General features: G+C 38.8%; 3 protein-coding genes across 11 annotated transcripts; 2 read left to right on the forward strand and 1 right to left on the reverse strand.

Annotated features, from left to right (window-relative positions):
* The first annotated feature begins 63,593 nt into the window (after positions 1–63,593).
* Positions 63,594–66,641, forward strand: LOC139946526 (uncharacterized). The gene is made up of 2 exons (XM_071944216.1): positions 63,594–63,768; positions 64,514–66,641. Exons 1-2 carry the CDS (start codon positions 63,712–63,714, stop codon positions 65,549–65,551), a joined length of 1,095 nt encoding a protein of 364 aa, XP_071800317.1. The 5' UTR covers positions 63,594–63,711; the 3' UTR covers positions 65,552–66,641.
* Positions 66,642–75,622: 8,981 nt separating this feature from the next.
* Positions 75,623–95,089, reverse strand: LOC139946110 (uncharacterized). 7 transcript variants are annotated; one of them, XM_071943715.1, is made up of 12 exons: positions 94,575–95,089; positions 91,251–91,324; positions 90,749–90,790; positions 87,526–88,874; positions 86,106–86,177; positions 83,618–83,674; positions 81,779–81,865; positions 80,436–80,567; positions 79,784–79,950; positions 78,726–78,835; positions 77,794–77,904; positions 75,624–76,741 (listed from the first exon to the last, which is right to left on the reverse strand). In XM_071943715.1, the coding sequence occupies exons 1-11, from the start codon at positions 94,670–94,672 to the stop codon at positions 77,801–77,803; spliced, it is 2,292 nt and encodes a 763-aa protein (XP_071799816.1). In that variant the 5' UTR covers positions 94,673–95,089; the 3' UTR covers positions 75,624–76,741; positions 77,794–77,800. The 7 variants fall into 7 exon arrangements, with proteins under 7 accessions (XP_071799818.1, XP_071799816.1, XP_071799817.1 ...); XM_071943717.1 differs by lacking the exon at positions 78,726–78,835 and having other exon boundaries at positions 75,623–76,741; XM_071943716.1 differs by lacking the exon at positions 86,106–86,177.
* A 2,694-nt stretch (positions 95,090–97,783) lies between these two features.
* On the forward strand, positions 97,784–121,603 carry LOC139946124 (neutral amino acid transporter 9-like). Of its 3 annotated transcripts, none has more exons than XM_071943738.1 (15): positions 97,784–97,891; positions 101,399–101,591; positions 101,998–102,096; positions 102,291–102,441; positions 103,625–103,716; positions 104,407–104,564; positions 105,130–105,297; positions 105,902–105,994; positions 107,150–107,293; positions 110,357–110,464; positions 111,832–111,938; positions 115,446–115,550; positions 116,022–116,170; positions 116,899–116,988; positions 117,747–121,603. In XM_071943738.1, exons 2-15 carry the CDS (start codon positions 101,419–101,421, stop codon positions 117,919–117,921), a joined length of 1,812 nt encoding a protein of 603 aa, XP_071799839.1. In that variant the 5' UTR covers positions 97,784–97,891; positions 101,399–101,418; the 3' UTR covers positions 117,922–121,603. The 3 variants fall into 3 exon arrangements, with proteins under 3 accessions (XP_071799839.1, XP_071799840.1, XP_071799841.1); XM_071943739.1 differs by lacking the exon at positions 111,832–111,938 and adding an exon at positions 113,877–113,983; XM_071943740.1 differs by having other exon boundaries at positions 97,860–97,891; positions 101,405–101,591.
* The last annotated feature ends 293 nt before the right edge of the window (positions 121,604–121,896 follow it).

Below are 121,896 nucleotides of genomic sequence, written 5' to 3' on the forward strand. Positions count from 1 at the left end.
AGTTAACCACAAATCATGCGATTTATTCCAAGGCATACCCAGTCCCATTTGCAACTCAGGAAATAGTCAAAAACGAAATAAGTTCAATGCTCAAACTTGGTGTGATCGAACGCTCAGAATCTAAGTATGCGTCACCAATAGTACTGGTCAAAAAGAAAGACGGCTCAATTAGATTTTGTGTTGACTATCGGAAAATGAACAGAGTCACCATTTTCGACCCAGAACCCATTCCCCAGGCTGATCATCTCATGGCGCAAGTCGCGACTGCGAAATTCTTTACCAAATTAGACTTGACGAAAGGGTATTGGCAAATACCTATCGCCGAATCGGATAAAGAGAAAACTGCGTTCATTACATCCGAAGGGTTATATCAATTCACAGTCTTACCGTTCGGTATGGTAAACGCGCCAGCGACGTTCACACGCATGATGCGCAAGCTTCTTGAGAAACAACCAAATGTTATAAGTTACATTGATGACATTCTGATTTATACGGATACCTGGCAACAACACATGCGTACAGTAGACCAAGTTTTTGAACGCCTGCGTAACGCGCAACTTACGGCAAAACCTTCAAAGTGCATGATGGCTTACGATTCATTAGAGTTTTTAGGACACGTGGTAGGAGACGGTTTACTCAAACCCCAACCAGCGAAAATCACAAAAATCATGAATGCGTCACACCCACGTACGAAGAAAGAAGTTAGATCATTCATGGGGCTAGTAAACTACTATCGGAAATTTATACCGAACTTTGCCGCCATTGCTGTGCCGATTACTGATCTAACCAAAAAGGGGAATTCTAACACAGTAGACTGGAAAGAGCCACAAGAGCATGCATTTAACACACTCAAAGAGCGACTCTCTGCTTCACCTATATTGCGCTTGCCTGACCATGAAAAAGGGTATGTTCTCAGAACTGATGCCTCTGATATTGGTATTGGGGCCGTTCTCATGCAACAAGAGGGTGACACATTGTTTCCAATTTGCTATGCAAGCCGAAAATTGCTACCAAGAGAGCGAGCTTACGCAACTATTGAGCGTGAATGCCTAGCGTTGGTATGGGCAATAGCTAAGTTCCACATGTACCTTTATGGGAAGGAGTTTTTGTTAGAAACTGACCACCATCCTTTGGTCTATCTAACCACAGCCAAGGTTAATAATAATAGAGTAATGAGATGGGCATTAAGTCTCCAACAGTACAGGTTCACTATTAAGGCAATAAAAGGTAGTGATAACCTTGGAGCAGATTTTCTGAGTAGGTGTCCAGTCGATGACAACATGTAGAGTTGTGGATTAACATGTTGATGACAATGTTTCAGTTAAGAAGATGGTAATAATAAGCGATGTAAATATAATAAGATGTGTGATATACTATGGTAGATGGAGGTGTCAATCACCATAAGAATGATGTGTTTAAAAGTATTGTCAAGTAATTCTCTTGAGATGGGAGACGTGTCACGGAGTGATATAAGTTTTTTAAAGAATTACTTAAGTTTCCTCAGTTTGCTGGCCGTTATGTATAATACAGGAAGAAACAAGGTTTTAAATAGTTATGGCCAAAGCGCCGCCATCATGACTTGGCATTTTCTTTTCATTGTGTTCAAGTTCTGTAAAGGTTAGTAAACTTTTGGGGCAGTTTAAAGGTTCTGATTGGCCAAGAAGGCATCAGACCAATAGTTCTTTTATGTTAAAGGTTTGGAATGCGTGCAAGTCACGAGATCTTACAGCGGGAAGTTATTTTGTGTTAATTTAAGGGGAACAGAAATTTAGGTGTGTCACTTTGCATTTTGAGATTCCCGAGGAGAGGACTCTGTCAGCCTCGACGATCGAGTTATTGAGAACTCCTGTATTTTGCTTATGGGTTATTGAGAGCCCTAAGTATACAGTCATCCAGCCTTAGTTGCTGAGTTTTTGCAAAAGCAGTTTATTCTGGCGAGTGAGACACACCGAAATTTTGTTGAAGAGATCCGCCACTGTAGAAACCAGGATCGACAAATCGACCTGGTTTTTCCCGCAAGGGCTAAAACACCACACTTGAAGTTGATGTGCTAAACTGAGGGCTAACAGAAGGCCGGGCAGAGATACGACCCAGTGCCAAAGACTAATCTAAACTTAAAGAATACTCGAAAGACGTGATGGGAGTGATGTTAAACTAGGAACCGAAAGAGACACACAGAGAGAGCAAGAGAAGATTGTAATATTAACCGGCAACCATTATTGAAAGTCATTGATAGGACAACGTTTATTTTATTAATTTTGTGAAGACACACTTAATGTAAATTGTAAATAAATCTGTATATTTTCTTGTAAATACAAACTTGTTTCCCTTGCCTTCAATTCTCTGTTTGTCCAACAACTACCGAAGGTCATGGCCGCCGAGGTCGGGGAAAGACTCGGGGCATGACAATGCCATATCCCATAGTCACCTATTTCCTTCTGGGAAAAATGGTCTTTGAAAAGTCTCCGGGACCTGGAACTCTTCGGTTCAACTTTGACATTGTCAGGGTACGTGGACTATCTTTGACACTTTGTTGGTGTTATGTGCCAATTATTTCATTATTCTCGTGCCTAAACTATAAGCCAGTTACACGTCAAATGACGACTGTGTTGGTATTTAGTTTACAATTTCATAGGTCGTGTCAAAAATAGCGGCTGATAACATGCGTTGATAGCAACACCCTTAGCAACACACCCACTATTATTAGATTCTTGAACGGAACCAAGATGGTAATATTGTGTTGCAGTCACTGTAAGGATCATTCCTTTGTTATGTATATTTCAGGAAAATCATGCTCTTCAACACTGTGTGGAGTTGTATAAATCCATATAGTGTTTCTAGACCATACTGTGGACTTGGTTTGTTCTCAGGTAAAAACTTCGTAGGTAGCTTTAAGACACAAAGCCGTACACTAAGCCACCATTTCGGGAATACCCGTAGTGTGTTGAAACGCATCTCCCTGCTTAGGAACAAAATTTGTATCGTGTTTTAGTGTTCTGAATAAAAGGCAGTGGACACTATTGGTAATTGTCAAAGACTAGCCTTCACAGTGGGTGTATCTCCACATATGCATAACATAACAAACCTTTGAAAATTTGAGCTCAATCGGTCATCGAACTTGCGAGATAATAATGAAAGACAAAAACACCCTTGTCACACGAAGTTGTGTGCGTTTAGATGGTTGATTTCGAGACCTCAAGTTCTAAATCTGAGGTCTCGAAATCAAATTCTTTCTCAAAAACTATGGCACTTCAGAGGGAGCTGTTTCTCACAATGTTTTATACCATCAACCTCTCCCCGTTACTCGTCACCAAGAAAGGTTTTATGCTAATAATTATTTTGAGTAATTACCAATAATGTCCACTGCCTTTAAAGCCATTATACACTTTCGGTACAGAAACCAAAAAATTCCACAGATTTACAAATAAATTACAGGGATTACATAAGGTAATGGTGAAAGACTTCTCTTGAAATGTTGTTCCATGAAATGCTTTACTTTTTGAGAAAACACTAAAACAATATCAATTCTCGATAGCGAGAATTACGGATTTATTATAAACACAATCATGTCATGACACGGCGAAACGCGCGAAAACAGGAGTGGGTTTTCCCGTTATTTTCTCCCGACTCCGATGACCGATTGAGCCTAAATTTTCACAGGTTTGTTATTTTATATATAAGTTGTGATACACGAAGTGTGGGACTTGGACAATACTGTTTACCGAAAGTGTATAATGCCTTTAAGACCGTGTCTGAATTGGACGCTACAGCTACGGCTACAATTGCGGCTTTAAAGGGTGTTTATAAGGCAACGCATGGGACGCGGCAACTCAGCTATAGCCGTTGCCGAAGCCGTCATATCTGCATGGCCTATAGAGTCATCTCGCGTTCGCTCCGCATTGTGATCCACTTGCCTCTGATGTCGTACAGGTTAAATCGTGTTTCATAATGCTCCACATTACTATAATCTACCTGTCTTATTTTATTACAACCTATGCTATATTCAAAACCCTGAAGGTAGTGCTTCTTTCAGCACATGCCTATTTCCATTGTCTTACTATAACCTCCATCGGTCAGATCGTACGCCATGATATCCTTAGTCTTGGCCCAAGACTATGATATCCTAAGCTGGGCCATGTCCACGCCCAGAGAGGGTTGTCGGTCAACAGGGGTCAGTAATTTGGTTTGCAGGGAAAAACTCTGCCAGCATCCTTTGTGTATCAAATCGGTATGTTAAACAAACAAATAACCTTAAAATACCGTTATAATTCGTTATAATGAATTAGTTCCCGCTGACAATATATAGGCCTAATTCAGTGGCACGATTTGGGCTTTCGTAAAAGTTTGCATTATTTAGACGAACAACACCCGTGTTCTGTGTAGCGCCCTCTCTCTGCAATGTTCTAATTAGTCAGTTCTTAACACACTCCGCTTCAGACGTTACCAACAAAACCCGGTCAACGACCCCTCATAGGCCCCTCTCACACACACTGGCGGGATATGACACTCTCCGTCGTTATATTCTAAATAAACGAGAAGCAGTGCCCACCAGACAGAAACCAAATAATTGTCCCGCCCGGAGGCGATGTTAAATTGAGCAGTAGTTGGGCTGGTTTATAGCTCCGTTCCCAACAGTCGCCTCAAGCAAAAGTAACGTTGATCTTGAACGTGTCAAAGAAGTCCAATTTGTTAAGTTCCCGTGGGCACCCCAATTGAGTACATCCCCTCTATAGTCGAGAGAAGGGGGTTTGTCCTTTGTGTGTGTGAGTGTGACAGCTTTAGCGTGGATGAAAGCTTTGCAGGCCCTCGTGCACAACATACCTTTGGGAGGCCAGACAAACTTCAACTGTCACAATATACTTATTGGGTACAAGATCAATCAATTAGGTCGAACTTGTTTTACCAACTGAACTGACCGGTTGCATTATTTTAGGGCTGCGGTCAATAAGTATTTACTCTTTTTACCAGACACCCATTATTTTGAGACAATACCCTCCGTGCCCTGTGTGCAACGACAACAAGCCATATTTCATATGAAGTTAAATTTATTTTGAATGAGAGACAAACGAGATGGCTGAATCATGACTGGGCCCAATTTCATAACGCTGCTAAATCAGAAAATTTTGCTTGGAGGCATTTTGTACGACACAAAACACATATTCCACAAATGTACATCATTAAACGGTCCGAACATGTAGAAAGCTTTCCTTAAAATTGCCGAGGTGCTATAGTTTTTGAGAAATGAGTACAACAATTTCACGAAAACAATCTTTGTCCAATAGGAGACGCAAATTTTGTACGCGACTCTCCTGAAAACATTGCTCTGTGATTTTCACTTTTTTTTCTCAAAACATGACGACTATTGAAGCTGAAACTTCTTTATAATTACATACATCTTCACCCACAGTCAGCAGAGATTCATGCCGTGGCCTCAAACTCGATCAGTTACAAGAATATGATGACCCATCATGACATCTTTTAAAAGTTATCAGCTGATCATGTGGTTGAAAAGTCATCTATCTGATTAATTCATCAGCTATTAAGAGTCAGTTCAGGTAAATAATTGACATAGTTGCTCACGGTCAAAAAATGATTTTTTTTTATACTTTGTGGGTGGAAGGGCCTTGGGGTGCAAGTAAACAAAATTGCATTTTCAATTCCATATATAGCCCGTTGCCATGGTTACGGCTCATTTTGTTTTTTGGCCATTTTAGGCCGATTTGGGGGTCTGAAAAACTGGATTTTAGCTCATATTTACAACTCCACCCCACCAAAATGCAAAATTATTTCAAAAAACCTTTTATATCACTACAAAGTATCATCCTTGGCCTTCCTTGAGAAAAAAAATTATTGCTTTAAATATCACCCTTGTGCTATTTTTGCATCATGCATTACAGTATGTTTTTAGAACTTGCAAAATCGACATTTTTACCCTATTTTTGGACCCCAAAATGTCAACTTGCCAGGGGTCTCAGAAAATTCTCCTTTCGGCTGTGATTAGGGCAAACATTGGTCTTTCCATATCTGGTGTCAAAAACTTGGGCAATTGTATCCTGTTGTGACAGTACTGCCTCAAAACTAGACTTTTTTCCCAAAAACGTGCAAAATGCCTTTTTAAGGGTCTTTTCACATAGTATCGATAAACGTGTCCACGGTAAAAAATAAGGAACATTTTTCTTATACTTTGTGATGGTAGGGACCTGGGGTCCAAATAAACAGCGTTTACATTTCAAATCATAATATAACACGTTGCCATGGTAACAGTTTATTTGTTTTTAGGCCACTTTAGGCCGATTTGGGGGTCTGAAAAACTGTGTTTTAGTTAATATTTACAACTCCACCCAACCCCACCAAAAAACAAGCATATTTACGAAACCTTTTCCATCACTATAAATTATCATCCTTGGCTTTACTTGAGACACAAAACTATTGCTATAAATTTCACCCTTGTGGTGTTTTAAGATCGTGCATTAGAGTATGTTTTTAGAACTTGCAAAATCAACATTTTTGCCATATTTTTTGCACTCAAAATTTCATTTTTGCAGGGGTCTCAGAATATTTTCGTTTCGGTTTTGATCAGGGCCAAAACTTGTCTTTTTATTTCTTTTAAGAAAAATCCGGGCAATTGCATCCTGATGCAACAGAACTGTTTCAAAAATAAACCCTTTTCCCCGAAAACATAGAGAAATGCATTTTGAAATATTTGCTTCATTTTGAATTTATAACATTAAGAAGTTAGTAATAATTCCATCAATCTGGCAGCTTTTCATAAGCACTCTGTAGGCTTAGTGCATTACCAAACATTGATCAGGACTTGTTAATGACCTAAATCTTAGAATTTGCCCCGGCCCCACCCCGGCCCCGGCCCAATCATATTTCTTGACATTGCATAAAAAAATAAAAAAGTTTTGTGAACAGCGCCTCTTTTTTGAAAGTCACATTTTGTAATTTCCCTTGCACATCAAGAAAGTTTGTACTGTCTTAATTTATTATTGGTCGTCAGAATATTTCCCTTTTGGTTGTGATTTAGCTATCATTATGGTTTGCATGTCTGTTGGGGAGAAACACTTTGGTTTATTGTATTCTATTGTGACACTTCTGCCTCAAACATGGTAATTTTTCCGAAAACAATAAAAAATGCATTTTGAAGTTATCCCTTAGTTTGAATTGATAAAAAACAAAAACGAGCATGCTTGTTAAAAAAATATGGCACTGTTTCCATGTTCTTTAAGTAACATATAAAAAGTTTATAACCATGCTTTGCCACTGAGAGTTCTTGTTTTGTCATGACTACTTTACCTAGTTGTACAGGTATGATTCACATTGCAAGAAGAGAAGTATTGCGATGAGCATTCTTTACTATTCTTGTGTATACATTTGTACATGGCCTTTTAACAGTCTTCTTGGTCCCCTGCTCGCTACCAAACTAAACATTTTCATCCCTATCAGAACAAAGAGGCACTAAAAGTGAGCAAGTACTGTGTCCAAATTCAACTGCTTTGGCCTTCTGTAAGCAGTTCCCCCAGCCATGGTGGGGTTCCTTTCAGTTGTACTGTTGCTAACAATAAAAGAGTTCAGCAGGTAATGTTTGACAATGTTTTTTGTTGATCGTTCTCAGGGACATATATGCTAATTATAAACTAGTAAGATAGTGAATGGAAAAAAATTGTGCAAGTATTTACAACTTCTATCCGTGTTGTTTCATTAAAGGAACACACGTTGCCTTGGATCGGTCGAGTTGGTCTTAGGAGTGCTTAGGAAAAGCTGCAAGATTGATATAATTATTACTTTTTAATGTTCGAAATTCAGTATGAAGAAAAAGAAATTTCAAAGTGTATTTTACTGTTTGGGGAAAAAAGTCTATTTTTGAGACAGCACTGTTAACATCAGGATACACTTGCCCAAGTTTTTCTACCAGAAAAAAAGACAAATTTTGGACCTGATCAAAACCGAAAGGAAAATACTCTGAGACCCCTGAAAGAAATGACATTTTGAGGGCCAAAATATGGTAAAAATGTTGATTTTGCAAGTTCTAAAAACATATTCTAATGCATGTTCTAAAAATAGCAAAAGGGTGAATTTTATAGCAATATTTTCTTGTCCCAAGTAAAGCCAAGGATGATACTTTGTAGTGATGGAAAAGGTTTTATGAAATATTTTTGATTTTGGTGGGGTGGAGTTGTAAATATTAACTAAAAAACAGTTTTTTTAGACCCCCAAATCGGCCTAAAGTGGCCTAAAAACAAATAAACTGTTACCATGGCAACGTGTTATATTATGATTTGAAATGTAAATGCTGTTTATTTGGACCCCAGGTCCCTACCATCCACAAAGTATAACAAAAATGTTCCTTATTTTTTACCGTGGACACGTATGTCGATATATGTGAAAAGACCCTTAAAAAGGCATTTTTCACGTTTTGGGGGAAAAAAGTATAGTTTTGAGGCAGTACTGTCACAACAGGATACAATTGCCCAAGTTTTTGACACCAGATATGGAAAGACCAATGTTTTCCCTAATCACAGCCGAAAGGAGAATTTTCTGAGACCCCTGGCAAGTTGACATTTTGGGGTCCAAAAATAGGGTAAAAATGTCGATTTTGCAAGTTCTAAAAACATACTGTAATGCATGATGCAAAAATAGCACAAGGGTGATATTTAAAGCAATAATTTTTTTTCTCAAGGAAGGCCAAGGATGATACTTTGTAGTGATATAAAAGGTTTTTTGAAATAATTTTGCATTTTGGTGGGGTGGAGTTGTAAATATGAGCTAAAAACCAGTTTTTCAGACCTCAAAATCGGCCTAAAATGGCCAAAAAACAAAATGAGCTGTAACCATGGCAACGGGCTATATATGGAATTGAAAATGCAATTTTGTTTACTTGCACCCCAAGGCCCTTCCACCCACAAAGTATAAAAAAAATTCATTTTTTGACCGTGAGCAAGTATGTCAATTATTTACCTGAACTGACTCTTAAGTAACAAACCACAAGGGAAGCTGACTGGCACCCTGAACCTATAGACGACATACAGGGCCATCGCTCGTCTCATAGTATTCACCGACATTGTGAGACAATTCGACACACCTCATCAAAACTGCTCCAAATGAGAACATTTTCAAATCTACGCTTTGGACGATCCTCTTTAATAAATATACTAACTTCTTTTGTGCTCGCGACATTGTGTGATGCACAATAAGTGCAGTTTAGTATTATTTCTAAGGAGGCGCTACACAAATTGGCGCTACACAAATTTCCATTATTATAAGGAGACCATCAGCATGAAAGGCTGGATGGCTCAGTTGGTAGACCTCAATATGGAGGTCGTAGGTTCAAGTCCCGCTCTTAATATTCAACTCAAAACTATTAACCCTTCTTCGAAGTTATAATAACCTTTTCCTAGTGTCACTACCAAATGAGTATATGCAACGACACTTATGCAAGTATCACCCCTATCACACCTGCACTAGCCGCGTGACATGACGTGGACAATATAGAAAAACGGCACCAAAACAAACCAACAATTAGTTGAAGTCATTCCAATCCGGAAAGGTAGCACAGACGTTTGTGAGGACAAAATGTGCGCCATATTGGCTGGCTCGTCTGTATTCAGACAAGTTTCCTATGACATCAATTGGTGTCACTTGCACTTTTTAACGTAGACCAAACTGTGGTTCAATGGCGACATCAATTACTAGGAATTACTGCCGCCGAAAGGTGAACAATAAGATGCACACCGATAATACTCGCTCAATGTCGCGTGACAAAGCCATTGTTTTAAGGCGATGAGTCACTCGTGATTCAAAAGCCGTTTCCTCTCTCCCAAATGTATCACATTCTGCCAGTAAACTCTCTTAATGTGTGGAGTATAAGAAGATTAAAGTGTCCGGGCCGTTAGGGGTAGATTATTGCAAGGTTTCACGTGACCTTTGAGACATAATAGGATCTCCCTCAACTAAGGTCATTGTAATTCTATAGGATATGTGGGGGTTTTCAGCGTGATTTTCACTTGCTTATTAAAACACAAGACGTAAGAAGACAGAAGAAATTACATTGCTCGTCAGCTCTAGTGCCTTCACGAAACCACGGATTCGTCTCAGACTCAGGCACAGGCTAGCTTGTGCTCTCAGTTGTTATAGCAATTGCGCGTGCTTTGCGTATACGCGCTCAGGGCTTCAGACCACCAGTGAACGGAGCCTGAAGCCGAATCCAAAGCTGGAGCCATGGCCTCGTACAGGGCCTGGGTGTTAATTTTCTTTTGGGATGAAAGTTATCTTCCGGGAAGGTACATCTCTCTGATGCCGCTTTTTATACTGTTGCTCTTCCTTGGACGGTCCCTACTCACATAATTCTACGTCTTGAGATTTAAGATGAACATCTTCAGAGGATGAAACCTTATGGTGCACATTCATCAGTTTTATTTTCAGTTTGAAAAAAAACAAGTTTGTTATATAAATAGATACTTATTTAAACCCAACAACTTTTATTAAGGCAAGTCTGCGGCCCGTCTAATCAAGAGAATGTGGGACACGAACGCATAATATTTCAGTTCGCACAAGTAAAATCAACGAAGTATGTATTAAGAGACTGCGTTCTTTGACAAATTTTACGAGCACTTGTCTGAGCTGTCATTACAGGGCCATTTTGTCGCATGACCCCGGATACAGTCAAACACCAATATGGACCCTACACCTATGACATTGCAAAATGTGAACACATGGCAGAGGGGAACATACAAAAACCCTGCATGTATTATTACATCAATCTTTACACGAACAATTTTGTTCTTAAAGAAACAAAATACTACAACTTGTACCAGACTACACAAGGCTTTGCTGGAAAGCCTCGCGGGTTAGCTGAGAGGCTATTAAGGAAATTCCCATTTCTGGTGAGGAAAGTGCAGTAGCATGTGTGGGGAGCTGATGATAGGTGCACCATTGCCAACAACTTGGCTCAACTTGACTTGGAGACACGTTCCGTGAGCGTCTAAGGTCACGGACCAGCACTTCCAATTAGTTCCCATCCGCTTAAAACATTATTATGCTCAGGCAAGAAGGTTGGAAGATAAAGTTAGAAAATATGGATACCCCAAAAATGACAAGTGCTGATTTTTGCTGTTTCATTGTGGAGTATAAACAAAAGATAGAGAGAAGAAAAAAAGTTGGTTTTTGAAATCAGACAAGAGCACTCCTCCTGTCTATCAGTGAACCCAGTGAGATGGTTACTTAATTTGTCGACGCGTCAGCTGCGAATATTGTCGCCTTGAAGTGGCGAAAACAAAGTCTAGGTATTAGAGGTACAACCCTTGAGTTAACATAGATAAGGCTCTTACTGAAAATCGTGATGTTACAGAGGCAACTAAGCTGGTACATGATAACCTTGGTCCACATTATAACTTTTGTAGACGATAGGTGGGTAGAGGGCGCCCTCAAATCATTATTTCATACAGGGTTCAGTCGTTTCATGTTTAAGGAGAATGGACGAGAAAGTGTAGAGTCTATTCTTTGACTTGAACTATTTCCCCAAGCATTGTACTTTGTCAAACGACGTTTGGTCACATCTATAACTATTTTGTAAGATGTATAATCATTTTATAGGCAACATTATCGAGTACAACGTTTCGATCAGTGTACATATATGGTCTTACTAAAACAAAATAACTTAAACATGTTTTTGGAAATTAAAATAAATAAAAAGAATCAGCTGTGTTTAACATCATTTTATCTTTCAAATTGGAAAGACCGTTGTTTTTAATAAAACCATATGTGTTTGTAACGAATCTGCAGTGAAGTGTAGATTCGTAAACACACATAATATTATTATACACTTTCATCAAAAGAGTGACGTCACAGAAATAGTTTAAAACACAACAACCAAAGTTGCAAACTGAACAGCACAAATTGTAAGTCACACAAACACCCGTTGAGGGGAGATTGTGGAGAGAATAATTAGCAAGACCACGTTTCTGCACCTTCCCTTAAGATATGTGCACGACGATAATGACTTCAGGTATGGGGTCACGTATTACGATCCGAAGATATCAGACCTATTAATAGTAAAAAAGTTGTCATGTTATAAAGGTATAGGCAGTTGGGTGCGCCATTAAAGATGCTATGTCAGTTTTTGGCCGATTTGACCCAAAAACTTTGATTTAAATTTCAGTAGGTAATGGGGGTCGAGAAAGTTACAAGCTTTCATTTGAGCCATTGCTCGAAAAAGTCCGCCAATTATAAGTAGCAGTGAAATAAAGTGCTCAAAATTAGTTTTTGTCGGGATCCCGACAATATATCACGTGACCAATTCTTATGTGTTTTATAAGAAACGTTTTAAATTTGTGTCATGGTTCCTGACCATTAAAAGTAAAAGTTTTTTCGTTAGAGCGGGTGACACTCTTTGAAATACCATTCACTCAAAAAAATCTATTTTTTAATGTTTGGGGCCAAAAATCTGACATAGCATCTTTAAAATTCACCGTCTATCCAAGCAGCAGTTATAAATTATGATGTAACTAATTAGAAACAGGTGAGCAGAAAGTAAAATGCGCCAGTAAGTATGGCTAGAGGCCTCATTGCATTAGGAAGTTTGTCCCAAAAGAGTGCTCTTACTGAAGTCAATGAAGAGCTATCATTGGCTGTCGAGAGTTGTGCCTGGCGCGTACACGCGTGTACGGCCGGTTTCATGTTTTATGCAAGGGGTCTGTTCTCTGTGGGATCTAAAGGTTAAATGGTTTTGACATGGGACTTAGAAAATGTAGGTGTCAGTAGAGTTACCAGGTGATTTTCCATTGATTACAGCCCTGAACATGCACAGTCATTACCGAGAACAATGGATTTACCTAGTAAGTCTGCTGCCACCAAGCGTCCCATAAGTTCCCCATTGTATGACGGTCCGGGTAGGTCAATTTAGGGTGGGTTGATGTGTGTGTGTGTGGGGGGGGGGGGGGGGGGGGCGCTAGATTGACGAGGTTTGGGGGTTCCAACCACATCCACATCAACTGGTGTTAGTTCCGTTTTCGGAGCTAAAAGGAGAAGCTTTTTTACCACAAAATTGCTTTTTCCTGCTAATATCCACCAATCGTTCCCTTTACAACGGCTTATTTTCCCTCAAAAGCAATTCTCATTTTTATAAACTTAAAGTTTGTCGGGTGCGGGAGCTTGACTCGACGTTCAAGGACCTTTGTGGTTTAAGCGGGAAGTTTAAGGATTAATATGCTTTTCTTTCAGTCTCTAAAAGCTCAGCTCTCATTTGAACCCCACCTTCACCCCACCCACCCCTTGTCAACAACAAGTAAATATAGCATTAGGGTAACCTATGCAGTTCTTACAACAGAGTTCGCCGTCTCAGATATGGATACGTTAGCAATCATTAATTTATAATATAATATTTTTTTATTGAGAAGTTGCAATAATATTACATAAAATAGGACGCCGTGACAGAAGTAATGTCTTATGTGTGAACAATTCTTTACAGGTTAGCATTCAATTGTTCGCAAAATCTTCATGCTATTTATAGCCCTTCGGGTTGCAGAATAATTTTTTATAAATCTAGAGTGTGGAAACGGTAATGGTTTTTGACACGTTCTTATGCCCTGCCTAATAATATAGGACTATAGAATACACTCTAAGTACAATACCAAAGGAATGTCTCTGCCTTTAAGGCACTGGACAATATTGGTAATTGTCAAAGACTAGCCTTCACAGTTGGTGTATCTCAACATATGCATAAAATAACAAACCTGTGAAAAATTGAGCTCAATTGATCGTCGAAGTTGCGAGACAATAATGAAAGAAAACAATACCCTTGTCACATGAAGTTATGTGCGTTTAGATGGTTGATTTCGAGACCTCACATTTTAGAATTTGAGGTCTCGAAATCAAATTCGTGGAAAATTACCTGTTTCTCGAAAACTATGTCACTCAAGAGGGAGCCGTTTATCACAATATTTTATACCATCAACCTCTCCCCATTACTCGTTACCAAGTAAGGTTTTATGCTAATAATTATTTTGAGTAATTACCAATAGTGTCCACCGCCTAAGTTGTCATTTGTACCATCCAAGAGGCATTTTTTCTATTTTAGAATTGCCACCCTCAAAGGAGTTCCTGATTTCCTTTTAAGGATTCCCTTTTTGAATCGATTTAGAAGGGGAAAAATGTCCCCATTGAAAACACCACGACAGTGGCAGTTTTGATGTAAAGAACCAAAAAATTGCATCCAAGAGCGGGCCTACGCGTAAAGGATATTTTACTGGATGAGAACTAAAGTTTGACACTGTCTGCAGGAGAAAGAAAAGCTAAATTGATGCAGGAAGCGCCAGTCGCGCCGATTACTCAACCAGCCCAGACCGCGTGATCGTCTGCAGATCCCAGGCCAATTTTGACCCCCTTTTCCCCCCCAGCTTGGATAAAATGGTTCTGGGGGATCAGTAACAAGGAGACTGCTATTGCTTTAAATTCGACAGGGAGTTGGATGTGTTTGGATGGGATCTAGGCGGATAAGGTTCAATATTGACTGAAAATTAAACACCGATTTGATATGATGACACATGTTTAACGATCTTGTGGCAGGTACGGTCTCGAGTCGGTGGGCGACATGTAGGTTTTTTTTCCTTTAAAAGATTTTGAAGGTCTGCGGGCATGAAACCGTGTTTCGCATAAAGGAAAACTCAGGTTTATATTCTATTCAACGATGGTATCAAAAATGTTCTTGTTAAAGGTTATGCAAGGCAATAGTATTAACAAAAAAATAATAATAATGATAACTGTTCATTCATTATTTGTTTTCTTTCTTTTTTGAACCCGCAGTTTTTGTTTACATTCGTTCCCAGTCAGTTTCCCTTGTGGTCTATTCCCTTTGTGTTCGCAATGTTCTGTTCTATTCATCAATGGTATTTTATAAAATTTGCAAGCAAGATAATACCCAATACATTATGCACTCGTGTTCCAACTTTCTCTGCAAAAGGTAAAAATTGTCATTTTACAACCAGCAGTGAGGTTGATCTACGACCGACTGCTTCTCTAAATGATCAATTACACAAAGCAGTTCTTCGGTGATACTTTATCACAGTTGATCTTATTCACCTGCGCTAAGTGCGATAAGATAGACAAGGTATGATTCATAAAAGATTGAAGATAATGAAGTACACGGGCAGTGGCGTCCCCAGATAGCATCGGATAGGACAAGTCTACCCCACACTGATCAATAAAAAGCCTTCAAATTTGAAACCATACTCTACTAAAAGTCTGCCTGGGGAGAATTTAAAGGCACTGGACACTATTGGTAATTACTCAAAATAATTGTTAGCATAAAGACTTACTTGGTAACAAGCAATGGAGAGCTGTTGATAGAATAAAACATTGTTAGAAACGGCTCCCTCTGAAGTAACTTATTTATTGAGAAAGATGTAATTTCTTAGTCAAACTAATAATTTAAAAGGCTTCAGCTGGAGCCCTTTTTTTGTTATGCATCTGAAAGCACACATAATAATGCAACAAGTGTTTTTTTTTTCTTTCAGTAATTTACTGGTCTTTGACAAGTACACGCCGAGTCAAGTGCCTTTAACATTCGAACACTCAAAGTGCAAACTCAAAAGCATTACTACTGTAGTGGTTCCATCAGTGTTTAGGCCTCCGTTTGTCACTACAAATAATTTGTACAATAGAGTATATCAGCTCACATCAGGTGACTTGAAATGAATATGAAACTTCCTGTGACGATGTACATGAAGTAACATGTATCTTATACTAGGGCTGAATCTGAATTTGATCACTCTGTCTGCATATTGTCATTCATCCTATCAATTTGTCTCATGAACACAATGAAAGGGAAGAGGTTAATTGTCCACCTGTTGATGCTTGTATATTTCACTTTGTGTCTAAGATTTGGTTTGTGTACAATCTTATCCCAAAGGCTAATGTTAATACAAAATGATGCATTTACTCAACACTTACTGATGTACTAAAATGCACGAGCAATTTGGGTTGAATTTGAACCAACCGGCAAAATGTGTTTGTATGCATACTTTCTTCAGGATAATAAGAAACAATGTGTTTGTTCTTAATTGAACCACAATTAAATCAGTGATCCCATCGCTTTGGGATATTTTGGTGTTTTTTTTTTTTTTTTTGACAAAGGGGCACTGCTGTACTACTGTAACACTGAAGAACCCTATGAAGAGAAGATGACGAAGATATGCCAGTTTTAGATGTGAGAGGAAAACCCCATGGGGAAAGAAAACACACAACCATGGTACAGAGAGAAACTACTCCACTTGAACGACACAGTCGTGGGATCGAATATGAACCACAGAGGTGAAGTATGTGACTCGAACTGGAGTCACTTGGGTGGGATTCGATCCGGAGATACTATAATGCGAAGTCTACACTATTCGAACCGGAGTCACTGAGGCACCATGATAAGGACCTGAACATGAATTCAATAACTTTAGTGAAATAGCTTCTTAGTTTAAAACCAAACACCATTTTTAATATCAGGCATCGGATTACTCCACTTGGAAATTAATAAGCACACAATTACTCGCCTAATAATGTGAACAATTAAAACACCAAAGTCTACGTTGTGCGGGACTTTCATTCTCATGCAGAGACTAATCTAGACATCCTACCACTTCATGTTTTGCGTAGAGGCTCATTTAGCCGGGTCATAGCCAAGGTGCGTCGGAAAGTCAAACTTATTTTTAAATTCGATTATAAAACAACACAAGTCATTTTGTGAAACATTCCTTGTTCAAGTCCATCTTTAAGTTTGTACAGAACGATTATGGCAAACTGCCTGTTTTATATTCGAGATAACGAAGCTGTCTACTAAAGCCATGTCTAGAAGATGTCTGGGATCCATCTCAGGGTACAGTTAAGGTGATCCAGGTAAACCCACGGCATCTTCCCAAGTCAGGAAGGAAGCAGTCTATGTCTGTGTATCTCCATCGTGTTATACGTGGGGGTGGCACGGGGGTAAAGTAGGCCAGGGACGTGGGGGGCATTTTGATTCAAATAGCCCCCTTGAGTTTCTGGATATCGTCTGCAAGGCGACTTCTCAGCCATCAGCTAAGAGTTTTTACAAAGAAATATTTTGAATGATCAAAATCAACATCCAGCATTTGAAATGTTCACTGGTTGTCGTCGATACTGTTGTATTGGGAAACCACTTAATCGATGTTAGGCCTTCTAAAACTACTTTCAGAGTAATTTAAAACCACTTTTGTTTCTCTTTTGCATATCAGTTTCGAGTTGTTATTAACATATTTTAATACTTTTCCTTAAGCATTCTTCAAGAAAGATTCTGACGACTGAAAAGACCAACTGTAGGTGATACCGGTATGCTCATTTGATGTCATGACGTTTGAACGTCATCGACTTCCTGTTGTAGCATTATAGCGCCCTCATTTGTTAAACTTTAAAAAGTGCGTTTGAAAGCTAAATACTTTGAGGTCCCCTTACTTGTTGACATCCAAATAGTTTGAGAAAGACTACATAGCCGGGACCTGTGTGTTACAACACAACAAGAAATCATCACCCATCCACAGAAGAAAAAGGAAAAAAAAAAACATTTTCTATTGAAACTTGTCTTAGCTAGTATTAAAAAGCAATGCACACAAAGCCAGGTCCAAGTGATCAATACAGTTTGTTATTAATTAGTAAACTATGTTGTCCATTATATTTTCTTACAGAAACACCATCTCAACAAGTGGCTTCTCAGATTGACAGCAAGAACGCAACAGGATTGTCGGAGAATACCACAATGCCACACAATTGACTTATAAAGAGTTCAAGACCGGCCGTTTGCGACAAGGTCAAAAGTCTCCATTAAAAAGGGCTCTTGTTTACATAATCATCCACCAAGAACAAAATATTGTAACAGGCCAGCGGCAAAGAGCGCCAATGACGTACGTTCTTCGTCACAAGAAGCAGGCTTGGAAGTACTCCAGATCTCTTTGCTTTAAGGGCTGTAACAAGATGCCGAATGAAAACAGAATTCTCACCGGTCTCTTCATTTATCTCCTTCTTGCCTTGCGTTCAGGAATCTCTAACAGGAACACAGAGGCAGGGTTTGATATGACTACAGCTGTTTAATGAGTCAATTAGGGCCTCAAGAACTTTCTTAAAGGTTATTTTTGTTTGAGAAAAGACGAAGAGTCCCATGCAGTGTTTGGACTTTTAAGCCCACCTGAAAATTAACACGCCACTTGGCTATTAATGGGGCTAGTTGTTTCAGAAAAGCCCGACGTCGATTTTCTTATGACAATTAACGCTGTATTATTTTAAACATCCAAACATCATAGATAATAATGTAGCATTAATAACTTGTGACATTTAGGGTTGTCGTCCCCAGGGGTTTAATTTATAAAAGAAGTGTACCTTAGTTGCTCGATCCCTGGAGACAGGGTTAAATGCTGTAAACATGTGAGCAATGTTTCCCACCTCGTCATCTCACTGTATGCTTGTATGTTTTTCCCGCAGCTACTAAAAAAAGGGCCTTACAAAAAAAGGTATTGCATACCTTTTTTTTTTTTTTTTTTTAACCGTTCGACTGTTTTTAATCCTATATAAATTTAATTGTATACAGAAAATAATAACCTGGGAAAATCCAAAAGGTGGTCGCGTTTTCGAGATATCGCCGAAACTCCGGAGCGAATTATGTTTACACAAGAAGACAAAACCCCTGAGAAGGGTATTCCAGTTGTTTTGAAAAAATAACCGAATTGAAATTTTCTCAAAACGCATTCAGTATCCCAAGCTGCTATGGTGTACTTTTTTATCACGTTATGTTGTATTGCCATTAATCACGTTATGTTGTATTGCCATTAATCACGTTATGTTGTATTGCCATTAATCACGTTATGTTGTATTGCCATTAATCACGTTCTGTTGTATTGCCATTAATCACGTTCTGTTGTATTGCCATTAATCACGTTATGTTGTATTGCCATTAATCACGTTATGTTGTATTGCCATTAATCACGTTATGTTGTATTGCCATTAATCACGTTATGTTGTATTGCCATTAATCACGTTATGTTGTATTGTCATTAATCACGTTATGTTGTATTGCCATTAATCACGTTATGTTGTATTGCCATTAATCACGTTACGTTGTATTGCCATTAATCACGTTATGTTGTATTGCCATTTATCACGTTCTGTTGTATTGCCATTAATACGTTATGTTGTATTGCCATTAATCACGTTATGTTGTATTGCCATTTATCACGTTCTGTTGTATTGCCATTAATCACGTTACGTTGTATTGCCATTAATCACGTTATGTTGTATTGCCATTTATCACGTTCTGTTGTATTGCCATTAATCACGTTACGTTGTATTGCCATTAATCACGTTATGTTGTATTGCCATTTATCACGTTCTGTTGTATTGCCATTAATACGTTCTGTTGTATTGCCATTAATACGTTATGTTGTATTGCCATTAATCACGTTATGTTGTATTGCCAATAATCACGTTCTGTTGTATTGCCATTAATCACGTTATGTTGTATTGCCATTTATCACGTTCTGTTGTATTGCCATTTATCACGTTCTGTTGTATTGCCATTAATCACGTTCTGTTGTATTGCCATTAATACGTTATGTTGTATTGCCATTAATCACGTTATGTTGTATTGCCATTAATACGTTATGTTGTATTGCCATTAATCACGTTATGTTGTATTGCCATTTATCACGTTCTGTTGTATTGCCATTAATCACGTTATGTTGTATTGCCATTAATCACGTTCTGTTGTATTGCCATTAATCACGTTATGTTGTATTGCCATTAATCACGTTCTGTTGTATTGCCATTAATTACGTTATGTTGTATTGCCATTAATCACGTTATGTTGTATTGCCATTAATACGTTATGTTGTATTGCCATTAATCACGTTATGTTGTATTGCCATTTATCACGTTCTGTTGTATTGCCATTAATACGTTATGTTGTATTGCCATTAATCACGTTATGTTGTATTGCCATTTATCACGTTACGTTGTATTGCCATTAATCACGTTATGTTGTATTGCCATTAATCACGTTATGTTGTATTGCCATTAATCACGTTATGTTGTATTGCCATTAATCACGTTATGTTGTATTGCCATTAATTTTCAGAGACATCGGACCCTTTTAATTAAACATTTAAGTGTTATTATTAAAAGATGTGCCAAGCAATTACTTTAAATGAACAAAGAACCAACACTATCTGTAGTGAAAGTGGGAGGCTGAAATCAAAACCACATTCTGTCACGTACATTGCGAATCAAACTACAACTTCACGATTGAAAAACTATTTTTGCGAAAGTACACGTCAACATTATACCCATGCCCGGGGCAACATTCTGGGGTAAATAGCCTCTTTGAGGTGTTTAGCGTGGGATTATCACATGCCACACGCTTAAATCATTAAAACATTTAAACAAAAATAGGGTTATCAACACATCATCAGTGTTAAAGGCATGGACACTATTGGTAAATAGTTAAAATAGAAACATACTTGGTAATGAGCAATGGAGAGCTGTTGATAGTGTAAAACAGTGTGAGAAACGTTAATCGTAGTTTGCGAGAAAGAGGTAATTTCTCACTCAAATAATACAAGACTTCAGGCCTGAAGCCTTTTAATAGGCATCTGAAAACACATAAGTGCAACAATGAATTTGTTCTTGAACTCGTCTCTTGCAACTCCGATGACCAATTGAGTCAAAATGTTCACAGAATTGTTATGGTATGCATACTATGTTGGGATGCACCAATTAGGAGAGAATACTGGTCTTGGATATTTATCAAAGGTGTCCAGCCGTCGATTTCACCAAACTCTTCCTAACTTAGGATTAATCTTAGGACTTAGGATGAGTTGAGTCCCGCATCCAAATACGTAGGAAGCCTTGAACCCATCCTAAGTTAGGACGGGTTACTCGTCCTAACTCGTGTTAGGATTAATCCTAGAGTTTCGGGAAATCGGCTGCAGTGCCTTTAACTCGTCAAAAATGGGGGTGTAAAAAAACCATCCATATTCCAATGCGATAGGGGAATACCAGTATTAAATCATGCTTTGGGTCAACCTGTTTTACGTGGGGATAGGTGAATGGGGTATTATGCACACCCACCACCGTGAACGGAGCAATTACAAGCTTGTTGACGACGGCTGATTTGAGACACCTACTTGTATGTCGAGGGGATACCTGAGACTAGAAATGCAGGATCGGTTAGGATCGGCTTCGCCTTTTGTCTTATGATGATGTAGACAGAATCATTGGGGAGAGGTGTGTGGAGTTGAAACAGATGGTTAAACTGCGACAAGTTGGGAATAAGTTTAAAAATAGCAAATGAGGCATGTGTGTGTGAGGACCCTGAGTTAAATGACCTGACTGTACTGGTAGGCCAATAAAAGGTACAAGACACAGTCGTTGCTTTTAAGTCAACACTTTTAAACAATACATGGTTTAGCTTTTGAGGTGATGTCCACTTGTATTCCTTGCAACACCGTACCGCCACACTGCTCAAACTGTGGTGTTATTTGACACTATGGTGAAATGAATGGCATTTAACATGAGAAGGGCTATACTACTACACTGGATGAACACAGCCTATATATTTGTTTTTAATGATTAATGATGATGAAGTAACTCACCATGTACTCCCCAGTTTAACATACCTTAAAGGCAGTGGACACTATTGGTAATTGTCAAAGACTAACCTTCCTGTTAGACTAACCTAACCTGTGAAAATTTGAGCTCAATATTGGTCGTCAAAGTTGCGAGATAATAATGAAAGAAAAAAACACTCTTGTCACAAGAAGTTGTGTGCTATCAGATGCTTCATTTTGGGACCCCCTTCCTCAACACGACGATTTTGCTTTCCAGGTTAATCTTTGCCAAGTATAGTAGGCCCAAAGGTTGGAATTCAACATGGATGCCGACTTGACCCCATTTCAAGCCTTTGCTTTTTTTCTTCTTGTATCGACACACTTTTCTTTACGCTAATTCTCGGAACTTTAGTATTCAGTCATGACTAACATTTCGATGTACTTATAGAGGCATTGGACACGTTTGGTAATTGTCAAAGACCAGAATTCTCACTTGGTGTATCCAAACATATGCATAAAATAACAAATCTGTGAAAATTTTGACTCAATTTTGTCATCGAAGTTTCAAGAGAATAACGACAGAAAACAAATCTTCTTGCACTAATGCGTGTGCTTTCAGATGCCCTTAAAAAAAGGCCTGAAGTATTTTAATAGTTAAGAAATAACCTCTTTCTCAAAAACGTTTTTGAGGTAGCCGTTTCTCACAATGTTTTATACTATCATCAGCTCTCCATTGCTCGTTACCGATTAAGTTTTTATGCTGAACAGTTATTTGAGTAATTACCAACAGCGTCCAGTGCCTTTAAAACAAAAGCTGCTCAACCTCACAAATAATTTAAAGGGGGAAAAACAAAGCTTTTCTAAAATACCAGACCACCTAATAACAAATTCTGTTTCTTTTCAAACTTGAAAGCCCCGGGGTGTACTATTAACGCAGCCAAATAGCAGACGGTAGTACAATATGATATAGCTTCCCCGAGGTGTGCAAACACGAAACTAGTCTCTCAAAAAATCATTATCAACCACTTCAGCATTTAGTGAATTCCAATAACAGCGGGTATATAAAATGAAAAGTTTCGTTTTACTCAGACCATTTTAAAGGTTTTTTGTTTTAATATTTTCCTTGGCAGTGTACAACAATGCAATGTGTCCCTTAGATTAGATTATATTTGTGTTAAGTATCATTCTTTTCGGTTAAGTGCTGGTTGATTGTTGTTGTTTTTTGATTGTTTAATACTTGCTCATTACCTCATTACCTGTGACATGTTAGAAAAGCTGTTGGCTACTTTTTAAGAAATTTGTATATTGTACATGTTCTAGTTCAATTCAACCCATCGGTTGTCATACTTTTAATTCCTTTTTAAAGTTTTTTTTTTATTGAAGTAAACCAATAAATAATAATGTGAATTTTTGAGATTTCAAAATTCTTTATTTGGGTCCATGTGTTGTACCCAGATCCAAATAAGGTACTTCTTTGAAGCTAAATATGCCTCAATCTATCCCCCAGATAGATACATTTTTCTGGGAAATCTACCGATCTTATTTTAATATGCTAACTTAACCAACCAACCAACTCATGGTGATTTTACAATTTGTCTATGTTAATAACTTACAATAATAACAAACATGTTCCATCATATCTGATTTTAGAAATAACCTTTTCCATCTGAAAATGCCTAAATATGGAGACTATAACACCTGTTTTTATAGGTTTTAGTGTACAATCATGGGTCACCAAAGAACTAGTCTACTCCATTGACGTCATCCGCATGACCCAAATTCTAAATTGGAATTCCTCATTTCAATTGGCACATTCATGTCACATCACCTGGAACGACCTTGCCGTATTTAAGTGTTGGATTTCATAGTGGATTTAAAGAGCTGTTCTGATTTGGGGGGTTTATTGTCGGCCAAGTTATTTATAGCATTGTAAATCCTTCTGGAAGATAACAATGCTCTACCTCTCTCTAGGGTGAGTTCCCAGTTCACGATTGGATTTTCAGGTGTGTTTTTTTACATAGCGTGATGATTTTCAGACGTGATTTTTCTCAGAGTTATAAAAAGTCAAGTAGCGCGATCACTGCGTGCAAAGGTGCAACGGGCTTATGTCATTAGATGTTCGAGTATAAAATAATAGTGTCAAAACAGAAGTAATTACCGATGCACATTCTTTTTTTTTTACCCTGGATTTGGTTACCACAAATGCAAGATGGACAGACCAATTTGGAAAGCCATTACAATGTCCAGTTGAAGCCACTTGAATTATTGAATGGTAGACCCGGCGTCAGCAAAACCCTCATGGGCATTCTGACCAATACTATTATTATTATAAGTTTAGGAGGTTTGTCCCCAACCCCCAGGGTATCTCGTTTTGGTGTAACTTATGGGGTTTTTCCCTCGCCCCTCGATTGGTTGTAGGTTAGGGGGTTGTGTACCCCTCCCCCTCCCTCACCCCGAGTACCTCAACTGGGTGAAGCTCAGGAGGTTGCCCCCCTCACCCCAGAGTACCTCGATAGGAAGTTGACTCACCCCAGAGTACCTCGACAGAGTTTAGCTTTACGGGGGTTGCCCCCCCCCCTTCCACCACAGAGTACCTCGACTGGGTGCAGCTAAGGGGGTTGTCCCCCTCACCCCAGAGTACCTCGACTGGGTGCAGCCTAAGGAGGCTGTCCCCCTGACCCCCAGAGTACCTCGGCTGGGTGTAGCCTAAGGGGGTTTGTCCCCTCACCCCCAGAGTACCTCGGCTGGGTGCAGCTTTAGGGGGGTTGTCCCCCTCACCCAGAGTACCTCGACTGGGTGTAGCTTTAGGGGGGTTGTCCCCCTGACCACAGAGTACCTCGACTGGGTGCAGCCTAAGGGGTTGTCCCCCTCACCCCCAGAGTACCTCGACCGGGTGCAGCCTAAGGGGGTTGTCCCCCTGACCCCAGAGTACCTCGACTGGGTGCAGCCTAAGGGGTTGTCCCCCTCACCCCCAGAGTACCTCGACCGGGTGTAGCCTAAGGGGGTTGTCCCCCTGATCCCAGAGTACCTCGACTGGGTGCAGCCTAAGGGGGTTGTCCCCCTGACCCCAGAGTACCTCGACTGGGTGCAGCCTAAGGGGTTGTCCCCCTCACCTCCAGAGTACCTCGACTGGGTGTAGCTTTAGGGGGGTTGTCCCCCTGACCCCAGAGTACCTCGACCGGGTGCAGCCTAAGGAGGTTGTCCCCCTCACCCCAGAGTACCTCGACTGGGTGTAGCCTAAGGGGTTGTCCCCCTCACCTCCAGAGTACCTCGACTGGGTGTAGCTTTAGGGGGGTTGTCCCCCTGACCCCAGAGTACCTCGACCGGGTGCAGCCTAAGGGGGTTGTCCCCCTCACCCCAGAGTAACTCGACTGGGCGTAGCCTAAGGGGTTGTCCCCCTCACCTCCAGAGTACTTCGACTGGGTGGAGCTAAGGGGTTGTCCCCCTCACCTCCAGAGTACCTCGACTGGGTGTAGCTTTAGGGGGGTTGTCCCCCTGACCCCAGAGTACTTCGACTGGGTGGAGCTAAGGGGTTGTCCCCCTCACCTCCAGAGTACCTCGACTGGGTGCAGCATAAGGGAGTTGTCCCCCTCACCCCCAAAGTACCTCGACTGGGTGTAGCTTTAGGAGGGTTGTCCCCCTCACCCAGAGTACCTCGACTTGGTGTAGCTTTAGGGGGTTGTCCCCCTCACCCCAGCGATCGGGTGTGTCCAGGTGAGTCCCCGCCAGGGAAATGAGCTTGCATTCATTTGCGGATACAGTGAGAGGGAGGGGCATCAACGTGTAGTCTCGACCTCTCAATGAGTTATCATCTATACCATCAGTTATTAAAAAGACATCACCATAAATTCTGACAATTGGTCGGGCGACCCTAAGACGAATACCCCTGTACCCTACACCCATAAACCTGGACACTGGACCTTTGGCAATTCCAAAGACCAGTCTACTCACTTGGTGTATTTCAATATTATACATAAAAATAACAAACCTGTGAAAATTTGAACTCAATTGGTCGTCGGAGTTGTGAGATTATAACGGCAGAAAAACCACCCTGGTCGCACGCAGGTGTGTGCTTTCATAATGCTTGATTTCGTGACCTCAAACTCTAGTTCTGAGGACTCGAAATAACATTCGTGGAAATATACTTCTTTCTCGAGAGAAGCAAGTTGGGTATCAATACCCCCTCCCCCCTCCTCCCCTCGAAAACTACATTACTTCAGAGGGAGCTGTTACTCACAATGTGTTATATTATCAACATCTATCCATTTAAGGAATTTTTTTATGGTAATAATTACTTTGAGAAGTTACCAATAGCCGCTGCCTTTAAGCACATCTCATTTTATTGACTGGCTTTTGAACGGAATTTATACTTATGACTGCACGAACACAAAACTTTCTCCTATAACAATGAGAGACAAGTAGCAAAGTGTTCTCTAATTTGAAAAGTGTTTCCATTTTCGATTCAGTTTTATGATCCAAAAAACAATTTGAGTAAGCTCGGGTTAGAATGGTGTCAAATACCACTGTGATTGATACACTTCAATCGCAATTTTTGTCAAAGCAAAAACATGTTCGATGACGTCACATTTCAAAATGATGGTCTGTAAACTTTTGTGTAGAGAATTAACTTTGCTTCCCCCCCCCAAAAAATGAAGAAGAAAAAAAATGTAAAAGAAAGATCGTCCCCACCCTTCCCCCAGCCCCCTCCCCGGCCCCACCCCACCCTCCATTCTTATCAAACCATTGCCCAAGCTGGGCGAAGACAAAACTGCTTTGTCAACGTAAATGCACTCATAACTTATAAAGAAAACTTTCCTTCCAGGGCAAAATGCTTCGTAATGACATCGTGCTAACAAGGTATACAATATGCATCCCATGATTATGGGCACAACATGTACTCAGGCCTCAACCTAACCTGGGTGTTAAAAGACAAGGGGTTGCTATTTTAAAAAGAGGTGAAGAAATTTTGAGGGGGGAAGCCCCGGAGTTTGTGAGTGGGCATAGTGAGATCCAAGCTGTTTTCGAACGGAAATCTGCAGCTTATCGCACAGCTTGTTCTCGTAAAGTTTTTAAGTCAAAATTTGTCTAACTTAGTATTATGTATGTCGTCGAGTGTGAGAGCTTGTTTTATTTTCAGCACCAAACTCCCGAAGGTGTGTCACCTGTGGCGACTAAAGGGTAATCAAGGAGAAGCAAGTTGGGTACCAATACCCCCTCCCCCTTCCCCCTGTGTTGATGATTGAAGTTTATAGAGCCTCGAAGTTTATAGAGCCTAGAGGCCTCGTATACAGGCCTCGAATTTCGTTCTTGAAAGGGGCACAGCTATTTACCTTTGGTATAAAGGGGCACTTTAATTGAGGAAAATCTAAACTTTACTTAACCTTTGCAGAGGGCATTACATGAAAAGCAAAGGGCACCACGACACTTGATATGGGAGCTGTGGATTATTTCGAGGCCTGAGTGAAGGTTATCTGATGACGAAACACCCCCTCAATTGGGGCACCTTGGCAAGGCGTTTCCAGAGAAAACATCAGGTGCCCAATCGTCAATAAGTGACCTTAAAGGCAGTGGACACTCTTGGTAATTACTCAAAATAATTATCGTCATAAAACCTTTCTTGATTACGAGTGATGGGGAGAAGTTGATAGTATAAAACATTGTGAGAAACAGCTGCCTCCGAAGTGACGTAGTTTTCGAGAAAGAAATAATTTTCCACGAATTTGATTTCGAGACCTCAAGTTTAGAACTTGAGGTCTCGAAATCAAGCATCAGAAAGCACACAACTTCGTGTGACAAGGGTGTTTTTTTCTTTCACTATTTTCTCGCAACTTCGACGACCGATTGAGCAGGTTTGTTATTATACGTTGAGATACACCAAGTGAGAAGACTGGTTTTCGACAATTACCAATAGTGTCCATTGTCTTTAACTAGTTTAAAAGTTTAACATAGTACATAGAAACAGTTTGTGTTTATGCTATCGGCTTGTAAGAACACTTTGTTGCCTATTTAGCAAGTATTATGTGCAAGGGACAAGGAATCATTACTCAAAGTGATTATACAAAGTGTATGTTTTTGTGCAAACTAAATCTATCATAACGCCATGCGGGAAGAAGCACACGAAACAACATTAAAGTCATTGGACACTTTCGGTAAACAGTATTGTCCATCAAAGGCCACACTTCGTGTATCACAACTCATATAAAAAATAACAAACCTGTGAAAATTTAGGCTCAATCGGTCATCGGAGTCGGGAGAAAATAACGGGGAAAACCCACCCTTGTTTCCGCACGTTTCGCCGTGTCATGACATGTGTTTAAAATAAATCGACAACGAGAATTAATAATTGTTTTAATGTTTTCTCGAAAAGTAAAGCATTTCATGGAATAATATTTCAAGAGAAGTCTTTTACCATTACCTTCTGTAAACCCTGTAAATGATTTGAAAATCTGTGAACTTTTATTATTTTTTTCTGTTCCGAAAGTGTATAATGGCTTTAAAGCTCTACAATTGCAAAGGTCGTGGGTTTGAAACCCACCCGAGTAACATGCCTGTGATGTTTTTTTTTACAGAGCTCGGAAAAGCACTTAGTATACAGTGCTAATACACATCGGTGTATATGGGTAAAACTAAAATGAGCATTCTTCATACCATGCAAATTTCCATTTTTTCTTTTAACAATACAGCTAAAAGAAAATCCGGTTACGCCGCAAAAATATCACGGTTGCAACACACTGAAGCGCCGATTCTGTCACTACTTGTGAGCAGTGTAGCAAAACTGCGTCCAGATTGTTAGCAATTCATAGATGTAACTTCTTGCAGACATTATGACATATCTTATTGATTTCTTCAATTGTGTGCAGACAACTTAAGGGTAAAGATCTGATCTGATGTAGACAACCCAGGAAGGTTTCATGCCAGATTTTGCCAGATGTGTACAAACCACTTGGGGCTGCCTTGCATCAACATTTCTGAAACCATTTGGATGCAACTCGATGGTAAGATAAGAGAACCAGCATCTGTTGTTGGGATTCTTGCAACCATATTACCGTAAAGGAAACACCACTTAGACCTTACAAGAACCAGAAATGGGGAGGCTTGTATCCAAAACTAACCGGTATAATATAGAGAAGTGGCTCACCGGTAGCCGTTCTCATTGCCTGTCCACGGGAGGCAGTCAGGAGACACGACCGGACAAACGCTAATATTGTACTAACCGCTTGGAGAAACACCGGACATTGCAATTTCCAGTTGGATATGCTTACAAGTGATTCGATGTCACATAAATTCAGGGGGTAGGAAAGACAGACACGACATATGGAGATCTGGCATTCGTTCGGCATTCTCTTTCCCTTCCATCGTGTTGTCACGGCCTTTGTGGTGTATCTGTAACGCCCATTGTCTTGCATTCTCTATTTGAATTTGCCGCACCAAGCAATCGTGGGAGTTGTAGGAGTTTTATAATGTCTGACGAAAAACATACGCGACATAAACAAGCTCCTTCCCCGTTTTGATGTCACGTTCACGACACGTTTAAAACAAAAAACTTTAATGAAAGACCTGCCTTGGTGTCCTTCCTGTTTTATATGCCCATTGTCTTGCTTTCTGTTTTCGCATTACTACAAGTTCGGGGCGGTGTAGGAGTTTAAAAATGCCCCTGACGAAAAACATACGCGACATAAACAAGCTCCTTCCCCGTGTTGATGTCACGTTCATGACACGTTTAAAAATAAATTAAACATTTAAAGAAAGACGATTATACAGGGTGTCTCAAAAAAAAGGTAATCCTACTTTAAAGGGTTTTTATGGCCAGACTATTATGTTTACCAGCAGAAAGTATAACATCATCTTAAAGCTGAAACCTTGTGCTTTCCAATGATACATTTGGTTATATTCCAGGGTCATGCATCAGCGAGCACCATTGTCTTGAAAATGTAGTGCAGAAATGCAGTTGGTTCACTTTTAAACCCTTGTTATTCTGGCCTTCAGACAGTGTGTAAACCTCAGGTTGTCACAATGGTTCAGCTAACGGCAGAACAGAGAATATTTGTGGTCAAGAAATGGTATGAAACCAGAACTTTTTGCAGGCTACACAGGATGCATTTGGAGAAGCATTTCCAGATCGAGAACCACCAGCAAAGAAACGATCTGGGCCAATGTGAGAAAGTATGGAACCAGCCTCAATCGCAACAAAGGAAGTTCAGGAAGGCCAAGACAGCGAGATCTCAGGAAAACATCGCTATCCTACGACAGCAACTGATTGACCGCCCACGGAAGACAAGTGCGAGACGGAATGGTGTTGGACTGAGCCACACCACTTTTAATCGGATCACTCATCTGGACCTTCACTTTCATCTGTTCCACATCTTCACATCCGTCATGAACTTCTGCTTCCTGATCTTGCAAGAAGACATACTTTCTGTGGGTGGCTTCTTGAGCGGTGTGAGAGAGATCCCAGCAAACTTCTGGTTTCATACCTTTTCTTGACCACTCTGCTGTTATTAGCTGAACCATTTGTGACAACCTGAGGTTTACACTCTGTCTAAAGGCCAAAATGACATGGGTTCAAAAGTGAACCAACTGCATTTAAGCACCACAACTTCAAGACAATGGTGCTCACTGATGCATGACCCTTGAATGTAACCAAATGTATCATTGGAAAGCACAAGGTTTCAGCTTTAAGATGATGCCATGCTTTCTGCTGGTAAACATAATAGTCTGGCCATAAAAACCCTTTAAAGTAGGATTACCTTTTTTTTGAGACACCCTGTAGTTCGCTGCCTTTGTGTCCTAAGTTTGTGTTTTATCTACATATTGATAATCAATAATGACATCTCAATATTCGTAATCAGATGTTTGGGCAGTTTTTTCAAAGTTTTTTCATAGTCTGTAGATATCGATGTGAAAAAAACTTTCAAACTAATCATCAGCATTTTTCTATTGTATTTTTACAATTATTGTGTTTTACTTCTTTTAACAACCAAATATTACTTCTTCTTTTGTTCAAGTCAAAACATAGCATATCCGGGTCTGAGTTTTAAAACAACGTTATTGCCATGGTTTCTGAAGTGGCTTTGTATCTCAATGTAAATATTGCTTCGGGTGAATGAAGTATTTTTCCCGGTAGAGAATGAAACTAAATTGTTTTTGTTTACTTCCAGTGTTACGCCCCCCCCCCCCCACTCCCTGCTCTCCCCACACACTTATCATTTTTCTATATTTTTCTTCGGGGGCTATTGAAGAATGCACAAGGTTACACTTATTGTAAACAAAGTTCACGTGGTCTATTGCTATGTCACATGTGGCTACGGTTGAACCTTGACGTACACAAGTAACCGCCAGCGCACCACAAACTAGTCAAATAATTGTGACGAACATTCGTTGGTATGAACACATATTACTACTTGACGCTTTCTTTTGTTCTGTGTGAAGCAAGGTGTGTGATTATGAATAGGTGAATTAAACCTACCCATTGACCGGTTTATAATAGTAAAACGGAAGTGGTTTTAATTCCCAATGGACTTTGAATTTTTTCACACAAGAGCAGGTTCAAAATGTACGTTGGTTTGAAAGAGAAACAGCGTTTGGAATGGATGGTATTTTTAAGGGCGCATATTTTTGGCTATAAAAACCATTCAATGCTCTCATCCAAAACCGCACCGAACATTCCTCAATGAACTTAACAGAAATTCGGCGTAAAATGTTGTGAGAATATAAAATAGTTTGACATGACGTCATGCAGTGTTATACACGCTTTTTAGAGATATTTGAGGGGCACCAACAATCTCTCTTATCGAGTACTACACGGTAAGCTTGGATCTTTCGTGTACGTAACCGGCAAGTTATCATAACATACACGGTAACAGTGAACACTTACAGAATGGGTTTCCAAGTAACTTTTGTTAAACAATGTTTTCCACTAAAATGGGTCACAAATCCATGGGAGCCATACTTCTTCAGAAAAAGATAACTTTAGAAACCCTGTATACAAAATAAATTTCAGAAGATATTAAAATAACATTTCAGCACAAGTTCACAAAATTAACTCGTAAACATATAATGAACAGGTTAGGATTTGATATAAAGACACTGGACACTATAAATCGGTAATTACTCAACATAAATGTTAGCATAAAATCCGGGAGCTATGTATAGTATAAAACATTTTGTGGGATACTGCTCCCTCTGAAGTAACGTAGTTCTTTTGAGAAAGAGGTGATTTCTCAATAAAATCATAAAATACTGCAACTGAAGCCATTCGGCACAAAAATACATAAAATCGCTTCGTTAAAAGATAATGAATCGGTTATGTTTTGTTTTAAAGATAAGAGAAGCTACATTGTAATTGAAAGCGGGAAAAAACTGGAGTCAAATGCCTAATGTCTTGCTTAGTAATCTAGTAATACAACGCGTGTACAAACGTCTTCTATCTAACGGTTCAGGAGTAATTTATCTATACCATTAGCTCACACAAAAACTCTCTTCCGAAATCTGTATTAGAAAACACTTACAAAATGGGTTTCCAATTAACTTTTGTTAAAAATACTTTCCACTAAAATGGGCCAAAACTGCCAACACCGGAGTGGGATAAAAATATAAAGGACCCATTGTTATTCAGAAAAAAAAGTAACTGTAAAAAAAAAACATACAGAAGATTTGCAGAAAAGTAAAAAAAAAACAAAAAACATCAGTACATAAATATAACTCGTTCAAAATTTAGATTTGTTTTAAAACGTGTATAAGAAGCTACATGATAATTAAAAGCGGTAAGCCGTGACACTCCTGCAAAACCTGTTGAGTCAAATGCGTAATATATGTCTTGCTCAATTGGTTATCTAGTAACGCGTGAGTGACCAAATGTCTTCTATATCTAACGGTGCAGGAGTGATTTATCTCTACACCATTAGCTCACACCAAAACCCTCTTCCGAAATCATTTACAAGCTTTATAACCTCCCTTGTTTTTCTCATGAAATCCGGAACAGAATACTTAAGGACTCCGCCACACCAGTCGCCAGCGACCTAATTTGCACGGGAAACGATGTTATGTCTTCCGCTAAACTTACCGTTATTAATAAGTGATTTAGGGTGTTGTAAGACTTCGTTTTGGGGGTAAGAGGGGTGCATCTTCGGAAGGGTCGCGCGCCCCGTTGGGTGGGACACAACTGAACATTATACTAGGGTCTACTATAATGGGTTGAAGCTTCCGTTTTGCAATGGGGTTTAACTGGGAATGTCGCTCTCGTGAGGGATGTACGTCGTCGGTTTAATTAAACTTTATTTGACTGGGGAATTCCCCCAGATAATATACCATGCGACATTTTCTCTGAGGATGAGTAGGGTTCGATGATGGGTAGCAAAGGACATCTACTGCCGGAAAGGGCGGCAATGTCACTGGACCACCAACATGTTGATTTATCTGTTTAAGTAGTTTTACTTGTAATAATTACGAAATTATCATCCCTAGTGGATTCCACTTTTTGTGGATGGAAATGTTGACGATATGGATTATCTAAAGAATTGACTCATCTTCAACTGATTTTTTTTTCTTCAAAATTTAACTCGTCGCTATTATTTTTTTTATTTTTTTCATTTTTGGGAGGGATGTTTCATTATTTTTTTTACAATGAACTGTTAGTAGGAGCTATAATTCTTTTATTTCAAACATTATTTTTAGCAACTGTTTCTCTACCGAACTGCTCCATAACAAAAAATAGACTTAGTCTACAAGTTTAATCACTCTAACTTAATCAGAGATTAGAAGGCTTTTTGTTTGAAAATTCCAACGGTTCAATTATTATTTATTTTGAATGAGTAACTTTTACGCTGTTTTCGTTTATTATGTTTCAAACTTGCTTGTATATTCCATTACAATGAGATATTTGGTATGTTATAGGAAGACAATTTAAAGGCAGTGGACACTATTGGTAATTACTCAAAATAATTATTAGCATAAAACCTTACTTGGTTACGAGTAATGGGGAGCTGTTGACAGTATAAAACATTGTGAGAAACGGCTCCCTCTGAAATAACGGATAGTTTTTGAGAAAGAAGTATATTGTCCACGAATTTGATTTCGAGACCTCAAAATTAGATTTTGCGGGTCTCGAAATCAAGCATCTGAAAGCACACAACTTCGTGTGACAAGGGTGTTTTTGTTTCATTATTATCTCGCAACTTCGACGACCAATTGAGCTCAAATTTTCACAGGTTTGTTATTAATAATCGAACGGTTCCAAAACCCAAAGGTAAACAATGCATTTTACAAGTGTTATTGTACGTTTGAAATTAAAACAATACCTGTTAAAAACTTTGTATAACCAATCAGAATGACATGGGGTGTAAAATGGTAACAATTATTCATGACCTAGCCCTGACGCGTTCACCCTAGCAGAATCAAGTCATAATTTCTTACCATAAAACTTTGGGTGGGCAAGTCGGATTTTTTTAAATACTGTTTAAATATGATTGTATACGCTTTCGGTGTGTAAATTTTAGTGAGACAATATTGTCATAAACAAGAACACAAGTAAAATGCAAATGTGTTTCCTCTTGTATTCCTTTAATGTCACATTTTTGTCAAAGACAATCTCACTTGGTGTATCCCAACATAATTATGCATAAAATAACAAACCTGTGCAAATTTTAGCTCAATTGGTCACAGACATTTTTAAGCGAATAATGAAAGAAAAAACACCCTTGTTGCATTAGGCTACGTTGTGTACTTTCAGATGCATCAGCTGAAGTATATTATTATTTTGGTGAAAATTACCTCTATCAGAAACTAGGTTACTCCAGAGGGAGCCATTTCTCACAATGTTTTATACTATCAACCTCTCTCTATTGCTCGTTACCAAGTTAGTTTTTATGCTAACAATTATTTTGAGTAATTACCAAGTAGTGTCCAGTGCCTTTAATGCAAATCTTAGATAACCATTTAATAATCAAATCATATATTGTTATTATACACACCCGCAAGAGACTTAATAGAAATGCCCACTTTGATCAGGATAAAGAACGGGTTCAAATCCCAAAGCAATTATTTCGTGCGTTATTTTCTTTGACTATGTGCAAATAAGTTAATCCAACGACTTAGGCAAACGGATAAACCTTATAGAAACTATTTTAAAAAGATGATATTTTTCATCTCCAGTGTATTTGTGTATAATGGGTCTTCAATTAATGAATTTATGAGACGCAATCCTACAAGTACAAAAGCCTTCTGTCGCTTTTAAGGGTGATCCTCGAGGGAATAAGGCCGGGGCTCGAGGGCAATTTTTCCCGCCTAGAAGAACCGACTGCAATCGGCGTTATCGGTCTAGAGCGGATATCCCCTATTGCACTAGGGATTACTTCATATTACCATTATCACGAATCTATGGTGCACTTGCAAGTTATGACCCAACTCGACATTGGTATCTTTCTCACAGTCACCCTGTTCGCCGAAACTGTGCGATGTTCGGCTGACACTCAACGCACACAACTAAACCCATCCGCGCTGCTTATATAGCTCGCCAAAAATACACAAGGCGCGTAATGATATAGCCGTATCACTGAGGTGAACTGGCGTTTACTATGTAGTCCATATCCCTAGCGGTCATGGTCTGCCTATTGACTCACATGGCAACAAAGTGCTCGTCCGCGCTGCTGGCTCGCTGTTGGGATTATGTTGTTTTACCATAATCATATTACTATCAGCACACAGTCATCCGAGCGTAATAATGCCACGTCTATTGTCTGGTTGGACACCGACGGCTGGTTCATGTTTGCACTTTGTATTTTTCCTTTTGTGAATATACCACTCTGGATAGTGATATGGTTTTGTTACTTTTGTTGATGTATATAGACATGATTTGGTTCACTTTTTGTGAGAAAGCATTACAAAAGAACTTCTGATTTGTAAGTTATTGGTGGCGTAACAAATTACAAAGAAAGAAACACCGAACTGCGAGTTCAGTTTATTTGTGGCTTAACAAACCATAGGAAAAGGAACATACACTATACACAGAGATTATTACACGCAACATGAACTTGACTGATGATCCACTGCACACATAACAAAAAGCAACAGTCGTCGGTTAGGAAAAAGCCCAAAATAATAATACACATTTTCACAGTTTTTTTTTTTAATGAATCATACCTTTATTTAATTTGCAGACGTTCCCAATATCCTCATGAACTATGAAAGCTTTGTGTTTGGAAATATTATATTGTGTGATTTCGATCGGCGGCGGATGGAGACATTTTGGAGACAATGACTTTCTAGGAAATCAAAACCAAAATGTGTTACCCCCATGCATCTATTAGTCTATATTAATCTGTCTATTGGTGGAATGGCGTTATCCAAAATGAAATCATCAATCCAAAGTGAAAATGAAAGACGCTGTGGTCGGTGGAACAGATTCGCTCTTGAGATATCATTTCAATACCAGAAATATTATCAGTATTTTAACAAACATAAAAATACTATAAAATACTATTATTTCGCACAAGGAAATTGTTGTCATTAATGTCTTCTTTTTTTTTAAGTTTTTTTTTAAAGCTTCGCGGACATGTAGAAAATGTGGTTGCAGTAAGTTGTCAACTTTTATTCAGTTTTCATGTGAATAAAAGGTCAGTGAATGAGCTTTGATTCATGGTTGATTTGACTGACTCTTAGCAGGTTTTGATTGTATTTATATTGTTTTTTACAACATCATGGAAGTGGGCTTTTCGGAACATTGTGTGACTTGTGACTTGATAATCGAAAATGTGACTTGTGACTTGACTTAACTTGAGCAATGATGACTTGCGACTTGACTTGACTTAAGAAAAAATTACTTGGTTACGACAACACTGACAATAGGCTTATGGGTCAATATAAGGCCTAAACAGTGACACAGCAATATCGACTTGATTTCTATTCATGCTTCATTCCTGAAAAGCAACTATACTTCCCCCAGCTTCCATCGTGCCCCCCCCAACCCCCACCATTTCAATCATACAACAACCACGTCCTATATTTATTTCTAACACTCAAATAATGTAAGTGCAAGTATTGTACTTTAGGTCCACATGATATAACTCTTAGATCATGAAAATAAAGTTACCAAACTTATAGGCTACTAATCATTTTCTTCTAAACAAAATATGAAAATAATCATAATCAATCAAAAAAAAGGAAACAATTCAAGGGAGCCGATTTTGATTGGAACCCCCGACACGGCTGGTTTTCAGATAATAATTTGACCACTTTTGGTATTTTGTTTGCCTATTTCATGAAGGAACATCAAACAGCGCAAGCGCCAACAACATATGCGAATAGGATAAGACTAAGAAATGTCCAGTTTTAAAATGTTCCAATTTGAAAACCCACACGGTCATGTAGCGAGTGGAAAGCTCCGGTCTGAAGTGGGGTTCGAACCATGGACAACAAGGTGCAATGGATGCGATAAGAAACTACGCGGCCAACAATGATCCCGATCCCCATGTGTATTTGACCTTGCACCAATTCCCCGGTAATGAACAAGTCATTCGGCCCACCTCTCCGCTCCCTCAAAAAGCGGTTAACCACAACTTGTATTTCATATTTATTAATTACAGCACAAAGAATGCAGGTTGTTTTCAGCTAATCAGTGCATCCATGTACAATTATTACTCAATTAATTATGTCAAATATAGTGCTTGGTACCAATTACCGAAATGCCAACCGATGACAGGTGCCCATGGGTGTAAGATTTTGGGGAAAACTTCCCGCTCTATTATAGAACTTGTTTTATACACAGTGGAAACGTTTTAATTGTTTTCATTAAAGCCCCATTGATTGTGAGGAACTGTCGGGCTCCTAGGTGTTAGGTGATGAAATTAATTTAAAGTCGGTAATATATACATACAGGCTTGTAATTATGTTTAAAAGAACACGTTACCTTGGATCGGACGAGTTGGTCGATAAAAGGGGTTGGAAACCATTTGTTATGAAATGCATCTGGTTAGAAAGATGTTTTAAAAGTAGAATATAATGATCCACACAAGTATCACTCAAAATTGCACGGTTTTCATTTTACGTCGCGAACTAACACGGTCGGCCATTTATGGGAGTCAAATTTTTGACTCCCATAAATGGCCGACCGTGTTTGTCGACGAGGTAAAACGAAAACCACGCAATTTCGAGGCATATTTATGTAGATCATTGCATTCTACTTTTACAACATCTTTCTAACCATACAGATTTTATAACAAACGGTTACAGAACGCTTTTCAAAGACAAACTCGACCGATCCAAGGCAACGTGTTCCTTGCATCCTCTAGGAAATCTTCCATCAAGGGAATGAGTATGTTTGCAAATCACTCTTAAAGCAATCGCACAGCATCGGTAAACAGTATTGTCCAAAGGCCCACACTTCGAAGACGGGTGGTAAGGTTCCCAAGCAAAATTTGCATGAGCGATTCATGGGAGCAGCTATCTAAGATGTTGTTGACCTCTGACCTCACAATTTTGTTTTTTTCTGTGGTTTTCTTTAAAGCCGTTGGACCCTTTCGGTACAGAAAAAAAAAAGTTCACAGGTTTAAATAATTTACAGGGTTTACAGAAGGTAATGGTGAAAGACTTCTCTTGAAATATTAGTCCATGAAATGCTTTACTTTCTGAGAAAACGGTAAAACAATATAAATTCTCGTTAACGAGAATTACGGATTTGTTATAAACACATGTCATGACACGGCGAAACGCGCGAAAACAGGAGTGGGTTTTCCCGTTATTTTCTCCCGACTCCGATGTCCGATTGAGCCTAAATTTCCACAGGATTGTTATTTTATATATAAGTTGTGATACACGAAGTGTGGGACTTGGACAATACTGTTTACCGAAAGTGTATAATGGCTTTAAGACAATGCGACACTACATACAAGAGCTATTACAACGTATAACAAGAAAAACAAATTTGCCCGCAATTTGTCATTAACTTCTTTTAATTTACTGTATTGAACCGTATAAGTTTAAGCACTTTTGCATCCCAAAGACATGTTAAACACAATGCATAAGAACTACATTTTGTCACCGAAGGCGTTAGCAGTCTGTTCTCTTTTTTTCTTTTTCTTCTTTTGTTGGCAGCCCCTGCCCTCGTTTCATGGCCTCTTAAAAAAAAATGCCAGAGTCATTTCGCCTTCCCTGGATTATCAGCCTTTGTCTCAACCTGATTAAGATCTTGAAAACAATAAACCCTTAGCTTCCTTTTCTCTCTTGTCACTAGTTCACACTCCCCACCAATCCCAAGACAGTTGAGAGGGGTTTTGTATTTTTTTGTGCTCCGTTTTCACTGCTGTACTCCACCCCCGTCTGTATCCGACGTATTGTTCAGAACGGAAACAGACAAAAGAACACCAATTATTATTTCACTTAACACAGACGGACCCTGGGGGCTACGCAGAAGGGGGGGGGGGGGTGACAGACAAGAGGGGGTTTCAAAGAAGTAACAGTTTTAAGAAAACAATTATTGAAGGAACTAGTCGATTTATGCATTGTGTTTTCTACTGTTAAAATAAAACAATGTACTTGTATAATCATCTAAATTTCTCACGCACCACTCTTGTGTAAACTATTATTAGTATTAAGTGAGGTTACACGAATATTATTTTGGCCACCAGGTTCAAATTGTGAAAAGATATAGCAAACAAATTACAGACACATTCAAAATGACTGTCAATGCTTGTTATTCTGTATATTTTCTTTCCTCTTGGTTGCAACAACCGAAATCAACTGTTGCTGGAGGTGTTTTATTTTTTTTATTTTTTTTTTTTTCGATTTCCAGATAAAGTTTTCTCGAATATGATTTCAGTTCAGAGGGGATATTATTTCACACAAAAAAGGGTTTCTTATTTTAACTTTCTAAGTAGTAAGCTTTCAGAATAGACAAGTATCAAACATTGATGTTTTTATCTTTACCAATCATGTTTAAACGCATTAGGCAGAACCAAAGTTAAAACACGCCGTGATATCTGACTAATTTGCGGGGAGACAGAGTGCCTGACTGGGCCCTCCTCTCGCGTAGATTCTCACCCTACTTATCACTACGTGGTTCTCTGAGAAATAATATCCCAAGAGATTCCAAGAAATTAACAAGATTTATGGTTGTCACAAATATTTAATCTGATATGTTTCAATTTTTAAATAGCGCAGTATATAAGTAAACGTTTCACTGCCGGTCGTGTGGTATGACTGGTGGCGATAAAACGCGATGGGTCAGATCGAAGCGTGGCATCCCGCGGTCTAGACCGGGCTTATGTAGAGGCCAACACGGAACAAGGAAGCCCCGTTTTCGAACATCTTCGCGTTCAGAAAAAAAATGCTCTTATCATACACTGAATACAGGTTTCATGCACTCCCGAGTAGAGTATAATACATTGTTGATAAACTTCGTAAGTTTCTCTCAGATTCAAGGCAAATGGAGTCTTAATAGATGTAAATTTGCAGCGGGATAAAGAATATTTATTTTGGTTTTACCCATAGGTCTATACACCGATGTGTGTTAGCACGGTGTACTCGGTACTTTCCTGAGCTCTGTGTAAAAACAAAAATCTTAGGAAAAAGTCTTGTTTTTATATACTAAATGTCCTTAGGATGTATGTTTTGTAGAAGTTATTTCAAAAGCGGAAACAGCCGATCTGTATATCTCAGTAATTCTGTATACATGTGACAAGTTGTGGCTAAAATGTACGTGCTTTTTTCCCTCGTGAAATTCTTGGCGCGCATTCGAAACAAGTCAGAAAAGGATTCCGTGCGAATTATTTAAAGTTATACGAATATTATTGGTAATTGCTCAAAATAGTTCTAAGCATAATAACTTGCTTGCTAACGAGCAATGGAGAACTGTTGCTAGAATGCCACATTGTGAGAAACTGCTCTGTTTAAAGTAGCATAGTATATTGCGAAAGAGGTAATTTCTCACTCAAATAATTAAAGACTTCGGGCCTGAAGCCTACTATTATGCATCCCGAAAGCACACAAAGCAATGTAACAAGGGTGTTGTTTTTTCTTTCAATGTTCTCTTGCAAATTCGATGACCAACTTGGCCCAAGTCTTCACAGGTTTGTTATTGTATGTATATGTTGAGATACATTAAGTGAAAATACATTTCTTTGACAATTGTCAAAGGTGTCCGGTGCCTTTAAAGCACGACCTTGGCACGTATTCGCGTGTTTCTTTGCTATCCTGAGATAGTGTGTAACGACCGCCAAGTGCCATGTCTTAATTATAGAGATGAAGATATCTCAGAAGTAAAATGAAAATAATAAATCAGAACATTTCCCAGATTCGTCGACGTGTTCTTGCGTTATTCAAAGGCTCGTGAGAATGATTGGAACTATCAGATATAAGTCACACTCTGTAGAAATGTGTTAGAAATGTATAACTATCGTTTTTAATTGGGAAATGTTAAAGCTAATAAGACTTATCAATTGCGTTATTGTGTGTATATACTCTGATAAATGTAAGCTCTAATAACTCTTCACAGGGATGGGTAAATTTTACTCTTGTATACGATTTACTTTTGGGCTGTTTGTTTATTTTGTTGGGATGGTCTTCCCATAAACTCCCACAAGGGGATAACAACAACTCTACATACATCTCGTATACAGACATTGGTTTGACGTCTGTAAAATTGCACAAATCAAGAAATTGCAATTAAGTAACTAGACGACAATACATTCTGGTCATTCTGAAATCAGAGGTTAACTTTGCAGGATTCGAACCCACAATCTTTTGATTTAAAGCCCCGATGGTGACTTTTTGTTCTCTTCTTGTGTTGATGTCTCTACCAATATTACAACCTAATTTCATGAAGCTCAGCACGACATTATCATGGCCTACCACGATAAGGTTACATTATCATGCCTACCACAATAAGGTTACATTATCATGCCTACAACAATAAGGTTACATTACCATGCCTACCACAATAAGGTTACATTACCATGCCTACCACAATAAGGTTACATTATCATGCCTACCACAATAAGGTTACATTATCATGCCTACCACAATAAGGTTACATTATCATGCCTACCACAATAAGGTTACATTATCATGCCTACCACAATAAGGTTACATTATCATGCCTATACCACAATAAGGTTACATTATCATGCCTACCACAATAAGGTTACATTATCATGCCTACCACAATAAGGTTACATTATCATGCCTATCACAATAAGGTTACATTATCATGCCTACCACAATAAGGTTACATTATCATGCCTATACCACAATAAGGTTACATTATCATGCCTACCACAATGAGGTTACATTATCATGCCTACCACAATAAGGTTACATTATCATGCCTACCACAATAAGGTTACACTATCATGGCCTATCACAATAAGGTTACATTATCATGCCTACCACAATGAGGTTACATTATCATGCCTACCACAATAAGGTTACATTATCATGCCTACCACAATAAGGTTACATTATCATGCCTACCACAATAAGGTTACATTATCATGCCTACCACAATAAGGTTACATTATCATGCCTACCACAATAAGGTTACATTATCATGCCTACCACAATAAGGTTACATTATCATGCCTATCACAATAAGGTTACATTATCATGCCTACCACAATAAGGTTACATTATCATGCCTACCACAATGAGGTTACATTATCATGCCTACCACAATAAGGTTGTACTATCATGCCTACCACAATAAGGTTGCATTATCATGCCTACCACAATAAGGTTGCACTATCATGCCTACCACAATAAGGTTGCATTATCATGCCTACCACAATGAGGTTACATTATCTTGCCTACCACAATAAGGTAATACATTATCATGCCTACCACACTAAGGTTACCTGCTTAATTACCATCATGTCATATGTACAATATGTTTAACTGACATGCTTGCGTTTGCTTAAGAATATTGTTAAGCATCATTCTCTGCTTAAGCAGCTCTAAGCAATCGGGCCAAGGTCCTAACGGTCACAAAATTCGCATTATTCCAAAATACCGGAGTTTGCGTCTATATACGTGATGGTCTTCAGTCGCGACTGGGGAAACCTGGGTCCCGACACACGGTAAGGTTCTACGGTATGAGCTTGCCATGAAACAAACCTTCTCAGACATCACGTATGGGCTTCTAAATGACTTCGCCCAAAGGATAGACTTTGTGGATACCCCCAAAAGCCCCCCGTCTGCACCCACTCATTAGCCCTCAGTGACATACCGGAAAAATTAGTGACCCCCCTCCCCCCAAAAAAAAATATATACTTGTGATGAAAATCCACCAAATCACTGGCCTAGATCCGCGTTGATAAATTGAACAAATTTTTAATTTCAAACATTTTTGTTAACTTTTTTTATCAGAATTGTTCAATTATAGCTTTTAAGCTATTAAAATAAGTGATCTATTGAACAAAGATTACCGTTGCAGGACGTTACAATGGTTAGAAAAAAGTTGCCGGTTTTTGGCGCGATATGAAAAGATCTTATATTTACGGTGTCCCGGAGATACAAAATACATGCAACTGAATAGAGCCTTGAAACTAAATACTCATCAGACAATTTTAACTCGACTTCAAGACTGAACCTCAACCAAGTGTCAAGTTACATTAATTTAAATACCTGAAAAACATATCTCTTGAACCACACAATCAATCATTCAATCTGTATGCATCTTCGGAGAGGTCATCCAAAATAGAAATGAAACAGACATGACACCAATTGACCATGGAGCTTTTTATAGCTCCGTGGTTTGACCTTGACTTCTGGTCAAAACCTGAAGTTTAAGTGAAAATAATAAGTAAATACAAAAACCTTGATTTTAGTTATGTGGCCAACGTGAAATGAAATTGTAACATGGTTTATGTGTTTCAATGTACTATAATTACCCTTTTTTCTTTTTCTTTTTCAATTAATTCAAACGGTTGCGTCATTACATACACAGCGCCCTCTGGCGACATTATTTCAAAAAGATTACCAGTTCACGAACAAAAAAATCACACAAAAAATCACATATCGAAGAAAGGTTTAGCCCAAATGTGGTAACACCATAGAGAAAGGTCCCTTTTCTATGGTAACACCATGTAATGATAATATCTAGATGAGTGGGGGTTCTGAAAAGAACCGTTGGTTTCAACGACTGTTTTAAAAGGAGTTTTCACTGTGTGAAAGAGAGAGACGTTAAAATTGGTCACTCGTTTGCCTTAAGCCCACATGGATTAAATAATCAATGTTCACATTGCACAGGAAAATACTTGGATTAAAACTGGAAAGTTCAACATAGTTTCCTTTGTAAATGTAACATAACAAAAGGCCCTACTTATCAGGACCAATGACAATTGAAGACTTAAATCCATCACTATCCAACGATCATCTTTAGGGTCAATATTGCGGTCGCATAAAGGTTGACCACAGATTATTATGAGCCTAACCCCCCCCCCCCCCCCACACCCCCCCCCCCCCCGTCACAGACGTCACAGACGTCATCTTCACATGATCCCGCATGCAAACAAACTAAAACCCAAACACTAAACTGATTATAAATGCAACTCATTCATGACAAATAAACGGTTGGTCAAATTCGAAGTTAATTTCTAAAAGTACATACGTAGCCCCAATACCTTTCATTGCAGCAACATTATGTACATGGTCCTCAAGCAACAACAAAAAAGAAAATGACAATAGACCCTACATGTAGTTGATTTCAGGCGCAGTTTTCTGATACAAGGGAACCACTTTAAACGATGGATTCAGAAAACCAAAGTTGAACTCTTTTTTGTCGATTCTGTGCAAGTCTACAAGCTTGAATTTATTTATTTTCGTAGACTTTGTAGGACTGTGTTCAACTTATCTTATAGCACTCCGACATGAACAAATAATATATAAGAGATAATAAATTGAAGCTTTGCAATGGTGTGGATCAAAAGAAAAACTGTAGTTTTTAAACGTGCTGGTGTAAATACAACTCTTTTGGCTGAAGTGTTGGCTCTGGAAGTAACCGGTGGTCTCAGTATACTATTCTTATCTTCAAGAGAAAAGACAGATACTTTTCGAAAACTCGAGACCACTTTTTTGTCTCCTCCAACCATGGAGGAAACTGTTTTCTTCTTTCTTCCCCTATGCTCCAACTCCATGCTCAAACTATGGAGGCACACCAACTCTTCTAGTCTACCAAAATAGTTTTATACATGGTTGCACCCGCAAATTTACTCTACCAGTTTCTTTTAGACGTATTGACGTTTGCCCTGCAATCCAACTATCCCCCAAATGCAAATCAGCGTTAAATCCGGAAGGCAAAGCCCTAAAACCAAATTTAAACATGGTTATCGTCTTTAATGGTTGACAAATACAGGTATTAGGTTAGCTCTGTATAGTTTGTGTCCCTGCCATTCACCTCTGTGGACCCCGTTTCGAAGACACTGGGCCTTGCATGTGGATGAGTTTCTAGTCCCTACCTGGACCCAATTTCATAGAGCTGCTAAGCACAAAAATTTGCTTAGCATGAAATTGCTCCCTTGATAAAAACAGGATTACCAACCAAATTTCCTTTTGTTGCATATTGCTTGTTACTGGTATTCAGCTGTTGTTTGCTTATTCTGAAAATCATGTGGAAATTTGGTTGGTAATCTTGTTTTTATCAAGGAAGAAATTTCATGCTAAGCAAATTTTTGTGCTAAGCAGCTCTATGAAATTGGGCCCTGATTGCGTGGGTTTCCTCCCTCATCTGAAATATCTGGATATTTCTTTTCGTTTCTCATTAATCATGTTATTGGCGCTGGGGGTCGATTTCACAAACAGTTAGGACTAGTCCTAAGTAAGAGATATCAAAAAAGTACAGCTAGTCTTAAGTTAGGACTAGTAACTCGTCCTAACTCGAGATAAGACTAGTCCTAACTCTTTGTGAAATCTACCCCTGGATGTGCAATAAAATAAAATAAATCAAAACCTTGGCACGATACAAACTATACAGTACGTGGCCAACCATAAAACTATGCTATTCAGTGTGGAATGTGCAAGTGTGACGTCAATGAAGCTGGTGTGTTTGTTTTGTTACCCCGGGTTACGGGGGATTCCCCATTTGCGGTTTGATTCCAAGGCTAGTCTGTTTGGACGATTGCATCTGTATACAATATTTGTTTCATTGGTTCCTGTTTTATGTTTCTGGATTATTCTGCCTTTCTATAAAATGTTTGTAGGGGGATGATAAGTTCTGAAGTTGCTGGAAGTGGATGTTGTTTTATGTTGTTTTGTGACATGTGACATCATCCGTTCTAAAAAAGAGTCACAGCACAATTGACATACAACTCAATGGAATACAATGGACGGAAATATTGAATATAATACCGATGGAGATTACCCCTGTCTGGGTTTTTTTTATATCAATTTTTAATATGAATAAAAAGGGGGCACATTTCAAAACTTGTTTCCCTATCCTTCCACCGCTTCAACCACTTGTCACAGCCACCAACCCCGTTACAAACTAATAAGTATAATACACATTTCGCAAAATGAACAAGGGCGATACCTAAAATCATGCTCCAACCAACAGTTCTATCCAAAACAAAATACGTTGCTCAGCGAACAAGGTGTTGGGGGTTCTGCATATTTACTCTCTGTCGTGAAAAAAAAGTGTTAAAACCATTATACACTTTCGGCACAGAAAAAAAAAGTTCACAGATTTACAAATAACTTACAGGGTTTACAGAACGTAATGGTGAAAGACTTCTCTTGAAATAATATTCCATGAAATGCTTTACTTTTCGAGAAAACATTTATCAATTGTCGTTGTCGAGAATTATGGCTTTATTTTAAACACATGTCATGACACGGCGAAACGTGCGGAAACAAGGGTGGGTTTTCCCCGTTATATTCTCCCGACTCCGATGACCGATTGAGCGTAAGTTTTTCACAAGTTTGTTATTTTTTATATCAGTTGTGATACACGAAGTGTGGGCCTTTGGACAATACTGTTTACCGAAAGTGTCCAATGGCTTTAATACACAATTTACACCTTAAGTCAACTTCATTTGCAAGAACCTTCTTTCATAAAAACTAACACTTATATAAAAAAAGGGTAATACTTGGCTCAACGAAAACAGTTTTTCTCACCACTAAAATAACATTAAAGGAACACGTTGCCCTGGATCGGACGAGTTGTAACCGTTTGTTATAAAATGCATATGACGCACAAATTTGCCTCGAAATTGCGTGGTTTTCCTTTTACTTTGCGAACTAACACGGTCGGCCATTCAAGGGAGTCAAAAATTTGACTCCATAAATGCTTTACCAACTCGACCGATCCAAGGCAATGTGTTCCTTTAATACGCAATTTACACACTCATGTATGAAACCACAACCACAAAATAATGTAGTATTGAGGTAAGTCCTCACATAAAAACTAACACTTCTATAAAAGGGTAATAATTGGCCCAAGCAAAAAGGTTTTGCTCACCATGAAAAAAAAAAACAATTAATATGCAATTTACACATTCATGTATGAAACCACAACCAGATTGTGGTTTAGGGGTTAGTCAACTGCATTATATGCATGAAACCTCCCTCAATAGGACGAAAAAGAACATTGCTTTTTGTCACAGAGAAGGTACGTTTGGCAATCACTCACGTATACATCTACAGTTATATAAGATTAAAACAATCGAATGATTCCAAAAACCAAAGGTACACTATGTCTCAAAGTTTTGCGTGAAAGCCACGGTTTATCCCAGTCAGTCAGCAGGTTCTACCATCTTGCTGTGCCCGTGTGGTCAAGGTACAGGAAGCCTTCCTGACTGAGTTAAGACAACTACATATTGTGGATTTAGCTGGTCATGCTAGAGGCTAACTTGTATACTTTGGGCTTTCTTCATTTTTACTATCGATGACAGGCTTCAAGAAACTGAAGCAATAAGATTGTGCGGAGAGGCTACGATGCAATAGGGTTGTATGAAGAGGCTACGATCATTATTTCAGATGATTGGACAGCCGGCATGTTGTCGGGAATCACAGCCAACGGTATATAGTTCAGCCTTTGGCGATGGTCTTTGTGTTTAATAAAACTTTTGAATTTATTTCAAATTTAAAAACAAAACACCAGACAACCAGCCACAAGTAATACACATTGCTTAATATTGGCTAGTGATCAAACAAAAAGATTACGGAATCAGGTTCGTCCAGCCTGCTGGTGTAGGTAATACACAAACGAGGACAATGGGGCCTGTTGAATAAAGGTACCCAGTTGGAAAGTGTGTACAAAACTAAAGGTCCCCAGTTGGAGAGTGTGTACACAACTAATGGGAACTGTTGTTAAAAAGTACAAACAAAAGAAGGACAAAAGGAGGTCCCTGGTTGCATAAATTTGATTGCAGGTGGTTTTCACACGACGTCTTGAGCGAAGTTTTATGAAGAACCGTGTGTGAAACAGCTCACATCGGCCTTATGGTTTCACTAAACAAAAAGTTGTATAAAAGAGAGTTCATATTATGGTGTGTTCATGTTTTATGTCTGACTTGGCGCTTCATATTTATACGAACAGCAAGTCATGATGCAAATAGAAGCTTCCCACATGTTGCAGCAAAGTTCCCCCTGTGGGAATTTACAACATTAAAACAACAATCGCAAAGTCATAACTTCACTGTATAAATTTGCTTAATAAAGCTAACATTCCTGCTATGGTAAGTAGGTGCTGTGTATGTTTGCCTACGGATCTAGTTCGGAAGGTCGGGGCTAATCGGACGGGCTTTTGAAAGATTTGGCTTGCTATCAAACACACACGGGACCAAGTTATTGCGCCAGCTCTATCTTCAACCCAATGCGTTAGAAACCATGGAGGAAAGATGCTCAGCTGTGCCGTACACAGTTGCAACTTTTGATATTTTTTTAAAGTGTTAGATGTTCTATTTCTACCTCCATGTTGTTACTCATTAGTTTGTCCTGTTCCAGTTCTTTCATAAAGATGACATAAACAGTGGTTAACAGTTACGGTTATCTTATTAAAAAAAAATCATGTTGGTTTTCGGGGTTTTAATGAGCCCCTACTTCTATATTTGTCACTGTACATTTTATTACCAGAGTATACACCTGTTTTAACCCGTTTGTGTGGTGTGTTTATATAGTAGGATCCCGCATGTCAGGCCTCCGGGATGTATAGGTCATTGCTGGTAAGCAGTTTGCAAAAAACCTCAACTCAGCTTGTTTTGTTTTAGACCATATATTTTTCCAGACCAATTTAGATATCCAAAAACAAAGAGAACACACGTGGTGAACATTCACAAGACGCTGCAGGGAAGGGAGGGAGGGGGGTTACTGGTGTGTGTTGAGGAGGGGAAATTCTCACTCATTCTCTAATAGGTCCCATGCACTTTCCCCGAAGCTTTACCAACTTCCCCCCTCACCCCAACCTTGGCATTAACCTTCAAGTTCGCTGGTTGACACGGTGCCGCCAAGTCGCTGCGTACCTTGGCCTGTTACGCAAGCTGGCGCGGCCTGCGCAATTCTGCTGAAAGATTGCTTGGTCTTCAGTGACCCACTACTGCTTATCTAATCTCAGAACCATGAGACCCCCCCCCCCCCTCCTCCAACTTCCTCCTACCATGCTCTTACCCCTGTCAAATTTAAAGCAATATTACCGAATTTGTGTTTACTAACGAAACCGTTGCTGTCAGTGTAAGCACTTTATTTACTCCACCATATACATAAACTGGCAAACCGCCTCCTGGGTAACGAGAAAATAGTCGAAAACCAATTGAAGTCGGCTATTCAAAATTGAGGGTTGGATTTAAGAGTCCACATCTGTGTTAACAAAAGGAGTGTGGTAATGAGCTTTCCCTACATACAATACTGGTCAAGGTGGGAAATTGAACAAATTGTATAGTATACATTCCAAATAAATTAAACAATTCGAAAACTAGGCTGTACACGTTTAAAGATGTGCCCCCTTTCTGCATGACAAAAGTGTAACTTTTGAATTTCAAAATGGTTGTGTTCTCCAAAGGGTTCAGAAGTGGCCGAATGAAGGCAAATGCTCAGTGTGGCACTCTTGTTAACATGAGTGTATGAAATATCAATCAAAAATATAACCTGTGCGATATTTTTCTGCCAGAAGGAAATATCACTTGTATTATGTGAAAGCAAACAAACAGCTTTGCCATTTTTATTTGACAAACATTGGTTTTAGGCCTATGAACAGATAATTTGCCAGTTGCGTGCATTGGATGTTTTGAATCAAAATTTAATAATTTGTGATACATACATACATACATACAAACATACAACTAAATATTTATAAAGCGCCTTTACATCAAGATCAAAGCGCTGGAAAGAGCAAGACCAATGGAACTATAAATACAACAAATTACATCTGATACAAGTGAGTTTTGAGAGATTTTTTGACTATTAAAGGCAAAGAGTTACAATTTCTGATGCGTACTGGATGGGAGGTTGTTCCATATTCGCGGAGCAATAAAGGAGAAAGTCCGGTTGTGAGCAGATGAGAGTGTTCTGATGGTTGGGTGTTCGGTTAGGCGTGTGTTGTCAGAAGCTGATCGCAAGCTTGAGCGTGGCGGTTGGTAGAGAGCAAGGCAAGATGATAAGTAGCCTGGTGCTATTCCTAGGAGACATTTAAACACAGTAACTAAAACTTTGATTCACAACACGCTCTAACTATCTCCATATTCCTCCTTTTCTCAAATCTGACAACCATAAATCATTTACTGATAGATTAAAATTACATTAAAACAAGTTTGTGAAATCCCAGAACAACTGTCAATTGAAATTGAAAACGACGCAATCATCGAATTATCGCCATTTCCATGAGTTTCCCAGCCGTGAAAACGACCTCTCGGTTCGGTCGGAGGGAGCTGAGCCCTGAAGTACCTCGGGAAGATCACGTGAGATTAAAGGCACTGGACACTATTGGTAATTACTCAAAATAGTTTTTAGCATATTAAATAAACAACTTATAAGGAAAAGAGAAAGAGCTGTTGAAAAATAAATAAAAAAATGATGAGAAACGGCTCCATCTGAAGTAAGATTTTGAGAAAGAGGTAATGTCTCACTCAAATATTAAACGATTTCAGGCCTGAAACCTTTTATTATGCATCTGAAAGCACCAACAAAAATGTGCAACAAGGGTGTTTTTCTTTCATTATGCTCTTGCAACTTCGATGACCAATTGATTCTAACGTTTTCTCAGATGTGTTATTTGCTGCATTTTAACATTTACACAAAGTTATCCGATGCCTTTTAATTACCCCATGAAGATCACGGCAGATTAAGGGAATCTCCTACCTAGGACCTTGAACTTTGTTTACACCTTCCAGTGAGTTTATCCCGGCAGCATACCGTGACAAATTGGGGACGCCACGAGTATCACATCCGATGCCTTATGAGTTGCAATGGGAATATCCCCCGTACGTGGTGCTCATCAGTAATAAGTGTCAATTAGCCGGCACTGCTTTGATAAACTTTGACACCCTGTCACATTTTATTAATTAAGTTAATCAACCGAATTAAACTTATTTTTATCGAGGTTACAAAAGACACTTTTCACTAAGCAGACACTTCGGGATGCTGTGGAGAACAGGGTATAATTTCATAGACATGCAAGCAGAACAAAATGCTTAACAGTTTCAGACTAAGCAGAAATGAGCACGATACCAGTCACAAATTGTACATTATGGTAGTTTGGCTGGTAACCTATATAACACTATGGTAAGCATGACTGGTAAAAGTGCTCGGCTATAGTTGAAACTTAATGGAGAGCGGATACACATTTAAATGTTACAAGTTTAACTTTACTAAGTCAAAGACCAGTATTCTCACTTGGTGTATCCAAACATATGCACAAAATAACAAATCTGTGAAAATGTTGACTCAATATTGGTCATCGAAGTTGCAAGGGAATATTGAAAGAAAAAAGAACACCCTTATTGCACAACAATTTGTGTGCTTTCAGATGACTGAAAAGGCCTCAGGCCTCAAGTATTTTAGTCTTTAAGTGAGAAATTACTTCTTCTCAAAACACTGTTACGTCAGCAGAGGAGCCGTTTCCCGAAGTATGCTGTGACAAAACGGAACATGGTATCATTCATTGTGAGTTTGAGCTCGTGTGTATTATGTGCCTCTGTTTGGCCGAGGATATTCGAAGTGCTTCCAAAAGGTCAGGATTCACCCACTATCGGTGCTGAAGAAGGAAATTAAGTTTGTTAAAAGTGTTAGTTATCAAAAGTCAGTTTCGTTGTAATCTTAGGCAGTGATCGGTGTGCGTGCCAATGCGGTTTGTGTTTCTATCTTCTAACGTTCACTGGTCAGTATATTATGACACATTGTTGACCCCCATCTCTTCTGTAGCTGTGAAATTTTGAAGTAAAAATTGTCTTACGGACACTATAGTTTGAGTCATTGACAGCTAGAACAAATTGTGGATGATTTTTAATATAGGTTTTCCCGGTCAATTTAAGGGGAAAAAATCATTCAATTTTACACCTGGTTCATTTTAGTTTCGTTTGGGGCTGGTCAACCATACATTGTATCCGTTGTATGTGAAGAAATTAGTTTTCTGAAATGTGCTCTTAATTTTTAAAATGAATATGTGAATACTTTGTGACTATTAAGACATAATGAATCTCCCCTATAATGTTTGTCAGTTATTTTCTTGAGTATAGGCATAAAGAAGAAGACAGTGTAGTAAAATCGATCCCAGCCACTCGAGATACACGTTGAGTCTCTACAGAACATACAAATAATACATTAGTATCGAGTAAGCCGAATACATTTTGATTATGAGTGACAGTTTCTAAAAACAGATACCCAAAATGGAGAGGAAAGAAGGAGTAAGGGCGGGGGTGAGGTCGAGAGAATTTCTCAAAGATCGTGTCGCGTTTCCCAAGACGGGTGTGGAAAACAAGTCCACGCTTTGTCGACAAAGGTCCAGGTGGAATTCCTGTCATAATTTGCTGCAAATCAAAAAAATGAGGGGGGAAGCAAGAGAATCTGTCGAGGTGATATTTGAAAGTCCGGTTCACACTGTCTTGGATATGAGTGTAATTGAGGAGGGTTGCAAACAAGCGCTTACTTTGTCAGGATATGTCTCCTTTTTCTAAAGGGGGAGTAAAGGGGAGAAAGGAGATTTGGCAGACGGTGATGGGGCACGCTAGAACGGTTCCAGTTGCCAGGTCTCGCACGGTGCCTTCATCGGGTTGCATTCAACTGCGTCCAGGGGTGATTCCCGACCCGTTATAAAAGCCCGTCGTGCTGAAAACAGGTGTGCCATTCTTCACAAACAGGACACACCTGGGGGTTGTGTTTGACGCTATCTGGGCCTGCCAGCCGCTACACCGGGCGTCCGTAGCGTGCCGAGAGCTGTTCAACCAGGTGGTTTGCAGGGCCGTCGTCTGGAGAAGGACACACGACGCCCCAAATTCTGTCTACGGTGGAAACGGTGCTGACAGGTTCGCAATTGCAGCGGGGACTTAAACGGTTCCCTTTAGAGAGGAGGGGGGGATAAATACAGACATTTTCGGGTTCAGTGAAAACCAGGAGTTTATTCAATCAAAGCTCCTTTTGGAAAGATGTCCTGCCAGAACTTTTAGAATCAATCAGTGAGCAATTACGAGCAAGAACGCTTGTTGTAGTTGACTTCAAACAACCATTTTTTCAGCCAAGCACAGGGCCGTTGAGATGGGCCGTCTCACCCAAGGGGTTCAAATGTCTCAGGTACTTTTTCAAAATCGATCTCTGATGATGGAAGTTTCAGTCAAGGGGGTTAGGGCAACATTTCCTGCTGAGAAACGAAGGAAAAGAGAAGTGAATCTAAAAGATGTAATAATATTTCTTATATATTTTCTTGGAATAAAACATTATATCAGCCAGCTCGTCGAAATTACTTTAAAGTTTCTTCTCTCATGTCTACACAAAAGGTTCTTATTTCCTGAACATTTCTCTTCACCAACGAATAATGTAATAATTCTGAGAGGCAGATGCCCTTCATTTCCTCCACACCAAACTTTTTCATCTTTCAAATTAGCCCTGTCAATTAGTTACACCTGCGAAAATATGACATCCTGGGATGTTTCCCCAAATTGAATTACAAAGAAGGGAGCTGGGACATCCATGTTCTCCCGTGCGGGGGTAGAAGTATGTCAGTGACCCGTAGGGCTAGAGGGGAGGGGGACGAGACAGGCAATCAAAATAGGGGTGGATCAAAAAGTGCCAAAGGCAGTCTTGAGTCCTTTTCACACTGCTTTATTTCCCGGGGTTGCCCCCATGTGAACAAAGACCGGGCTTTGCACACTGTGATATCGCTTTCGGGAATAGCCAACCCTGCTCCGGAGTAGGGGTTAGTATAGCCAACCCTGCTCCGGAGTAAGGGTTAGCTGGATAACCCGGGGTATTCTTGAACCGCACTCCCGGAAGCGATCAGGGTCGGTGTGGTAAAACAAACACCCGGGGCCTCCCTGGGACTGTATTTCACTAGGATAAGAGATTCATATAAAGGGACTAGTTTGGAGTTTGGGCATTAAGACAAGACATTATCCGTTGCGTCCTTATTCTTTCATAAAATAAAGTGCTTAGGAAAATCTTTTGGTATCGTCTAACAACGCAGTGAGTAATTTAGTGGCGGCTTCCAGGCGAGTGTTACCTGTGATGTGATGTTGGTTTGGAGTGTGTTTCTATACTGGTTGGTTTTCTTGGAACCAGTCTATCTGGTCATAACCAGCACCGTGCGTAATCTAAACTAGGTATCAAAGTTGCATCAAGTCGGGTTAAAAACTCACTGCTTCTGAAATGGATAATTAATTGAGGAAGTATGACGTAGATCTTTGCCAAATTGTCCAACTATTTTGGTTTTGGTTTTCTACGTTCAAAGTAAGGTCAGTAAACATAGTCTGGAAGGGGAAATCCAATGGACCCAAACTCCGGAACAAACTTCAAAGGCCCAATTTCATAAAGCCTGTATTCTGTAAGCACAAAACTTGCTAAACACAGAAAAGTATTGCTTAACAGAAACAGATTACCAGCCAAAATTAGATTAAGTTTACACTGTTGTCTGGTGCATCACTCCTTTTTTTGCTTAGCAAAGAAATTTGTCAAGCAGTATTTTCTGCTTAACGGCATTATGAAAATCAAGAGGGCCGCAACACCCTTCAACACATTTAAGTTACTTCTGAAAGCCCTTTTGTTTCAGGAGGCCTACCATCAAATACTTTTGCATTTCTTCTGTGCCTCAGCGCTGAGCAAAGCTATGATTTAGGAGTGACCGATGGATTGAATTATTTGCTTTTCGTTGAATAAAAATGATAATCGTGATGGTAAATTGGAATCAAGGTTGCTGATATTATGTTTATTGTACGATCTTTTTCATGGCAAGGCCGTTTTCGAAAACACGGTTTTCAAATCAGGCCCGTCATTTTGTAAACGTGCACTTTTCGATACGGTACTTCAACATGTGGGCAGGGCCAACGCCGGGGAGGTAAAGCAGAAACCTTTATTATTTTCGAAAAGGCCAAACAAATTAAAGAATAGAAGGTAAATGGTCTGGTGCCTTTGTGTGTGGGTGTGTGTGTGTGTGTGAGAGAAAAGGTATCCATGATTGTTGTGAGTACCAGACGATAAAGATCCAATTGGAACCTCATGAAAATTCAGAAATCAAAGGAGTGCGGCTGGATGAATAATAAGCGTGTATATTCTAGGTCTAAAAAATATATATATATATATATATATATATATATATTGTCCTGTTTTGAGTAGTCACGGATACACTAATTATGGACAAGTTAAATTCAGCCAGACGTGATATTGACGAGAATCGACGAGAAATGTAATTAACCAGACAGATGTCGGCAGGATATTAAATAAAAATGTTTGTGGAAAATAAGTGAAAACAACAAAAAATTATTTTGTTTATGATATAGGCACATGTTTACTTGTTCTAGTATTTAGTAATGTTTAGACAATGACTGTTACTACTGTTGCATACGCAAATTCACCAACGCAACACAAACTGCCCCTGTTACAATTTGTTTAACAAAATCTCCATCACCTGCATGGATTGAACTTATTATCCCAAGCAATAATAGTTCCACTCAACATCAATGTAAAAACATCCAGCCTTCAGGCACCGTTTTCAAAGTATGTTATTCCAAGATTGCTAATAAAATGTCAAATCGCGTTATCTCGCTGAAAAAGCAAACCTGTGATACGAATAGCCAGGTGACGCTGCTATAACAGCACCCCCCTCTCTTTCCCTCTTAGTGAAAATGAAGCCATCATAATATTCCCCAAAGATCTAGCCCATAATTTTCTACAGTTGGGTAATAATAATGTGTTCAAGACGTAGAGGTACCGCTGAGCGGAATGTGTGAATTATGACCCATTTCCTTCATTACCGACACCTTGTTGAGCTTGTTTTAATGGATTCAGACGTACTCATGTATCATGTACATGTAATGCGTATTTCTAGAAAAGAACACGTGTGTGGTTGCTCATTTGATTGAAGCGCCCTCTATGTTATTCACCCTAAGCCTAACATGGGGTCGATTTCACAAAGATTTAGGACTAACTTGGGACTAGTCCTAGGAGGTATTACAAACCTAAGGCTAGTAAAACATTGTAATAAACAATAATTTATAATGCGCCAATTCAAGACGAAGCTGTTCAAAGGTGCATGGCAATTTGAGGACGAGTAACTCGTCCTAACTCGAGATAAGACTAGTCTCAACACTTTGGGAAGTCCACCCATGGAATGTTTTATGCAATCTTTTAATTATTCTGGTGCTGCTTATAATGAAACATGTTACCTGAATGCATCGTGTATTGGTGGTTTAAAAAAATATGTACAAACAAATAATGTTTTAAGTTCATTTGAATTCTCTTGTGTTTTTCTTTTTAAATCTGTAAAAACTTTCCAGTATTATTTTTAAAGTAATGTTTTTCCGTAGGGGGCCTATTGATATTTTTAAGACACAGGACCATTATATGTGAAACAGAACTTGTGCTGATACTTGTATCCTGTGTAAAAATTTTGAAGTAAATAAATGTTGATAATAAAACAGTTTGACTCATCGCATGGGGAATTTTTTGTGCACATTTTCTACATTACGAAGAGACAACTCATATCAACAAAATCAATGTTATAACGATTTGAAATTGTGCATATTTCCAGTTTGAATTCATAAAAGTTGCGAGTTATGGAACATTGTTATCATTCCTTTGTGCCTTCTCAGTCGGTATTAGAACAAAGCAAAACATTTAATTAAGATGTTGTCATCTCAATTTTAAGGTCAAAGAGGTGGGGTTTTTTCTTCCAGAAAATAGTTTCCTAATTAATGTTTCAATAATCAAAATACTAAAATTATGAGTGTTCTATTTTAGGCTGATATTAATGTGCAAAGCTATATGCAGCGTGTTATGATTAATGTAAACGCTATGACCTGAATCACATTATTTGCTAAAAATCTGTTCCAATAATTATTTTAAATAAAGATGTCATCTCACTTCTATATGGTCACTACAGGGTTTTTTTTTTTTTTTTTTTTTTTTTTTTGTAGTTTCCTGCTTAATGTGTCAGTAATCAAATACTAAAATAATGAATGTGCCTTTTTATTATTATATATAGGTTGATGTTCATAGAAAGCTATATGCAGTGTGTCACCATGATTAACGTGTACGCTATGGCCTGAATCACATTTTCCGTAAACAATCTGTTCCAATATTTCCAAACATCTGTTCTGTCACAATGAGTGTGAATAATACGTTGAACATGTGTCAGCAGAAACTCGCTATAAATGTTTTGAACGTACACACGTGGTAGGTTTAAAGGGAAAGTACATGTTTGGTGACTACTCAAAACAAATATTAACTTGAAAACTGACTTGGTAACGAGCATTGGAGAGCTGTTGATAGTATAAAACATTGTGGGAAACGACTCCCTCTGAAGAAACGTAGTTTTTGAAAAAGAGGTGGTTTCTCACTAAAATATGAGAAGACTTCTAGCTAGAAGTCTTTTATTCCTATCTGAAAGCACACAAATTCGTCCACAAGAGTGTTTATTTTTTCATCATTTTCTCCCAACTCCGATGACCAATTGAGCTCAAATTTTCACAGGTTTTTTGTTATTTTATGCATAAAAAAATGTTGAGATACTCCAAGTGAGAACACTGGTCTTTGACAATTACCAATAGTGTACCTTAAAGGGAAGGTACGTTTAGTGACATTATTCATATAAAAAAACTTATAGAAGTATAGCAGTTTCGATAGTATTAAAGTCACCTGGAAGTGGTATTTTTTCAAAATAAAGCTTTAGTCACTAATATATTTGTTTTGATGAGTGGAATGTGAATAAACAGTTGGTTTAAAAAATCAGTTCTTATGTTATTTACAAATTTAAGAGTAGACCCCGACCCGAGAGGGCGCTGTTCGTGACGTCAATCGAGGCAGACTTTGCCTGTAATGCGCAGTAAACACAATTGCAAAGTACATGTACGGACCAAACCGTGAGTTTCTACATTTCAAAAAAAAAGGGGGGGTTTCCGGCAATGCCGACCAGGTGTATTGCTGCTGAATGCAGAAAAACACTTTTTGAAATGTACCAACTCACGACTTGGACGTACATGTACTTTGCACGTGTGTTTACTATACGCATTGCAGGCAAAGTCTGTCTCGATTGACGTCACAAAAAAGGGTAGGCGGAGTCAGCCCCCCAAACAACTTTATATATTTTTTAAACATATAAATCGTGACAAACAATTACTAAAAAAATTGTTGTATTGTTCGTAAGCATATACTCTTATGTTTGAAAGAAAAAAAAATTATATTTCCAGGTGACTTTAAGCAATATTTTGAATAATTTCACTTCGGAGTATTAAGGTGGTTATGGAAAAAGATACAAGTGAAAACTCGTTATAAACGTACTGAAAAATTGGTGGCATTATCAAACTTATGTGAGAAGAAGTACAGCTTTCAATAGTATAAAGCATTTGAGAAACATTTCACTTCTTCTTCCTTTCATGCTGCTTCAATAATTGAAGATTACCGCACTGCACTTCGAAGTAAGGTAGTTATGAAAACAAATATATCAGTGGAAACTCGTTGTAAACGTGTTGAACATGGACGCGTGGTAGGCTAAAAGATAAGGTTTGTCATAAAAAACTTATGGTAGAAGTAGATCATGGAGTTGTCATGATACATTATAGTTTTACTTCGGAGAAGGTTGTTATGGAAAAGGTTCAGTTTTTAACTCCTACATTTTTAATCTGCGAAACGTTACTGTCAGATATATGTTTCTCAGATTGTGTATTCAATGCCATGCTTGTACTTTGTTTTTTAAAAAGTGCCGCGATCAATTAAAATGTGACCCATCCACTTCTCCAAACTTTGGCAACGATTACACCGTGTGTTCCCCCCGTGCATCCAGGTAGGAGGCCCATACCAGGGTCTCTGTTATTAATTGTACATACTACAAAGGTGGCCTTGCGCATGTCAACTTCAGTGATCAGTATCAACTATCACTAATCGTCACTAAACCAAACTCGTTAGTTCTTGTTAGGTCATCAAGTGTCATTCTTTCCCGTATTATCCAGGTGTTTGCTGACTGGTACCTCGTCACCATACAGAGCCTATAGACAGGCTCAGGTATACGTTCCAACAATCCATGATAGCGATGTATGATTCATAATGGTGTTTGGTTTGTAAAGCCAGCACTGACTGTGTGTAATAATACCCTTTGGAACCAGTGGGATACCTTCCAAAACCCATGGGCTTTACCGCTTGGTGGATGGATGACACAGAATTGCCTGGTGGAAAGAGAGTGCCCTGGAGAGTGTCATCGTTCAAGCATACTAGGGGATAATTATTAACCAAAATTGAGAGTCTATTATTATGAAGTCGGCCACACTCCCAAAATATTGTGTATCATCACGATCAAATACTGTAATACAACACTCCATTGGCTCCGCATACCCTTATTTGAAATCAACAAAACAGCAATCATATTTTAAATTCATAACACTGCAAATGTGTTGGTCAAAAATTGAGTTGAGTTAACGCATTACTTTAAGTTTGTTGGTCAAAAATGGTGTTGAGTAAACGTATTACTTTTGAAGGTTAAAAAGATCGGCAATTGGTTAAAAGAAATTCCTGCTCAACACCTTTGAACAAAGTTGAACAAATTGCTGGTATTGGAATGGTCCAATGTTGGTTTGCCCTAATAATATTTTAAATGAACGTACTGCAAACTGATGGTCACAAATTGTGTTGAGTAAACGCATTATTTTTGAAGGTTAAAAAGATTGCCAATTGGTTAAAAGAAATTGCTGCTCAACACCTTTGGACAAAGTTGAACAAGTTGTTGGTTAACTCATGGAGGTAAAATTATACCTCCATGGTTAACTGGATATGGTCCATTGTTGGTGGTTGGCCCCTAATGATAATGTCCTTGGTTTCGCAACACAATGTTGTTTTTGCTTTATTGTTAAAATTTAACCATCTTGAAATTATAACTAGTCCCAGGCCTTAGGACCTATACTGCTCTGAGAAGTTTTACAATAAAAAGAGGAACTAGGCAATTATTTGCGGCAAAACCTTCCACGTGCATATGATTATAAGCGCGAGACACTTTGCTCTGCGGCTCCATTCCTTTCAACTACAACACGAAAGCTCTTTGAGGAAAACAAATGTCAAAACTTCAACCTTGCAAAGTTTTTAATCTTGAAATTCAGCGGCATTAATTTGAGTTAAGGCGTGTTGATAGCACGTGTTGTTCTTGCTAAATTCCAGCCTGGTTGTAAAATTTTACCATGGTGTACATGTACCTCATGTGAAAGGATTGTTCAATTGCAAATTGTCTACTGCCAAGGTTCTCTTGCAAAATCTTGTCAAACATTGCTACATTTTAAAACCGTACTAAAAATTAAGCAAGAAACCCTAGTTTAATTGATGTTGTGTGAATAGCATATAATAGACAACGGTTTCACAAGGGAACTATTGCATTAAATTATTAATACAGTTTCGGCACAATCACTATCACGGGGGTTTTGCAATTAACATTTTGCGCACACACACAAACAACAATTATGTGTAATAAAATTACTTTCAGTTTCCAGGCACTTTCTAACAAAAACATTGTGAAATATTGTCTGACATCCCACGCAAATATCTGTACTGTACATAACGCACGTGTGCTCAAATGATTGTCTGTGTAAACACATAAGATTCATACCGCCCACACAAATTAATGTTAGTGACTGAAATATTCCACACAATATGTAACAACAACAAAATAATAATCCAGGATGGAAAAAGTGAGAACCTCGCCTTCCTTCATTCGTGCCGAATGTTTTGTAAAATACTTGTGAAAATAGTGGAGAAATGTTGGAGTTTTAATTCAAGACACTGCAAAATTTAACTATACTTCACGGGTCAAATATTTTCAATACCACGTTTATGGTTTGAATAAAACATTGAAATGGTGGACGTTTATTCATTCCACATTATTTTTGAGCCATCTGTGTTTATACTGTTATTGGGATCACATGACTGACCATCGGTGTTTATACTGTTACTGGGATCACAGGACCATCGGTGTACCTATACGTACATGTACTTATTGCAAAACGGGACTATAACCACCATGTTGCTCTGCAATCTCCAACCGTGGCCCTCTCTTGACGCAAATTCTAACAGAATAATGGTCATTTGTGCATGTATTGCAATTTTCAACTTCAAACTACCCTTCCAAACCACTGAAGTTGTGTTTTCACTTTTACTTCTCTCAATAATGCGAGTTTAAAAACACTGGACTGGACACTATTGGTAATTGTCAAAGTCTTCTCACTTGGTGTATCTCAACATATGCATCAAATAGGAAACCTGTGAAAAATTGAGCTCAATCGGTCGTCGAAGTTGCGAGATAATAATGAAAGAAAAAACACCCTTGTCACACGAAGTTGTGTGCTTTCAGATGCTTGATTTCGATACTCAAATTCTACATCTGAGGTCTCGAAATCAAATTCGTGGAAAATTACTTCTTTCTCAAAAACAACCGTTTCTCACAATGTTTTGTACCATCAACCTCTCCCAGTTTTTATACTCGTTACTTAATTATTATAATTATTTTGAGAAATTACCAATAGTGTCCACTGCCTTTAAAAGGTTCAACAAATAAATAGGAAGAATTTAATTTACAAACTGCGGGCGCTCTCATTCTTCATACACGTATACTACTATAGCTTTCTAAAGTTCAAACTGCTCATGTGCTAATGTAATATAAATACGCTCAACACTACGATGTTCGCTCTGGCATATAAATGGTACAGTTATATTATCAATACTCCAATTTACATTGGGCAGATAGCCAAAGCATACACACGGTGCATTACACTGCCTACCGCCACCCGTTGAGATAAACTCCACTGTCATGTGATGTTTACAAATATTAAATAGTAACCAACGACCATCACATGAACACATGTTGATGTGTGGTGTGAAATAAAATAAAGTGAAATCTTATTTTAGTTTTTTTTGCTCATTTTGTTTTTACTTACTGCATTTAAAACGTTTATTTAATGAAGGACCTGTGTTTTGTTTTTAGTTTGATTATATTTTATTGATTTCATTACTCAGAATCTGGGTTTAGCAAATCGATGGGAGTTAGTTTTAACATGTGTGGATTTGTTTACTTGTTTGGTTGTTTGTTTCTGTTTATAATCAGTGTTGTCGTGCCAACTAACACATTTTTAGACCAGAACACAGGCTATATTTGGATATGTTATCAATAATTTCTAATTTTGTTTTACCATGATTTGTTATCAAAATTATGGGGTGGATGTTGCATGAAATAAATAAAAAGAAAATGAACCAGACTTTTTAATTATTTACAGACTAAAGAAAATATTATATGATAGAGCAACACATATATCGAGTCGGTTTGAGTAATGCTGAATGAAATTAGAAAATATAAGACTATTAATTGAGTTTAGTTCAGTTTTTATCTTTCGGTGTGATAAACATTGTTCAAACTCATTTCGTGTGTTTTTATTTTGCAAAACGGAAGCCAAAGTCACCATTCAGACCAACATGGGATTTGAAAAAAGACAACAATTACGGAAAAGGGGAAATGTGTCTCACTGATACTGTGAAAACATTTGCCGTTGACAGAAATTGGATTTATCTTTTCAGAATTGTGCACTGAAAAAAATGGAAGAAGATCCAGAAAAAACGAAAATATTTAATGAAAATAAAGAATAAAGACCAAATGTGTCACCGACAACTCTTCTTGTGTATTAAAATATGAATAATCTCTTGCTGGTATCCGGAAACGTTTTGGCTCAAACAATTACAAGGATTAGTTTTTCTGAGACGGTTTTTCCGGGTAAAAAATTACTTGTCAAACGACGCATCAGCCCTGACACAAGTCCTGACACAATACACACGAGCGAGAGCGCACTAGCCAGCGATGTGCACGGCCCGCAATCTACACAACCAACTACGGATTGAGTCACATTGCCAAGCGCTCTTATATACCTCTCTAAAAATAGCATTCGGCTCTCCTCACCAAAACAAACCCGGACTGCAATGTGTACACACGGAAAATTTCACACGGCTAAGGTCAAGCCACACTACAGTGTATAGCATGACATAGCACATCAGAGGTATCCCCCTACCCTACATGAGGCTGTTAGCACGTCCGGGATTCGCCGAGTGACTTCTTTACGTCACAGCCTGTCGATGACGTCAGATTACCACTGTGCGCTGTGATTGCATTAGAGCCTATTGTTGGACAGAGCCGCTCATGTTTTATTCATGAGCCACCGACATCGCCATAGTCACGACGAGAGCTCCGTTCACTGCGAGTGCTCGACTACACTGAGCCGTCTAGCCGACGAGCGAGCTCTGCTTATATACGGTCTAATTTTAGATATGCTAATGAGTCAGCGCTGAGGGCTCTGATTGGCTGTGAGCAGCTGGCATGAATGAAACAACCGGAGGAGGGTATGTGATTATATTCCAACCACCGGCGGGAGATTCCTCAGAACTCACTTGAGAGTCGTGTTTAGAAGATCGTAAGAGAAAAACTATATCTGCTGTGACTGAGAATTTCTTTTTGCGAGAGAATACGGAACAATAACTGGATAAAACAATGGCACAAGCACTTGGCGATATGACACAACACAGCCTTTCCAACATGTCAAATGACGTAAGTACTTTTATATTATTACATTCCGAAGTCATTTATTTAACGTGGTCAAGTTGAAATTCAGCTCCGAACTTGAAATTCTTACTATTATTTATGTGTGTATTACATTTATTGACAGTTTTTCCCACGTGTGTATTGTAAACACAAATAGCAAGATATTTCACATGATATTTATCATTGATAAATTCCATGAGTGAATAATGTGTATTTATTTTTTCCTGAAGCATTCAGTATGGTTGGAATGTCATTGATGTTGATAATAACATTGCAAAGGCCAACGTGCTGAATGTGTTTCGTTTGTTTTTATTTTTTTCCTTACGAGATACAATTTATTTAAATTCCACATTCATCGTGTTATCATGTTATATTCCCAATGTATTCCCAATGCTATCACATGACGGAATGAGTTGTTTTCTAAAACAAATTCACTAACAGAGCACTAGAAACTACTGGTTCTTGCACTAATAATGTATTCGCAGTAGCCCCCTTGCGTTTCCAGCTAAAAGTCTCCATACCCGAACCCAGTGTGCATTGTTCCCTTTTGATAGACATTCTATTCTATTATCCCTCAGCCTTTTTTAAGTAGGGACAGTACCAGTAAGCCTTTTGTGCTGTGTGGGCAGTGAATTCAATCTAATTCCACTGACCGCAACATTACATAAGGATTGTATTGCATATTAACAGTGTGCCACAAGAGAGCAAATTATTTATTCTCGTCTCCATTTTCTTCTCTTCTTTCTAACAGATGCTCTGGTTAGAGATGGACAATCTCCTCTTCGATAACTTCGACAACGCAGATGAGAGTCTGGGACACCCTGGCTTCCCACTCATGATGCCCAGCGGTTTGATCCCACGCCCAGAGACCTGCTCCCCAACGAGTACGGTCTCCAGCCTCTGCAGCAGTGATGGGGGCAGCACCTGCATGTCTCCCCCTCCCGTCTTCAACGAGCCATACACCGATCTCCTGGACCTAGACTTCATCCTCAACAACAGCGCCTTCGGTCGTGACGAGGAGATCAAAATCAAAGAGGAGCCCATGAGCCCTGCCGGGTCGAGCTGCTGCGGGTTGGAGTCACCCTCACCCCTCGGACTACCCGAGATGGACAGTTTCTTGAACTTTCCCGATATCTCCCTTGAGCGGTTCACAACACCCGATGTGAAACCGTTCTTGATGCAGATCCAACAAAATCAACAGAAGAGCACATTGCATCACTTAGCCACGCCACCCCTTCACCATCACCAACAACAGATGTCCCCTCCCTGCTCCCCACAGACGGTACCCGAGCTCCCCTCCTACACGGCTCATCACCAGATGCACGCCCGACAACACATAATGATGATGTCACTTCAGCAGCAACAGCACCAACAGCTCCTGACACCCCCTAGCACACCCCCATCTTCGCCACTGCTCGATCTGCTCCGCAACACCCCAGCAGATACCAACATGCCACCCCCACAGACCCAAGGAGCACCCCAGATCGTCCGCAAGAAGGGGCGCCGTGCCTGGGGCCGCAAGCGCACCACAACTCACACCTGTGCCCACCCAGGCTGCGGCAAGACCTACACCAAGAGCTCCCATCTCAAAGCCCACATGAGGACCCACACCGGTGAGAAGCCATACCACTGTAACTGGAAGGGTTGCGGATGGAAGTTTGCCCGTTCAGATGAACTTACACGTCACTACCGTAAACACACTGGAGACAGACCGTTCCAGTGCCACCTCTGCGACCGTGCATTCTCCCGCTCAGACCATCTTTCCCTTCATATGAAACGTCATATGTGAACTATTTCACCATGAACATTGACATTTTTTAAAGCTAAAAATGTACATGCAAAATCTTTGATTCAATATCCCATTGGATATCAGTCATATTTGCTATTTGTATATTTTTTGGGTAAGTTCTCGGGGGTCGATTCTTTGATTTTTATTGATATCATCGAATTTGCTAAAACCTGATGAGCTACCGACGAAACCCAACACAGGACGCCACGATCTGGCCCTTGGTTTGTTGGTGCAGTAAGTTGGACAGGTCTCTCAATAGCCAAAAAAGGAAGAACAAAATATTCTTAAACTTCCAAATTCGATTCTGGTTCGATTTTTGAGCGAACAACTCGAGAGATCTGGACATGGGGGTGCATGCGAGATGGGTAAACATAACATCAGAAGTGGAAATTAAAAGCTAAAACACAAATCTATTTTTTAAGTATGATATCCTTTTAAGGAACAAAAATCAAACAACGCTTGCTGAAATGGAATAGTTCAACTTCTTAAAAACACGTTTTTTCTCAAAAGCATGTTATGTTTACTTCTGAAGTTTTGAGTTGTGTTCACTAGGAGAAATACTCTTTTATGACTTGTCTTTTTTCGATATAAAGACCAGAGCTGTTTCAACAAGTGAGCACAGTACTATGTTTTTTTAAATAAAAAAACATTTAAATATAAAACAAAAATTGCCAAGTTGTTTACACAGCTACCGCGACGCGATAGATTCGTTGAATTTTAAAGTGCAATTGTAGTACTAGAATTTTGACTGTAAAAAAAAGGTGTACATTAGAAAACATATAAAGACCATCATTTTATATGGGGCGCAGTGTAGAGTGCATGCCAGTTTATTTCCTTATTATTTTTTAATCAGCAGGTCTGTTCTATTATTATTAATATTATTACAATTAAAATTGAACTAATTAACTGTTATCAACTGGTAATGATTTACTATATTCTTTGCCTTTGTACCTTTGTATTAATTGTATAATTATGTACTCTAATTGATTATTGGTGATGAGATATTAATTTGGAATTAATATCATCTGTGAGAGGAGGAATTTACAGCAACTGAATAAAATGACCACAGGCTGGTCAAAATGATATGAAATACTTGTCTGCATTAATATGTTTTGTTTATCAAGCATGGAGGTAGAAATGATTGGAAGCTTTAATTTAAAGATGGCCGACTTCGTTCAGTCCAAACCCCAGCCAGTACGCGCGTACATGTAAAGCCAGTAAAAGTGGTATCACATACATTGTATTTGGAATATTTCGAGTTGAAAAGAAACAAACCAATATCCCTCCCGTCCCCATCAGTTCTGCCCCCCCCCCCACCCCTTCTACCCACCCTGCCCTCGCATTGACAGCCGACCCGGTACATACAATACAAACAAAACTTTGCAATAATATTTGAAAGGGACCTTAAAATAATCCATAGGTGCATTGGGGGGTCACAGTACTGTGGGAAAGTACTGATTATAAAGCGCTTAAATACACATCAGTGTATATAACGACAAACGAATCAAAACGACCTTAACCTCCTAAATATTTAAAGCTGATTACTCAAAGCTTGGGTTGTAACTATCCATTCGCATGGGTTCCAGTGGGCCGTGAAATTGTAGACTTTAACGGGAGCTTTGATCACTCTGAAAAAAAAGCGAATTGGTTAGGTTTCGACTAAGTACATTGCATTCGCTTGACAATGACCCTGTTAGATTTCCGGATACCTATGCCCTACTGAAAACATCGTTTTATTTATATGATTTTTGAAACGTACAAAAAAGAAAGATATGTTTAGCAGGTTTAAAAAAACATATTACTTCAGAAAAGCGAAACGTTATAACCACAGTTGGCGACACAGTTTGTATGTCGTATTTCTTCATTTTGTTTAACTTTTTGGTTATTTGTTCAAAAATAAAATAACAACGCTAACGCTAGTTTTCTCTTACAACATACCGGGCAGAAAACCTGCAAGCAATTATTGGTAAAGATATAATTTCTACATCAATTAATCTACCCCAAAATGTCCCAAAAATGTGACAAAATGGAAGTTGCCAATATAAAGACACCCCAAACCACCACCACAGAAAAGTAATAAGCGATCACTGCTCATCGAAAAGTTAAATTTAGAATCTAGGCTACTATACCAAACGGAAACGAACAGAAAGTTTGTTTCCTTGTAACTTAGAGAAATGTACCAACGCCACTCAGCAACCTTAAAAACAAAGCATGTGGAAATGTACAGTTTAAAGGGATGTTGTAAAGTACAATTTAGCTTCGCTGCTGGTTTTTAAATAGGGTGATTAGTTAGGCATCTACTTCAGGCCATGTATAACCGGTGACAATTCTGACAACACATGCTTACAATAGAGCCATAGAGCCTGGACTTCCTGCAGGAATGATTTGCACTTGAAGAAAACATGAAGTCCTACAATTTTATGGAGATTGCAGTGTCCGAATTTGATAAACTTTGGGTATGAAGAAAGGGGCCAAACGTTTTGGAATTAACTATAAATCATGCCATGCATAGCTCAAACATCACTTATCTCTAAACTTGTTTACAGTTGTTACATTTATTACTCTTGTATTTATATGTAAATTATGAAACAAAATGGCTAATTTACCAGATGTGACCCGCTCCTTCGTAATGAAGAATATCGAGTAAATTTCATTTTTGAGTTTATCATAATAATCCCAACAAGCAAATCTCAAAATTTTAAAGAAATTAAAAATCATGATCATACGACGACCTTCCTGTCCGAAAAATTTTACGACCCCTTTTGAAAAAACCCTAGAATTTTTTTTTTTAACGTGACGTCTCACACACTCATTAAAATAATATTTTTTACGAAATGAAAACATTGATTGTTTAACCCCGGCGTAGTTGGACCAACAATGGGACTTAAATTTACAAACATTATTATGTCCAGAGCAGACACCTCACCTGCCAAAATTACTTTAGGATGTACAAGGTCACTCTCCCCGTAGAGCAAGGACCATAACTAAAGGTTACTTGAGTTTGCATACGAATGAAAGTTCGTATAGAAAGTTCGATTACATGCAGTTAATACTAAATTCCTCTATAATCAACCTTAATAATTTCTACATGAAATGTGTAATAAAACTTGTTATTTGGGGTGGGTTTTTTTCTTCTAAATAAAGCGATCCAAACGATAATTATAAATAAAAAAATCCCAAAGACAAGATACGTCTCTCCTTGCAAACTCTAAACCCAAAATGATTTTTGTTTTGTATCTGATGTTATTTATTTGGCAAACTACAAGGAAAACACCAGCAAAAACAAACGAAATAGATTGAACACAGCAAGAAAAGAGGAGAACACACAGAAAATTCAAAGACTTATTTTCATAGTAGTCCTCTGAGTGAAATCAACTGGGCTCAGTAGGGACAAAACATTAACTTTGAAAGACGTACCAACAGCAAATAGTACCATTAGTGAACTCATGTGAACTCGAATGGGCCATAAAACTGCAGGATTTGGTCCATACACCGATATCCATTTACTTCCATTGCTCGAGAATTAACGAAATATGATGTATAATGTAATATATTCTTTCCAAGAAGTGGGTAGAAATGGATGTTAAGACCAAATCTGAACTTTATGGAAATATTTGAGTTTCAATATTTGTTTTTTACAGCGAAATACAAACAATAGTACACAACGGGAAATCATTGGGGAAAATGTGGAGTTATGCAGAACGAAAGTTACAAACCCAAAACCACTCTATATGGAAAGTATGCATGTGGTTTCATATGAGTTCAGTGAACACACAATCAAAACGCCGACACGTTTTGAATTCCATCAGAGCTTATAACTCAAGGACAGTGTTGTCTGTGTTTATAACGCGACTGTTGCTATAGGGAATTCATTAGCATCCGCATCCGATATTGGTTGGGGCGACCTCTTTTCTAAGGGGGAATAACCACAATTAAAGCAAGAGTTACAACAGCAATTTCTACGTTTTTGTGCAAGAGCTCATTGTTTGTGTGACATTAATATTTGTTGGAGATACATGTTGATATTATTGCGAAATTAATTGCAACATTATTGAGTTTTACTAATGTGACATCAGATGGAATTATTATTTAAACATTTAGGATAACTGCTAACAACTTTTCAATTTAAGCAAAATAAGAAGTTATAAAGGAACACGTTGCCTTGGATCGGACGAGTTGGTCAAAACAAAAGCGTTTGTAACCGTTTTTTATAAAATGCATATGGTTGGGAAGATGTTTTAAAAGTAGAATACAATGATCCACACAAGTTTGCCTCGAAATTGCGTGGTTTTCCTTCTACTGTGCGAACTAACATGGTCGGCCATTTATGGGAGTCAAAATTTTGACCCTCATAAATGGCCGACGTGTTAGTCGACGAGGTAAAAGGAAAACCACGCAATTTCGAGGAATGTTTGTGTGGGTCATTGTGTTCTACTTTTACAACATCTTTCTACCCATACGCATTTTATAAAAAACGGTTACAAACGCTTTTCAAAGACCAACTCGACCGATCCAAGGCAACGTGTTCCTTTAATGCACCAAGATGTAATGATTAAACATAATGCAAGTTCAACACAAATTATAAAGATGGGGCGATGACGTAACAGCACTTATGGGTCTACATGGCCCAAAATGGATAGAGGGAGAGGGGTTGCAAATGGGAGTTTTATGAGGGAAGTTTTGACAACAGTTGATGATGAAGTTCTAATGGAAATATTGACTGGACTATTATTATTCGGTGAAGATAAGGTAAGGCTCTTCTCCGAAACGGAAAGATATCGTCTCGGGTAACTCCCGGACATAATGCACGAATAAAAAAAATCTGCAAACATTTGGGCTCATTTATTGCTCCTCGAAGTTATAGGAAAATAATTAAGAAACTTTTTGTTGCACAAATTTGTGTGTCTCAGATGCATAATATTAATGGCTCCGAACCTGAATTCTTTGATTGTTTGCGTAAAAAACTGCCTCTTTCTCAAAAACTACGATACTTCAGAGGGGGCTGTTTCTCATAATTTTTGTATACTATCATCAGCTCACCGTTGCTCGCTACAACATAGAAATGGTAACAGTTTTAATTTTCTTAAGCAATTCGGGAAAGACTCCACACTCCGATCAGGATATCGACCTCGCTAAACCCCAATTCCGATGGAGAAAAAAACAACAAACACTTTCATCCAGTGAAATTGCGCGTCCAGATTTCCAGATTTAATTATAGTCTTGAGAAAATTCCTCACCAACCGCAGACAAGAATAGGGTTCTTGGTAAGAAAGTTAACCCCTTTATGTGTGAAAGACCCCCGGAAGAGTTAAACCACTTGGATAACTATACGACCCATTGCTTTTGTTAGTGGATTGAATGGCACTCATCAGGCTTTCCAGCATACCAAATAGGCGCTAAAGTGACAGTTTTAAGCCAGTCTCTATACATCAATGGTCAGTGAAGAAGTGTTGACTCTTTTGGTGACTCTGGGGGCACAAACAACCTTATGAAACCAGTCTACCTTGCTGTCTCTGTATTGTTCTTCGTGATTAACAATCCCCCATAGGCAAAGTCAAATAGTGAGAGCCCGTGCACAATGGTGATTCGTTATGCATTGATTCGTGAACGAAGTGTTACAAACTATTCAATGGTTCTTGCAAAAGGCAAGAGCGTGCAACAAACACTTTTATCGTTCGTTCATGTTCCCCGAAATCCAACTTCTTCCATAACACAGGAGCATGGACTTCTTTACATGAGATACACAGTTAATGTATACTATGTGACTATATTTTACGAAAATAGAATTAGCTGTTGCAAACTTTTTACCGACCAAAAAGTTCTGTGGTATAAATGCGGGAGAAAAGGAGTTAATGTCCTGCCGTCAATTTCACAAAACTCTTCTTAACTTAAAGGCAGTGGACACTATTGGTAATTGTCAAAGAATAGCCTTCACAGTTGGTGTGTCTCAACATATGCATAAAATAACAAACCTGTGAAAATTTGAGCTCAATCGATCATCGAACTTGCAAGATAATAATGAAAGAAAAAACACCCTTGTCTCATGAATTTGTGTGCGTTTAGATGGTTGATTTCGAGACCTCAAGTTCTAAATCTGAGGTCTCGAAATCAAGTTCGTGGAAAATTACTTCTTTCTCGAAAACTATGGCACTTCAGAGGGAGCCATTTCTCACGATGTTTTATACCATCAACCTCTCCCCATTACTTGTTACCAAGAAAGGTTTTATGCTAATAATTATTTTGAGTAATTACCAAAATTGTCCACTGCCTTTAAGACTAATCTTGGAACTTAGGATGAGTTCCAACCCTGCACTGTAGCATGCAGACCGTAAGATTAATCCTAAGTTAGGACGAGTTACTCGTCCTAACTCGAGATAAGATGCGTGCTTACTCTTTGTGAAATCGACGGCTGACGTTTCAACCCTAGCAGAGTCTTTCTCGGCTCAGATCACCTCTTTCTCGAGTCCATCTCGAATGCTATTATTTAGGCAAACCATACGATGAGGTCCTGTAGCAATCCCATGTTATTGCTACGAATATAAGTGTTTATAAAGTTTGTCTCCTAAATAAAAACACACAAAATATTTGTATTGATCGTCGACATTCACATACTGTTTTTGAGGTGTATTATTCCTTTTACAAAACTGTCCCAGGGTAAAAACAATATAATTCAGAACATCTGATCTTGGATCCTTCCCGCAAAACAGTGTGGATCCTTCAAATGCTAAGCATAATCATCAGCGGCCCTGAAGAGGGTAAAACTATATGGAAAGGTTTGCGATAACACCATGTAATGACTATATCTCTAAATATCTCTCCAGAAGACGATCAGAGCATACTAATCGAAACGTTGAGTTGAAACCAACGGTTCTTTTCAGAACCACCCTAACTCATTTAGAGATTATGGTGATACCGCAAACCTTTCTATATCATATTTCCACAATGCTAAGTTTCAAATCCTATCTTAGGGTAAAACTATTCGAAACGTCGATACCACAACCCCCGCCACCGCTCCTCACAAAAGAGATTTACACAAGGTTGTACCCGCAAGTTAAATTTGATATCAGTTATTTCTTTTAAACAACGTAAGTGGGCTTTCAGTGGAATTGCACTTATTAGATTTACTATTTTACAGCTTTGCAAATCAGCTCAAACCATGGAGTAAGAAAATCCATGCTCAAACTTAACTCAAACCACCTTACAATAGTTGCGTGTCAAACTTAGGACTTGTTTACCTGCAATCGAAACATCGGTCAGGTAAATAGTTGACCAAGCTGTGTGGATACAGGTTTGTCGACAGCCCCCCCCCCCCGTCCCAAACGAGACGTAATCCAGCACCATAAAGTTGACAATTTATGATCGATTGCAGTTTCCTTTAAAAATTACTAACTTCCATAAAAGTTAGATATAGGTAACGGAAATCCTGATGACGGATTGTGGTACGTGTGAAATGTTTGGACTCCAAAGTGCATTATTATTCATTTTTGTGTGAACTTTTTTGTGTGAAGCTATCCTCTTAGTTCTCTGCTGAGACTCTACTAAAGCGTCTCTACATAGATGTGTACGGGAATAAAGGCCTGTATGCTTCGTTTTTGCAAGGACAAGGACACCTAGGCATTTTCCCTTTGAATTAAAGAGCACCCTGTGAGGAAATTGTAAGTTTCCACTGGAACATTGCAACTTTCAAGGGCACCAAGGCAATGACAAGCAGGGGCATGGTAGTTGCCTCCTTGAAGTATCAGGCCTGTGAATAGAATCTTAATTGTCGATCAAAGAGAAGTTTACTCGAGCGGGACTTGAACCTGCGCCCTCCGGACCCCCGGCGCTCCACCAACTGAGCTAGAGGGATAGCACTTTTTTACTCATTTAGTCAGCTTCCCTTTATTTGGTGTTATACTGGATTAAACACATATGAGACTCAATACCTCACAAAAATACCTTACTCTCAATGTCTTACTCTCGCAATACCTCACATTGCAAAAACTGGGTAATTGTTCGACTGTATTAACACCATGGCTGTATTCACAGAGAGATACCAAGAAATCCAGGGCAAGCGGCCCCACCCCCTCCCCAACTCGACCGTGTTGATCTTATACTGACAGTCGCGACTACAATGGAGATCAGTGATGTAGATCCACTACATTACATCACAAATGCATTACAATTACATACCAATGCATCTCAAGAATACTAATGCATATCTGTTTAAATCTTCACCTGATTGCAACCAGGGTTCATACAACCAAAAGTTTTGTGTAAATAACACGAATTCTTATCAATATACAGTTAAGGAGACAAATCTAGATGTGTCATCAAGAAATTGAGTGAACACACAAATCGACAGTGCAACAAGGAAACAGTATGAGCGAACAGTAGAATTCCAAAATAATTTGAGTAACAGTGAAAAAAAAGATGTTGCACCCTAAATTGAGATGATCTGCTCTCGTGTGAACGGGTTAAATACACATTGGGGAACCAGCCACTTGAATGCAAACTTGATGTAATTTTGGCTGGTGCCCTGTCTCCGTTAAACCATACTTTGCTTAGCAAGTTATGTGCTTACAGCGAGGCTTTATGAAATTGGGCCCAAAAGTACACTGTTGTGACATAAATTCAGGCTCACCGATAAATGTCTTAGTTTGATGTTGTATTATGGGGTTTTTCTGCGTCTTGGAGCAACCGAACCGACGAAACAAAACCAGGCTCCAAGTGCATGCATTTAAGCACACTATGCCATAAGTCCCGTTGATATATATACAGTCACTGCCCCATCATTGACACAGACGTCCCTCTTCCTATGCCAATGTGTGAACCTGACCTTCACATGTCAATGGCAATCATTATACATGCGGGTCGACAAAGGACAAACCGGTTGGCATCCAATAGAGGGCGCCATTCACGATGATCAGTAAGATTATTGTATAGGCCGTGTCCGAAACGACGACTTCGGCTGCAGCTACGTCTAGATCAGCGCGTCTACCTGTGTTGAAGAATAGGCAGACGCGCGCGATCTAGCCGTAGCTGTAGCCGAAGTCGCCGTTTCGGACACGGCCTAAGTGTGGTCTTCAAGATCATCTGCCCGCTAGGTGTCGCTATTCAAAAGCTCTAGTACCACTAGATGCCAACCATACCAATGCTATCCATGCTGAACAAAATCAAAATCTAATCTGCGGTAGTAGAATATAATAATAGCTAGACAAGTTCTCAAGTACATGATCTACCCAGCAAGTAGTTGCCGCAAACCAAACATACATTGATGCTTCAAACTCTCCTTCATCCGAAGATTATTTTGCGGAATGAAACAAGCTACGACAAACTTTACCAAGCACCACCGAACGGCAAGGGTAAACTTTAAGCTAAGTATATGTCAATTTTGCATCGGCGACTTTTTTCGGCGAAATATAAGCTAAATATAAATACAATGTATGTAAATTTTGCATCGGCGACTTTTTTCGGCGAAATATTTTGTTGATGGCCACTTTTTTCGGCTGCGACTTAAAGTCACCTGGAAATAGAATTTTTTTGTTCAAACATAAGAGTATATGCTTACGAACAATAAAACAATTTTTTTAGTATTTGTTTGTCACGATTTATATGTTTAAAAAATATATAAAGTTGTTTGGGGGGCTGACTCCGCCTACCCCTTTTGTGACGTCAATCGAGGCAGACTTTGCCTGCAATGCGTATAGTAAACACACGTGCAAAGTACATGTACGTCCAAGTCATGAGTTGGTACATTTCAAAAAGTGTTTTTCTGCATTCAGTAGCAATACACCTGGTCGGCATTGCCGGAAAAAAAAAAGTTTGTTGTTGAAATGTTCAAACTCACGACTTGGTCCGTACATGTACTTTGCAATTGTGTTTACTCTACGCATTACAGGCAAAGTCTGCCTCGATTGACGTCACGAACAGCGCCCTCTCGGGTCGGGGTCTACTCTTAAATTTGTAAATAACATAAGAACTGATTTTTTTAAAACCTCAGTTAACTGTTTATTCACATTTCACTCATCAAAACACATATATTAGTGACAAAAGCTTTATTTTGAAAAAATACCACTTCCAGGTGACTTTAATTTTCATTGGCAGCGAGTTTTCTTTAGACATGGGAGTCACCCATCAGCTTTCTTTTAGTACATGACAGTCTGGTCCGCGCACACATTGTCGTTGTCTGTCACTTTGATTCTCGAGATATGAATCAGACCTTCTGAACAATGTGTAGCGACACCATTTTATATTTTATTTTTGCGACGACTCATGTTTTTATGCGCAGCAATTTCTTTAAAATGTTTGTTTTTGCGGCAACTTTTTCTACGTGGCGCCTTTTTGTGTGAGGGAACTTATTTGAGGAGCGTTGACATCTTGATATTGGAATATGATGACTTGCAACTGGCAATGAACGACAACAAAAATATACATTGGTGTTTTATATAATAACTTTTAATAAGTTAAAATCAGTTGTCAAAATGATGACATAAATAACCACTCAATTTTGAACAAAAAACCATACCAGTTAAACCGATGATTGTCCTTTCCACTTTTTTTTTTTAAAGAAAGCTTTGTTTTCCCAACAAGTTCAACGTTTACAAAAAAACACAATACATTTGTTTCTAATTCCTGCAAGTCTTTCCTTTCGTAAACTGTTCAGAAAATATTTCAAAATAGATTGAAGAGCACTATATATTATATAAATTTATTTTGCCAAATGAAAATATAGTTTAATTTCATTAGATAATCCTCATAAATAACTGACATTATCAGACTTCTTGCATAACGGCCATCGCTGTGGTCGAACAATAGAAACCTGCATGCTTCTGCGCGTCGCGCAAAACGTTGATAGGTCTTCATGCAGGCCTGGGATTCCATCTTTGCAAGGGCAATGCCATTTTCATTTTGCAAGTGGGCACTTCATTTGGAAAGTATTTAAGTCAATGGGAAACTGTTGAACGGACACCAAGGCCAAGACAAGAGGCAACAGAGGTCATGACCTCCGTTTAATTCCAGGCCTGTCATTGACCTCAGCGAGGGCGCCATTTGGGCGTGTAACGTCATGTAAGGGATCTATTGTGACCATGCCCTGCTTTTGAACGTGGTAACAAAATAGTAGGGCGCCCTCTCACTGTACATATCATCCACGTTATCTTAGATTTCAGAGCACAAAGAAGATGCATCTATCTAGGAGTTATTCTGGTCCTGTCAATAAACAAACAACACAATTAATTAAGCAATAAGTTTAACACTGATTTAACAATTGCATCGGGAGATCAATGACAATAATTGCAAATTAAATTAAATTCAAAAACCTTTACTGGTCCTAAAACTAAATAGTTACAAAAGATTAGAAAGCTCTATATAATATTTTTTTTTAAATACACACCAAGAAAGATAAGTAGGCCTAAGTTCATCAATGCAAAGAAAAATAATGCAAATTATTTACATTACAAAAAATCAGACATTGTAAACAAAAGTCATACAAAACATCATACATGTATAATTTGAAGGAAAAAATGGAAATAATATAAAGAAATGGAAAGTATAAAAACACAACAATTTAGCACTGAAATTGGTATTGCACAAGAAAATTGGATGCAACCATGATACGCCCTGTAGGATAGTGAACACAAGCAAAACACAGTCACAAAAAATAGTACACATTAAACAATAACACATTAATGCAATGTTGACATGATTGTACATACATGTGTATGTAAGGCGTGAAAAATGAGGTACATTGTAAGCATTTAAATCGAATTTGAAACTTTGCATTGTGTGATTCATTCATTCATTCATTCATTCAATTCATTTTTATAAAAAATCACATGGCAACCAAAGGCTGAAATGAGTTATACAGGGGGACAACCCACCTACAATGTTAAAACTTTGAAACAAAACCATTATTAAAAACAGAGCAGGACAGGATAGCAAAAAATGACCAGGACACCAGTCAGAAAGCAATACACAATATTACATGGTATTTTCGGCTGGCAAACAAACGAGTAAAATGTTAAATTAATACCAAATGTGTTTTAAGGCAGCTTAGGTTCTCCGGGATTCAAGCCCTGTTCATATTTCATGCGAATGCAATACGAATTTTGACGTAAAAAATTCACAACAAATAATTCGCATCAGTTGAATATTGTGCGCAACTCCTCGAAACATTCGCAGCGAAAAAATTTTTAATCTGCATAATATCATAGTGGGCGCCATCCCCGGCCGAAGGCAATACATGTACTCTAATTACTTACTTATTGTTCATGGCGTGGCCATTCCTGTCGTATGTTGAGAAAAAGTCGACCTTCTTGGTGGCACGTTCTCCCAACTGAAACTGGAGTTGGGTTTTCTTTTGTTGCGCGTTTCTGTTTGAAATGTACAATACAAAACATTAATTATAGGGCGTCGTGGAGGCCGAATAAAAGCAATGCAGACATCTGGGTACTACGAGTTTAAATTCACTACGTTCGAACAAAATCTCAATCACTTTTGTCAAAAAACAACATTTCTTTTAAGCTCGACAATGCAGGAGTGCCACTGAACATAGCACGCTCCTTGTTAAACGGGAAAGTACACAGCATACGTTGGTTTTAAAGTTACTGGAGAAAAAAAACACATCAATAATATGCATTGCAGGCAGATGATACAACTTGAACCATTCTATCTAACTACCGGGTCAGACTTGACTCGGTTCCAGGTCCCAGAAATCCGACTCATTTCTTGGTCATTTTGACCCGGAATCTGTGTAAAAAATGATACAGAAACAGGTCAAGTATTCATAGAATCCGAGCTAAAATTACGTTTATATTAAATGCAGTTTCTGGGTTAGCCTGATCCAAACGGGGTCAGGGACCAGGAATCCTGGTCAATTCTCTGATCCGGGAGTTAGTAGAATGTGCACAATGGTCGAAATATACATCCATAGCCGAGAGGCCAGGTAAAATAAATAACATGTTTCTCGTCTGGAGTTTTGTTTCTCTCAAGATGGCCACCATGTCTAAGATGGCCCCGTGTCACAAAAAAGCCAAACAATCGGCGAGGCATCCAAAATCGGAGCGGGGGACGAGCAGCATGTCATTCATTTTACTTGGTCTAAAACACATAGTAAAATAACATAAATATTTACAGTAAACACACTGATCTACAAACACACTTGTTAGTCTCTACTTGAAACACAAAAACTCACGTGTCGGCATGAGTGTTAGAGGAACTGACGTGGATGACGATGATTGGTTGAAGTGTGGGTTAGTTTGTTGGTGACTAGTTGCTCCAGTGTTCGACATATACGGTGCAGTTCTAAATTATAAAGGAAGTGGGGACACTATAGTCTCTTTGTGTACAAATGCATTATTTGATCAACATAATAGAATACAGTGTATACTTCATAGGCCGTATCCGAACTGGCGGCTACAGCTACGGCTACGACTGCTGCTAAGGGTGTTGCTAGGGAGAAGTATTCCAACGCATGGTGGACACGGAGATCTAGCCCAAGCCGTAGCTGCCATTTTGGACACGGACTTTCTAGAAATGTCATTGACTGCATGCAAGACGAACTCAGACTGCTAGAGTAACTGCTAAACTTTATCTAACATTAATTTACATTATGCTGACCGCAAAGAAGGCGCTCTCGTTTCATGTTTAGGGAGAAAATAATGAGAAAAGTAGTTTTTGAAAAACTTTAGGTCATGAGTACCATCAAGTTGCTCTTAACATTTTTTTTGTTCTGATGTGTAAACTGAAATAAATTCAAAATTGCTTAATCTCTTGAAGTCCAAATTAAAGCTGATATCAACAAGAGTATAACCAGTTATCACATTTTTCAGTGAGCAAAAGTGGCATTGAATATTAATAATGGACATACAAAAATAGTACAACTTAAAGTGCAATTCGATTAGTCGGTTCTAAAACTACTGATTAGTGCTGTGTTGTTTCTCGTTCGTTAATATACATAATATTATATGTATTTTGTGTTCGTTGAACATTGTATTGTAACCGTTTTGTGAACATTAATTATTCAGGTCATTTGACAAATCATTTTCCCTAGTCATTCAGTTTCACCAAATTGTTTATTTCACTGATGAGAAAAGATACCCGCTGTATTAAAACAAGTATTTTAACTGTCACCGTTCAAATAATTATACATGTTTGGTTCCGCCACCAAAGGCCCCTTTTTCCGTTAGCCAGTAATAATGTTAAATATTGATTTTTAAATGATAATAAAATTATTTTTAATTCCTCTCTTACGTTGACCTTTGTTGCTTGATTTGACCTTCGAGATGCTCTTTCCACACGTAAGCATTGTTGATGCTCCGATCTGATCGATGGCTCTTCCCAGAGCCCGCCCTCTCTTGGTGACCTGAACTTGGATGACCCGATGACGTATATTTAGGGAGCCCTTGCCATTCCACCGGCTGGAAATGTAAAGTTTGACCAAAACCGAATATCAAACAAAGAACGAAAGACAATAACTTTTATTTGATTACAGGAAAAATTACAGGAAAAATTACAGGAAAAATTACTAGAATAATGCACAAGCTTACCAGACGGGCGCAAAAGTGGCAACACATGCTTCACTTTGTGCAATCTTTAAGCCATGTCACTCTAGGAAGTTTACAAGCAATCAGTTCCAGGCAGTCTCGCATCAAGAACAAAAACAAACCTTCAAATTTTTATGCTAATTTCCACTTGTCTTGGAGACAGTAAAGAAAGTATTAGAAAAAACCGCTTTACTACCGAGGTGTCCCTTCAACGCAGTTGGTTGCTTCCAAATTGCCTGTAAACAAATTGCCTTGTGTGACAGTGCTTTTACGCGTTAAAATTTGAGTTTGTTTTGGGGGTTAATGCCCCCATGCACCCAATTATTTGTAGCTTAGATTTGTATAAAGTTTATGCCTACCGGGTTCTGCGGATTTGCCGAGTGTGTAAAGAGGTAGTAATGGTGTCCGTGCATCTTCTTATGAGCTGTCTCCACTGCACGCTGTAAGGAAGTCTTGCCCGCTAGAGGGCGGAATCCAGGTGGGCCTCGATGCTGTAATTTAAAATGGAATAAAAGTTAGACGTATTGTCAATAAATGCATTATTTCAGATGTTATGAAAGGTGCCAGGTGCCAAGGCCCCCAAAAGGTGCTAAGGTGGCGATGTCAAAAAGTCCCAAAGGTCCAAAAAAAGGTTCGCATAGTCTTGAGACAACCCTCAACTAATATCTCAAAACAACCTGTAAGAAAAAAAACATTTCCTTTAAGGCAGTGGACACTATTGGTAATTGTCAAAGACTAGTCTTCACAGTTGGTGTATCTCAACATATGCATAAAACAACAAACCTGTGAAAATTTGAGCTCAATCGGTCGTCGAATTCGCGAGATAATAATGAAAGAAAAAACACCCTTGTCACACGAAGTTGTGTGCTTTTTGATGCTTGATTTCGAGACCTCAAGTTCTAAACTTGAGGTCTCAAATTCAAATTCGTGGAAAATTACTTCTTTCTCGACAACTACGTCACTTCAGAGGGAGCTGTTTCTCGCAATGTTTTATACCATCTATTTCTCCCCATTACTTGTAATCAAGAAAGATTTTATGATGATAAATATTTTGAGTAATTAACAATAGTGTCCACTGCCTTTAAATAGCAATGTCTCGATTTTGCCGTTTAAAGTGCAAGTATTACGAGAAAACCAAAGAACCACAAAATGTACTAAATGTGAGTTTGGATGATGCAGACCATCGAACACAGAAGGTTTCAAAGTGTTTCAAAGGCAACAATACAATCGGGACTCCAAAGTCTGAGTTTAGCGGCTACAGCTACGGCTTGGTCGCCGTTTCGAGGTATAGGACGTCCAAGCCCCAGTCTTTAGCTGCAACCATAGCCACCAATTATGATACAGCCAAAACCATAAGTACATCTGTCTCCTATATCGCTGTCTGGCCCCCAAATGTAAACCTGTTGTTACATCTGTATGTGTTCGTTATACAACACATACATCACTGAACTTCTATAGAGAACATACAAATAGTCGTAGCGTAAAAATAGTCCACCGTATAAATCAACTTAAAAACTACAAAACTCGTGCAAATGCAGTTCGACAAAATGTGACTCAAAGCACATTACCCTTCACCTGTATGCTAAAAACCCTCAAAAAATCAAAATAAGTGGCGCGACACAATAATTGTGCAAACAAAATTAATAATTAAGCTCAGGAAAACTTCTTCTGTTAAGTACTGCTGCTTCGTGTCCCGACTCACCACAGTTGCGCTGGAGTTGGCGATAAGTTTCTTGCCCAGTGCTACCGAAGCGATGCGTTCGATCTTGCTGGATCGTTGACTGGAATTCTTTATTGTGATGTGCGTCCAAAAAGAGAGTGCAGCAACAACGTGAGAAGAAATGTGGTTTAGAAATGTGATCTTAACTCAGTTTGGTGTTAAGTGACGTAAGCAGAACCAACGGGCAACCATTGAATGAGAGGGTCTCTTTGATTTATTTTTGGTTGTAACCCTAATGCAAAAGCACAAAACAAGTTTATTGGAGGATTTGGGACTTGTCGTTTTAAAAAATTGCAACAGTGTCAAATGCCACATCAACGCTCGTTAAACTTGCTTCAAGTTCGTGTTGCCCAATGCTCTAGTCATTGTTTTGCCCGAGTTCATAAAAAATGCCTCAGTTTTTGTGTGTGTGTGACACCGTTTGCTTGACACGCAATCAAACTGTTAGCTCGTACATATTTTGCTGTTAGTAATCTCTAAATTTGTCCGTCAAACAACAAACCACCACATAGTTATTTTGCACTTCGTTAATACAGCATAGCAGACTTCGAGGTAAGCCCATTATTAAAACAAATCCGGCGTATAACATTAATGTTTCAAAAAGACAGCCTTTATAACAATGTGATTGTTTCACTACTTGTACAAAATGTGATAATACGGTACGAGATGTTAACAATATAATAATGATACGGTGCGAAATTATACATGATATCACCATTAGTTATCTTAAGTTTGAAACACATAAAAAAAATGTATTAATAGCAACAAAATAATTCTTGAACTGTAAGAATATGTTTGCTTTGAAAGTGAGTTTTATTTACAACCATTAGTACAGTGGCTGATCTCCGCCAACAAATAGACACCTTTTCAGTAGGGCGTTATAACGCCCTAGGGCGTAATAACGCCCTAAATTACGGCGTTATAACGCCCTATAACAGGGCGTTATAACGCCGTAAAATTAGGGCGTTATAACGCCCTAATTGAGAAATAGGGCGTTATAACGCCGTAATTTAGGGCGTTATAATGCCCTGGGGCGTTATTACGCCCTAATAGGGCGTTATAACGCCGTAAAATAGGGCGTAATAACGCCCTACTGAAACAGTGTTTATTTGTTGGCGGAGATCAGCCACCGTACATTAGTCCTCAGTGTGGAAACCAAACACACAAACCAAAGAAACTGAAATATTGCAATGTCTGCCTTCGAGCTAAGCTTGGTTAGATTGTCAGTGCGGTGCTATGTTATACCAATCAACAACAGGCAAATAGCTTTTCGAGGGTTAGCGTTAAAGCGGCTGTTAGTGCTAAGGTTTTAACAAAACATTGCCAGCATTGCATGGACAAAGCTAGCATCAACTTTTGATAAACACATGCATAATTTCAAATCTTAACAAATTTGGTATACGATAGTACATGGTGACAATTGTTTTTCTTTTAAAGTTTTTTTTCTTTGAATACGTGTCTTCTACCTCTTTATTTGTTTAATTTTCTCTAAGACATAATGGTGTGTCTGCAAAAAATGTGGTCATTCCCGAAACGACCGTTCCCTGCTGTGGCTCTGGCTTACGCTCGGGCCAGAATCGTGTTATAGAAATTGCCAGAGCCTTCATAGGCTGGAGCAGGAGTTTCGAAAACGGCCAAATTAGCCAGCGTGAAGTGCAAAAATAGTCTGACCCTCTTGGGGTGTACTACGAATTATTATTCGCAACTGTTACACAGGGAGCAAGACCAAGCGGGGTAACAGCATGGTCAATGTGTTTTGTGCTTGTTGTTAATAGCCTGCCGGGCACCAGTCACACAATGTACCCCATTAAGGGTTCATACCTTGGGCCTCGATGGTTTTCCCTCGTGATCATTCCTTCGTTTCGTATCACTTTCCGTCTTCAAGTGAGCAGCCATGCATAAATACAACATCACAAAATATTTAGGTGTTTTTTAAATTCATTAATTACCTACCAATGTGGTTGTTTGGACTACAGCAGAACCTTTGATAGTCTCTGTCATCAGACTTTGTTAAAAAAACTTGAACTCCGGTATTTCCGGACATCTCTTAGCATGGACCAAATCCTTTCTATGTGATCGATTTCAAAGAGTGGTATTTGGGGGACATTCTGCGGACTGGATACCAGTGGAGTCTGGAATTCCTCAAGGTTCCAGTTTTGGGCCCACTTCTTTTCAGCGTCTACGTTAATGACCTACATCTTCATGTAAATTCATCCATTGGTCAGTTTGCAGATGACACCTTCATATACCACTCTGTGAATTCGCAGGAACATGAAACAGTTTTACAAAATGATCTGGATAACCTTGTAAGTTGGTCTCAAAAGAATGCTCTGACCTTGAATATTTCCAAATGTAAGGTTTTATCTTTGAACCGTAGCAGATCTCGAACTAAACCTACCTACTATGTGCAGGGCCAGTCTCTAGAAACAGTTGACAATCTAAAATTGCTTGGAGTTACATTGTCTTATAATAATATGTCTTGGGATATGCATGTTCAAAACACAGTTTCTAAGTGCAATAGATTACTTGGTTTTATCCGCAGTGACGCTGGTCATTCATTACTTGAAGCTCTCTTGCAATTGTATAAGTCTCTGGTTTTGCCTGTGTTAGACTATTGCACTCCAATTTGGAATCCATATTAACAAAAAAATATTGTGGCTGTTGAAAAAATTCAACGGATAGCCACTAGACTGATCCTTAAACAGAGACGCCAAGATGAACCTTATGAGTCTAGACTTGCTCGCTTAAATCTATTTCTTCTTAGTAAACGACGAGAGTATCAAAGCCTATGTTTGATTTCTAAATTGCTTATTAATGGTCAAAGAGACAGTGTTCCCATCTTAAGTTTAATTACCATCAACAGCAGGCATACTGACAACGGACAAGCTTTGTTTTAACCATTTATCATTCAAAAAAACCTCTATCAAAACAGCTGCATTTTATCTTTTCCAACTAAGTGGTCTGCTCTACCAATGATGTTAAAAACTCTCTGCTCACTGATAATTTCAATATTTTTAAAGGGAAACTAAAAGTTGCGGTTTATTCCCGATAGATCCTTTTCTAGCAGTTTTGTAAACTGATGTTTTTTATCTTGTCAGTTTTTCTTGTTGTCTTGCATCCATGTTTTGTTTTGTCTTTGTAATTTGTTAATTTGTGTCTTGTTTAGTTTGCATGTTTGTTTGTAGTTTTTGTGCTTGAGTGTATTTAATTGCCTGTTTGTCTTGTTTTGGGTTTTTTTCGCTAGTTTGTTTGTTTGTTAGGTTTTTTTTGGGGGGGGGTTTCGTTTTTTTTTCTTTTCGTGTTTTTGTTTGTTTGTTTGTTTGTTTGTTTGTTTGTTTGTGTTTGTTCGTTAACCTGTTTGTTATGTGAAATTGTTTGTCTTTTTGTCTCTTGTCCTTCCAGGATTGTTGTTGTCTTTCTGTTGTCCTCAGTCGTGTAGTACTTTGTCTTCTCTTTTACTGCCCGTCCTCCTTTTTTATATCTTGATGTATCCCCATTTTTACTGTTTTCCAATCCAGATGTATATATTTATATATTTAATGTTTTTAAGAGTTTTATCCTTTACGTATAAATTATTTGTATTTTTGTATTTTTATGTGAATTGCCAAATAAATAATAAATAAATAATAATAAATATTGGTCAAGGTTTGTGGGTAGTTGAGAGTCGGTGAAGTAAGCCAAAAATCTTTCAAAAACATTGTCCGCGTTCAAATAAGAATTACTGATTTTAGGAGCAATTTGTTTTAACATGTATTAGGGAAAACTCTAATGATAGAAATAATAACTCGGTTAGGTATTAAGAAGTATATAATGTTTAGGTCATGCATGCTGAGGATGGGTTGGATCCAGCGTAGAATGAAGAATGACGTAATGGGTTCATATAAGAATGACGTAATGGGGTCATTCATTGAAGACTGACGATGCAGTGTTCACTGATTATTTTACATGTCCATCAACAATGTCAATTGGAGGCAAACGTAAGCAATTCATGGCATTCTAATTATATTTACAACACACAAACAAAATGTGGTTTGTGTTCGCTTCAGAAGCTTATGTCAAATTAACCAGGACAACCCCAAAAGTACTTCTTATACACACATGGTGGTGCGGCCTTCTTTTGCTTTAAGGCAGAACAATTCTTTTAATTAAAGGTTTGAATGATGATAAATGACGACTAAGCATGCTTAATGTTATAATATTTATGAACACAAAATTAAAATAGTCGTCGTTGTTAGATGATGGGTCTAGGTGCAAGACCTATGGTAATAGGGTTAGTACACAGCAATGCCAGTCAGACGAGGGACAATACCTGCGGCGTGTTTCCTTTAGGGAGTTCTGCTGCACCTCTGTCACATCTTGATATTGCACAATTGAGCGTCTTCTGTGATCCGGATGGTAAATATACAGAAAACAACCATAAAACAACTTCTGGTTCTCTAAGCGCCCTCTGTTGACATTACTCCGAACGCAACTTCTTTAAAAACAATAATAGCCAAGTTGACATCTCCTTCAGAAAATTTTTGAGATCTTAATTTGAAAATTTTAAACACAAATCACAAACCACACAAATTGTTACATAAGGTAAATATTGTGTGTGACAAATCATTGAGCAATGGAAATTCAATAACATAAAAATGGTCTTCGTTTAAACTAGGCCTATGATAATTATAAGTGTGTAGAAAAACAAAATCATCACCCATTGATGGGGAGGGGGGAATGTGGAAGAAGCAAACGGGTACCAAATCATATATAAAGGAATTTCCTGTCGACAAAATATTTGTGCATTGCAAAATTTGAATTACGTTTTTAAATTCATAAAAACAAGAAGAGAACTTAAAAATCACTTCAAACATGCACCGATTTGAGAAAGTACTTTAAAGGGACGTGAATCCCAAGTACATTCTCAAAAGAACAACAGTTTCGTCTTGCACAAAGTGGTGATTCCAATAACCAATAGGTGAAAGTATTCGATGCAAAGATGGTGTACAAATTTGTGAAACACTGAAAATCATCCCTAAACCAGATCAAATCAAAAGTCACTGGAAAGAAAGAATAATGTGAACCAGGGCTTAGGATGAGGCCTGGACTTGGTGCAGAGACAGTCTTCCCGGAGCAAGGCAAAGTACGGAGTATAGAAGGTCTTAGAAGAAAACAAATTGAATGTTCAGAAGACACATTTTTGAGTGATTCGAAAAACGCCACCAGACACTTCAACCTTTTGTAGATGGACTTACGAGGCCACCGTAATATCGGGGATCCATCAGCATGGTGGTATTTTGTATCAAATCTAGAATTCGCTGCTGACTCTGTACGATCGTGACAACGGAGATGGATAAAATTTTATAAAGTTAGGCAGTTTCCTTTTCTTGAGCAATGTAAAGTTGCACGGAATATAAAAACCATATTGCAAAAATTAAATCATCATTACTGTTATTATGGGCTTGCAACAGTTAATACAGTTATTCAAACCAATTAACAAATGTTTATTTGAAGATGAATATTTGACCAATGTAATTCAAGACAATGTTAGTAATGATAACTATGACAGCATACAACACAACTTTATAGCGCTTTATCTAAAAGCATAAACCCAAAAAGCGTGTAACAAGTGTAAAAGGAAATACTGTTGGATCGCACCAAAAAAAGACTTAGGCCCTAAAGCACAATCTTTATACATGGAACACGACCAAGATGGGAGCAATGATAATGATCTGTAAAGATGTACCCACCTTAATTAATCTCGCCTCTTCTGCCGACGCAGTGCTACAGGTAGGCACGCCATCTACACTCCCTCCAGGTGACCTCTGCTTCGAATGCATCATTGCACTCTCCCCGTTAGATCCACTGTCCATCTGTGAGGGTGACGTCAATGACACACCAGACCCCGGGCTTTTAGTTCCGGGCAGAGAAGGCAAAACTGACCTGCTGGTGTCCTTAGTTCTAAACCCATTCTGAGTGACCCCTGATTGTCCGACTATTGAGTCTGTTTTATTCTTTATTGCACTGTCTAAAGGCGCACTTCCTCCTGCATGTGTCCAAGGAGATATGGTTTCTTCGCGTTCAGAGATACCACCGATTAGAGCTGCGTAGACGTTCGGGTCTCGCTCGCTGGACAGACCCACCGGGCCGAGCCGGTGGACAAGCCGCGGTTTACTGGACAGCAGATCACCAACGCTCACACTACCTGAGTTTGGAAAGTCAAAGCCGAGACTGGATGAAGCACTGCTCCGTTTCAACCGCTCTTCCATCAGCCTGAGAACTGCTGATTTATCTGCCGGTGATGAATTCATCTTACTGTCTCCACTTGGACTATGAATCTGACTCTCGCCAGAGTCTCTACGAACAGGAGACCCAGATAGGTTACCTGTTTCGTCTTCAGCCCCTTTGGGATTTGAATTTGTATAAGATAATCTGACGCTTTGAGGTGGGGGAGGTGATGGGATGTCTAGGGTCTGCCGTTTCAAATCCACCGTGGATTTTGCGGCGGAGTTTCGGATCGCCGCACGGCGCATCTTGGACGATCTGTTTCCGCCATCGGCGTAAGAGTTTGCGGAGGCAATTTTTCTATTCTTACTTTCCGTCCTGTCAGGCGGTCGCGTGGGTGGGGCACTTCGCACACCACAGCTGGGTCTTGCGGCCACTTTTCCGGTACCTTCTTCTGGGGTTGCCCATGTACCAGCACTTGCATTGCTACCCGTGTCATCAGCACCCGGTCCATGGGGGCACTCGGACTCCGTGTACGCTGTCGAGATTGCACGACCTACCATTGAGCTACCACCATCAGAATCTGCACGTTCGGTCCGATCCACGATCGATTTCTGTGTACCACCGGAATCCGGGTTTTCTGATTTGAGAACATTTTGAACGCCTTTATTAACTTCTCGTGTCCTACTTAAATTTTTTGTTTTATCCGACGTCCCATCTTTGGTCGTTGAGGGAGCACTTTTCGGTGTAGGTTTTAGGTTTGCTGAGAGACTGCTGCTGACGAAATCTTCGAAATCTTCGATTGTTGAGCAGTGTGTACTTGTCCAACAAAGATACGGTTGCCAACATTCCTTTTGGGTGCTTTTCGTAGTATCTAAAGGAGAAAATGTTTTTCATATTTTAACTTGGATTTGGACCAAATCATGGTGAGCATCTGATTAATTGTACCTGCTTCGTATGACACTCCAATTAGATTGTTCTGACGTGGACCCAATCATAAGGCCTGCAGTAAGCATTAACAACTTACTAAGCACGAACAAACTTGCTGAAAGGGAAGGTACACTATTGGTAATTGTCAAAGACCAGTGTTCTCACAGTGCGTATCTCAACATATGCATAAAAGAACAAAACCTGTGAAAATTTGAGCTGTATTGGTCATCAGAGTTGGGAGAATAGGTGAAAGAAAAAACAACCTTGTTGGACGAATAATGTGTGCTTTCAGATAGGAATAAAAGACTTCTAGCTGGAAGTCTTTTATTTCAGTAAGAATATACCTTTATTTCAAAATCTATGTCATTTCAGAGGGAGTCGTTTCCCACAATTGTTTTATACTATCAACAGCTCTCCAATGCTCGTTACCAAGTCAGTTTTTAAGTTAATAATTGTTTTGAGTAATTACCAAACGTGTGCCTTCCTTTTTATTTAACAGAAACCGTTTACAAGACAAAATTCCATAAAGTTTACGTCGTTTAATTGTGATCCGTTGTTGCCCAGCACTCATGTTTTGCTTATAGCAAACAAATTTGCTAATGAGTATTTGCAGCTTAACAGCTTTATTAAATTAGGCTTAGGATTCCATGTCAGGGTCCGACCTTTTTTCCGAAAGAGATTTTCGGACCCTTAGGGAATTAAAACCCAAACCACAGTCCAAACCGGGATTCGAACCGGGTCACAGAAGTGAAAGGCAGGGGAGAAAACCATTAGGCCAACTTGAACGCCCAAAATATATTAATCAATTAAGACTATGCATACAAAACAGTGGTTTCCTTAGTAAGTTTGTTTAAAGGAAAAGTCAGCTTCCAAATAAAATCATTCACGAGTGTTTCGTTCATTGGCAGTCACGCAGAGTGTGTTATATCCTTCATGCCTAATATTCGAAATAAAAAAGAGAGCAACAATCAAGACTGATAGCAAGAACGAACGTCAAGGTAACTATGAGAAGGGTTTTTCCAGGTTGTTGCAAAAAAAAAAAAAAATAAAAAAAAAAAAAACTTGCTTGAAAATACAACTGTTCGGGCTGTGGAGTGCCATATATTCTTTATTATCCCCGATGCAAATTTAACATCTATTATGCCATCATTGTGCTTCGTACTGTCGTAATGAATTAAATTACAGGGCAACCACGAACAGGGTACAAAGTTTGCATCAGTGACCCACTCGACCTACGGCGGCCGACTTTGTCAGATTGTTTGGCATTAATATGTCGTTGTCTAAAACACCACTGTGATATCTCATCGTTATGACTGTCACATCCGTTTTTAATGTCACACTAAAACACTAAAGCCATTCATGGGAGACAAACTGCCACTTAATGTGTTTGGGTGTTGTAAACACCCATCTGCGTAATGTTCCATCATCATAATTTTGTATGACAGTTACATCACTTTAATGTTACATAAAACCCATTCATGTGAAGGAAACTGCCTCATAACACGTGTGGGGATTAACATCCGGATACTTACAACTTGGCATTAGCTTTGTTATCTTAATGCTGTTTTAATTATATTTTTCCAATTTAATAACAGCGATAAGCAAGACACATATTTAAGCCGAAGAGGACAACCGTATTGAAATATGCCATAGTATTAACAAGTTTTTAAATAATATCCTAGTTATATAATGCAGGCTAAAACTCTTTATCCAGGTTTATTTTTGTCAAAATATTCTAGGGAATATGGCAAACTAATATACATATTTTGTAATTTCTTAAAAAATTGTGTACAATAATTACAATTTCTCACATCTCACCTTTTTTCTTCTTGTTTTGTTTCTTGGACCACGCATCAATATCTGCAGGTTGTTAAAATTATTTTAAAAACCAATGAAAGTTAATAGATAACCAATTATGTAATTACAGCTGAAGATATAGGTCGGTATTGAATTTACGAATGTATCGTCGCAATTGGGAAAATAATAATCCCATGAGTCGACCCAATTACACTTAAATCTGCTTACCATAATTCCACAGTTATTATTTCAGTTTTCAAGAAATTGGGGAAAAGGAACATGTGAATTTGAACAGCTGACAATGACAAGCCTGCGCAAGATTTTACTAAACCTGCGTTGTAATCTGAATAGTAATTAATTTAAGATATTTATATGTAGACTATAACATTCTTGCTACCTGAACACGCGACAGATTTATGATTTGATTATCACAAAGGTTCCAATCAAAGATTCTAATGTCTATTTTGACCGATTAACCTAAATTTAGTGCTTACAGTACAAAATGGGTCCAATATCAACTTACCAATGGACTCGATGTCACATCCATCATGATCACCACTCCATCCCTTCAGCGTTTCCCAAGGCTCTGCTTTCACCCTGCAAAATGAAAACACATTGAAGCAGAAATTAGGGGTTAGTTTTGTTTAAATTAATTATGTATATCACTTATTGACAGATCTAAGAAAACTATACAAAGACAATAGTGGCACAGAACAAAATGTTCGGTTTTAACAGGCGTATGCAAACAAGATGAGTCTTGCAACAATTTGAAGATGACAGAGATATATGGCGCTTCCCTATTGGTTGATGAGAAGAGAGTTCCACATTAGTGAGTCCCTCAGCAGAAGGAACTGTCACCAAAAGAGCGGCATGCTAGTTTTGGGGATGGGGCATGCAGCCTGGGATGAGATCAGTATGAGATTTGAGGCCATTATCATGAGCATTTCGGATTTTGTATAAAACAAGGTCATCATACAGACACTGATTAGATGTAAAGAGATATGCGTTTTAGACGAGAGAAACCATCAAAAAGCAAGGAGTTTGGAGCCCCCTCTCAGAACCATTATTACCCCCACCCAAACACACCCGCATTTGAAACTGTTGTAGATCAATGGTGCTTTCTCATTTTGCAGTTTCTCCAACGCTTATTTTCTAGCATTACATTAATTCCATTACTGTGTGCAAATAATATCACTCTAAACGGCGTTAACCCTGTGTCCATTAACAATGCTACTGTTGTCAGACACCAGCCCTATAACAAACAGATGACGTGTTTCACAAGTAAACATCATTTAACCGCAGGCAAATGTCATTATAATCAGTATTTTGTAAGGTGTCTCTGCTTGTGGGTATTATGTGATGTAATTTTGTTTTAATAGTGGGCAGCGAAAGTTGTGCGTTTCGGTTGTGTTTCTTCGTCAAGCTCATGATGTGGGTAAAACAAACTGTCCGGCACATTATAGTGACGTCCGTGCCCAACCACAACAATTGCATTTCTACCAGTTGGTTACATCCTATTATGAGACTTTTGGAAGAATTAGTCAAACATGTTCAAACACTAACTAAAAAGCAAGTAAAGGAGAACTCATCATGTTCGCATGACAATCTAAAACCACACAGTAAACATTCTATAAAATGTTGGCTTAATATTGTTTTGTGATATGTAGGGGTCGGTGCCCAGAACCTTTAATTCACTTTGAACACCTTAACGACCACATCTTCGACTCAAGGTCCTGTTTTGTGTACGAAACACCAAGCGGCTAAATAAAACGCTCCAGTGCAAAGTCACTTTGCAGATTTGCAGACAAACGGTATCATGTAATCTTATCATATCCAGCATTTCACTGCAACGGACCAAACAAAAGGCTGGATCAATATTAACGGTGTGTTTATGGTTGACTTATCGATATTCCGTTCAGCTCGGATCTTTTAAAGACACCATTTCTCTTTAAACGTGTACCGGCGCTACCGGTACAAGGAAGCCGCCATTTTGGCACATGGCCTTGCTTCGTCTTCTTTCGCGCTAGTTTGGGCGTTGCAATTTACCGCATGATTTTGTATCCGCATGGTAACGCGTTCGATTCAAGTTTATAAAGGCTTCTATGTCTACCTATTTCAGTCTAAAGTTCATTTAAAATGTACGGTTAATTAGTGCCATATTTAACTGTGTTTTAATTGACATCTTTCGCGGACATGATATCCTTGATAAAAGATCGTCGGGTATTTATTTGTGCCTATAGCTGCGGGAACTTTTAAGTTGCCATTTGTAACGCATTTGAAAGACGGATTTACTCAATATTGTGTTTTTGTCAAACAAAGGCTTATTTGACTCATGTACATGTAGCCTCAACGCCCAATTATTTCTTCCCATAATAGCGCTTCACAAAAAACATCTTTGGACTTCCCTCCCATATGGCACTTCACATGAAAACATCTTTGGGCTTAGATAAGATTGGAATACCGTGACCCAGTGATATGCAATTTGGGCCTACCAAGTTTCTAGTAACACCTGTATATTACTTCCTACGGTTTCTTTGAATTTTATTCAAATTTCAGCCACCTAATACTCCACCATATTAAAGGCAGTGTAATTACTCAAATAATTGTTATCATAAATCCTCACCCGATAACGAGCAATGGGGAGAGGTTGGTAGTATAAAACATTGTGAGAAACGCCTCTGAAGTGACGTAGTTTTCGAGAAAGAAGTATTTTTCCACGAATTTGATTTCGAGACCTCAAGTTTAGAATTTGAGGTATCGAAATCAAGCATCTGAAAGCACACAACTTCGTGTGACAAGGGTGTTTCTTTTTTCATTATTATCTCGCAACTTCGACGACCGATTGAGCTCAAATTTTCACAGGTTTGTTATTTTATGCATAATTATGTTTAGATACACCAAGCGAAGAGACTGGTCTTTGACAATTATCAATAGTGTCCATTGTCTTTAATACAAGCCAATTACTACAGACGTGGACCTGTATCAAAGTTGAAATTGAACCCGACTGTGTACACATTGCCATGTTAGCCTGCGTGTACTTTGCCTGAATGAAAATAAACATTTCGTCCAGCTATGTCAAAAACGATATCTTTAATATCAACTAGGATGTTGTCTTAAGGAATCAAGGGTCCAGTTGATAGTTTTGGGTAGAGTTTAAAAAGGTCAAGTTTCAATGGCGACAATATGGTTTACCGTTTCCATAGTAACATGTGAGCTTTGATACCAACTTGACCTCTGAACCCAACGAGGAAGTAATGATGACTATAGTGCTCTGATTTTCGTGTGGGTTTTGGATGAAAGCAAATGTTTGATACTTGTTTTGTGTTTGTCTGACCCTTAGAATATTTGGCAGATATGTTACAATATTTCTCTTTTATTATATATTGGATGAGGGTTTACAACCTTGCGAATTTTCAGAAATATTAAGGGGGACTCGTTTCGATTCTGTCATACCGTTGTGGTTATTTTGTTTTTACTGGTCAGCCGGACCATATCTGGCAATGTGTTTCAGATGGACTGTCCGCTGACGTTCCAACCGGCATTTGGCCGGACCACCGCTAAAGCCTAGAGTCGAACCTGCCACTCAATTACGAAAAAACCTTCAATGTTTGTGTGTGAAAATTGAAAACGTCCAAACATATCATGCACGGAAACAAAATGACAGTAACTGAACATATATACCGCATAGCGGCCCGGTGGGATTCGAACCGGGGTCACAGGGTTGGAAGGCAAGGCAAGACACTACACCATTCTAAAACGATACCATCTTCAAAAATAACAACATAAACAATTAAACAAAATTGTTGATGTCTAATTGTCACATGCTATTCGTGATCTGAAAACTCACTTTGAACTAGCTGACTTCCCTTTACTCGACGAGGATGCAGGAGTCGGACCCTTGCGACTCGAGGAGGCAGCCGACTTATTGGAGGAGTTATGCCACATCCTGTGAATGTCAATCCAATGTTATCCCTCTATATAATAATAGTCAACCTCCATTCTTCGAGTTTAGTTAATCTGTCACAGTAGGCCCACCACACTGTCCACAATTATATCATAACTGTTGTCACAAGTTTGCTGCACGACGAGAGTTTTTGCAGCTACCGTCAGTTGGGCTGCAGTTTCCTCGTGTAGTTTTGCTGGCCACTGCTATCTCGTTAAATGTTGCCAACTTCATTGCCTTGAAGATATGGCTGGACTTGACGATATAATATCCATATTAATAAGCATGTCTGGTGATAATGTATAGACTACGGGTTCACTAGCTGCATTTGGAAATTCATAAGAAGACCAACTGAACAACCACCACTACACTAGTCCCGTATATTAAATATCCACAGTCGAATGAACACTTTACCATCAGTCAGCCGTTGTTACTAAGCGAAGCCTTGTATGTGTTGTATGTCAGAAAGTGGGATCCATTGTCACGTCGTTCAATACACTGTAAACACTTTGTGCTTGAAGACCTTTTGTGTGCCACAATAGTAAAGTCGTCAGACACAAATTGTTGCGCATACTGCCAGCGACTAATGAATAGAGGGCCTACACTTACAATTTCCGTCATGAGCACCCAGTGGTTTGACTTTAATTAGGGGCGGGGGATTCTAAGAATTATTGGAGATGCTGCGAGATGGAACCGCTATGTATTTTTTTTTTAAAGATGTATAAACATTCAATAGATGGAAATTTGCATCGGGGATAAAGGATATTTGGTTTTACCTATATAAACCGATATGTGTAAGCATTGCATACCCAGTACTTACCCGAGCTCTGTGAAAAGAATACCCAGGTGGGATTCGAACCCACGACCTTTGTAGTGTATTAACATAACATTTAAGCATTCTCAAGCCAACAGTTCGTCCATGATGTTATCTTATGGGCAGTATCATATGGACGTTAAACCCTTGCTCTATTAAGGTTAAACAGTAAATTGATAATGAAATTATAGCGTGCAGGTTGGATAATTGGTTTGGTTGCTCCGGAACGAAACTAAATAATTAATGTGTTCCAACTCACCTGCAACTTGGATGCCTGCATGCTTCGTATTCGTAAGGGCAAGGGCAAGGGCAAATATTATTTGTTTTCCTTGATAAATGGCAACATATGAGAATTTTAAATTTCTACCCTTGTATTTCAAGGGCATAATGGACTGGAGGCAATCGCCTTCTTGCCTCCGTCCGTGAAGTATCGTGCCCGCTTGGACTGTAGCATTATTATTTAGGGCATATAGCTTATGTAGATAAACAGTTGCATGACATTGTGTACATAACCCGCACTTGTTTTTTGTTTTGGAAAGCTTTTTTTTTTTTTTTTTTTTTTTTTTTTTTTTCAAGTCGACTGCCGGTGTCAGATGCAATTGTGTCCAACATGCAATGCTGTCCGCTCCGGACACTTTTGCATATGCAATCGTGTTCGGGCTATGCAAAAACCGTCCGGCGGACATGTACATGTATATGTGCGCACGTAAGCGAGCGTGCAATGCACTTAAAGTGACGACGTATATATAAATTATGCAGCATGAATATTCACGTATTTTATGATTGCAGCGCTACCCAACGGCCGAACATTTCCCATGTCATTCATGACATGCACTTACTTAGCTTGTAAAAGAAATGGCGAACGTGTTCCGTCGAACAAGGGCGTTTCATTTTGCACGGGGGCAGACACAACTGCATATGCAAATGTGTCTGGGCGGACACAATTGCATTATGCAGCAGCGTCCGGGCGGACACGATGGCATAATGTAAAACCTTCCAGCGGACATTATTGCATATGCAATAATGTCCTCCGCATAGTATTGCATAGAGGACATAATTGCATGCGACACAGGCCGTCTGATGGAGGTGATCCTTCCCTAAAAACAAACGAATTTCACCCTTCCCCGCCCCCTCCCCCTCTCTCTCTCTCTCTCCCCTTCTTTGTTTCTTTCTTTCTTGTTGCATTTTTAGGGGTGTTTGTTAGTGTTGGGCCGCTTGTTTGCTTGTTTGTCTGTTGGGGTGTTTTTGTTTGTTTTTCTTGTTTGAATAACTGGTTTTGGGTGTTACAAGTAAATGGACCCGTTGCGTATGACGTCACAAGTCCAAAAGCGCCCTCACCGAGGTCAATTAAGACTTACCATTGGCTGAAAGTACGCGGTGCGTAAACGCTTGCCCCTTTGCTTGCCAACTAAGGTTGGAAAACTATTTAGAAAGCCATAAATGCAAAGCAAAACTTGTTGACAAAATGTTACACAAACTATTCAACAAGTTGTCTTAAATTTGATGCAACGAGTTACTTTTGTTGTTGTTGTTAATTGAATTGAAACTTTGCAGAAAATGTTGAACTTTGACACAACTCAGCCGTCCATCAACCAGCACAATTTTTATTATCGAGGTATTTTTTTATCAACAATAGAATAGTCTATTTCCTTGATTGAAACATAGCCCCTATGGGTGGGAGGAACTATGGCAAAAAAAAATAACATGTAAATGACCGTGGAAGTAAATTACCGATGTGGCAGGACTCCCCCACCCCTCCCCCAAAGCCATGATTATGTGAGTGTAAAAACTACGTCAATATTATATTTAATAGCGCCCTCGTTTGAATCAACTTCGGTTCAACTTCCTGTGGGGAAGCGACTGGGCTCATCCTCCCCATTGGGGGTGCACACTTAAAATCTTTGTTGTTTGTTTTTAATAGTGCAGTCAACCATGTAGGAATACTTGAATGAACCATACCAGAAATAGATCAAATTAATTTAAAATTTAATATTTTTTTATGTCTCCCTTTACTTTTTATTTGTCTCTGTATTTAGTTAGGCCCATAGGCCGTGGAGGAAAAACATTGATCTATGTATGAGTTATGACCTATAATAATAACTTTCACTTTTTAAATTATTAGGTTTGCCAGCGTCAAATTATACAAGGACAATGAACGTTAATAACGTTATTTTCCCATTAATTGCTTAACCTTTGCTACTGTCGCTGATAATTAATGATAAAGTTGACTTGACCCGTAAATGAACTTGTCATGTTTTGAATGCATGGAGTTTTTACACAGTAATTCATTTTGACTCACCAATGACCTCGGCCCAGACGTCACCTCGTAGTAAGTAAACATCGTAACAGCAGTGCCCCAGACTCGTTTCAGTGATCGCAACTGCATCAGCTGGAGTGTGGCGGTAAGGTATGTAGAACAATGGATTTTGAGTCATTTTAGGGATTGGTTTTTATACGATTAGTGTATGATTTATGGTGAACAACATTGAAAGTGTTTATTGTTGTTCAGAAAGTGTCATTTCATAAAAAAAATCATATTGTTTTTCGATACTTTATTGTGCTTCCGGTGCCCCTTTGGTGGGTGTGTTCAAAAGAGTGTTTAACCAGTTTCGTGAAAAAACCCTAAAATGCCCTTTGAATTTGATTTTAAATGAGTAAACATTCAAACATCACACCATAAATGCCAACTCCCACGTGTTCCCTGTGTTCCCTGTGTTATAATTCATCTTTTGAGTATTCAGGACGATCCTTTAAAGTACTTTTTCTTGAAGTTTGTTTATTAAAAATTCTATTTAGTTAGGCCATACGAAAGAAAAGTTAATTTAATTACAAACAATTAGTTTGTTTTTTAGCAATTCATTCACTGTCCCTGAATGACAGCAGAAGATACAATCAAGTGAGGTTTGTGAGGGAGGACACCATGTAATTGTAATTAGTCAATATCTCTTATGTTATGAGCTACTTCACACTCACAGTATACTTTGAATTTGATCCTGAAGATGATCACAGAGTAGACCCTGTACAGAGATGCCAAGTCCAGAGGCCAGCTATGCGTGAGATTTTTCACCACCACCCACCCACCCACCCACCAAACATTGTAGATTGCGTTTTTTGTGCACACGAGCGCAATTTGGCAATGCATTGTCGTTAATTTTAATTTTGTTCCCGGTCTGTCCCCAATGCGTGAGAAAATGATTGCTGTGCGTGTGAGCGGAGACAGAGCCCAAATGCGTGAGTCTCACGCCTAATGCGTGAGACTTGGTAGGTCTGCCTGTAAGTGTAACTGGGGTGCTGTATAGCCCTGGTAGGACGTCAGTCAGTGCCACTGCACTGACGTCCTGGGTATAAAGGTTCTTTACAATGCGAACACAAGTTTGACTACAATTTTCTTTATTTTTTACCTAATTTGAGAAGCTGAAATTCCGTTCATATATTTATGGTGTCCCTAACTATATTCTCAACGAGTTCACAGCTCACAAATATATTCATGTAAGAAATTATATATGTTGAAGTTCTGTGCTGGCGATGTTGATCATCGTGTACCACTTGATATTGTGAGCCCAAGTGCGCATGGCTTTGAGTACAGTGCATTATCTTGCCGCTATTCGCCGTCAAAACAGGGTAGGTGCCGTTAACTCGCCTTCAACTCCTCCAATATACATTTTAAAATCCAGGAGGCATAGAATATTCCAGCTCAAATACAATTTTTATAAATTTCAGTTTGAATTTCGGTTACAAATATCAAGGTTTTTTTCTTGTAAAAAAATAAATAAATCCAAGTGTGCAGCAAAAAATCGTCTGTCACGTGCCATCTTGCTTTTTCACAGTGCTTCTTGTACATGTGCGGACAACAGAGGGCGCTTTCCTGCGCGCGTATATTTTTTTTCTTGGGACGGTAGCATGCGCTAATTTATGGTAAAAGGTGGCCTCATTTGTCCTAGGAAAAAAATACGCTTCCGGCCCATGGAGTCTTGGCACAAGACGTCAATGCTCTGTATCGCATAGTTCTGCGCTTTGTGTAAATTGCTCACCGACTTTTTCCATCTGCTTAGTGTTTGGTTAACGCAGGTTGACAGCGATTTGGCTGCAAATAGTAGGCCGCCAGTGATCAGTGCAAGAAAGTGTTTACACGGAAGTTAGTGCACAACGTGGGAACGGAACACGCTAATTTCAATTTTCTTTTCACAAGATATTAACACCAAAGGAGAAAATTCAACAATTTTAAATAACGCGAACTTTGAGTTCCAACTACAAGGAACATGTGAGTAAAAGTTCAGACTCCCGACTTAGGTAGAAATATTTTTAACAGATTTTTGAAAATTTTTCGCAACGGTACGGGACCTTTATACCCTGGACTCCGTCGCGTTGCCTGCAACGGAGGAGTCCAACCTGGGCTAGGGTGCTGTACTCCTTTTTTTGAAATGTAGTCTTTTCTCGGTATGACCGATAATGACAAAAATAAATAAATAAATATTCTCCACAGACTTTTTTTTTAGGAGGGCGGCATGTCGTAATCAAAATGGCGCCCGTCAATATGACGTAATCAAAATGGCGCCCATTTTGATATGACGTCAGCGGACGTGAAAGCAACAAATGCTTGAGAAAACCATTTTCTTAAAATAAAATGTATTAACCCTTGGGCCCAACGGGGCATCCATTTCGGTTGGAACAACCTTATTTTAAAAACTAAATCAAAACTACAATGTGTTATACATTTTGCTTTGTGCGCCGCGCCAATAACCTCAAAGGGATGATCGGCATGCCGCACGTCTGAATTTAGAAAGTGGGTGATAGGACCATGATCGGTCGGTCTTCGTGTGCAATTTTCAAAACGGAATACAAAAATCAAAACCCACATTTTTGGACGATCTTATCCCCAAATTATGGCCCTAAATGATACTTTTTCCATCCAAAACCATTTCCATGAATGATTAGCGGTTCCGCGTTAAGAACTTCGTTTGTAATAAAATAATCGAGATTCAATGATCAATGAACTTTGTCCCGCATCGCGCACATCCTCAATGGGCGAGAGTTGACATGTTTGAACATGATTCGAGGCTGTACATTGTACCATTCTGTACATGCGTGCGGCACTGTGTGGCAGTTTCTTTCTCAGTTTGTGAACGTGCGTGTTGTGTTGGAGTATATCAACGGCCAATCACAGCGTGCGGACTGTTCATGCACAATGCATGCAGTGGGTATTCCCATCGTTGATGGTGTGCGTGGTGTGTGTGCATGGTTGGTTGATGCTTATGCACCCGGCATATAAATACGAACCATGTGGCCGTGTGTACATCATGTTTTAACGTTTGTTTACGATCGCATTTCTGATGCTATAATTTTGAAGTCGGCTCTGGCTTGTCAGGTACTCGTTTGGTCTTATTAAATGCAGTCTAAAACTAGTCTCTTTGTCCTTTTTTGGGCCGGGCGGCCATTAATTTTAGCAGGGCGGCCAATTCTTTGGCAGGGCGCCCTAAATTTTAGGAGGGCGGCCCGCCCTACCAATTTACGTGTGTGGAGAACACTGCGACCGATAATGACAAACTTTTGAAAAAAGGATTACTGCGCCCCAGATACAGGGTCTAATCACAGAACATACTGATTTTGTATTAGTTTAATTAATAAACCATAAGGGAAAATCACTCAATAAATAAACCTAAAAAATTGCTAGGTCAGGATTTGAACATGCAACATCTGGGATTATTGTACATAATTATTGGTGCTCTACCATCTGAGCTACTACTAGCCATAGACCCAATAACTGGGGAGCTGTAGCCTACTCCTCTTTTTTGCAGATGTCAAATTTTCGAGAGAAAAAAGAGTACAAGTTCCCCAGGCCCAGTTAGTGTTTTGTGAATATTTGTATTGATAAAATTGATACTTGGAAATTGGAATACAATCCAATTGTTTCCAGTCACAGGTTGCTGCCGAACGATGACTTCCACTGAGAAGAGCCCACTGATTAGTAACCATGGAAACCAAGATGCCGTAGCAAGCAAGCGCCTCAAGTCTCCGGTTGGTCCCAATCAGTCTGAAGATGATGAGCGTTCATCTTTGGGCGATGTGGAAGCAGATGCACAACGGCTGGAGGACAAGAACAAATCTCTGTAAATAAGATCATCTTCTTGCTTTTGTGTTCCTCGTTAGATGGGCCAAATTTTAAAAGTGTTTACCTAACTCTCTAAAAGTTAAAATACAAACTTATACTCCTGGAAGGCATACAATTCAATAATGTCATAGCGTTAAATTTGAATGAAGACAGTATATTGGGAGAACATTTGTTTTCAAGAGATGTGGTGCAACAGAAAACTGGGTACTGACCCACTTTCACATAGCAGAAATTATTTGGGTCAGTGAGGGTTTCCATCCTGAGGCCTACAATCAATGATTTATTTGGTCTGTGTCTCAGCACCTTTGAGCGAACCGTTGATTAAGTCGCTTTATAAATTGTGATGTATTGATTGATTGGCTGATTTTTAATTGATTGATTGATGGATTTTCATCTGGTTTCAGTTACAGCAAGTTTAAAGAACACATCCCTGGATCAAATTTATCTGGCGTATCCGGTTCAAGCGTTGGTAACAACATCGCAGGTGGAGACAGCAAACGCAGGTACAGTATAAACAGAAATACTCAATGCCCCTGGTCATTGCCTTGGTGCCCTTGAAATGTTCTAGTAGAAATTTACAATTTCACCAAATAGTGCCCTTTACCTAGGGGAAAATGCCTTGGTGCCCTACCCTTTCAAAGCATACATGCCTGCCAGACTCCTTGATTATATTTATTTCCCTTCTCTCTGAATCCAGGAAACCGTTCCACTACTCTTCCGTTCCTACCTACGTGACGGACGACGGTAAGATAGAACATGCTGTAGATGATAAGACTGCCGCCACATTCAATCGCTATCGTTATTACAGCCGTCTTGCTGGAAGCCCAAGCCAAAGTGATAACACACTGGTAAGATATTTTGTGCTTAGAAGCCCTTTTCACACTACTCTATTCCCTGGCGGCAACCATGGGGAATAACGGCTGTCCCTTTCACACTTGGATCACTTCACCCCTGATCTATCCTGGCAAATGGGCATACCCCAAGGAATAGCCACCCCTGCTCTGGAGTAGGGGTAAGCGGTGAAACCTGGGTACTCTTGAAACGTGCAACTGGAACCCTCTGGAATAGGGACACCTTGTGAAAGTGCCCTGGAGAAACCATGGGGTAAAAACATGCCTGAGGCCTCAACAAGTAAGTGGTTCAGCATTGATATTAAAACTGAACAAGCCTCCAACAAGTAAGTGGTTCAGCATTGATATTAAAACTGACCAAGCCTCCAACAAGTAAGTGGTTCAGCATTGATATTAAAACTGAACAAGCCTCCAACAAGTAAGTGGTTCAGCATTGATATTAAAACTGAACCAGCCTCCAACAAGTAAGTGGTTCAGCATTGATATTAAAACTGAGCAAGCCTCCAACAAGTAAGTGGTTCAGCATTGATATTAAAACTGAACAAGCCTCCAACAAGTAAGTGGTTCAGCATTGATATTAAAACTGAACAAGCCTCCAACAAGTAAGTGGTTCAGCATTGATATTAAAACTGAACCAGCCTCCAACAAGTAAGTGGTTCAGCATTGATATTAAAACTGAACCAGCCTCCAACAAGTAAGTGGTTCAGCATTGATATTAAAACTGAACAAGCCTCCAACAAGTAAGTGGTTCAGCATTGATATTAAAACTGAACAAGCCTCCAACAAGTAAGTGGTTCAGCATTGATATTAAAACTGAACAAGCCTCCAACAAGTAAGTGGTTCAGCATTGATATTAAAACTGAACAAGCCTCCAACAAGTAAGTGGTTCAGCATTGATATTAAAACTGAACAAGCCTCCAACAAGTAAGTGGTTCAGCATTGATATTAAAACTGAACAAGCCTCCAACAAGTAAGTGGTTCAGCATTGATATTAAAACTGAACAAGCCTCCAACAAGTAATATGGTTTAGCATTGGTATGCAATTGTACAAACCTCCAACAAGTAAAGTGGTTTAGCATTGGTATTGGAAGTGTTCAAATCAAGTAGATTGTCTCAACATTCACTCACTGCAGTTCACTTGTCTTTAAACTTGTTTTTATTTCATGTTAATATCTTTCAGGATATCCCAGATCACGTTCTACCTCCATTCCTCTTATCTGTTGAGTTACCATTCAAAGATAAAGAAGGCAAGCAAGGAAGCATCATTACTATGTAAGTAATCACGTTAAGAACTGTTTATAGATATAAATAATTATATTTTTATATTAACACTAACATGCATAAGTCTTCCTGCATCGTCGGGATATCAATCTTCATAGACCGATTTCAAGTTAAAATATCTCAATTTTTTAATAAACTGTCATACCTGTCTACGTATTGTTATTTTAACTGAATAAATTCATATTGCAATAGTTCCATAACAAGTAAATTTACCTAACAGTTGGCTTATCCAAGGACCATGCTCTGCATGTGAACACTTTGGAATGAAATGTTGCCAACTGAAACTATGCTAACTAATGGATGTCATGGAGAAAAATTGCTAGACATCACAAATGTACCCACTTAAACCCATCCTTCTCTCCTTCTACAACCATTTTATCTCTTCACTTCCACTCTATCCCAACTGTACCCACTGCAATCCATCTTTCCACCCAATTTGCAAACACTTTAGCCCATCCCTTCCATTCTATCCCAACTGTACCCACTTCAACCCATCTCTCTATCCCTTCCGCTGCCATTTTAACCCATCACTTCCACTCAATCCCAACTGTACCCACTTCAATCCATCTTTATATCCCATCTGCAGCCACTTTCCCCCATCACTTCCACTCTATCCCAACTGTACCCACTTGGACCCACCCACTCCCAATAATCTTGTGTATGTCCTATTCATGTTTACAGATTTTCCATATGGAACACCATGATGGGAACATCTCTGCTGAGTATGCCATGGGCGATTCAACAAGCTGGGTTTGTCATGGGTCTAGTACTACTCATCGGAATGGCCGGACTGACTCTATACACATGCTACAGGGTGGTACAGTCTGTAGATAAATTAGGTAAATTACCAGGCCTCAAAATAATAAAAATACAAGACATTTATGAAGCGCACAATGCAGGAGCCTCTATGCACCAGACATACATTGTAACTTTAAAACAATGACAATACAAATATTATATAAAGCAGTAATTAGAAACATAAAGATTCAAACAAATGAGTATTTAAAAGTCCCTTGAAAACGAACAGGGCCAAGTGGAGGAGAGCCATAGGGAGAAAGCAGGCCAACCCAGTACAGACTGGACAAAGGCCTTAAAACCGACATGATGATGTTGCTGTAGCAGCTGCTAACACATAGAATTCAAACTGCCTCTAGCCACCAGACTAGCTCGGTGTTCTACTGATAATAAATCTGCTCTAGCAATGTTATAGTCCGGGGTTCAAATAATATCCAAGGGATTTGCTTACGTTTTTATCCCACAGAACTCAGGAAAGCACTGAGTGTACATTGCATAATAAACATTAGTAAACGGATAAAACAAATTATAATAATTTATTTTGCTTGTTGTTTAACTCCACAAACGCCGTATTCATTCCATCTATAAATCTCTTTCCGCTCATTCCAGAGAGTGGAGGTAAACTTGTAGAGTTCTCAGATGTTTGCCGAGCCTACCTCGGTCGTTGGGGCGAGTTTACCGCCATATTGTTCTCCTTGTCAGCCCTCATGGGGGCCATGATTGTCTACTGGGTTCTCATGTCTAACTTCATGTACAGCTCAGTCAGTTTTATCTACGGTAAGGGTAACCCTAACAACTTGATAATAATATCAGTAAAGCAGGACAGTACTTTTCAGTACTTAATAGTCTTCCAAATTCTGAAATCTACTCAGCAGAAGTATAAGAAATAGCAAGACAAGTTCTCAAAGAGTACTTCTAAATAGCGAAGTAGATAAACACATGGTGTTACCCCTAACCGAATATACATTGATACCTCACCATGCAATGCCTCAAAACCCACATAACCGAAAACTTGCCCTTTATTGACCTTTTTATCCGATGATACGCTGCAAAATAATCCTCTCCTGGACAAAATGTTGAGGGCGCACCTTATTGTGAACTGCCTGTATAGTGCATGGTTCCTCTTTAAGGGTGTTCATAACATCGATGAAAGTAAAAACATAAATGATGACAGATTCATTTTGTGCACTTGGCGACCCCCCCCCCCCAAAAAAAAAAAGAGTTAACAATAGCACCCTTTAGCGTCCTCTTTCCCATTTTGAAAACTGTGTGGCTGTGCAATCTTATATTTTTCGCTTGAGATATAGTTTTCTGAAGGACTTTAGACCGTTTGGCACTTTAATAGGTTAAAGTTACTTACATGTTTTATTTATTTGTACAGGTCATGTGGCAGGAATCCCTGATGCAGAGAATGCCAGTGCCTTAATATGCGCTATACATAAAAACTCAACAGATCAATTTCATGAAAACATCAGTGAGTAACAATCAGAAATATTATTTCTCCTGCCAGAGTTATTTAGTGGTTGTGGGTTTCAACGTGTGTAAATGCAGAGATCGAAATTAGCGCGAGCCCAGTGATGCTAGACTCGCAAATACAAATTAAACAGTTACGGCCTATGTTTTAACACAGGGTTTGAAATGATCTGATGTTTCAACCTTTTTGACAACGGGGAGTCAAAAGAGATTTGTTAGTAGAATGCCAAGTTCTAGCTGGTTTGCACTCCTGAACTAAACTTTGAAGATAAACAGGGGTTGCACCATGACCACATTGATATGCAAGAAACACAACTTAAAGATCTATTCTTGCCAATATCAGCAACCAATGCAAATCATGGAGAATATGTGTTATGAATTCACTTGTGCATGTTCTTGTGACAAGTTTAGCAGCTGCATTTGGTAAATGTTGCAATTGACTTATTTGAGCGTCGGGCAATCCATGCAGTAAGCTGTTACCTGTATCTGTACAACACATAACCAAAGAATGAATACGTTTTTCGATAAGGGAATCAATGTGTGGTGAAGAGGTTTTCAACTAGTGGTTTAATCCCAATGAGGCCTGGTTCTTGATAATTTTACAGAGACGAAGAAGTCGAGGTAAATTATCAAGAACCAGGCCTCGGCGAGTTTAAGCCACTAGTTGAAAACTGATTCAGCACACTTTGATTCCCATTCATAACTTATACCTTTTCGGTAAAAAAACATCAACACTTATGGTCAAAAAGTAAAATAAATGCAAAAATTATAATTTTTCAATGATTTCTTTCAACACAACACCCCTCCAGCTATGAAATTGTAAGGCCCAGTCAAGGCCCTCGGGTAAACAACTCCTTGAAAGGGAATGCTGTGCGCGTCACGTGTATCGCGTGATGTGGCACAATTGTCTCGGCCAGTACTCTCGACCAATAGGAATGAAGAAACTGTCTTATAAGCACAGGTGCAAACTCGCGCGTCACACCCATGTTTCAACACTTTTTACTGGTGTTATATCATCCGCTCAAACATCCCCATGTGATGCCCTCTCGACCAATCAGAATGGATATCTGTCTTAGGTATTTATGAATTGATTTTTAATTTTCATAAGCCAATTCCAGAGACTGACTCTTTTCCTTCATGTCTCTTTATCATACAGTGACAGATCTTACAGACGAGACGGAGACGATGTTTGATAGAGTCTGGAGTAAAACTCACACAGTGCCTTTATTCTTGTGTCTTCTCATCCTACCATTAGTCAACTTTAAATCCCCCACCTTTTTTACCAAGTTCAATGCATTAGGTGAGTGGTAGAAAGTATGGTTTCGGATAAGAATATTATAATATTAATGATGATAATAATATAGACATTTGTAAAGTGCCTAATGCAAAAACATCTAAGCACGTAAAGAGAACAACATAATATACAATGAGTGAAAGATACATAACAAGATGGGCAGATTACAAATAAGCAGCTTCAAACCAAGGAGTTTTTAACAGAGACTTAAAACGATGTAAAGAACTAGCCTGGCGAATATGCACAGAAATACTATTCCAAAGAATCAGAGCAGCATAAGAAAATGATCTTTGACCATAAAAAATGGAAGAAGCTCTTGTAGTTGTGGTAAGCAATGACTGTGTTATAATTATGATAACAAATTGGAAGGCTAATCCTTACTCTCAGCTGAGAAGCTGAATTGCGAAAGAGGGGGGTAGAAATGCAAGGGCGCTTGTTTGCCAGCCAGCCACATAAACCTGTACATACATACATACATACAAAAATGTTTTATATACCGCCATTTCATCAAGACCACAGCGGTTTGTGATGAAACAGAAACAAATAAACGAAGAGACAAATACAAGTTAAACCAAACCAGACGCTGATATTTTGAGTTTGTCAGATGTAGTTGATCCCAGAAGCAGTGCATTTCCATAGTCCAGTCGTGATAACACCAGAGATCTTACTATGTGGTGACATGTGTCTTTGTCAAGAAAACGACGTATACGGGTGATGTTTCGAAGATGAAAGGTTACACTACTGCACAAGCTTGTGATCTGTTGGGACATAGACATTTGGCTGTCAAAGATAACACCTAGATTGCGGACAGTTTCAGAAGGATGGACAGTTTCAGTACCGATTTGCAGGTGGACATCGGAGGGCATGTTGCGTTTGTTGTGAGCAGAGATGGCTACAAAGAATTTAGTCTTATTGTTGTTTAATTTGAGCAGGTTGTTTGTCATCCACTGTTTAACTTCAGTGATACATGTTCCGAGTCTGGATAATGCAGATTGGATCGTAGCGTGATCAGAAGGGTCAAATTTGAGATAGAGTTGGATGTCATCTGTGTACATGTGGTAGCAGATTCCATGTTTTAAAGGAACCAGGTCCAACGATGGAGCCTTGTGGTAGTCCGAAATCCATCCGCTGAGGCTCAGAAACAATGCTGTTGATGCATACTTTCGTGGTTCTCCTGGTGAAGTAAGATTTGTACCACTTAAGAGCATTTCCTGTCAGGCTGATCTCATTGGCAGTCCTCTTTGTCAGAATCTTGTGGTCCACCGTATTGACGGTGCCGAGAGGTCTAGTAAGACAAGGAACACGGCTTGCTGATTGTGGAGACACTTCATTATATCATCCTTCACAATAAGTAGGGCGCTCTCGGTACTGTGTGCAGTACGGTATGTAGACTGTAGATCTTCGCCAAGGTTGTGATTGGTCATGTGTTCGTTTATACAGATGAAAACATGTTTCTCGATCAACTTGGAGAGGAAAGGAATATTAGCAACGGGACAATAATTTTTCAAATCGTTTGGATTCAAAGATTGCTTCTTAATGATTGGGTTGGTCACAGTCTGTTTGAGTAAATCAGGGAAAACTCCTGTGGACAGAGACATGTTAATTAAGCGAGTAATTACAAAAACATAACTGTTCTGTTTGAGATACCATGTGGGAATAGGATCAAGAATACAACTTTTGGATGTGGCCTTATTTATAATAGCATTAAGAACCTGGTCTGCACTTAAAGGTCTAAATTCAGAAATGGTGCATAACACAGAGTTTTCAATTGATTCATCAAAACAATTATTAAATTATACATTGTTGAGTTTGCAATTTACTGTGGATATTAGACACTTTATCACAGAAAAATACAGAAAAGTCATCGCAAAGATTCTTTGTGAACTCATGATCAGGCAATATCTTTTTACTGTTATTAAGAATCCCATTTACTATCTTAAACACCGTTTTTGAGTCTGCAGTTTGAAGTTGAGTTTTGAAATGACATTTCTTTGACTCGTCGAGCATTGAGTTGACAGTTTGTTTTGCTCAATGAACATTTGATGTGAAACTTCCGATCGACTTTTCCGCCACTTTTTCTCAAGCTTTCTTGGTACACGGAGTGCTTGATGAATGTCAGAGTTGTACCATGGCTGTCGTTGTCTTGTACTGCGCACCTTTTGAGAGATAGGTGCGTAAGTATTAAGAGAGTCTGTGACGTTCTCAAGATATTGAACAGTGAAGGTGTCAATATCAACCTTTGAATCCAGGAGCAGTTCAAACTTGGACGTAAGATCAGCATGTAAAGATGATTGATCAAAGTTACGTAAATTGCGGGTCGATCTGACTTCCTTTTCAATGGCCGGTTTGTTAATGTCGAGTGTACAAAAGATCATGTGATGATCCGAAAGACGAGTGCCGATACTGGTGTTCTTGACCAGTCTGTCCTCTGTCCAATAAGCAAGGCTTGATTACAAAGGTTTTTGATATTTCTAGAGGAAGGAAAATCAGAGAGCACAGATAAAAACCCTTGTGGCTTAAGAGAGAACCAACGCCCAACTCTACTCACAATAGGCCCGAGTCAGGAATCGAACCAGGGCCACAGTAGTGAGAAGCGAGCGTTTTTACATACAAGCCACTAACGACACCAAAACTATTTACCTCCAGAGATAGCACAGGTCATGCTACAGTGCATTATATCAACAATGCAATTTTTCTGCACTACATGTACATGTAGCTGTGTAAGTGGTAAGCGTCTAGTACAATGGAGTAAACACGCATACGAGCAAAACGTCATTGCTAACCTGTGAAATCTGCTTGTCATAGACGTGGAATTCCCTGCTTCTATAAGCGCTGACTCTTTGCTTACAGTAAGCAGAGCCATGGAACCTGGCCCAGCTCATGCTTTGTTCGGTGTAACTAAGCGAAACCCAGGGTGTGATTTAACAGTATTATTTATTATATTTTATTTGAGAAAACTATAGTTCTTTATGATGTTAGACCAATAACTTAAAATTCCTGTCATTGTTTTTCAATCATTGGCTAACTAACCATTCTAATCTAATGTGCTCTTTCTACGTTGTGTTACAGGTACACTATCCGTGATGTTTCTTATTGTGTTTGTGTGTGTTCAAGCAGCACAGTTCGGCGGTTTCCATCTTGATTTTGAAAATGAGGAGTCTGTGCATTACGCAGCACGTGAGTATGGCATCAATCTGACATTGAGACTTACAGACATCGACTATTACACGAACTGAGCATACCATGTCATAACCAACCATAAAATTCAGGCAAAACAGTGTGAAAATTCAGGGACAGCTTGGTGTGAACAAAAGAAAATTGACAGAAAGCAAAAAGAATCTTCAACTCTTCCAACAAACAAACTGACAAGATGACAAATTAAACAAAGAGTCATTTCTTACATTGATTTATTGGATATAATTTTATTGACTATTTTGATTTTTAAATTTTTGTTTTGCAACAAGAATTGTAATATGGCTAATTTCATGGAGCTTTTAAACTGAAGAAATCCAACCAATGACCAACACTTTCATTTTGTATTATTTGACTAATATTTCAGCTTTTCGTTCTAAACTCTCAAAGCTTGGATGACATTGGAAATGTATTGTTTGAAAGAGATGGTACAATTTGAGTTAAAACTATTCAAAAGAGGAATTTATGTAAAAATCACAGTAAGATGTTCAGATATTTGGTTTGGTGATCTTGTTGAAAGTTGCAGAGTGGAATGACCTTGTGGTCACAGCCTCTGTTGCCCCTGGTATTGGCCTTAATGCCCCTTCAAAACTTCCACACAGACTTTGAGATTGCTCAGTGGAACTGCCCTTAGCAAAATGAAAACGGCCTTGCTCTCTTATCTCATCCGAGACCATAGCGGCCAGAAATGGCTTGTATAAAAGTGCCCCAAAATGACTGCAAAAAAACGACTGCAAGATCTACCCTACTTCCACTTGATCAGAAAGGTGGATGTAAAGGTCATGACATGAATTGACTTCTTCCAATGCTTCCCATTTTATCATAGTGTCTATGTTTTTAAAACAAAAACAAACATTTGTTTTATGTTACTTTTTCAAGGAAAAAACAATCAAAAACAAGCTGTGTCTTGGCGTATGGTGATAAATCTACATAAAAAATGTTTCTAAAAAGTTAAAAGATGAAATTCCAGACCCGGAAGGTGACAAATACATGTATGTTGAACTTTATGTTCTCTGCAATGCAGCATTCGAAGTCATATAAAACATTAACAACTAGTAGCCATCGAACTCAATTTTCTCAAAATCATGGGCAACCATTGTGGCAATTTTTGATACTGTTTTGAAATTGAACCTTTTTTTATAGAACCAAAATGTTGTACCATTTCTTTTTTTTCTTAAATTGCAGCTAATACATGTACTGTCCTATTATTTTGTTATTTTGTTCTTTTATTTTCAATAATAATGACTTCTTGTTTTCCTGTCTTCCTTTGCCTTGTGCTGCCACACTCATGATCTTTGCATTAAAACCACTACCCATAATGCACTTCATTGGTTACCATGGCCACCCATCAGTGTACAGCGTGCATTTCCCAGCATTCAGTGGTATGTTATCACTAGGTTTCTTCATCCATAATGCCATCTCGTCCATCTTGCGGGGCCAGCGTGAACCGGAGAACAATGTAAGGTTTGGGGCCCTTGGGGGGGGGGGGGGGGGGTTACTTAAAGGTGTTGAGGTCCACTCAACTTTTTTGAACTTTCGAAGTAATCTGCATTTACTCAAGTTTTTATTGTAAGCGGTTCGCTTTTTCATTGAAATTTGTGTTAATTATGCAACTGGTCTTGATGTATATTTTGTGAAGTTGATGAATTTGATGTTCATTTTGTATCTGTTGGAGGGGGGGGGGTAAATACTGGTGCAACCAACTGTTTCGGCTAACTTTAATATACAGGTTGTGTGTGGACAAATGTGTTGAATTTGAGTATGTTGAAGGGTTGGGGAGATCACATCTGCATTTCACGCCATTTCACTTTCTCACTTGAAAGATTTGAAGACTTGTGTGGAGAAAAGACAAACAGATTGTAATGTTGGGGATTCGAACCCAGGGTCAGAATAATGCTGGTCATGTACTCTGATGTCAAGTCGATATCTTTGCTGAATTCTGTAGAGACTGTAGTGGCCACAACTGGCTTGTAGCAAAAAGCCCATAGCAACCGCAAACGGCCCATAGCAACTGCAAATGGCCACAAGATTTGATCAACGACCAAAAGGACGTATGGTACAATTGCAGCAAAATAGTTAATCGAGAAAGGCCCTGCAGGGTCAAAAACGTCAGGCCATTAAAAAAAAAATGCAATTTATCAACATGTGCATTTCTTAAACAAAACAAAGTTTCTTCATCGCATGTTAACTCCAAAACTAGATGAGTTACAAAAATTAACAATGTTATCCATGTGTGGGCAAATGGTGATTGGTAAACAGAAATGAATGGTCTCTGAACGGTTAACATGAAACCCATACATACACTGACATACATCCATGTCTACATATCACGCTGAGTCAATCCACGCCATGCTATTTTTTAGTTTCAATCAGAACACCATCACTGCTTTTTAGGCAACTTATTTCAACCTTTGTTTTCCTTTTTGTTGCTTTTAGTTGCTTTTAGTTTTAGTTGATCGTGACTACTTCTTTTCTTGCATGCCAATCATGCTAATACTCTGATATTCAACCAATCACATTGAGAGCATCTTTTAATAGCCTACTTCAGTAGCTGTCATTGGTCAGATTGGATGCTGAGATTCAATCATGCCTTGCTCAAGGGCACAATCATCATGGCCAGGATTCAAACCCACACACTGCCACTGTTTACTTCTGACATCACCAGAGTTTGGGTCAGATTGAACTAGATCACTCGTCGTTTCATGCCTGTAGTATGGATGCATGTACAGACACTTTTACATTTACTTCGCTCACTCTAAAACAACTGTTATCATTGTTAAGAGCACTGGAATTCAAAACTATACCTTCACATCTGACTTCAACTTGGTTGAGGTTTATTCTGGCAAAAACCTGGGACCAAACAATTTCATGGAGCTGCTTGAGAAAAAAATATTGCTCAAAAAACTTTCCGCCGACCAAAAATAAGCAGGATACCAGCCACAGATTGTACATGTGCAATAGTGTTTTGGCTGGTAGCCTTATTATAGTAAGCATACATCATTTTAGGAAGAAACTATAAATAAATAGTAAACTTCCGGGTACAACCATGTGCAAAACTCTTTTGTGGGAGTGTTGGCTCTGAAGACAAGCAGAGTATAGGCCTACTGTTCGAATCGCCGAGACCAAACCGGCTCTTTTCAGAACCAACACTCCCACAAAAGAGATTTACTCATGGTTGTACTCGCAAGTTTATTGATTATTTATAGCTTTTTTCCTAATAATGTAATCCACACCATGCAAAGCTTCAAACAATACTTAAACGTAATTTTGTTTTGCTCAGCTATGTTTTGTGCTTAAAGCAGCTCTATGAAATTGGGTCGTGAATGGTTTTTTTTTTTTTTTTTTTTTTCTCTGGGGTTTATGATTGGCGTTTTGTGGTTGGCGTTCGATGGAGCAGTGTTTAGTGGAAGGTTCCCAACGCTCAGTGGCATCTTAGCGTTGGGTTATTTCATTCATATGTGCATCTCCTCAATCCTCCGGACTCAAATTCATCCAGAAAACAATGTGAGTTGGTTAGGACAAATTTCAGCAATTATGATTATGACAACAGTAAAGGGAGGGTGTAATAATACTAATAACCTAAGGGTGTATCAAATCGCTCATTATTTTGTCCTGCAAGTTATGTGGAGCTACATGTACATTTTTAATTATATGAGACCTATTACTTTAAAGGCACTGTACACGTTTGGTAATTGTCAAAGACCAGTGTTCTCACTTTGTGTATCCCATCATAAGCATAAAATAACAAGCTTGTGAAAATTTGGGCTCAATAGGTCATCGAAGTTGCGAGTTGCGTATGACACTCCAATTAGATTGTTCTGACGTGGACCCAATCATAAGGCCTGCAGTAAGCATTAATAACTTACATGTACTAAGCACGAACAAACTTGCTTAAAGGGAAGGTACACTATTGGTAATTGTCAAAGACCAGTGTTCTCACAGTGTGTATCTCAACATATGCATAAAAGAACAAAACCTGTGAAAATTTGAGCTGTATTGGTCATCGGAGTTGGGAGAATAGGTGAAAGAAAAAACACCCTTGTTGGACGAATTTGTGTGCTTTCAGATAGGAATAAAAGACTTCTAGCTAGAAGTCTTTTTGAGAAATTACCTCTTTCTCAAAAACTACGTTACTTCAGAGGGAGTCGTTTCCAACAATGTTTTATACTATCAATAGCTCTCCAATGCTCGTTATCAAGTCAGTTTTTAAATTAATATTTGTTTTGAGTAACTACCAAGCGTGTACCTTCCCATTAAAGTACATGTAATGGGTATCAAGGTACTGTGGTGCAATATGCTGCCAATCAAACCAGGAACACCGGGGTGAACCTCTTCTCTTTATGATTATTTGTGTGTATTTACATTTACATAGGATTGAAACAATCAAGCAGTTCCAAAAACCAAAGGTATACTTTGCCTTTAGAATAAGCTCATTGTCGGGTTTTGTATTAAGTTTCTTTAGTGGGCCCTAATTTTAAAAGATGTTATTAAGTAATTGTTTTGAAAAATAGCTTAGCGTAGCAAAAAATGGGCTACCAACTATTGCTAAATAAACTATTGTTCAAACAAATAGCTGGTTATATTTATTTATTTTATTATTATAATTTTTATTATTACAGTTGTACGTATCTGTTAATCTTCACAATACCTTTTACTTTGCTAGTTTATTTTGATATCAGAGTAATATTGGGGTATTTCTAATATCTGGCTGGTCTGGATACTAGATTTTTTATTTTTATTTGTAATACTTATTTGTTTATTTTGCAAGCATGTCATTTTTAGTATTACCTATGTGATACTGCCGACCAATGTTCGGTGCTTTGAAACTGATTAAAATATTGCAAATAAATTAATAAATAAAGAGGTTTGTATTCTTGGGATCAGAAAACTTCCACAGACAATGATTCACCTTCTCATTAGCTCAGATGATCTTTCAGACTACAATGGGTTTTTTTCTTCTTCACAGGGTCGTGATATGACCATTGCCTACATTCTGGTTGCAGCTACCTACACATTTGTTGGGGCCTTATTCTATGCTACGTTCCCGCTACAGAAAGATTGCCTTGCGGATGTGAGTATTATTACTATTGTTATCATTATTATCATTAGACAAAGAAATAGATTCCATAATAAGATCAAATTTAAAATATCAATTTAAAATACTACACCAAAATTGGGGCAAGCATTCTCAGAACAATTAAGGGGAACAAATGATTGTTGTGGTAAAAGCATTAACACATGTGCTCTAACTCAAAACCACAAAAATAAACATACATATGTATACAAAGAAGAAGCACAGTTTAAAAATGCTTAAATAATGACCAATGAGTATTGTTAAGGTTTTTTGTTTTGGGGTATTTTTTTTTTTTGGGGGGGGGGGGCAAGGGGGGGGGCAGGGTAGGGTGAGGGAAGTAAATTCATATTTCAATCCATGGAGTTTGAATCGCAGAGTTTGGTTTGGTACCTGTTTGCATTCATGATGCTTGTATTTATTTTATATTAATTGATTGGTTGACTTATTATTATTATTTTTTTTATGCAGAATTTATTAGATAACTTCCCCCATGGAAACGTACTAGCATTCACCGCTAGGCTGTTTTTGCTCTTCCAAATGGTGACACTCTTCCCTCTGTTAGTGTTCATCTTTCGTATCCAGTGCCTGGACCCGCTGTTTGGACACGCATACCCAAGGTACGTTACTCTTGTATGTATGAGATCTTGGGGTTCTAAGGCCATGTCCGAACCGGTGGCTTCAATATTGGCTATGACTGGATCGCTGAAAAGTTCTTTCTATTCTTCAATGATAGCCAACAACCATATAGCCGTAGTTGAAGCTGATTCAACCGGGATAAGCTAGAGTTGCTGCCTCTTGTCAGAAATCCATGTTTATTAGCCTAAACATCTGATGTCAAACTTCGAGGCTCGTGAATAACGCCAGATACCAGCCTTGAGCACCTGTTGGGATCCTGCCAGATGTACCTTTGACCTCGCATCCATTCACACATGCAGTCTTGAATATACATACAAACATTATGCACACGTAGCAGCAGACGATCGAAAGTGCTGGTGTATGTAGCTGGTGTATGTAGCTGACAAACTACAGCACTTCGGAGCAGACCAATCATAATGCAGAAATTGAAAGCTTACATCACTTCAAGTTTATCCACTGATATTAAATGAGCCTGTAAGACCAGTACCTGTCTTTATCCTTGCAGACAAGACTTGTCCTCAAGGATATCCGCAAGTTGCGGATAAAGACAGGGGACCAGTCTATGTGTTTGTTAGCATTGTGCATGGTGTGTCAGACGCTAAGCTGCTCTGTAGATACACATTGGTGTGTTAACAAAACCATATTCACGGTTGTGAAAATGGTTTAAACGGACTTTATTCCAGCTGTTTTATTATCTTCTTGTTTGTAGCTGGAAGCATGTCCTTGGCCTCAACTTTATACTGATGACTGTAGCTGTGTTATTTGCCGTCTTCCTACCACAGATTGGTACCATAATCAGGTAAAGTTGTTAATTGGTGAAGCCACTTGGAGGCCATGTTACTACTCTCAAATTAAAAGTGTGTTTTGTGTTGTGTATTTTTCACCAGGAACACAGCTAGGGTAAAGTATAACTTTTATTAATGTTTGGGACAATGACTTGCATAGTCATACATTAAGTACCACTTAAGGTTGATTTCCTCCGACTGTAGAGACAATTGCTACATGTATGTCAATGGTTCAGGGCAAGGTTTTGCACAGCACCCTCCAGATGAGCAAACCTTGGTACATGTACCCTTGTGCCATATTCATTCATTCAGAATTGTGTATGGGTCTCCTTAGGATGACTAAAGCAAGCTACATGTAGTCGAAACGTTCAGACCAATTCAAGAACTGACTCTGCGGTAGTACAGTTAATCATGATCCTATAAGCTAAAGTAGTAGTCCCAGCCTATTTCTATACCATCCGCCCAGGTAGTAGTTAAAAAGCAAGGCAGTTCTTTGCAGAACTGAGAAGTCTCCCGAACACCCGAACAATCTACTCCGCGGTAGTAGAATAAAGCAAGAAAGTTCTCTAAAGAACAAACTCTACCTGGCAAGTAGATATACACATGGTGTTACCGAAAACCAAGTACATATGGTGTTCTCATACAAATTAGCTCCACAATACCGTGCAGTAAAATACTGAATGTTAAAGTGCCTTGAGCATCACTGAGTGACTGATATGAGCACTATATAAGAAGCCACTATTAACAATATTTTATTTTCCTGTTTTCTCAGATTCTCTGGAGCCTTCTGTGGCCTGGCCTATGTCTTCACTCTTCCCTGCGTTGTCTACATGTTGGAACTAAAGCAACAGAATAAGCTAACCTGGCCAATCATCATCATCCATTCCTGTATTATCGGACTCGGAGTCGCCAACTTTGCAGCTCAATTTGTCCTTCTTGCCATCTAATGATGAGACCAATCTAAGTCAAGTCTTCATGTTAAAAAAAATCAAGGGTACAAAAAGACGTTGAATTTCAAGTTGGATACATATGCACAAGTGCTGAACGCTTCCATGGCTGCACTGCCATTTTGGGGCTCTGGAAGCGCAATGTTTTGCACACAAAGACATGGAAAACCTGTTTTACTTTGATGTCTTCGTCAATGATGTTCACACTTTGATGTCTTCGTCAATGATGTTCACACTTTGATGTCTTCATCAATGATGTTCACACTTTGATGTCTTCGTCAATGATGTTCACACTTTGATGTCTTCGTCAATGATGTTCACACTTTGATGTCTTCATCAATGATGTTCACACTTTGATGTCTTCGTCAATGATGTTCACACTTTGATGTCTTCGTCATTGATGTTCACACTTTGATGTCTTCGTCAATGATGTTCACACTTTGATGTCTTCGTCAATGATGTTCACACTTTGATGTCTTCGTCAATGATGTTCACACTTTGATGTCTTCGTCAATGATGTTCACACTTTCTCTGACAGGACTGCATGGTAACATTTTGCAATATGTTATGGGCTATGAATATACCACTTTCATTGAATGCTTACTACTGGAGTCCTGCTGTCTTTAGAACAGAATATACTTATTATTTGAAATTAAACAGATTCAATTCAATTCCTGCATCCGGCGACCCAGCAATTTTGGCACAGCCATGACTTTGGTTGGGGTGAGGACACTTGTATTGCAGATTTATTTAATGGTTATTTTGGTGCACAGGGTTGTTGTATCCCAGTGGCTTTTGGGGTCAAATGGGAACGTTCTGTGACCTGAAGTATTTTTAATTTATAGACTGTCCACATCATGTACTTATATTGAATGCCATTACAATTTACTTGATTTCTATGCAATCAGTGAATAAAACTGTTGCCAAAATATAAATAGAGTTATGGTGCAATTACAACGAGGCATTATTAAATATTTTTGAAGTCTAGGGCTCCATTTCACAAAGAGCTAAGATTGATCTTAACTGCAACTCACTCTTAACTGCGAATGTAAGCAAACTGTGATGTAACAATACAAATGGTAGTAGCACTAAGGTAACAATGGCAACACAACTTGGGCATAAAACAAAAAGGTGATGTTGGCGTAACCAGACCTACCCTAAAAATACGGCCGACCTGTATTTTTATTTTTTCAAGGGCAGAAATTTAATGATAAAAATCTATTTAAGACATAAAAATTTAAAAAATGTCATCAAGAGTTTAAAAATATACTCTTTGTTGCGTGTAGCCTTGTTTTCTTTTGTTATCTTGTATACTACCGGCTAAAACAATTAGAAAACATGTCATTTTCGTTGCTCGGAGGGGGAAAAAAAATCCCTACCTACCTACCCTATTTTTTGTGGGCCCATTACGCTAACATAACATATACTTTTTTAGACGAATCTTAGTGCTTTGTGAAATCAGCCCCAGGAACTACTTAACGGTAGGGTCAAAGATTGGTAAGTAATCCAAAAATGAATGGCCATAAAAACCTACTAGATGAGAAGCACTGCAGCTGTTGATATTATATTCATAGGGTGTCGCGGCCGAGTGGATAAGAGCACCGAACTCAAGCTCTGGTGCTTCTGTTCAGCAGAGTGTGGGTTCGAATCCCCAGCCGTGACACTTGTGTCCCTGAGCAAGACACTTTACTGTAATTGCTTCTCTCCACCCAGGGGTAAATAGGTACCTGTGAGGGCAGAGATGGTTCTTGTGATTGATTTAGCCGAGTAGCGCATATTAATGTTGCACAGGCTGCATACTCCCCACCAGGGAGCTGAGATGGTTTAAGGAGTGATTTAAGGCCCAGTGACCAGGGGTAATAATGTGAAGCGCTTTGGGACGCCCTCCGGGTGTGAAAGGCGCTATATAAAAATGAGTTATTATTATTATTATATTATTTCGAGAAAGGATTCTTTTCGAAGTATTACGGTTTGGATAATTTGTCACCCCCACAACATTTGAATCTGAGAAATGATTCATTCATTAAACGCGGATGGATCCAACGTTCTTCTAAATACACTGTGACAGTTTTCTTGCTGTTTTCTCAGCAAGTAGACGCTGTATTCAGCTGATACTTTCACTTGTGACATTTATTCAAACTTTCTTGATAATTTTTCCCAACAGTTCAGCAATATTGATAACACCAATCTATGATCTTACCTTTATCAACTCATAATAATAATACTAATTATAATTTACTATTTATATAGCGCCAAAACCATCTTTAAAAAAACTTAAAGCATTTACTTTGACTAAATAGTCGTCCAAGAAATATTGTTTAATTTTATCAAATTTGTAGATTCCTGTGGAATGGAATTAGCAAATCCTGTATTGCACAGTTAGTTACATTAATACCTTCTTATTTTATTTTGATGCAATTTCTTTTACTTTTAAGCTTTTTAAGTACTTTATTTTACTTTTCGAGTATTCCAAGAAGATAATATTTCTTTTTATTCTGAAGTTTCCTGTTCTTGCAGGGCTTTGTCTTCAACTTCTTAAAACTACCTTGAAATTTAATCAGTACTTTCAAAGTCTTTGCATAACAAACGAATGTATTTTGCACAAGGGCAGAATAATTCATATGTTGATTTTTTAAAAGCCCCTTTAATGACAAAGACAAAGGTGGTGGTGGGGCTAACGCCAAGAAGGGATTACTGGGTTGTAAATAAAGGTAACACTAGTAACCAGTTATAAGATGCTGTGTCCATACAGAGCCAAATCAACTTTTCACAGATTCATTATAAAATCAAAGTATAATGTTTGGTTGTGGTGTTTCCACCTCACCATGCAAAAGAGTTCCTTTCTGTCATCTTGACCCTTGTACTTCTATTCACCACTTCTCGATCTGTTAATTACTTTTTTTCTGTACATTTATGGTGTTCATTTCGGGTCACTTAAATAATGTATGTATTCTTGTCAGGTAAACAAGACATTGCTTTTTTTTCAACACAGTTTCCATCTAGATTTTCAGGTCTTTAATTATTGTATTTTCATTTATTTAGTCAAAGTTATATCTGTTCCCTCTAATTTATGTCTAGTAAAATTGCAGACATCTTGCATTCCTTAAAAGTCTACTGCCTACTTTGAACAGAATGCAGCATCTGATGCTGACATTTTCAACTATTGTATGTCACTCTAAATCTAAACTGAATGTCCATTAAAATGGAATCCTTTAAAAACTGGGCTTTGAACAAGAATCCATATATTGGCATCTTGAAATAGTCTAATGTCATGCATGCTTTCATGATTTCCATGTTGGTTTCTACATCTACATTGTATTGTCATTTATTTAGTCAAAGGTATATGTACCCTCTAATTGATGTTGAGTAGAATTGCCAAGTAGAGAGATCGACCCCCCCCCCCACCCCTTCAAATATGCAAAATTTAAAAATATAAATGCACAAATGCATGTATAGAGACATATTTGGAAACTGAATGTAAAGGTCCCTAATATAACGTATCCAAAATAATAATACATCAGCGGAGAGGCACTTGTGGTGGTGGGGAACTCTTTGTCACTTAATAAAGTGGATTCACATTGAAAATATTTGGACTGAACCTTTACATGTTATGTATTATAGAAATGTTGTAAACATAATTATATTGTATATGATCAATAAATCAAGTTATTTTCATGAATTATATGGAAAGTGAGAGTCGCCAAATTGACAGCAGAAGACGATCAGAGCATACTGATCGAAACGTCGAGTTAAACCAACAGATCTTTTCAGAACCACTCCAACTCATTAGAGATTGTCATTACATGGTGTTACCGCAAACCTTTCTTCCAAATTGTTTGTTCTAGTTGTGAAGCCAAGTACTCTCAGAAAAGTGAACTCGACCATTATACTAGCCAAGTACCAGAAGAAGAGATGACAAAGTAGGAAGTTTTAGTTTTTAGATGTATTAGGAAAATTACAGATAATTATTATTTA

The sequence above is a fragment of the Asterias amurensis genome, chromosome 13 (genome assembly GCF_032118995.1).
Source record: "Asterias amurensis chromosome 13, ASM3211899v1".
Classification (NCBI taxonomy): domain Eukaryota; kingdom Metazoa; phylum Echinodermata; class Asteroidea; order Forcipulatida; family Asteriidae; genus Asterias; species Asterias amurensis.

Excerpts from the sequence above, each read along its gene's own strand:
- LOC139946526 (XM_071944216.1), top strand. The coding sequence starts at position 63,712 with ATGGCACAAGCACTTGGCGATATGACACAACACAGCCTTTCCAACATG. Across the intron at positions 63,769-64,513 it reads TTTCCAACATGTCAAATGAC|ATGCTCTGGTTAGAGATGGA; the intron begins GTAAGTACTTTT and ends TCTTTCTAACAG.
- LOC139946110 (XM_071943715.1), bottom strand. The coding sequence starts at position 94,672 with ATGTGGCATAACTCCTCCAATAAGTCGGCTGCCTCCTCGAGTCGCAAG. Across the intron at positions 88,875-90,748 it reads ACAAAACAAGAAGAAAAAAG|ATACTACGAAAAGCACCCAA; the intron begins GTGAGATGTGAG and ends TTTCTCCTTTAG. Across the intron at positions 83,675-86,105 it reads CTAAAGGAAACACGCCGCAG|ACGGAAAGTGATACGAAACG; the intron begins GTATTGTCCCTC and ends GCTCACTTGAAG.
- LOC139946124 (XM_071943738.1), top strand. The coding sequence starts at position 101,419 with ATGACTTCCACTGAGAAGAGCCCACTGATTAGTAACCATGGAAACCAA. Across the intron at positions 105,298-105,901 it reads CTCAGTCAGTTTTATCTACG|GTCATGTGGCAGGAATCCCT; the intron begins GTAAGGGTAACC and ends TTATTTGTACAG. Across the intron at positions 115,551-116,021 it reads AGAAAGATTGCCTTGCGGAT|AATTTATTAGATAACTTCCC; the intron begins GTGAGTATTATT and ends TTTTTTATGCAG.